The 134905-nt window shown below is 50.3% G+C and overlaps 28 protein-coding genes and 1 pseudogene across 32 annotated transcripts; 14 read left to right on the forward strand and 15 right to left on the reverse strand.

The window, feature by feature from the left end:
- The first annotated feature begins 22627 nt into the window (after positions 1–22627).
- On the forward strand, positions 22628–22936 carry LOC134055243 (scale keratin-like). The gene has a single exon (XM_062511427.1). The coding sequence runs from the start codon at positions 22628–22630 to the stop codon at positions 22934–22936; it is 309 nt and encodes a 102-aa protein (XP_062367411.1).
- Positions 22937–25830: 2894 nt separating this feature from the next.
- Positions 25831–26199, reverse strand: LOC134055262 (scale keratin-like). The gene has a single exon (XM_062511459.1). It carries the CDS (start codon positions 26197–26199, stop codon positions 25831–25833), a length of 369 nt encoding a protein of 122 aa, XP_062367443.1.
- A 4393-nt stretch (positions 26200–30592) lies between these two features.
- On the reverse strand, positions 30593–31075 carry LOC134055238 (scale keratin-like). The gene has a single exon (XM_062511421.1). It carries the CDS (start codon positions 31073–31075, stop codon positions 30593–30595), a length of 483 nt encoding a protein of 160 aa, XP_062367405.1.
- Positions 31076–35175: 4100 nt separating this feature from the next.
- LOC134055247 (scale keratin-like) lies at positions 35176–35658 on the forward strand. The gene has a single exon (XM_062511435.1). The coding sequence runs from the start codon at positions 35176–35178 to the stop codon at positions 35656–35658; it is 483 nt and encodes a 160-aa protein (XP_062367419.1).
- Positions 35659–37547: 1889 nt separating this feature from the next.
- Positions 37548–38042, reverse strand: LOC134055217 (scale keratin-like). 2 transcript variants are annotated; one of them, XM_062511386.1, is made up of 2 exons: positions 37694–38042; positions 37548–37621 (listed from the first exon to the last, which is right to left on the reverse strand). In XM_062511386.1, exons 1-2 carry the CDS (start codon positions 38040–38042, stop codon positions 37548–37550), a joined length of 423 nt encoding a protein of 140 aa, XP_062367370.1. The 2 variants fall into 2 exon arrangements, with proteins under 2 accessions (XP_062367370.1, XP_062367369.1); XM_062511385.1 differs by having other exon boundaries at positions 37548–38042.
- Positions 38043–42042: 4000 nt separating this feature from the next.
- Positions 42043–42537, forward strand: LOC134055219 (scale keratin-like). Of its 2 annotated transcripts, XM_062511394.1 has the most exons (2): positions 42043–42391; positions 42464–42537. In XM_062511394.1, the coding sequence occupies exons 1-2, from the start codon at positions 42043–42045 to the stop codon at positions 42535–42537; spliced, it is 423 nt and encodes a 140-aa protein (XP_062367378.1). The 2 variants fall into 2 exon arrangements, with proteins under 2 accessions (XP_062367378.1, XP_062367377.1); XM_062511393.1 differs by having other exon boundaries at positions 42043–42537.
- A 3134-nt stretch (positions 42538–45671) lies between these two features.
- LOC134055137 (scale keratin-like) lies at positions 45672–46064 on the reverse strand. The gene has a single exon (XM_062511267.1). It carries the CDS (start codon positions 46062–46064, stop codon positions 45672–45674), a length of 393 nt encoding a protein of 130 aa, XP_062367251.1.
- Positions 46065–47484: 1420 nt separating this feature from the next.
- Positions 47485–47877, forward strand: LOC134055138 (scale keratin-like). The gene has a single exon (XM_062511269.1). The coding sequence runs from the start codon at positions 47485–47487 to the stop codon at positions 47875–47877; it is 393 nt and encodes a 130-aa protein (XP_062367253.1).
- A 1304-nt stretch (positions 47878–49181) lies between these two features.
- Positions 49182–49618, reverse strand: LOC134055139 (scale keratin-like; annotated as a pseudogene).
- A 1375-nt stretch (positions 49619–50993) lies between these two features.
- LOC134055303 (scale keratin-like) lies at positions 50994–51386 on the forward strand. The gene has a single exon (XM_062511568.1). The coding sequence runs from the start codon at positions 50994–50996 to the stop codon at positions 51384–51386; it is 393 nt and encodes a 130-aa protein (XP_062367552.1).
- Positions 51387–55173: 3787 nt separating this feature from the next.
- LOC134055304 (scale keratin-like) lies at positions 55174–55566 on the forward strand. Its single transcript, XM_062511569.1, has one exon. The coding sequence runs from the start codon at positions 55174–55176 to the stop codon at positions 55564–55566; it is 393 nt and encodes a 130-aa protein (XP_062367553.1).
- Positions 55567–56286: 720 nt separating this feature from the next.
- LOC134055305 (claw keratin-like) lies at positions 56287–57317 on the reverse strand. Its single transcript, XM_062511570.1, has 3 exons — positions 57314–57317; positions 56714–57140; positions 56287–56551 (listed from the first exon to the last, which is right to left on the reverse strand). Exons 1-3 carry the CDS (start codon positions 57315–57317, stop codon positions 56287–56289), a joined length of 696 nt encoding a protein of 231 aa, XP_062367554.1.
- Positions 57318–61359: 4042 nt separating this feature from the next.
- Positions 61360–62241, forward strand: LOC134055363 (claw keratin-like). Its single transcript, XM_062511676.1, has 3 exons — positions 61360–61741; positions 61787–61814; positions 61977–62241. The coding sequence occupies exons 1-3, from the start codon at positions 61360–61362 to the stop codon at positions 62239–62241; spliced, it is 675 nt and encodes a 224-aa protein (XP_062367660.1).
- A 1553-nt stretch (positions 62242–63794) lies between these two features.
- LOC134055364 (feather beta keratin-like) lies at positions 63795–64151 on the reverse strand. Its single transcript, XM_062511677.1, has one exon. It carries the CDS (start codon positions 64125–64127, stop codon positions 63795–63797), a length of 333 nt encoding a protein of 110 aa, XP_062367661.1. The 5' UTR covers positions 64128–64151.
- A 5295-nt stretch (positions 64152–69446) lies between these two features.
- LOC134055159 (feather keratin 4-like) lies at positions 69447–69800 on the reverse strand. The gene has a single exon (XM_062511301.1). It carries the CDS (start codon positions 69798–69800, stop codon positions 69447–69449), a length of 354 nt encoding a protein of 117 aa, XP_062367285.1.
- Positions 69801–73097: 3297 nt separating this feature from the next.
- Positions 73098–73463, reverse strand: LOC134055164 (feather keratin 1-like). The gene has a single exon (XM_062511308.1). The coding sequence runs from the start codon at positions 73437–73439 to the stop codon at positions 73098–73100; it is 342 nt and encodes a 113-aa protein (XP_062367292.1). The 5' UTR covers positions 73440–73463.
- Positions 73464–77276: 3813 nt separating this feature from the next.
- On the reverse strand, positions 77277–77630 carry LOC134055179 (feather keratin 4-like). The gene has a single exon (XM_062511326.1). The coding sequence runs from the start codon at positions 77628–77630 to the stop codon at positions 77277–77279; it is 354 nt and encodes a 117-aa protein (XP_062367310.1).
- A 5009-nt stretch (positions 77631–82639) lies between these two features.
- Positions 82640–82963, reverse strand: LOC134055377 (feather keratin 1). The gene has a single exon (XM_062511703.1). The coding sequence runs from the start codon at positions 82943–82945 to the stop codon at positions 82640–82642; it is 306 nt and encodes a 101-aa protein (XP_062367687.1). The 5' UTR covers positions 82946–82963.
- A 1722-nt stretch (positions 82964–84685) lies between these two features.
- On the forward strand, positions 84686–85009 carry LOC134055378 (feather keratin 1-like). Its single transcript, XM_062511704.1, has one exon. The coding sequence runs from the start codon at positions 84704–84706 to the stop codon at positions 85007–85009; it is 306 nt and encodes a 101-aa protein (XP_062367688.1). The 5' UTR covers positions 84686–84703.
- A 2451-nt stretch (positions 85010–87460) lies between these two features.
- LOC134055381 (feather beta keratin-like) lies at positions 87461–87784 on the forward strand. Its single transcript, XM_062511711.1, has one exon. The coding sequence runs from the start codon at positions 87479–87481 to the stop codon at positions 87782–87784; it is 306 nt and encodes a 101-aa protein (XP_062367695.1). The 5' UTR covers positions 87461–87478.
- A 2822-nt stretch (positions 87785–90606) lies between these two features.
- On the forward strand, positions 90607–90930 carry LOC134055376 (feather keratin 1). The gene has a single exon (XM_062511702.1). The coding sequence runs from the start codon at positions 90625–90627 to the stop codon at positions 90928–90930; it is 306 nt and encodes a 101-aa protein (XP_062367686.1). The 5' UTR covers positions 90607–90624.
- Positions 90931–92958: 2028 nt separating this feature from the next.
- LOC134055387 (feather beta keratin-like) lies at positions 92959–93282 on the reverse strand. The gene has a single exon (XM_062511725.1). It carries the CDS (start codon positions 93262–93264, stop codon positions 92959–92961), a length of 306 nt encoding a protein of 101 aa, XP_062367709.1. The 5' UTR covers positions 93265–93282.
- A 22684-nt stretch (positions 93283–115966) lies between these two features.
- LOC134055327 (beta-keratin-related protein-like) lies at positions 115967–116365 on the forward strand. Its single transcript, XM_062511598.1, has one exon. The coding sequence runs from the start codon at positions 115967–115969 to the stop codon at positions 116363–116365; it is 399 nt and encodes a 132-aa protein (XP_062367582.1).
- Positions 116366–118690: 2325 nt separating this feature from the next.
- On the reverse strand, positions 118691–119047 carry LOC134055252 (claw keratin-like). Its single transcript, XM_062511448.1, has one exon. The coding sequence runs from the start codon at positions 119045–119047 to the stop codon at positions 118691–118693; it is 357 nt and encodes a 118-aa protein (XP_062367432.1).
- Positions 119048–121135: 2088 nt separating this feature from the next.
- Positions 121136–121480, forward strand: LOC134055307 (claw keratin-like). The gene has a single exon (XM_062511572.1). The coding sequence runs from the start codon at positions 121136–121138 to the stop codon at positions 121478–121480; it is 345 nt and encodes a 114-aa protein (XP_062367556.1).
- A 2091-nt stretch (positions 121481–123571) lies between these two features.
- LOC134055229 (claw keratin-like) lies at positions 123572–124021 on the reverse strand. Of its 3 annotated transcripts, none has more exons than XM_062511407.1 (2): positions 123715–124021; positions 123572–123672 (listed from the first exon to the last, which is right to left on the reverse strand). In XM_062511407.1, the coding sequence occupies exons 1-2, from the start codon at positions 124019–124021 to the stop codon at positions 123572–123574; spliced, it is 408 nt and encodes a 135-aa protein (XP_062367391.1). The 3 variants fall into 3 exon arrangements, with proteins under 3 accessions (XP_062367391.1, XP_062367390.1, XP_062367389.1); XM_062511406.1 differs by having other exon boundaries at positions 123572–123654; positions 123688–124021; XM_062511405.1 differs by having other exon boundaries at positions 123572–124021.
- Positions 124022–125900: 1879 nt separating this feature from the next.
- LOC134055227 (claw keratin-like) lies at positions 125901–126326 on the forward strand. The gene has a single exon (XM_062511402.1). It carries the CDS (start codon positions 125901–125903, stop codon positions 126324–126326), a length of 426 nt encoding a protein of 141 aa, XP_062367386.1.
- A 2120-nt stretch (positions 126327–128446) lies between these two features.
- Positions 128447–128791, reverse strand: LOC134055308 (claw keratin-like). Its single transcript, XM_062511573.1, has one exon. The coding sequence runs from the start codon at positions 128789–128791 to the stop codon at positions 128447–128449; it is 345 nt and encodes a 114-aa protein (XP_062367557.1).
- Positions 128792–130645: 1854 nt separating this feature from the next.
- On the forward strand, positions 130646–131002 carry LOC134055257 (claw keratin-like). The gene has a single exon (XM_062511454.1). The coding sequence runs from the start codon at positions 130646–130648 to the stop codon at positions 131000–131002; it is 357 nt and encodes a 118-aa protein (XP_062367438.1).
- The last annotated feature ends 3903 nt before the right edge of the window (positions 131003–134905 follow it).

Genomic DNA, 134905 nt, shown 5'->3' on the forward strand with positions numbered 1-134905 from the left:
TGACAACAGAAGAGCAATGGGTGGAAGGTGGATTCCTCTTGGACAGTGGAGCTGAAGGAAGGAGTGGCTGTTTGGTGCTACCCCATAGTGTATCCTATTAAAATCCTCCTGCATCATCACATTTTGCTGGGATTTCCTTTCTCCACGGAACCGTTTTGGTCCCATCTTTTCCTCTACCTCCTTAGGCTGCCTGGAGCTGGTTCAGCAGAGCAGCAATCATGGTTTTATGGTAATTGGGAAGTAATTGTTTTAAGTAATCAGGGTTGTGAAATGGAGGGTTGGATGAAGCATTCGGAATTTTAGCACGAAGGAGTTTGGTTGTTCTCTAGGGGGGCACGGAGGTGTCTGGAGGTGTTGACTTTGAGCTGCAGGATGAACGGGTGAGGGGTGGGATGTGGTTGGCTGAAGGCTGGAAAGTCACCAGGTTTTTATTTTACACTCTGGTTTAGCTCAGCTCCTCCCTCCCAAAGGATTCTGATCATTTCTGGAATCATAGAATCCAATCCTTGTGGCTGGAAAAGACCTCCAAAGTCATCGAGTCCAACCTTTGGTCAAGCTCCACCTCCCACCAGACCAGTGCCATGTCCAGCCCTTCCTCAGACACTTCCAGGGGTCTACACTCCAAACCTCCCTGAGCAGCCCCTCCAAGGTCTGGCCACCCTTTCCAGGATGGATGTTTTCCCAAATTTCCCACCCTGAGCCTCCCCTGGCACAGCTCAAGGCTGTTCCCTCTTGTCCTGTCCCATTCCCTGGGAGCAGACCCCAGCCCCATCCATTCTGTCGTCATATTTAGGACTGTTTTTTAGGAATTATCATGATTCCCTGCAGAGCTCTGAGGTCTGGGAAAGCTGAGCACATTTTCTGGAGTATTAACAAATGCAAACCAAGATGAAAACCTGAGGGTTGGGGATAGGAACCAAAGGAAATCCACCAAAGAACCTCTCCTTGGTTTCCAAACCATGGCTCCGAGCTTGCAGTGCCAAAATGCTTCGAGATGTGGAGAAATTTCTGCCGGCTGTGGGATCATCAAAGGGCCGCTTTTATACGACAGCAAGATGTCACCAGGCTGTGCAAGAAAGGATTTCCCAAGGGAGGAGTGACACAAGAGCACAAATCCCGCCCAGTGCTGTTGTTTTCTGTTGTTATTGCTGGGATGGGAACACAGAGAGAACCATGGGCGAGCCCTGGGTCTAAAGATGAGTTTAAAGTGACCTAAAACCTGGCTTTACTTCCTCAGAAAACACAGCACAGAGAGCAGGAACTCTCCCCTAAAAAACAATTTAAAAATGTTTTTAATATTTTGTATTTAACTATAGAATCCTTAATATTTATTAAATCAAGAAAGATGAACTGAAATATGGGAAATATCAGGAAAAAAGAAGTCGTCCTTATGAGAGATTCGTGCTTGAAAAATTGAAGTTTCCACTTGCTGTTTAAGCTGGAAATGGGTTTAAAAATTTTAATTGATAGCCCTGGAGATAAATAGAAAATTAGATGACGCATGACTAAAGTTGCTTAAATTCCCCGTATGCCTAAAGAGGTTTAGGAATTGTAATCTGCAATTAATTTAATGGTGGCACACAATAAATTCATCAGCTCCAAGCAAAACCTTAATAGGGCTGAAGGAACAGGCTCAATTGGAAAACAATTGGATAATTTATTTGCAATCGTGGCGAAGCTCTGGGAAGAGGAGACAAAATCCCACACAATTCCAGTTCAGCAGATCCCGGAATGTGTCACAGGCAGAAACCAGAGCTCCAAATTCCTGTTAAAGTGGCCTGGAAGTCACCCCAGGCTTTAAGACAAGAGGATTTCAGCTGGCTCAGGGCAAAGTGGTTTCCAGCCAAAGGATTTGTAGAGGAAAAGGTGGAAAAGAAAATGTGAGGCAAAAATAGGGATATAAAAGAGATTTAATGGGAAATATTGCTGGTAGGAAATTTCTTGTCCCTGCCTCAAACCCAGCACAGAGTGTGGTGAAGGGGCCTGGCTCCCATCCAGGACCTTCCAGTCCTCCCAAATCCCTGAAGACTCCAATCCTCCCAAATTCCAGGATTAGGCAAAAAAGATGAGTTCATAAAAGGAGATACAAGGAAAAAGAAGAGAAACCAACGATGGGAATTTGAATGCAACAGAACTTTAATGTCAGGGAAGGGTTTGGGGCAGAGTCACACACAGGGAGCACAAAGAACGATCCCCAGGGCTTTGGGAAGCCATGCAGATCCACCAAGGCTGGAGAAGGAGATTCCTTGGATGTCCCTGGCTCGCAGTTTCCCCAGGAGCTGAGCCCAGCCCGGGGCTGCCTCAGAAATAAAAGGAGCCGCAGTTTCCTCCTCCAAACCTCCTGGAGCTGGAGCTGCCCCCTCCATAGGAACCCCCTCCATAGGAGCCACCCCCAAAGGAGCTGCCCCCACCGCAGGAGCCCCCGAAGCCCCCGCCCGAGGAGCCAAAGGTTCTTCTGCTCCCGAAGGATCTGCTCCCTCCATAGGAGCCCCCGGAGCCAAAGGATCTGCTCCCTCCGTAGGATCCACCCATGGAGCCACCTCCGTAGGATCCACCCATGGAGCCGCCTCCGTAGGATCCACCCATGGAACCGCCTCCGTAGGATCCACCCATGGAACCGCCTCCGTAGGAGCCCCCAATTCCCCCCATGGAGCTGCTGCCCCCTCCATAGGAGCCCCCAGTTCCCCCCATGGAGCCCCCTCCATAGGAACCCCCCATGGAGCTGCTGCCCCCTCCATAGGGTCCCCCAATGGCGCCCCCGGATCCCAAAGATCCCATGGCCCGCAATGGGAAGGAGGATCCCACGATGCTCTCCTGAGGGAAGGAAGTGAGGATGGGCCCCGGGAAGGTGATGACCACGGGTGGAGGGTAGACCACGGCCCGCGAGTCCCCGCAGGAGGTGACACAGGGCTGGCTCCAGGAGTCCGCGTAGGGCTGGGGACAGGACACCTCACATGGGGATGAGCAGCCCCTGCTCACCATCGCTCCTGAAGACATTTTTTGGGATGGACGGCAACCTGCGGTAACACGGGAATCAGAACTGCAACTCTCAAACTTCCAGAGAGAAAAGAAATCCTGCTCTGGTGCCTTCCATGACCAGGAATAAAGGAGGGAAGGAGAGCTTAGAGAGATTCCCAGAAACAAATTTTGTGGTAGAGGGAGAACTGCAGCACTGCAAAGGAGCCAAATTAAAATGTTCAGGGAGATCTGGGCCTTTACACAATCACCAGGATGATAAAATCTGTAATTTCCTAATTGAAGGAATTATTGCCCTATAAATATGAGATCTCTCATTTCCCTCCATTCTGAACAAAAGCCAAGCTCAGAGTAGTTAAGTTGTAACCTCCCCATCAGAAAATCAGGGTTGAATTGACACTTTCCCTTTGTGGTTTGGAACAGCACAACCTCACATTTTGAGATCTGCATCTCCCAATAGCTCTGGCCACAAAAAACTTCCCAGCCCAAGAGACAGAATCGATAAAATGGAATAATTTGTCTTTGGAAAGATCCCCAAGTCCATATTCCCGATCATTTCAGAGCTCTGACATGGAATTATTCCCCAATTCAGCACCAACATCTGCATCCCAGTTAATAAAAATGGAATTAGAGGCAGAGAACTCACCGGCCTTGCAGGGAATGCTGGACTGAGGAGAAGATGCTGGAAAAGCTTCTGGAAAATCCTGGTTTTTATACCCTTCCCAGTGGTGCCCAGGACACGCAACACAACTTTAGGACATCACCAGTGACATTTTTTTTGCTGTATAAGCGCTTCCTAATGGTAATAATTGCTTTGATAAGTGGTAATGAATACTAAATCAACTCCTCATCAGCCAATACATGCACACACCCTCTGTCTTCCTTTAATCCTTAAATAATTTTTAGATGATTTTGTGACTGCTGCCATTTCCTGACCTGTTTTGACTTGGGAATCGGCTTGGAAGGGTGAAGGATCAGGAATTCCCTCAGCAAGGGCGAAAATCAGTTTGGCTTTGTCGGGGGAAATATTTTCTGTTCTGCAGGAATCCCTGGAAATTCAGATACGGGAAAAAAAACACAGGTTTTGTCTATAAATCCTTGGATGGGAAGGGTCATCTTTTATACCTGTTTAACCCAAGAAACTGATTAAAAAGCACTTAAATTAATTCCTTGGATGCTCATTGTCATCCAAGGAAGCCTTGTGTGAGAGCATTTAATTATTGTAATTCTCCTCTGGTCACTTTAATTATTCTAATTCTCCTTTTGTCACTTTAATTATCCTAATTCTCCTTTTGTCCCCTTTTGGGACAGCTGCAATATTACAGGGAGACACGTGTGTCCAGGAGGCATCATCGGGGGAAAAACCTAAATATTTTTGGGTGCATGAAGCTGATTCCATCTGAAATAAAATAAAAGCACCTCAAGACTGGCCAGAATTGCTTTTTTTTTTCAGGGAATCCACAGCAGAATTCCTGGGTTTAAACCTCATTTGGTGAAAGGCAGAAATGCATGAATGGGAGGAGAGATCTCCAAGCAAAATCCCCTTTATCAATCACCAGAAACATCAGGAGAGTTTTAGATGTGGTGGATTATTCTGAGGGGGTTGGCACAGGCAAACATCTCACAAAAACATTGGTGTCATCTACTCCCAACATGGGAGGGTTGTGGTTTTAAATCAAGGTCAACTGAAGAGATCTGAGAATTGAAATTCAAGGTTTGAGATTTGAGTTTTGAGATCAGAAATTGAAGATTTGAGATCTAGGATTTGAGATTCGAGATTTGAGATTCAAGATTCGAGATTTCAAATTCGATATTTGAAATCTGAGATTTGAGATTCCAGATTTGAGATCTAGGATTTGAGATTCAAGATTCGAGATTCGATTCTCAGTCAGAGCTGTGGGAGGGAAGCGACTCCAGTTTGGAGCTGGAATTTCATCCTGTTTTCCCTGGAAAGGGTGGTCAGGCCTTGGAAAGGGCTCCCTGGAGGTGTCCAAGGAACACCTGGACATTGGTCTGGGTGACCAGGTGTGGATTGGCCCCAGGTTGGACTCCGTGACCTTGGAGCTCTTTTCCAACCTCAACAATCCTGAAATTCTGTTACCATCCCATATTTCACATTTCTATCACGATAGAAGTTTATTCTCTGTGATTATATAACTCCAATCCCCACATTTCTGGTGTTTCCAGACCTGACTGGAAAACAGAACACGAGGAGCTGATATCGGGGTTAAGATCTTGCAACAGAACCCGAACAAGCCCTGTCAGGCCCCGGTGACATCCCTGGGTTTGACAGCTCTGCCAGTCAGCAATTCCTCCTTGACTCCTCAATTAACGTGAAACTTTCTGGGTTCCTCCACTTGGGTTGGGAAATATCGATTTACAGGAAAAATCCTGGGTTCTGCTGCTGGTTCTCCCATTCCGGCAGCTCTGGGAAGCGGCAGCACTTCCATCAGTTCCCCAAAATCCAGATTTTGGTGTAGAAAGTGAAATATCGTGCACAGAATCTATTTATTAATCAATAAATCCCCTCAAATGAGCCCAAACTCATTCCTGCTTCAATTCCAGCGAGGCCCAGGGACAACACCAGCTCCGAGGTGACTTCCTGTGGGTCGGAATGTGGAGAAAATGGGATCAGACCAAAGGGGTGCAGTGTTTGGAACGTGACTTGGGATTAATAATGAATTTATCACGTCACTTAGGAGAACAATTAGGACAATTAATGAAATAATCCAGCCAGCAAAACACGGTTTGGTAATGCGTGGGAAGTTCTTGCACAAAGCGCAGCTCCCATCCCACTGGGGGTCAGAAAAAGTATAAAAGAGCTCTTGGAATTCTGCAGTGCCATCCACGGCTGCTCCTCGTCTACACTTCTTCAGACCCGGTGAGTTGGATCATCTTTGTCCTCTGCACGAAGATATTTTCTGTCCTTTCTCTCCTAGCCAAAAGATGTTTTTAGGAATCTTTCTAAACTTTTCATTTCCTCCCTTTTTCCTGCTCATGGAAGGCACCAGAGCAGGATTTTTTCCATCTGGAATTTTGGGCATTATGGTTAGGGGTAAATCCTGCTTCAGGTTCCTCCCCATCCCAAAAGGTGTCTCCAGGACAGTTTTTCACGGAGGGCTTGCTCTCCTGCAGGACCCGTGGCGCCCAGAAATTCCATTTGCCTTTGCCAGGTTTAAAATCCAAAGTCCCATCCATGCTTGCCTCTGTAGGCATGGGATCAATGACAGGAATTTCCCAGGCACTGGGATGAGTTCATGGTTGTTGGTGACCACCACAACTTTATCTTATGCTTCAACAAACTCCTGGGGATGAGCTGCTCCTGAAGGCCCCTGGAGTCCGGCTTTGCCCTCCAGGATTCCCAGCACTGCTGGGGCAGCAGGACCCCCTTTGGGAAGCAGAAGAATTCAGGGCAGAAAACAGCAGAAAAGGGGCAAAACTGCCTCTACCCAAACTCGCCTTTTTTCCTGGTCATGGAAGGCACCAGAGCAGGATTTCTTTTCTCTCTGGAAGTTTGAGAGTTGCAGTTCTGATTCCCATGTTACCGCAGGTTGCCGTCCATCCCAAAAAAATGTCTTCAGGAGCAATGATGAGTAGCGGCTGCTCGTCCCCATGTGAGGTGTCCTGTCCCCAGCCCTACGCGGACTCCTGGAGCCAGCCCTGTGTCACCTCCTGCGGGGACTCGCGGGCCGTGGTCTACCCTCCACCCGTGGTCATCACCTTCCCGGGGCCCATCCTCAGCTCCTGCCCACAGGAGAGCATCGTGGGATCCTCCTTCCCATTGGGGGCCATGGGATCTTCGGGATCTGGGGGCGCCATTGGGGGACCCTATGGAGGGGGCAGCAGCTCCATGGGGGGTTCCTATGGAGGGGGCTCCATGGGGGGAACTGGGGGCTCCTATGGAGGGGGCAGCAGCTCCATGGGGGGAATTGGGGGCTCCTACGGAGGCGGTTCCATGGGTGGATCCTACGGAGGCGGCTCCATGGGTGGATCCTACGGAGGTGGCTCCATGGGTGGATCCTACGGAGGGAGCAGATCCTTTGGCTCCGGGGGCTCCTATGGAGGGAGCAGATCCTTCGGGAGCAGAAGAACCTTTGGCTCCTCGGGCGGGGGCTTCGGGGGCTCCTGCGGTGGGGGCAGCTCCTTTGGGGGTGGCTCCTATGGAGGGGGTTCCTATGGAGGGGGCAGCTCCAGCTCCAGGAGGTTTGGAGGAGGAAACTGCGGCTCCTTTTATTTCTGAGGCAGCCCCGGGCTGGGCTCAGCTCCTGGGGAAACTGCGAGCCAGGGACATCCAAGGAATCTCCTTCTCCAGCCTTGGTGGATCTGCATGGCTTCCCAAAGCCCTGGGGATCGTTCTTTGTGCTCCCTGTGTGTGACTCTGCCCCAAACCCTTCCCTGACATTAAAGTTCTGTTGCATTCAAATTCCCATCGTTGGTTTCTCTTCTTTTTCCTTGTATCTCCTTTTATGAACTCATCTTTTTTGCCTAATCCTGGAATTTGGGAGGATTGGAGTCTTCAGGGATTTGGGAGGACTGGAAGGTCCTGGATGGGAGCCAGGCCCCTTCACCACACTCTGTGCTGGGTTTGAGGCGGGGACAGCAAATTTTGGGCCACATCCTTCAATATTTGCTCTTGGAATCAGAAAAAAAGAGAATAAATTCACTGAGCGTTCCTAGAAATAGGAGCTGGTTTTAGGCAGTCTCCTTTTATAAATGGGAACACAAGATTGCAGTTTGAATTGCAGCAAAAGAATTTTTCACCTGGAGGCCCCAGGTTTGAGATTTCTCTGGAGGAATCACGGAGTATTTAGCTCAGTGCTCCCTGAGCCTCTCAATTGTCAGGAAGAGACTTTCCCAGGAAAAACGTGCCCCATCCTGCTGGATCTGGTTGAGCGACTCTGCTGTCTCTGGAACTGTCTTTGTGAGGCCTGAATGTGAATCACAGGGAGGGAAAAAATAGAGAGATAAAAATAATACAGATGAATTCCCTAATAATTTTTTAAGGCCATGGTATTGCTCAGAGATGGTTTTGAAGAATCCCAGGATCACTGAGGTTGGAACAGAATTCCAAGGACACCAAGTCCAAGCTGTGCCAAATCCCCACCTGTTCATCCAGAGCAGTGTCCAGGAATTCCTTGGACACCTCCAGGGATGGACACTCCAAACCTCCCTGAGCCCCTTCCAAGGCCTGGCCGCCCTTTCCAGGAGGGGTTTTCCCAAATTTCCCACCCTGGGCCTCCCCTGGCACAGCTCGAGGCTGTTCGCTCTTCTCCTGTCCCTGTTCCCTGGGATCAGATCCAAATACTGCCTGGATCCCCCTTTTTTTCAGCCTGAGTCCCCCCAGCTCCCTCTGGACTTCTCCAGACCCTTCCCCATTCTCAAACTTCTCAAATAATTCATATTTATTTCTATTTCCTGCTCACAAAACCTTTTGTCACTTCACCAGTTTGAAGCCTGAAATCCTTTTCCATCTGGAAATTCCTCATCCCTGATTTCATCCACATCAATAAATAAAAAAAACCCTGCAGGAACGGAAACTCATTCCTGCCTTTGAAAGTTGAGCTGGTCCAAAAGCTCCCTCTGGAGCTCCTCTGGGGAAGGGAAATCCTGCCAGGAAGAGCAGGGCAGCTCTTCCTGGTGCCCTGCTCCTGCCAAGGGGGTTCGTGAGGAATTCCTGAGTCTGGAACCTGGCAAGGGATGAGGACCTGGAGCTGGTAATGCCCCCGAGAGACCCCAAATCATGATAAAAACTGCAGGAGGCTGCTGCTGTTAAGGAGAGAGGAGGAGGAGGAGGAATCCTCCTGGCACGCCTGGCACTGTTGAAAGGAGCTGGAAAGGAATTCCAGCGTCTCCTAACTTTTCCAAAGCTGCCAGAGGTTGCCAGGTTGGGCTGCTCCAGTAAAAGGACCCCCTGACAGGTCTTGCTGATCATGATCCTGATCATGATTCTGATCCTGAACCTGGATCCTGGCCCAGGAAGGAGCTGGAGCTGCTGGAGAGAGCCCAGAGGAGGCTCCAGGATGGGATCCGAGGGCTGGAGGAAAGGCTGGGATTGTTCAGCCTCCAGAAGCTTTGGGGTGACCTCACTGTGGCCTCGCAGGACCTGAAGGGGCTCTGAGGAACACGGGGAGAGACAATTCCCAAGGGATGGAGGGCCAGGACAAGGGGGAGTGGGTTCAGACTGACAGGGAGGGGGTTTAGATGGGATTTGGGGGATAAATTCCTCCCTGGGAGTGTATGGAGGCCCTGGCAGGGTTTATTCCATGCATTCCCCATCCCTGGCAGTGTCCAAGGCCAGGCTGGAGCACTCAGGGATGGTGGGAATGTCCCTGCCCATGCCAGGGCATGCGATGAGGGGATTTTTAAGGTCCTTTCCCACCCAAACCATCCCATTTCTGTGACTCATTTAAAATCCTCTCTCAGGGGCCCATCCTACCTTCCCAGCTCTGGAATTTTGTTTCAAACTCATCTGAGGAGCCCTGGATAAGGTTGACACCACAATCTCAGGACCTGCCACCACAACCAGATGTTCTTGAGCACCCCCAACATTTCCCAGGCTCCTCTCTGCTCATACAAAACATTTTTGTTGTGTTTATATTTAGTCACGACCTCTGTGCTCTCCGTTCCCTCCTGGAAGCAGAGCGATTCCAGAGGCTCCCCTGGGCAAAATCAACATTGGGAATGTTGTGAGGAAATGCTTTGGGATGGCTTTGCAAACACCCACTCATGTTTTACCCATGCAAAGCGCCGTGGCTCTCTGAAGTTAATGACAGGCTGTGGATATTAAACCAGGATTGAATCATAGCGTCCCTTCCAAATAAATGTGTCAGAGCCTCCCACGTGATTTCCCTGACTCAGGTGGCGAGAAACACCTCCGGAATTTGGATCCCTCTGGTTCTTTGGGATTAAAAGCCAGCCCCAGTGTTTGTTATCCTAATGATACCATTTCAATCCACTTGGCCAAACACTCACCTTCCCAAATCAGGGCATATTTGAGGATTTAAATTTGGGGATCCGGCTTCTCTCACCCCTGGGGCTGAGCTTCCAGCATGCCATGAATTTCTGCTTCACCCCAGCACAAACTGGGGTTGTAACTCTTTGTCCTCTGGAGCCAAAGTTGTCCTGAGCAACCTTAAAAAAGAACATTTTTTTCCCTGGTTTTCCATGTTAAACAGGGAATGATTGTCTTTGGTGGATTCTCTCCTCACCCCAAGTTTCCCACACTCCTTCCCACTCCAACATTTTTCTGGTGACCAAAACCACCAGGAAAGGAACTGGGCATGGAGTGATTTATTCCATACCAGGATCCCTCTGACCATCCCACTTTTCCCAAAAGGGACTTTCCCGCTTCCCATTTCTTCCTGGGCACGGATTTCGTGGCAGAGGAGGAGTTTTGTGCTAAACCCCGTCTCCAGCTGCCACACCAACTCCCAGCGCTGTTTTATATCCCAGAATCCCAGGATTGTTGGGGTTGGAAGTCACCTCTCCCAGGGCAGGTGACACAGGGACACATCCACGTGGGTTTGGGATGACTCCAGAGAGGGACAATCCAAATTCTGCCCTCCTTGGGCAGCAGATCCGTGGAAGGAAGTTCTCCCTCACGCTGAGGTGGAACTCCTAGAGGTTTGGAACTTGGGATGAGTCGGATCCCGGACTCAGACACCAAATGAGGAGCCAGGGCCCCACGGGCTAGGCCGGGAGTGGCTCCAGGAGCCAACTCGGCCACTCCAGTCCCATAAACACGTCCCAGCAAGTTTGGAAGCAGCCAGGAACATTCACGGCTAATGCTGGGTTAGGCTCTGCTGCGTCCTTGGAGGCCAGGAAAACAAATCCCAGGACTAAGGAGCTGCAAGGACGAGCCTTGCAAAGCTCAGGAGCTTCCACAAAGCCGAGCTCAGCCTGGGTTTTCACCCCGGCAGAGATGCAGGAATAAATTTGAGCCTCAAAACTCTGAAATGAGAAGAATCCAGGGCCAAACAACAGCGGTCACGTGCTGGTGAGAAAAGGGTAATCAAGACAAACACTGAGCAAAGCAAAGCAATTACTGTAATTACCCCTCAAATTTGGTTTGGGGAGTAATGGGACCTAATGCTCAAATATGACGTTATTTTCTTGCATCAGCCTGGTGGTCCAGCCAGGGATATAAAAACCATTCCTGACTCAGGGAGCTTCCAGCGGGTCCTGTTGGCTTCTCCTCGGTGAACTGAGTAAGTTGGTTTCTGATATAACTTCTTCCTAAAATAATAAAATAAAATGAGCCTAATTTTAAAAATGTTTACGTTTAACTCAGCGCTGAATTTGGGATTCATATTCTGCCGTTCTGGAAAACAATCGTGTTTATTTTCATGGAATAATCAAAATAATTTTGATTATTCATCCAGAAGCGCTGCGGGATCAGAGTTCAAAAATGTATTTGCAATCTAGATAATATTAAAAACATTTAATTCCATTGCTTTATGGAAATTTAATTGATGCAACCTTTAGGTAACCTTAAAATACCTCAACCAGCAGCTTCCACCTGCAGGGGCGGTCCTGACTTTGTGGCTTCCAGTTTTAATCTGATTTTGGGCAGAGATAATGTGGGAATTTAAACACGAGTTTTAGAAATATTGATATGGGCAGAGCTGCAGACACCTGTGGATGAGGACATCACATCCCTGTGGATGCGGCCCTACAAAATTCCTGGATTTCCTGTGCATGAGATACGGGAACGACCAAAAAAATATCCGCTCGAGAAGCTGCTTTGGGTGGCTTTGTTCTGTTTATGCAAAGTTTTGGTTTTATGCAAAGCGAGAAGATTTGAATCCACTTGGAGTGTTTTGTGCTCTGTGTTTAGGTCTGGTTTTAAGTTATTCCTTTCCTTTGGTTTGGTCTCTGATCAGGGTCAAGTCAAGTACAGGGAATTCAGAGTTGCAGAAGATTTAAAGGGTGGGAAACCTCAGGAGAGCACCTGGATTAGGGTTTGAAGTTTGGGTGAATAATGCACATTTGGGCATCGTGTTTAGAATGAGGAAAGAAAATAAAAATGGCTTGAGTCAAACTCAGCCCCACCCAGGCTTCTCCAATATGTAGCTAAAAAAATAAATAATCACCTGGGCTGAACCCAAAATATTCCATTTAATCTGCAACAACAGGTTAAGAGGCTCCTTCACTCAGTGCTTTGAGGTGGAATTTGGGTAAGGTAGAAATGACAACTTGAAATGGACTTTCGTGCTGTTTTCCAAATCTCCACCCTTGAATTTATTTCAAAACCAGAAAGAAGAATTCAGCCCAGGTTTGGGAACAGTTTTAACCCCTTTGAAATTTAAATTTGGGACAGCTGCTCTCGGGTTTTTGTTGTGCTTCAGTTTTTCCTCATGATCTTGCAAAAGGTTTTTATTGAATTTCTCAAGTGAGTTTTGTGCTCAATATCTGTGACAAAGGGACCTGTTATGAACTGACTGCACTAAATCCATAATTATTGGTATCCTCATGGGTCATTTCCATCGTAGGGATGCTATTCCTTGGATTTTTATCTTCTTAGATCAGGCTTTGTCCAGGTTTGGTCCAGTAAAACCTCTTGTGTTTTCCATTCCTACAGTGGCTTATGTGTTGCCCTCATTCTACTGAGCTCCACCTCCGGAGCCCAAACTGGACAGGAGAAAACAGATATTAATTAAACAACAGCCCCAAGGGGTCATTTGGTCTCCCCAAAGAGGTGTTTTGGTGTTCCCGAAAGAGGTGTTGTTGTGTCCCCAAAGGGGTGGTTTGGTGTCCCCAAAAGAGGTGATATGATGTCCCCAAATAAAGGTTTTGGTGTCCCCAGAGAGGTGTTCTGGTGTCCCCAAAGGGGTGATTTGGTGTCCCCAGAAGAGGTGGTTTGGTGTCCCCAAAGAGGCATTTTGGTATCCCCAGAGAAGTATTCTGGTGTCCCCAGGGTGGTGATTTGGTGCCCCCAGAGAGGTGTTTGGGTTCCCAGGGCTCTGGAAGGTCACCAAGAAGACCCAAGCAAAGCAGAGCAAGGCACTTATGAACCCATCCACCACCTCGTGCCTTTCCAGGAGCTGATCCCATCCCACCACCCACTCCACAGCATTGACATTTGTCCCCTCCTTGCAGGTCCAGCCCAGCCACAAGATGTCCTGCGAGAAAACCGTGTGCGCCGAGCCCTGCTCGCTGCCCTGCCCCGACCCTCGTGCTGCCGCCTGCAACGAGCCCTGCGTGGTCGCCTGTCCCGACTCGCGCGTCATCATCTTCCCGCCACCCGTGGTCGTCACCTTCCCGGGGCCCATCCTCACCACGTACCCGCAGGAGACCGTGGTGGGTTCCACCGAGTCGGCCGAGCTTGCCGGGGCGCTGGAGGCGGGCGTGCCCATCGGGACGGGCCAGAAGGGCCTGGATTGCCTGGAGTCCTGCTGCGTGCCGCAGTTCGTGGCCAAGTGTGACCCCCCGTGTGTCACCCAGTGCGCCCCGCCCTGCGTCGCACCGTGTGCTGCCCCGTGTGCCACCAAATGTGCCCCGCCCTGTGCCCCGCCCTGTGCCCCGCCCTGTGCCCCGCCCTGTCCTCCACCTTGTGCTCCACCCTGTGCCCCGCCCTGCGCCACGCCCTGCGCCACCAAGTGCGCCCCACCGTGCCCCGCGCCCTGCGCCGCGCCGTGTGCCGCCACCCCCTGTGCCACCAAGTGCGTGACCAAGTGCGTCCCCACCTGCACCACGCCCTGCGCCACGCCCTGCGCCACGCCCTGCGCCACGCCCTGCGCCACCAAGTGCGCCACCAAGTGCGTTCCGGAGCGCTCCTATACCTTCTCCACCCGCTGGAAGCACCCGTGCCAGAGGGGTCTCTGCAAGAAGATCTGAGCGGTTTTTGAGGGAAATAAACCATGGAAAGGAACGAGGGAAGAAGTGAAGGAATACGGAACGTGACACGAAGACTGCCAGAGAGGGAAGCGCCGCTGGAAACCAGGACCCTGTGATTAAATCTAGGATAGAGTTTTAGTTTAGTTCAGGCTTTTCTTTCTTCTTGGGGCTTTGCATCTTCTGTCTGTGCTTTGGACTTTCTCTGCCCAGTTTCGACACCGAGCGTGGATCGGAACCGAGGGATTTTGGGAACAGTAGGGATTGGAAGGTCTCAGCAAGTGTGAGAGGAGGGGGTGTCGGGCTGGGAGAGGTCAGGCTGGAGCAAGTGATTGTGATTTTGGGTGATTTTGGGTGATTTTGGGCTTTTTCTTGGAGTCGGCTCCTCTTTGTCTGCATTATTCTCTCTGCAAATGTTCGACTCCACTTTGCATTCCCATTAAAATGCTGCTGCATCAAACCCGTCCCGAATTCCCTTTTTCCTCTGCTCCTTGGGCTCTCTTGGGGACACTCAACCTTGCATAGAGGGACAGGTGACCTCCGGGCTCTTCCCAGACCGCTCCAAACTTGACTGAAGGTAAAATTCAGGGTTAAATTTCTCTGATAAGAGATTTTATTCCTGGAGAAACCTGGCTCTGCATTTTTCTGGCATAAAAGCTTTTATTCCTTAAAAACAAAAACAAAAACAAAAACAAAACAACAACAACAACAAAAAAAATCAACCCTGGCTCTGCATTTTCCGGGATAAAAGATTTTATTCCTAAAAAAAAAAAAACCCCTGGCTCTGCATTTTCTGGGATAAAACTTTCAGATTGTAACAGAACGGGAATTTTTACTGTCTTGTTCATACCCAGCCCTCTTTGGGGATTTTCTTCCCTCTAAACAAAGGGAACTGAGCCAAACCCAAGCTTTCCTCCGCATTTCTGCATCCAGACTTTCCTGAACTGCTTTTCCAAGGGTTCTTCTCCACCTCTCCGCAGTGACAGGGAGGGACCTGGAGCTCCCTCGCTCCAGGTCAAAGCCCCAAATTCCAGGAGCCGGTGCCAGCAGCGGATCCCTCCAGGCAGTTTGGGATGCTAGGCATGTCCTGCTCATCCCATTCCGAGCCATCCCAGGCACTGTTTTTATCCTAAAGATCATGTTCAGTTCATTCTTCCCTAATGGCCACGTTGGAGCCGAGCTGGAATTCCAGGTCATTCCCGCAATTCCCCTCCCCCTCCCCCCCACCCCGCCCCAAAATATCCCAGCAGAACAAAGGGAGCCAGGACGCTCCCCAAAACACTCCCAGGCTGGATTACGCCTGGACCTGGAATGTTAATTTAATGTTAATCAGCTCTTATTTGGGTTATGCGCCCGAAGACTGGAATAATCGATTTGGGGGAAAAAAAGAGAGAGAAAAAAAAAAGGTCATAATTTTCATCATTTCATCATTTCACATGTTTTTATTTCACTGTCTACTCCGAATGTTTTTTTTTTCTTTTAGTAAATGGATTATTTTCAACCTCAAGTTGCTCTTATAAATATTAAATGTTTGGGAAATCTGGGATTTCTGGATCCATTTGGGCCTTTGGGTTTGTACAACTGCCATGATTTTGTGCTGAAAATAAAAAGCCCTTGGGAAAGGCAATTCCTGCCGGCATCAGGCAGGATTTGTCCCTTTAGGGTGTCCCACGGAGCATCCAACAATTACCGGGATTTACAGGATCATGAGCCCATAAATGCTAATCCCAAACCTGCTGCTGATTCCCTGGAATCCTCTCATTCCTGCTCCAATATTTTCTCTGATTTATCCTCCCAGCACATCCCAGGCTCCCAGAACTGAGCTTCCCCTCCTCGAGGATGATTTTGAGTGCAGAGTGAGGGAAAATAAAGCAGGTTTCATTCTCAGGGCAGGCGGTTGGGTTCCCTCTGTGATCCACAAAAAATTAAAAAAAAAAATAAATAAAAAAAGTATTTTAGGATCACCACATTTTTGGGGGTTTTCCCCTCTCTTCGTGGGTTTCAAACCAGCTGGGAAGGTTTGGGGTCACTCAGTCAACCCCAAAATCCTTCCAGAGGTTCTGGCATGGTCAGGTCACTTCTCCCTGAACTCCTCACAGGAATTTGGGATATCACCACACCCCTGGCACCTCCATTCCTGAATCATTGTTTGCCCTTCTTCATCATCACCCCAAAACCTTCCTCCTCCTCATCCTCAGAGGCTGGGAATGATCCCTGGATCTCTGTGACTCCTTCCCTGGAAATCGTGTTTCCTTTGTGATTGCTCTGGCCCGAGCTGCTGCCAAAACAATTTAATTTTAATTTTAATTTTAATTTTAATCCACCCTTCTCCATCTCGGCACTCTCTTATCTCAGGATGACTCCAAACCCTTGTTTCTCACACCCAACCCCTCATTTGTCCAACACCCCGCCGGAATTGGGTAATTTTTGGTGCCGATTTCCTCACGGGGATTATTAAAAAGTCTGAGGTGAAATCCCAGCCCTGGCTGTTGATTCAGTGGGGAAGGAGATGCAGGGAGGAGCCCAAGGCCGCGATCCTTTCATCTCTTGCCCTGGCTCTGAGTCAGGAACTCTCAGTTTGGAGAAACAAAAACAGGAGATGGACAGGCTGATCCACACGGGGGCATTAAATTGTGGGATTTTGATACAATTGGAAGGGAAAAAAAAAACCCCACAATTGATATGAAAGCTCGTAGTAAAATAAATCTTCAGCCTGGGATTTGTGCCAAAGGTGGGAATCGCCCTCCCTGTCTGACATCCCAAAATATCCGGGATTTAAAGCCACGCCAGGAGGAGTTTTTGGAGAAACAATGGCCACGAATTACCTGGATTGAGAGACAAAAGCAAAACAAAAAATGGCATTTGAGGGATGATGAGGACAAAGGAGGACAGGAGTCGTTCCCTTCCCTCGGGGCGAAGTGAGGAGCTCTATAAAAGCTCCTGCACCGAGATTTTCAACCATTTCTCTGAGATTCTTATCCCATCTCCTGCTGTGCGACCGCCTAAATCAGGTTTGGGGGTCTCGGGGAGGGTTTGAGCTCAAAAATTATCCGATTTACCTCAAAAAAATTCCCAGGGAGCGGTGGGAGATGCTTGGAAAAAGGACAAACCTGACTCTTCTCAAACCCTCCTTTTCTCCTGCTCGCCAGAGCAGGATTTCTCTTCTCTCTGGAATTTTGGGATTTGCAGTTCTGATTTGATTTCAGGTTGCTGTCCATCCCAAAAAAATGTCTTCAGGAGCAATGATGAGTAGCGGCTGCTCGTCCCCATGTGAGGTGTCCTGTCCCCAGCCCTACGCGGACTCCTGGAGCCAGCCCTGTGTCACCTCCTGCGGGGACTCGCGGGCCGTGGTCTACCCTCCACCCGTGGTCATCACCTTCCCGGGGCCCATCCTCAGCTCCTGCCCGCAGGAGAGCATCGTGGGATCCTCCTTCCCACCGGGAATGAAAAATTCCTTCGAGTCCGGAGGTGCCCAGAGCTCCTGCGAGCCCGGTGTCTCGCCTGGTGGACGGAATTTCTCCTCCTCCTCCTCCTGCTATTCCCGAAATTCCTACCCCTGCTATTCGCGAAATTCGTCCTCCTATTGCCGAATTTCCTACCCCTGCTATTCCCGCCCTGCCAAGCCCAAGAAGGATCCCCTGGATGAGCAAATCCAGCAGAAAAAGGAACAAATTCGCAAACTGTGAGTGAGGGGAGGGCTCCGAGAGGGGCCGGGGCTGCTCCTTCATCCCAGGAACGATCCCGGACCTGGGATTCCCTCTGGATCAGACCTCCGCTCACAATTCCCATCAATTCTGCTGTAAATTTGCCCGAATTCCCCTGGAATTCCCTCCTAATTCCTCTGTAATTCCTTCTGATTTCGCCTGGAATTCCCTCTGATTTCCCCTGGAATTCCCTCTGATTTCGCCTGGAATTCCCTCTGATTTCCCCTGGAATTCCCGGCAGCGCTGCTGTTGTGGGATGAATCCCATTTCTCGACCCCAATAAAATCCTTTCTGCATCACGATTTGGAGTTTTCCTCTTCTGTTCCGGTGGGATGAGCTCTTGGAATAGCTCTGGAGTGGGTATTTGATTTTTCATGGAATTTTTTCCCAAGGGCTTGGCAGTTCTGTCCCACCTGGTTCCCTGGGAAAGTGTAGTGAGAATTTTCTGATGGATGAATCCATAAAAGCATTCCCTGGAAGAGGCAAACCCTCCTCCCAAGATCTCTGGGACAGGGGCACAGCTTGGTTCCACGGGTTTGAAGAGGTTTTATTTAAAAAAGAGAAGAAATCCAAGAAATTTGGATGCTAACACAGGAGTTTATTGGGATAAAAGTGGAAAAGCACAAGGTGCATTTGATCTAAATTAACAACCTAGATAATTAATTAAAACAATTAGTTATCATCACATTTTTCCTGCTTGGGTCACATTTCAAAGGTCTTGGACAGATCCCAGGTGAGGCTCCTCCTATCAGACATGAAGGTATCCAATGAAAAACACAAAAACTGACAAAATGCCCAATCCCAAATAATTAAACCCATCCACAAACAAATTCCCGGGAATTCTGTGCCTGGGCAGTGAGGAATGGGTGGGGCGAGAGCAAAGAATTTGGGGGTTGAGGAGGGAAAAGAGAAATTCAAAGAAAACGAGAAGGGAGAGAGGAAGAGCAGCTCCCAGGGGTGATGAGGAGATTCCAGGGGTGCTGAGGAGATTCCAGGAATGCTGAGGAGGTTCCAGGAATGCTGAGGAGGTTCTGGGGGTGCTGAGGAGGTTCTGGGGATGCTGAGGAGATTCCAGGAATGCTGAGGAGGTTCCAGGGGTGCTGAGGGGTTTCAATGGATTCTGAACATTTCCCATGGAATCTCAACATTTCCCATGGATTCTGAGCAGTCCCCATGGATTCTGAACATTTCCCATGGATTCTGAGCAGCTCCCATGGATTCTGAACATTTCCCATGGATTCTGAGCAGCTCCCATGGATCCTGAACATTTCCCATGGATTCTGAGCAGTCCCCTTAGATTCTCAACATTTCCCATGGATCCTGAGCATCACCCAGGGTTCCCCCAGCCCCACGGAGCCGCATCCCATCTCAGCTCCTGCTGGTCCCCCCCAGATTTCCCCTCTTCACTTTTTTGTTTTTTCCCCCGGCGGGATTCACCAGGGCCCGCAGCCCCCGGCGCGCTGGCTCCAGACATTCTTGGAGGAGGAGGAGGAGGAGAAGCAACCTCCATAAACCAGGGAGCCCTGCAGGCCCAAGGGGCGCTCGGTTCCCTGCGGGAACGCGGATCCCACGATGCTCTCCTGCGGGCAGGAGCTGAGGATGGGCCCCGGGAAGGTGATGACCACGGGTGGAGGGTAGACCACGGCCCGCGAGTCCCCGCAGGAGGTGACACAGGGCTGGCTCCAGGCTCCGGCCAGGGGCTGGGGACACGACACGGCGCAGGGTGTGGAGCAGCGGGAGCTGAGCTGGCTGGAGAAGGACATGGTGCGAGGAGAGAGGTGGAACTGCTGCTGGAAGGGGAAGAGAAAGGGTTAAAAATCAGGGCAGCACAGCCCCCGCTTGTATTTTTCTCTCTTTCCCTTCTTCCTCCTCTCCTCCTTCTCTCCTTCCTTCCCTCCCTCCAAAATCTCTCCCAAATCTCCCATTTTTCTCTTTCTCTCTTCTCCCCGTCCCTCTGTCCTCCTCTCTCCATCCATACGGCTCCTCTGGAAAAACTCAGATTTTTTTTATCTTTTTCCCGTTCTCCCTATCCCTCTCTCTCCCTGCCTCCATCCCTCCCTTCCAGGCACCTCCTCTCCAAAAACTCAGATTTTTCCTCTTTTTCCCTTCTCCCTGTCCCTCTCTCATCCCACCTTCCCTCCCAAGCACCTGCTCTGGAAAAATTCAGATTTTTCTCCCTCTTTCCCTTCTCCCTGCCCTTCTCCTTTCCTCCCTCCTTCCCAAATACTTCCTGTCCAAAAACTCAGATTTTTTTTCTCTCTTTTTCCCTTCTCGCAGTTCGTCCCTCCCTCTTTCCCAAGTATCTTCCTCCCCAAAACCTCCGATTTTTCTCTTTTTCCCTTCTCCCTTCTTCCCTCCCTCCCTCCTTCCCAATCTCCCCAAGGAGCGACTCCCACCCCGGCCACCCCCAGACTCACTCAGATCCCAAAGAGGACAAGTCCGAGGAGCTGAAATCTCAGGAATCCGAAGCTGGGATGGGAGGAATTGGGAGCCGGGAGCCTTTTTATCCCCATCCAGGGATCGCCCGCGGGGGCTGAGACATCCCCAGCGTTTCCCAACCCTCATTGTTTTATCCGCCTCGGGACAATTATCAGTTTCTCCCAACACCCTCCGGTTTCTTCCTTGATTTTTTTTTTTTTTTCTTTTGGAAGTGGTTTCACTTCCTGCCGCGTTCTGCTGATTTTGGCAATTTGGTAAAAATGCTGGGGAATTAATTTCTTTGTGGAATTGCTCCACAGGCAGGGACAGGTTTCATAGACCAAGTGGCTCCAAGCTGGCTTTGGACACTTCCAGGAGTGGGGGATCCATGGAATTCCGTGGGCCAGGCTCTCAGAGGGAACAATTCCTCCCCAAAATCCCACCCAAATTCCCATTCTCTGTGTCCTGTCCCAGCAGTTCCTGAGGAAAAATCCCTCTCCAGCTTCCCTGGAGATCCACAGGCTCAACATTCCCAACATTCCCAGCCTGGATGCCCTGGGGATGGGCTCCAGTCCCCCGAGCAACTTCATGGCTTGGGGACACCAGAACCGGGCACAGAATTCCTGGCAGGATCTCACCAGAGCAGAGCAGAGGGGAAGAATCAAAAAAACAGCACCCAAAAGGAAGAAATTTTAGGATTTTTTGGGGTTGATCTCACTGGGTTTATCCTTTTTCCCTTTCAGGAGAGCCCAGAGGTTGGCAGATGGGTGATTTCCAAGGATTTTGGGATTCACCTGCCAGGTGAAACCAGGTGTGGTCAGGGCACGAGCAGATCCCAGGGGTTGTGGCCACACAATTTCTCCTTCCATGATTTTTCCTAATCCTGCTTTTGATTTGGGTGTATTGTCTTGACTGAAAATTTCAGGGGCTGAGCAAACTCAGGGAAACCCTGGAAAAGGCTCCCTCAGGTTTTGTACCCTGAGAGTTACCAATGGAAATAATGGAATAAAATTGACATTTTGGGACAGAATTCTCAAAACCCCACTATTCAGTTTATGACTCCATAAAGGGGGATTTTGGAAGGGAAAAGCTCATTTCTTGAGGAAATTTGGGAATGGTGTTGGGTATGGAAAATGTGCAGACACAACAGGAAATTTAATCCGTGACTGGCTGGGGAGGGAGGAATCTGGACAATAAATCTGCTGAAGTTGCAGCCAGACCTCTGCATCACCTGGAGCTGCCCCTGGACATTCCCAGGTTTTCCAGGGATGATGCACAGATCCCCTCCCTGACCTGGCTCACCCCAAACCACGAATCCTTCTCACTCAGCAGCGCTGATCCCACAGATTCCCTAAAAAGTGGAAATTTTCTCCTGGAAAACTCCCAGGTTACTCCACCTGGATGTGGAAGCTGGGACAGTTTCTTGGCCAAGAAGGATGGGAAGGAGCTCTTCCAATTCCCAAATTCCGGAGAAAGGCACCTGCAGATGAACGCGCCTCGTATCGGAGTCACGGAGTCGCTGTGGGTCAATAATGGGAGAAATTGCACAATTCCCTTTTCCTTGGAAAAAGCAGGGTGGGATCCGAGCTATGTCAGCACCTCGTGTTGATGGATCAAGCTCTGAGCAATCCGTGAGGCAATCCCAGAAGTAGGAAAAAAGCAATAATAAAACCAGGAAAAAAAAAAGAATAAATCATTACCGTGCCTGAGTAATGCCATGGATGTAACAACAACAGCAATAATTGCTGAGCGAAATAATCACTTTATCTGGGGCAGTGACAGGTGGAGGGAATTTTTGTAGGATGTTTCAGCTCCAGCTGATTGCCCAAGAAAAGGGATAAAAACCCTCTCGGCTCTGGGTTGCTCCAGACGATCCTCCCGACTCGCTCCGAGCTCCACAAGGGTAAGGCCGAGCCTGGAATTGTTCCTGGAGCTGTCGGGATCTGAATCGAGCTTTGCTCTTACCCAGAGCTGTGGGGCCAGCAGGGCCGGGGGAGCGATTGGGATCACTCTTCCTTTTGGGGTTACTGTTAATTTTGAGTTACGTCTGATTTTAGGATTTACTACTCATTTTGGGGTTTGCTGTTAATTTTGGGGTTGCTGTTAATTTTGGAGTTTGCTGTTAATTTTGGAGTTCGCTGTTAATTTGACGTTTACTATACATTTTTGGGTTTACTCTTCGTTTTGGGGTTACTGTTAATTTTAATTGGGGTTACAGCTGATTTTAGGATTTGCTATTCATTTTGGGGTTTGCTGTTAATTTTGGGGTTACTGTATATTTTTGGGTTTACTGTTCATTTTGGGGTTACTGGTTACTTTGGGTTTGCTGTTGAATTGGGTGCTACTGTTGATTTTGTAGTTTGCTGTTAATTTTGGGGTTATTGTTAATTTTAGGCTTTACTTTTAATTTTGGAGTTTGCTGTTAATTTTGAGGTTATTGTTCCTTTTGGGGGTTACTGTTAATTTTGGAGCTACTGCTAATTTTGGGGAGGTTCTGTTAATTTTGGGGGATATTTTTGTATCAAATTGACTCCACAATTAACAGTCGGGAGAAATGGGAGGCAAGGACATGAGAAGATGGCAAACCCCAATTTTTTTGTTTTCTGTTCTCTCTCTTCCCAGCCCAAACCCCACCAAATCGGTCTCTGACCTTCCTGCCGCCTCGGCTTCGTGCGTTCCAGACACATTCCCAGAAAATGTTTTCCTACGGACGCAGCTCCAGCTCCCGCTGCCTGGCGCCGTGCGCGGTGTCCTGTCCCCAACCCGTGGCCAACACCTGGAACGAACCCTGTGTCACCTCTTGTGGGGACTCCAGGGCTGTCATCTACCCTCCGCCCGTGGTCATGACCTTCCCAGGCCCCATCCTCAGCTCCTGCCCTCAGGAGAGCGTCGTGGGATCCTCGGCACCCTCAAACTTCCTGGGATCCGGGGGTTCCTATGGCTCCTACAACTACAGGAGGTCCTACTCATCCTACGGATCCTCTGGGAGCTGCAGGCCCTGCTAAATATCCCAGGAAGGAGCAAAGAGCCCCCATGGAGCCTCCAGCAATTCCCGGAGAATCCTCAGCTCCTATTTTTTGCAAATTCCCCTTTCTGACTCTTTATTTTTCTTTTCTTTTTTTTTCTTTTTTTTTTTTTTTTCCGGGCGGCTCCTGCAAAAAAAAAAAAAAAAAAAAAAACAAACAAACTCGGAATGGTCCTGTCCATCATCCCCGGCTGGCTGAATTTGGGATGAAGGAGTGTCACCTTCCCACGCCTAAAAACCCGCGAGTCACCCCTGTGGAATGGCCAGCCCTGGAGCGATTCTTTCCTTCCTTTCTCCCAGTGTTTTCCATCCCCACCGCGATATTCCGCTTCCTCCTTTCTCATTAAACCAGTGTGCATCAAAATCTAGAGTTTCTCTGTGGTTTTAATCCATGATTTTGGAGTTTTTTTTCCACCACTCTGGCAGCTTTTGGTGCCTTTCCACACCGGGAAGGTGCCCAGGTTCTTTCGGCAGTGACACAAAGTCATTCCATGAGGGATAAAGATGTTTTGGAACCCTCCCAATTCCATCTGGATCTTCCCTCAGGGCGGGCGTGGCTGTTCCCTGTTCCCAAAGAAAGTCAAACACGGGTGATTCGAATTATTTGTGTCTCAATGCCTGCCCCAGGCTGCGATTTAATCCCAGCCCCACGAGGTGATTTTATGGTTTTTTCATTGGTTAAAAATAGTCTGGAGGGGGAAAAAAACCTCTCCTTAGAAATCCCCAAAGGAATTTTTAACCAAAAGGCAAATATTTGGTGCAATTCTATGAGTTCCTTGAACTTTCCCATAAATAAATCAAATTAATTAAATTAGAGTTCCCTGAATGAGCAACCCACTGTCCCCTGGTGGGGAGGCCCTGTCACAGTTCTTTCCAGGGAATTTCTGGTTTCTCCATCCCTGGAAGTGTCCAAGACCACATTGGAGCAATCTGGGATAGGGGAAGGAGTCCTTGCTCACAAATCAAAGATCTTTAAGGTCCCTTTGAACACAAACCATTTCATGGTTCTATGAAACCCCAAAGGGCAATTCTTTCACCTTTAATTCCCTAATTCTCCCTGGGCTTGGAAATAAAAGAAAGAAACAGAAAGAAAAAAATCTGAAAATGGCTCAAAGTTCAGAGGGTTTTCTCCTCCTTTTTCCATCTCTGCTCTGGAGCAGCCCCTGTTCCTTCAACCTTCGGTTTTGATACAAAAAAATCATAATTTTCTGGCCACTGCAACAGCGGGGTGTGTCCGACTGTGACATTTCCTGGAGTTCTCAGGCAGAATTTGAAGAAGAACGGGGCAGAAAAATTCTGATGGCAGCAACTCAGGCTCCTGACCCATCTGCCACGAAAACAGGGAATTCTGGGGAGCGGGAAGAAAACTCTCAGGATGAGAAAAACTCTCCTGCTGAACCCCAGAGGTCACTGCACCCTTGTCTTACCTCGTGCTCACTCCCAGGACAAGGGAAGTGCTGTTAATTGAGATGTAATCAGCAGCTGACTCATTAAAGGCGTTGCAAACACAGCCTTGAGCCGAATTCCAGATCCCGATGCCAATTAAACCTCTCGAAGTTTGACTTCCATACTTTATGTAATGGGTAAAAATCTTCATTTAATGGGTTTTTAGGTGCTCCAGGCTGACGAATTCCCTGCAGGCTCAGGGATATGCCCCGTTGGATTCCAGCTCCTTCCAGGGCAAGATTCTGGTGGGATTGGCAAAAGGAGGATTTTTCATTTTTATCATTTTGCAATTGGAGGAGCTGCACTTCAGTTTTTTCAGGTGTTCCAAATGAAATTCTCCATCATTCACACTGAAGAAAAATTCCTTTTTTTAGCCCATTTCCTCCTTCCTTCCTTTTTTTTTTTTTTTTAACTGAAAACCCAAATAATTTAATAGGAACGTCTGGAATATTTGATTTTTGCAGTGTTCCAGGGGCTTTGAGCAGCCTGATCTAGTGGGGGAAAACTAGAGGGGTTAGACTAGATGATGTCTGGAAGTCCTTCCCAATCCAAACCATTCATTGATTCCATAATTCCTTGTTAAATAGAAAATAATAGAATAATTCTACCTGATAAATTCCCTATGTCAATTTTGCCCATGGCCCTTTTCCAACCTCAATGACTCTGGAATTCCGTCATTTTAGTGTTTTTTTTTTTTTTTAAACCTTCAAAGGATGGAAAGCTGCTCCTGAGGAGTTTTATTACAGAAATGTTTGGAAAACCAAGGAAACTCAGGCTCTGCTCCTCCTCGGGGAGCAGCTCAGCCCTGCCTGCAGGTAAATCAGTGGGATAAGGAAAAACGGGGGGGAAAAAAGGGGGGGAAAGGGAAACCAGGAGGCTTCTGTGTGATGCAACAAAGTTTTTAATGAGTGAGAAATGCCCCTTTGAAAAGCCAGAGATCACAGAACGTGGAAAATCCATTCCGGGGAAAATCCATTCCCAGATAATTTTGGGGAAGGTCCAACCAAAGTCCCACTCCAAGATGTCTTCAGCCGGCTTCTCCTGGTTGATGTCCGAGGATATTGGTGATTGTGGGTGGAATCCATAGGGAATGGGGTGTCCCATGTCGGAGCAATAAATTGGGAATGCTGGAACGGGGAATGGGCTGTCCCATGCTGGAGCAATAAACTGGGAATGCTGGAACAGGGAATGGGCTGTCCCATGCTGGAGCAGTAAACTGGGAATTCTGGAACAGGGAATGGACTGTCCCATGCTGGAGCAGTAAACTGGGAATGCTGGAACAGGCAGTGAGAACGAACAACGAGGAGGTGCCGAACAAGAAGTAGGAGAAGCATCAGGAATGTGGAGGGGGCCGTGGAAACGCCGACCCCTCATCCTCGTGGCCATGGATTTGGGCATTCCCAGGACACCCCGGATGATCCGGTGCCCTCAGCAGGGCCCGCAGGAGCCACGGAGGAGGCGGCTGAAACGGCGAGACGCGGAGGGGCCGCAGGAGCCGCTGGCCAGCGCTGAGATCCCGTATCCAGAGCGGGCGCCATATCCCGGGAAAACCCCAGAGCCGTAGAGACCCCCATAACTCAGAGAGCCACCAAAAGCCGGGGCTCCCGTGGATCCCACCACGGCCTGCTGCGGGAAGGAGCTGAGGATGGGGCCGGGGAAGGTGACCACCACCGGGGGTGGCTGGATGAGGGCTGTGGAGTCCGGACACTGCCGGACACACGGCTCGTTGCAGCTGTTGGCCACGGGCTGCGGGCAGGCGATGCCACCGGTGGTGGGGCAGAGATCGTAGCAGGACATTTCCTTGCGGGGCTGGATGTGGATCCTGGAACACAGGGAAGGAGCTGCTGAAAAGTGAGGGTCAGCAGAAAGGGCAGGTGGAGGTTTGGGGGAGTTGGGGAATAGGGGAAAATATCTCCAGGGGAAAAATTGGGGTGGGACAGAAGCGGGTTTGGTATTGGGATGGGATGGGATGGGATGGGATGGGATGGGATGGGATGGGATGGGATGGGATGGGATGGGATGGGGCAGGGTAGGATGGAACAGTGTAGGATGGAAATGGGGTGGGATGGAAATGGAATAGGATGGAGGTGAAACGGGATGGAGATGGGATAGGATGAAGATGAGGTTGGATGGAGATGAAACAGAATGGAGGTGAGGTGGCATGGAGAGGGGATAGGATAAAGAATAAAATGAAGAATAAAGGAAAAATTAAGTCCCGGAAATCAGTGCAGTAGCAACTGGTATAAAAATTCATAAAGCAAAGGAATTCTGGAACTGGGATAGGAATGAAAAGACTTCGGACTTACCTGACGGGAGAGGAGAAAATCAGGAGAATGATGGAGAAGCTCTGCAGAGCTGCTGCTTTTATACAAACCCTGGGATGGCCCGGGGCTGAGCCACGCCGAGCCCGGGAGTCGCCACCTCCGACGAGCCGAAATCACACCCCAAAGTGACGAAACTCTGCTCGCTTGCAGTTTGCAAAACCACCCTGAATCTCTGCCCAGCACCATCGGCACATTCCAGCTCCCGGCTCCCTTTCATCTCGGAGCCTGATGGAGCAGCTCCATCCCACCCAGCGGGAATTAAATCCCATTTGCTGAACACTTCCTTCATTAGCTTCCCCTTCATTAGCTTCATTAATGATTTTAATCGGAGCCAGAACCTGCTGCCGTGCACAGGTTTGGGTTTACGGGCTCCGGATCTCGGCTATCATCGCTTCTGCTCCCAGATTTTGCAATGGAATGCTTGGAGAGATGGAAGGAGCTTCCCGATGTTTCTTGCACCTGCAGCCACAAACCTCAAGTCCTTGTGGGAATCGCGGATTTGCGCGCTGAGACTGGGAGATTCCCAATTACCCTCAATGCAGAAAACACAATATTTTAGCACCTAAAACAGGGCTTAATTTTTTTTTTTCCTGGAGGGATAGGAGTGCATTTTTCACAGATGAACTTTGCCAGGTCCCGCCTAAAACCCTCTGATTTGCCGTGGATGGGTTATTAAATGAATTTACTTCTACCCAAGTTAGACTGAGACTGGGAGGTTCCCCCAAATTTTGGGAGGTCCCCAGGGAGTTGCAGGAATAATTCCCCCAAAACATGTCCAAATATATTGTTTGGGTGTGTTTTTAATCACTTTCCAAACCCTCCCTAAGAGTTTATGTGTGAAATGGGGTGTGATTATTGCAATATAAATATGTGGTTGTGTTCTGACAGCCCAGCATTTTGAAACATAATTAAAATTTGTCTTAAAATTAATATTAAAAATAAAACATAAAAAAAAATAATTTCTCCAAGTGATCTCTGCCTGTTCCCTTCAGCAGCTCATGGTTTCTCACCTCAGGATTTCAGTGGATTTTCTTGTCTAATTTAAGTTTCCTTTCATTTGGGTGAGTTTCTCCTCCCGTGCCGATGTTTTAATTCTCATTTTCTCTGTTTGTAGCCTGAACATCTGGGAGACAAAACACGGATCTGGATAGTTTTGAAAAATACCTGTAACTTCCTCTGAAAAGCACTGGATGGTTTTGCCCAAATCCAAATTCCAACCACGCGTAAAAGCTGCTGATTTCACAAGGAAGACACCGACATTTTAATCAATTTTTTTTTTATCTACCACGGGTGAAGAAGAAAAAAAAATCCTGCACCTTCAAGCAGATAAAAATGATGATTAACACCTGAGCCAGCACCATTATGTCAGCTAATGAGAGGTGAATAAATGAAGCAGCAGAATCCTCACTGTCATTCCGAATGCATTTCACAGAACGTTACCAGGCGTGAACCTCGGCCAATTAAAGTGCTGAGATGAAAGAAATCTTTGGGTTGTAATTTGCATTTCGTGCAGCGTCAGAATTTGAATCAACTCATAAACAGAAATATTGAGCAAAACTCTTTCGTCACCGCGAGGCGACCCGGGTGTGATAAAGGCGTTTATGGGAGCCTCGGGTTCTCCAGAAGCTCAGGATTCATCCAAAGGCCCTCCTCGAAACTGCCCAGAGTTTCATAGAATCCCAGGATTATTTAAGATGAGAAAGAGCTCTGAGGTCACCCAGTCCAGCATGGGGTCAATTCCCACCTGGACACCCAGACCAGTGTCCAGGAATTCCTTGGACACCTCCAGGAGTGGCCACTCCAAACCTCCCCGAGCCCCTTCCAAGGCCTGGTGGCCCCTTCCAGGAAGAATTTCCCACCTGAGCATCCCGTGGCACAGCTTGAGGCCATTCCCTCTTGTCTTGCCCCCATTCCCTGGGACCAGATCCCAAATCCCCCCTGGTAGATCCCGAAATCATCCCTGGATTCCACTTTTCTCCAGGCTGAGCCCTTCCCCAGCTCCTTCAGGATCCTTCATTCCTTTCTTCAGCTGCACCAGCCCTGTTCCCATCCCTGGACATTCTCCTGCCCCTCCACATTCCCTTTGCCACGCGGGGCCCAGAGCTGGACACCTGATTTTCCCATTTTCATCAGATTTCCAAGTTTTCCCCCTGGTCCCACAGAAGGTTCCTCTGGGTGACCGTCGCAATTCCTGATGACCAACTCAAGGACTGCCCTGACCTGAGGCTGGTGGCTCAGCCACCGTCCAATGCCATCACACAGATCCTTTGTCCCTTCCCTCTCGAAGCACCGTGGGATCTCTGTTAGAGCCCGGCTTAAATCCTTCTTAAAGGCTCCTTTTGTAGCCTGAGCTTTTCTTATCCTCATCTTCACCCCCACAGGTTTTTCTGGCAGATTTTTCAGGTCCCGGCAGGAGGTAAACCGATTTTTCTGGCTGATTTTCGGGTCCTGGCAGGAAGTAGAACATCCCCTCCACCTGTCATTTGGATACCACTGGGGAAGCTCTGGGTTCTGCTGGGAGTCATTCTATTTTCCAGAGACAATGAAACAAAAAAACAGATTTTTCCCTGCTTTTTTAGGCAACCAACACTGAGGGATTCGCTGTTCCATTACAGAGAGGGGAGCTGGGCACTGCAGCAGCTTTTGCCTTTTTAAATTCACGTTTTCCCTTCAGTTTCTGGCCAGAAGTTCTCTAAACGTTGACGTTCAACAAATCTTTTTGCTGCAGGAAAATGTGTACCCTGAGACCTTTTGGCAGCTGATAAGGAAAAGTCCTTGTGAGATAAAGATCTGCCTGACTCAGGAGGTGGCTTTGTGCTTTGCTGATGACATAAGAAGATAGTGACACATGGTGCAGTGCTTTCATTGGGTTTTAGGCTACTTATTAAATACGGACACAAAGTCTATTTCTATTTTATATAAAAGTAAATTAAACTGGACCAAAAGAGTCCCAAATGCCCTGGATATGAGGTGAAAGGCTGAGGGAACTGGGATTTCTCAGCGTGGAGAAGATTCTGGGGTGGCCCAAATGTGGCCTTCCAGGACCTAAAGGGGGACACTCCCTAAAAGGGGGAGAGACTTTTTAGAAGGCTCTGGAGTGACAGCACAAGGTGAAATGGATTCAAACTGCCAGAAGGGAGGTTTAGATTGGATATGAGGAAGGAATTCTTCCCTGTGAGGGTGGTGAGACCCTGGCACAGGTGATTCCATGGCTGCCCCATCCCTGGAATTGTCCAAGTCCTGGTTGAAGGTGTCCCTGCCCATGGCCTTGATGATCTTCAAGGCTCTTCCAACCCAGTTCTAGGATTCCATGACCACTCAGTGAATCCTTGCCATGCATTTGAGGAAGTTCCCTCTGCACACAGAGCTCAACGCGGAGAGGAAACTTCTGCTCATCTTTGGTCACCACGCTGTGACCACGTTGTAATTCAGTAAATTTAATGAAATTGTGAATGCAGGGGTAAAACGGCCTCATGGAAGGCTCTCCATGGAGATTTTCCCCCTCTGGGCAAAGTTTGCTCAATGTTTTTGCAGCCTCCTGCAGAGCAGGGAGGTTTACCCAGCGAGTTTGGCAAACTCAGGGTGGGTGAGGACACAAAAGCCCAACGCAAGGATTTTCAGTGATGCAACAGAGTTTTAATGAGAACGAAAAGAACACAAACAACACAGTAACATCAGGGTTGTAAATGAAAGACAGCAGAGCCTGAAAGACACATCAGTCTGTCACTGCATTCAGCCACAGGGATGGTAGAGAAGAGGACAATGAAGAATCGAACACATGGAGGTATCGGGAAAGAATTTAAAGGGAAGAAAAATCTGCATTTTGCTTTGCCCTTCTACATCACCCAGAGGGTTTTCTGTAGAGTTTAGCAGGACCCCCAGAAGCCACGGCCGTAGCGGCCGTACCAGGAGGAGTAGGGGCTGCAGTAGCCAGAGCCAAAGAATCTGCCAGAGCCATACAGGCCCCGGTACCCTCCACAGGAACCCAGACCCCCAAAGGAGCCCCCATATCCATAGAGACCCCCATAGCCCCCATATCCGTAACCCCCGTAGCCCAGGGATCCGTAACCCCCATATCCATAACCCCCGTAGCCCAGGGACCCATAGCCCCCGTAGCCCAGGGAGGCCCCAGAGGCTGCAAGGACGGGAGCTCCAGCCGATCCCACCACGGAATCCTGCGGGAAGGAGCTGAGGATGGGGCCGGGGAAGGTGACCACCACGGCGGGAGGCTGGATCACGGTGGTGGAGTCGGGGCACTGGCGGACACACGGCTCGTTCCCGCTGTCAGCCAGGGGCTGGGGCCGCAGGACGCCGCAGGCAGAGGAGGGGTACAGGTCGTAGCAGGACATCTTGCAGGGATTGGAGGTCAGTAGACACTGAGGAGTGAGCAAAAGATAGAAATTCAAGGGTTAAAAGATTTGACAGTTGCCAGACCTGTGGATGAACATAATTGTTATGTCTGGAGTCTTGGTCGTCCTTCCTTCTCATCGGTGTTTTTGCACATCACTCACACTCTGAGCTCTCATCTCTCCTGGGGTCTCGTTCCTAACTTCTCGTACTTCATTCCCATCTAAAAGCAGTTCTTTGCTCCGACAAAACCACACAAAGGTCTCATCCAACCTCTGTAAATTTCTTCCACTATCTTTTGTGGCCTCTCCTACAACAGCAGCCTTTCCCCATTAGAAAGTCCTCCTGTGTCCAACCTGAGCCTTCTGCCAGGATGTTGTGGAGAGCTAGAAATTCCCCCTGAGCCTCCTTTTGTCCAGGCTGAGCCCCTGCAGCTCCCTGAGCTTCTCCTCTTAGGACTGACTGACCTTTAAGCTTCTGCCACATCTAAATACCAAAAAAACTTCAACGATATAAACCACTAAAAATTCTTGTTGGCCAAACCTTCTGCAAGTTTTTGGAAGCTGCTTTGGTCATTTTTCTAATTTCTACTGAGAATAAAGAATGATTTTATAATTTCAAACTCATGAATGTCCAGCACTGAACAAAAATAAAACCACCCCAAAATAATCTGATTATTAAGAATCTTAGAATCCTTACAGATGATCCCAACCTTGATGAAAACCAGCAGAGAAGAGAGACTGGGATTTTCTAAGATAAAATTCCAAGGGAAGGGATCCCTTAGGATCTTACCTTTCTCACGGTGATGAATGAAGCGAGGAAGGCGAAGTGAAGAGCCCTGGGTTGGGAGAGCTTTTATACCATTCCCAAGATCCTGGGGATCAGCTAAGGTGCAATTTGGGGATGTGCATAATTGGGGCAAACCCCAAACGAATGCGACACGTAGGTCCTCAAGGTTCTGCTGACTCTTTGTTTGTTTGCTGGTCCGAAGTCTCGTGAAACGTGATAGGTGCATTTCGTCACGGAGCCCTCTTTCATCTGGAATGGTGACAAGTCATCCTCATTCCTGTTATCATTCTGTTCCAGTAGGAATTATCCCGACGCTCTTCCGGAGCTTCTCCATCATTAATGGCAAAACCTGTCTGCTTGCTTGGGGTCACCCAGTGCGACATTTTTTCCATTAAAAAAAGAGAAGAATAATAAAAAAAACCCTGGAGATAAAATGATCTAGAGCTACTTGGGGTAATTTGTATCATTATTAGTCTCAACTCTTAATGTGAGAACATTATGGAAGCCAAAGGAAGGCATGGAAAGCATCCTGCGGTCCTCAAATGGCCTTTGTTACATAATCTTGGAATTATTTGGGTTGGAAAAGCCCTCCAAGACCATTGAGTCCAAGATGTGACTGTCCCCTACCTGAGGCCATTCCCTGTTTTCCTGCTCCTTCTTCCCTGGGAGCAGAGCTTGTGGTTGACCCATCCCCAGAATTGTTTTGGATAAAGCAGAGCTCACAAAATTCCAGGTTTTTATCTGGAAATTTTTATTTCGAATTCTTTTTCACTGGGAAAAATCCTGAAGGGGCACAAACCCCCAGGATTCGTCCTTGAACTGATGATACCAAGGACACAAATATCTTGATTGAGGTGTTTGAATGTGACGTCATTCCATAATTGTGAGGCACCTAAATCCAGCTCCATGCCTTTAATCTACTGTATCATCCACAGGATTTGCATAGACTTGCTCCCTGGGAGCTTGAAAATATTATTGTCCAAAATCCCCCTGCCCCCCAAAGGCTGAGAACCCCACCTCACCATTTAGGGATCACCTGTGGCGTGGAGTCTGCAATATTAAAATGGCCCATCCATAAACGAGACAAGAAGGAGCCTTTGCGTCACACATTCCAAATTCCTGATTGTTCCCTCATCCCAGAAACTTCCAGCTCAGCCCTTTTTGGGATTTATGACTTGTGTATCACAGGAGCTCATGAATTCCTAAGAACCCGAGGCAATAATTCGAAGCATTTCCGTCGCATTTCGACTTTTGCACTGGAGGATCCATTTTTCCTAAAAAAATCCCAAGTTTCCTCAGGTCTGTTCAATGTTCTCAGGCACCGTCTTTGGACCATCAACACCTGGGAAAAGTCTCTCCAGGACCTCCAATCCCTTTGTGGCTTTAGATAACTTTGTGAATTCATTCCTTGTTTATGTCCTGAACCCAAACAAGACTCAGGAAGACAAAGGCTCCTCTCTGTCTCCTCCATGGAACCCTGTGGACTTGGCCAAAATTCAGGATTTCACTGTTTTTCCTGCTCAGGATTAAATTCCAGTGCAATTCGTGATTCTGATAAACCCATGAGCCACTCTCCAGGTGTTCAGTCAGCACCAAGAGGAGCTGGCTTGGTGATTCTTGATGTAATTCCACTGAAGTGACAGCAATAATGCCGAGTATTAATTTCCCCCCAAGTCATCACGAGATGAAAGAATTCTCTATAATCTCAGGTGATGTTTAGAACATTACTACAAACAAATTTGAAAGGCCTCGTAAATGCCAATAATAAACCCGACAATTTCATCACCCCAGTGGTTGCATGAGTTTGAAATTGGGGCGGGCAAGAGATGCTGATCTGGTACCTCCAGCTGATATAAAAGCTCCTCTGTCTTCTCACTCCTCCAAACGCTTCCCTTGACCTCTTGGAGACTTGGGTAAGTCTGAATCTCCCCCGTTGCCCTCGGTGCGTTTTTTATTCTTGGCTTCAACTCGAGTTGATTTCCAACATCCTCTCTGTTGGGTGAATCTGTGCGGGCTTGGGAAAGATCGAGGACCTTTCTGTCTCTGGGGTGGCAGATGCACCTTTTTGGGGTGTAGAGCTCTTGGTGTCAGGAACACCAGACCTTGGAGTGTGCTCTGAAGTCAGCCGAGATGACTGGAGCCCTTTCCCTGTGGATTCAAGCTGGGAATGTTTGGAATGTTGAACCTGTGGAGACCCCAGAGCCCCTTCCAGGATCTGCAGGGGCTCCAGGGAAGCTGGAGAGGGATTTTTCCTCATGAACTGCAGGGACAGGACACAGGGTCAGGGACACAGAGGGGGAATTTACGTGGGATATTGGGAAGAAATATTTCCCTGTGAAGGTGCGGAGGACCTGGCACTGGATATTCCATGGATTCTCCATCCCTGGGAGTGCCCAAAGTCAGTTGGGATGAGGCTTGGAGCAGCCTGGGATAGTGGGAGGTGTCCCTGCCTGTGGCAGGAGGTGGCACTGGATGGGATTTAAGATCTCTTCCAAGCCAGTCAATACCAAGGTGCTCTGATTTAGTTCTAAATAATCCTGCAAAGAGCAGGGGGTTGGACTTGATTCTTTTGAGTCACTTCCAGCTTGAGGAAGCCTGTGATTGCCTGATCCTCACTTTGGTACGTTTAACCCACCTCAAGGCTTGCATGAAAGGTTCAAGGTTTGACAAGGGTGTCACCCCTGCAGACATCCACACGTGACAAAGTCATTTGTGTTTCCTGCTACCGAAAATCCTCAGGCTCTCCTTCACCTTCTTGCTTTCAAGTTCCTCCTCAAAACTCTGTTAAGGATTTACAAGACATCACTAGAGATTTGTTTTTTATTGTCTTGTCAGATGCTTTTCTGGGAAAGCCAGGCACTCACAATCCTATAATCTGTTGTTCCCTCGACTCTCAGCAAAATTTGGATGAGTGGGAAGATGAAGCTACTGTAATTAAATTCTCTATAAGCTCCATCTCATGCAAACCTGCTGAACCCAAATCCGAGTTTTCCTAATGACTCATCCAATGACCTTGGACAAAGTCACTTTGCTCTCGTTGCTTTTGCTTCCCGGTTTTCAGTTTAACGTTGAGAAATAAGTCTTAGTTCTTTGCAGGATGTTACGAAGGACAAGGTTTTCAGAGCATTTCCCACGTGCTCTTGTGTGTGGACACCCTTTGGAGAATTTAAAAAACACTTTTTGGAAAAAGAGAGCACTAGGTTGCAAAGTGGGGGATACTCAGAACATTCTACTTGTTATTTTAATATAAACTGCTGAATTTTGAAGTCCTTGTCTTCTGTTTTAGCCTCTGTCGACCTCCAATCCCTGCAAGATGTCCTGCTACGACCTGTACCCTTCCTCTGCCTGCGGCGTCCTGCGGCCCCAGCCCCTGGCTGACAGCGGGAACGAGCCGTGTGTCCGCCAGTGCCCCGATTCCACCACCGTGATCCAGCCTCCCGCCGTGGTGGTCACCTTCCCCGGCCCCATCCTCAGCTCCTTCCCGCAGGATTCCGTGGTGGGATCGGCTGGAGCTCCCGTCCTTGCAGCCTCTGGGGCCTCCCTGGGCTACGGGGGCTATGGGTCCCTGGGCTACGGGGGTTATGGATATGGGGGTTACGGATCCCTGGGCTACGGGGGTTACGGATATGGGGGCTATGGGGGTCTCTATGGATATGGGGGCTCCTTTGGGGGTCTGGGTTCCTGTGGAGGGTACCGGGGCCTGTATGGCTCTGGCAGATTCTTTGGCTCTGGCTACTGCAGCCCCTACTCCTCCTGGTACGGCCGCTACGGCCGTGGCTTCTGGGGGTCCTGCTAAACCCTCCAGAAATATCCCTGAGTAAGGAATAACCGGCAATGGAGAGATACAATCCTGGCCCCAGAGGAGATGTTGTGACCAGCCCACTTTGGTGGAGCTAGAAGCACTCAACTCCTTGATTAATTCACCTGCTGCTTGTCATCTTCTGGGCTTTTTTTTTTCCATCTCTGTGTGTGTGTAATATGTGGGATAAAAAAATATTTTATATTCTTCTGAAATGCAACTTCACCGTCCAGCTGGAGAAGAGCAACCATGGAAGGAGTTGCCTGTGACCAGATATTCTTCATATTCTGCGATGCTTTTCTGTGAATGCTTTTTTTCTCATTAAAATGATTCTGTTCTGCAAAAAAAATCAGTGAAGTTTTAGTTTTAATTTCTCTGGCTGTGGGCTAGCAACACTTCTCTCTGTACAGTGGGGGAAAATTCATATCCTTACCATTGGCTGAGGTTCAGACTTCCAAACCACCTGGAAACTCCCAGCTGGGAGTGAAGCTAGCCACTGTTCCTTGATCCAGAATTTGGGAGCAGGAATCCTCCCTCCCCAGCTATCCTGGGCCACATAAATAAAACATTACAGAGTGAATTGAAAGGACCCTGAAGATCTTCTCCTTCCACCCCCCACCATGGTCAGGGATACCTCCCATGAGACCAGGCATTGGGGCAGGGATGGGGCAACCAGAAATTCCCTGGAAAACCCGTGCCAGGGCCTATCCACCCTCACAAGGAAAGATTTCGACCTAAATTTGGCTTCTGTCAGTTTGAATCCGTTCTCCCTTGTCCTGTCACTCTAGGTCCCAAGGAAAAGTCTCTCTCCAGCTTCCCTGTAGATCCTGGAAGGTGGAATCTCACCACAGCAGAGAAGAAGGAGGAATTTGCTCACAGGTTTGTTCTTAATTTTTCCAGGAACCATTTTCCCAGGAACCATTGTCCCAGGAACCATTTTCCCAGGTCCTGTCTGCTCCAGCTTTTCCTGCTGGTGTGAATGAATCCTTCAAGGAGCTGTTTTTCTGTCAGAATCCATCCAACACTTTACATTTCATGATTACACAGAAAGATTTCATATTTCAAAGTTCCACTCTGTGGCCCAGAACACTTTATTTAAAGATTTGACAGGAAATTGATTTAACTTGCCACCGAGGCTATTCCTAAGGTCAGAGTTTAAACATTTGGCTGAGGAAATATTTGAGTCAGAACCTGAAGCCCAAAGAGATGAAAGAATTACCTGGAAGAAATTCATACACAAATCAAATCTTCCCTGTTTTCTTGGGCAGGATGTTCACCTCCATAATTTAGGGACAGGTTGGATGAAGCTCTGAGCATCCTGGACCAGCGAGATGTGTCCCTGCCCATGTCAGGCGTGGAATGAGATGAGCTTTAAGACCCCCCCCAACCCAAAGCACTCCATGATTCCAGGGTATTTTAACGGTGTTACTGGCACCTGCACAGGTGAGGCTTCTCCAAAGGCAAATAACAAAGGTGAAAACAGGAGAAAAGAACACCAGAACATGGCAACTTTGATGCAACAAACTTTTAATGAACAGCAAGCAAAGCAATGCATTTGCAGAGTCTTCAAGAAGCAAGAAACTCTTCTCCATCCAGAGGCACATTCACACGTGATTGATTCGGGTTCTCTTCCAAATCCCAGCTGTTGATGTGAAAAAACAGCGCCCACTTCGAGCCTTTTTGTTCCGTATTTACCCCAGGCAACACAAAAATGGGAGCAGGAGAAGCTGTATGGCAGAAGCTGAAAGAGGAGCAATTCAAAAGGGGCTGAGCAGGTGCAGATCCGTGGCCTTGGGATGGGGCAGCGGTGGTTCCGCGCTCCTGGGCTGCGAAACCATCACGTTCCGTCTGTTGGCAAGACCTGACCTGGGATTTTTCCCTCGGGTTTAGCAGGGGCCACAGCTGCCGCGGCCGGAGCGGCTGGAGCGGAAAGACCAAGGGCTGCAGTAGCCAGAGCCAAAGAATCTGCCAGAGCCATACAGGCCCCGGAACCCCCCACAGGACCCCAGACCCCCAAAGGAGCCCAGACCCCCATAGCCCAGGGAGGAACCCCCATATCCATAGAGACCCCCATAACCCCCATAGCCAAATCCCCCATATCCGCCAGATCCAAATCCCCCGTAGCCCAGGGACCCATAGCCCCCGTAGCCCAGGGAGGCCCCAGAGGCTGCAAGGACGGGAGCTCCAGCCGATCCCACCACGGAATCCTGCGGGAAGGAGCTGAGGATGGGGCCGGGGAAGGTGACCACCACGGCGGGAGGCTGGATCACGGTGGTGGAGTCGGGGCACTGGCGGACACACGGCTCGTTCCCGCTGTCAGCCAGGGGCTGGGGCCGCAGGACGCCGGAGCCAGCGGTGGAGCACAGGTCGTAGCAGGACATCTTGCAGGGATTGGAGGTTAATCTGTAGAAGGTGTTAATTTATATTAATTTTAATGGAAAAGCAAATTTGAAGCTGTGCTGAAGCAGTCCATAACAAATCTGGGAAGTATTTCCTATTCCTATTTTTCCTATCCCTGTGATCTCCAGGCTACTCTTGACTTCATCCCAACACAGCCTGTGCTCTTCAGTTGTATCTTTGAATTTCCAGGTCGGATAATTTATTCAGTATTAAATTACTCTTAGCTGATGACTTCTAGTCAGATTTTATCTTTCCTGCTACAAGCTCAGCAAAACTCTGCCAAATGTAGCCACATATGCAGGTTATTCTTTGTCTCCTGAAATACAGACAAGGAATCTTTTGTAATTGTGATAAAATAATACAAGTTTGGGGTTCAATGCCACTCAATGAACCTCTCTCCTACAAGACTTAGAGATGAATGAGAAATTAAACACCAAATATCCTACAGAGGAGCAGCAGCAGCCTGACCACAACCAGATTTCTTGACAGGAAGCTCAGTTTCGAGAAGTTTGAGAGAAAAGTGACTTACCTGGTTCACGGAGGCAGAACAGGTGAGAGAAGTGGATGGATGCACCTGAAGCAGACACCTTTTATAGAACTCCCTGCTTGCCCAGAGGGCGCAGGGCACCTGATGCGCCAGTTCATAATTAGGTCCCAACCCCAAATTGAAGGACACATAATTCCTCAAAGTGCTGAAATTGTCTTTGCTTATTGCTGGTGCACTTCAAACCTACACACATTCCACCCCAGACCTCTATTGTCTCCGGGCATTACGTGGGGAATTATTTTTTATGATCCCATTGCTTTCCTTAGCGTTAGGGGAGGAAATGAAGCTGACTTGATTTATTTACGAGTCCTTCATAATTGGGATGAATGGAGGACACTCATGGTTCTTCCCAGGTAAAGGTCCTTGAGTGTGATCAACAGGAGATGTGGAGCCAATGGAGTTTCTTTTAGGAACTCGAACGAGGACTGGGGACAAACAACAAAGGGAAAAACATTGGTTCTGCAGGCTCAGCATTTCTCCCTCCACCTACTCAAGGCAAAGCAAACACAATCAGCAGGGGCATTTTTGAATGGACTTTATACCATAAAATGTTCTTGTGGACTGGTTTAGGTTGAAAAAGACCTTAAAGATCATCCAGCGGCACCCCCTGACATGGGCAGGGATACCTTCCACAGACCAGGCTGCTCCAAGTCTTGTCCATCCTGGTCTTGAGCACTTCCAGGGATGGGGAATCCATGGAATCACCTGTGCCAGGGCCTCCCCCACCCTCACAGGGAACGATTCCTTCCCAATATCCCATCTAAACCTCCTCTCTCTCAGGTTTAATCCACCCCCTCTTTTCCTGCCAATTCATCCCTTGGAAGAAGTCTCCATGCTCCTCTTTAAACTCTCTCCTGGTTCTTTTTCAGTCCCTGGAAACAGAGAAATATTTCACCTGGCAGCCACAATTCCATGGAAATTGAGTTTTCTGAGTTGTTGCATTGAACTTTCTTTTCCCATGATTTCCCCTCCTATTTTTACATATTACAAACACAAAATTCTGCGTTTTAAATAAAAGTGAAAAATAGATTTTATTCTTGAGGTCAAAGACAGGAAGGTCAAAATTACAAACAAAGAGCTGATTATGGGAAAAACCCAAGTGGCCTCAATTTGCCCATTCTAATGTGATAATCTCTTGTAATTGTGAGGTGTTTACACCCAGGCATGGGTTTTATATAACTCTGACACAGTAGGAAAAAGTCACTAATGGGTGTTCAGAAGGTGCTTGAAAATCCCTTGGAATGTTCTTGTAAAATTTGACTTTTTTTTTTTTTTTTTCCTCCTCATGATAATGGCTCAGGAAATCCTCCTATGTATCTCCAGATTTGGAAAAGCTCGTAATTCATAAATAATGTGTGGTGTGAAGATAACCACGTGGGTGATTATGATAACGACGATAATGATAGAGTAGCACAATCGTGGTGCAAACAGAGAGAGAAACCTCAGCAAATCCAACATTTGCTTTTCCCAGCAGATTCCCACCTTGTAATTGCTCTGTGCTGAAAGATGCCGTCAAGGATGGGATTAGCTGCAAGATCCTCTCTAAAAACAAAGGGTTTTTATTTCCACCTCAGCTAAATTTGACATTTTTCCTATATGGAATCATGGAAAGGTTTAAAATGGTTCAAAGACCATCGTGTTTCACCCCCTGCCACGGACAGGGACACTTTCCACTATCCCAGGTTGATCCAAACTGGCATTGAACACTTCCAGAGATGGAGCCAGCTCAATAAAACATAAATTCAATTATTAATTCAACATACACTGATTATTTTGAGCTTTCCATTCTAATCCTTAAAATCATAAATATCTCTCCCCTCAGAACTAAACTCAGGTTTAAGCTGTGGTTTAAGGGTCAGAAAAAACACAAGACTTTTCTGAATATCTGTGTCCCCAAAGCATCCTAAGATTTTTATAATTCCTGTAAATGTCTGATCATGATTATAAGACAGGACAAGAATATTTATATGTAAACAACTCAGTACATGGTGCCACTCCATAAAACTGATACTAATTCATGAATCATGTTTTAGGATGAAAGATGCACTAATTTCACCCATCAACGTTTCAGATCAAAGGACCTCTCGTGATGTAAGGCAATAATTGAAATCAAGGATAAACACAAACAGAAAGAGCAACAATTTCATCACTTTGAGGAGCAATCAATAAAAAAAAAAAATGTTCTGTGTCAACTAATGAGCTCCTCTGAGCCCTCAGGCAAGTCTGAACTGTATAAAAGCTGTCGCCACTTGGGGTTCTCCCAAACATCTTCCCTTCACTCCTTCTTCTCAACGACTTGGTAAGTCTGGAGCTGCTCTGTGCTGCTTTTGGAATCGCTCTTTGCTGCTTTTGGAACAGTTTTTTTGCTGCTTTTGGAATCTCTTTGCTGTAGAATTCATCTGGGGTGCTCTTTTCCATTGGGAACTCGTAGGCAAAATTTTAGGTGGAGAGATAAACCCTTCAGAAAGCTCAGGGAAGGCTGCTCTCCGCTTTCGAGGTTGGTGTTTTGCTCCAAACCAAACAGAAAGTTTCTTATCAGAAGATTCTATTGGATATTGGGTTGCCTTCACCTGTTGTATCCATGACGGGACAGGTTCAGTGTTTATCCCTACCCTCTGCTTGGTTAAATGTGAGACTGGAAACCATTTTGAAAGTTCAAATCTTCCTGGTTCGCAGGGAGATGTTAGAGGCAAACCTGCCTTTAGATCCGGTTTGTTCTATTACAAATCACCCAAAATGCTTTTAATTCAAGATAAATGGGCATGAGCACCCCCAGAGACAGGACTGGCTTGGAGTAAGACATAGAGAAGAACTGAAAACTGTTTAAAATGCTCTTTAAGAGATTTATTTGTGATTAAAAGGGATCCTGGAGGGAATTTAAGGAGCTGAAATGTGAAGAGCTGGTTTTTCCCGAGTTAATGAGGGCAAGTGGTTTGGTGTGAGAATTTTTAAAAAGAGTTTGGAGCCCAGAATCAAAATGCTGGGTTGTTAAGCTCATTGTAGGGATCTCAAAGCCCTGATTCAATGTTTGGAAATTTGCAACAATCGTCTTTGCAATTCCCTTGTAATGGTCTCATTCAAAAAGTTCCATCTGAATAGACAATGAGTTATAATCCCTGTTTTGACAAGGATCAGCACAAAGGAGATCAGTGGGAATGAAGAGCCAGAGTCATGAAATCCTGAATAACAACCACTCGACTCTTGGAGTGGAGCCCCACTCCTTGTTGATCCCCTGACTCACCAAAGTGCCCCAGATAATAATTTGGGCTGTTCTCATTCAATTTTCATCTTTAAGAGACATAGGGAAATTCCAGAGCTTCAAAGAGCTCCTGTCTGGGGAAAAGCTGCCAACTCCAGAGCTCTTTTCTGGAGGTAAATAACATCTTGTACTTGCTCAAACCAACTCTTGTAGATCCATCTCCAATCCCTGCAAGATGTCCTGCTACGACCTGTGCTCCACCGCTGGCTCCGGCGTCCTGCGGCCCCAGCCCCTGGCTGACAGCGGGAACGAGCCGTGTGTCCGCCAGTGCCCCGACTCCACCACCGTGATCCAGCCTCCCGCCGTGGTGGTCACCTTCCCCGGCCCCATCCTCAGCTCCTTCCCGCAGGATTCCGTGGTGGGATCGGCTGGAGCTCCCGTCCTTGCAGCCTCTGGGGCCTCCCTGGGCTACGGGGGCTATGGGTCCCTGGGCTACGGGGGATTTGGATCTGGCGGATATGGGGGATTTGGCTATGGGGGTTATGGGGGTCTCTATGGATATGGGGGTTCCTCCCTGGGCTATGGGGGTCTGGGCTCCTTTGGGGGTCTGGGGTCCTGTGGGGGGTTCCGGGGCCTGTATGGCTCTGGCAGATTCTTTGGCTCTGGCTACTGCAGCCCTTGGTCTTTCCGCTCCAGCCGCTCCGGCCGCGGCAGCTGTGGCCCCTGCTAAACCCGAGGGAAAAATCCCTCGACTCATCAAACGGCACCATTGGATCCTCACCTGAGCTCCTGAGGAAGGGGCACAGCATCAGACTGCACTCCTGACCTTGGAGCCAGAACCCCTCTAGAAATTCTCCTTTTCGTTTCCTCCTCCCTTTGTTCGGACTCCTCTTCCTCACCCCTTCCAGCGGCCAAATGTGTGGTTCCACCATCCCCTGGCTTCTCCCCAACACTGCTGCCTCCTGCCACATGGCTGAGGGAGCAGCTCTCCTAAGGGACAGCTTGCCTGTCTTTCCCTCACCTGTCCTCGTCCAGTGGGGCCTTCCCTGCCCTTGCAATAAAAAAATCCTGCATCCAACACTTGCCTTTGTTTTTTCCTGCTAAGCCCCAGGGTGGGATTCAGTGCCCAAGAGAACCAGGCTGAGATGTTTTTGCAGCTGAGAGTCCTCTCTCACAAATTGTTACGTGTATTATTTCAGTTGTCAGAATTCTAGAAGTTATTCCAACTATTTCCATCCAGTTTGGCACTGGAACAGGGAACAGTCACATCCCCAAGGCTGCCAGAGTTCAAGGACAACCATCTCAGGCACAGGGTGGGACTCTTGGGGTGCCTGAGCAGGGCCAGGAGTTGGACTCAATCCCTGTGTGGCCCTTCCAACCTGGGATGTTCCATGGTTCTTTTTTTAAATTGGTTGATTTAGTGCTGGAGTTCCTTTTAATTTTACATCTTCCAGGCGTTGTACTAGAAATCCTCCAACTGCCTTCAAAGACAAAGCTAAAAAATACTGCCTGAAGTTCTGGCAAAGCACTTCTGAGAAGGAATGATAGGAGGAAGGTGAACAAAAGGAAACAATTTTTGAGATTGGTATCTGATGAGCAAAGATGAGGAACTACCTTCTCTTTTTTCATTAATCGCTGCTGTGATAAAGTTGCCTCGGGGAAGGTTTGGCTGAACCTGTCAGCAGGTGAGGTAAAAAGAACACGAACTGATGCATTAGAGAGGATTTACCTCTTCCTTCACCGGGGACTCTTTCAAAGAAAATGTCTTGATCAGTGTCAAGGAACAGCAAAACTTATTTTTCACAGGTAATTTCAATATTCTTCCTGGTATGGGAGTGGATCTGTCAGATGTCCGTAAGTAAAAAATTGAAATGGAAATTAATCCATGGTACATGTGAATGCTGCTTTTATTTTCAGAAAACTTCATTTTTACGGGTAAACAAACGCTTATTTGAGAATATTTTTGACCAGAAAAAACACAGAATTGTTTAGGTTGGAAAAGATCTTTGAGATGATCCAGGCTGTACCTCGTCCCCACCTGGTCACCCAGCCCAGCATCCAGGAATTCCGTGGATATCTCAAGGGATGGGTATTCCAAACCTTCCTGCGCCCCTTTCCAAGGCCTGACCACCCTTTCCAGGAGGAAATTCCTGTGTTCATCCTGAACATCTCCCATTGCATCTCCAAAAACTCTTCCCTGACAAGTTCTCATCTCTTTCTCTGCTCCATCCTCCCTGTCCCCTCTTTCCTCCCATCCAGGGCAGCTCCTGAGACAACTTTACAAAACGCCTTTCCCTCTTTTCTCTTCTGATCTTTTCTTCCACCCTCAGCCTCCAAGAAGTGCTTGGGTGAAAACCATGAGCCCAGCCGAATACCTGAGCTGCGACTGCCAAATTTCACAGCTCTCCGCGAGGCAGTGCCAAGCAGGCACCAGCCTAATTAGGTGTTGTGTCAGACAAGTGCTCAACCCAAGATAACACCCCTGGAGAGAGCCATTAACACCGAGGGAACAACGATTACACAGCGTTAATTTGGGCTGGATGCCTGTTCGGAGTGAGCTCACTTCTGATTGCAAAACCCAGCCAAGGGCTGACCTTTGTCTCAGTGTCTACTCCGGAGTTATGGTGTGGAGGGAGTTTGCTCCATTCCTCACTCAGGGATCCATCCCCAAAAACCTCTAATTATTCATTTGCGTTCCTGGCATTGGCAAGACTTTTGGGAGCCCTGATAACAGAAAGCTGAGTGGCACTGAGCTGGAGGGAATGAGAGTTTCCGACTGGAAAAACGAGGTGGCTGAACTGCTGGGAGCAGCAGGAACAGAGTGACGGTCAAGGGATGGGGCAGAGCTCGATGCCTGCTGACTATGGGCAAAGGAGGTGGCGCAATGGCAAGGAAACTTTCCTGTCCCACCTTCCAGGAGCCACCTCAGAATCCCAGGAATGAGGAAAACGCCTCCAACATCATCGAGTCCAACCCAGAACTGATCCTCACATTGTCAATCGGTGCAGAGCACTGAGGGTCACATCCAGTTGAAACATTTGAGCCAAGACCTCCAGTTCCAGTGACCTCTGCTTGCATCCCCACAGCTCTCACACTCACAGTCAAACAAGTATTCCTCACTGCCTCGAGACCAAGCAGAGCCTCAGTCCCCTGGATCCTTAAAGTAATTTAATCATGGTGCAAAAGCAGAACAGGTCGAGATGGTGCCTCCAAGGAGGGAAAAACAAAGGGCACATTGGAATTTTATACCCTCAAAACCTGGGGACATCAGCGCCAGCTGTAACCGAGAGTGTCCAGTCACCTGGACACTGGCTGGGCCAGAGGTCCCTGTACCCTTTACATGCTCTGGAGTGAATACACTAAAAACATAAAATATCAGAGAGTCGCGTTAATATAAGCAGGACGTGTAAAACCAAAGGAAGGAGCACACCCAATTTCCCTTTCACTGCAAACTAGTACCTGCTTGTCCAACAGACAGGGTGAATCCAGGAAAAATTCACGGAATTAATCCTACATAAACTAAAATGAAGAACATTAAATGATAAGAACAAAGCAGAAATCATCTGAGCTCAGAAACCAGGAAAAAGGGTATGACACACCCTGGCGAAAAATTGAGTGATTAGAATCTACCATGCAGCTGTGGAGAGAAGAGAACTCCAGAAAAATACACAAAAAGAGAGGAACTGGATGCAGGAAAACTTTATTGAACACAGAAGGGTAGGAGATTTGGGAGAAGGATCGTGGGCAGGCCCCAGGCAGGCCGGGTGTCACGGGCTGCAGGAGGCCAGGGCAGCTCGTGCAGAGCTCAACTTCTCCATGCTGGGTTGAGGCGGCCGCGGGGCTTTGGGCTGGGCTCTGGTGGCTCTAGCAGGGCCCGCAGGTGTCCCAGAACTTCTTGCTGTAGCGGGGGAAGGCGTAAGGGCCGCAGGCGGGAGCAGCGCAGGCTCTGCCAAAGGTGCAGAGACCTCCCGGGGCCTGGGTGGCACCGGTGCCGTAGAGGCCTCCCAGCCCCAGGGAGCCGCCAAAGGCCGGGGCTCCGGAGGAGCCCACCACGGCTTGCTGGGGGAAGGAGCTGAGGATGGGCCCGGGGAAGGTGACCACCACCGGGGGCGGCTGGATCAAGGCCGACGAGTCGGGGCACTGGCGGGCGCACAGCTCGTTGCAGCTCTCAGCGATGGGCTGGGGCACAGCCACGCTGCTCCTGGGGGGACACAGCTCAGAGCTGCTCCTGGGGGGGCACAGATCGTAGCAGGACATCTTGGTATGGCAGAGATGAGGCTGAAAGAGAATTCAGAACAGCAGGGGTTAGAAGAGACGTGGGCATCTCCCCACTCAGCAGCGCCCCGGTCCCAGCCCTGCCACACACCCTGACTGGCCAAAGCCACACAGCCTTGCCCTCACTGCCCAGCCCTGGCCCTGTGCCCGGCAGCCCCCTCAGAGCCCTGATCCACACGCCCCCAGACCTCACAAGCCCTGCCCGAGTCCCTGTGCCCAGCCTGGCTCCGTCTGTCCCACCCACGGGCCTCCTTCCTTGCTCTCCTGAGGAGCCTGAGCCAGGCCTGGCCGTGCCACGCTGGTGCCAGCGCGGCCACTGCTCCAGCAGCTCTGGTGGCCAACAAGGCCCTGGGCAGTCCCTGGGCCAGGAGGCAGAGCCCCGCAGGACCCACCTGGCCTTGGGCTGAGCAGAGCGAGGCCGCAGCAGTGGATGCAGCCCTGGGCCAGGACAGCGCTTTTATGGGTGGCCACAGAGGCGGGGCAGGAGCTGCCCGTGCTGGGGACACGTGGGAGGGGGCAAGGCCCGGCCCCAGCCCTGCTGCCACGGGGCTCTTCTGCTGACTCCTGCCTTTCCTGGCCAGCCCCAAGCTGCACCATCAGCCCCTGCAATCACCCTGCTGGGACGCTGCCAGTGCCACCTCCTGGGCCACAGCAGCCCCAGGCCGTGCCTGCCGTGTGCCACCGGCTGTCCCTGATGGGCACAGGACACAGCTGACCCAAGGCCCAGGAAAAGGCAGATCCTGTGGGGCCCTGCCTGCTCAGCACCAAGTAAACACTGGCCAGTCCAGCAAAGATGGGCTCCATCTGCCCCCAGGCACTGCCAGGGAGCTCTGTGACACAGGGGACAAAGAGCCCTCGTGCCAGGTCTGAGGTACACAGCACAAGGATCAGGAACAGCCCCACAAAGCACAACACAACTCTGCGTTCTTTCAGCACTGCCCAGAGTCCCTCCAAGCCCTCACGTGTGCCCTTGGTGCCAAATTCCTGGAAACCATCGTGGCTACCAAGTGTCTGACATGGCAGGAAGGACAAGATGGCTTGGGCAGAGGAAGGTGCTGGGGTGGCACCTGGGGGATGCTGACTCAGGGAGGGGCAGGGGCCGCACAGCCCTGGTGTCAGCAGCAGCAGCAGCAGCAGCAGGGAGTGTCCCCTGTGCAGATTGGCCCTGCCTGGAGCTGAGCAATGCTGGGGTTGCTATAAAAGCCCTGCCTGGGCCACACTGGCCCAAACACCAGCCTGGCCACCTTCTCCCCCTCCTCCTCAGGCACAAGGGTAAGTGTGCGAGCGCTTCTGCTCGCGGCTCCCTGCTCCAGCCCCGGCCCCTGTGGCTCGGGTGCTGCCTCTGCTGCTCTCCTGCCATGACTGCCCTCTCTTGCAGAGCACCCTCGGATCCCTCGCCAAGATGTCCTGCTACGATCTGTGCCCCCCCAGGAGCAGCTCTGAGCTGTGTCCCCCCAGGAGCAGCGTGGCTGTGCCCCAGCCCATCGCTGAGAGCTGCAACGAGCTGTGCGCCCGCCAGTGCCCCGACTCGTCGGCCTTGATCCAGCCGCCCCCGGTGGTGGTCACCTTCCCCGGGCCCATCCTCAGCTCCTTCCCCCAGCAAGCCGTGGTGGGCTCCTCCGGAGTCCCGGCCTTTGGCGGCTCCCTGGGGCTGGGAGGCCTCTACGGCACCGGTGCCACCCAGGCCTCGGGAGGTCTCTGCACCTTTGGCAGAGCCTGCGCTGCTCCCGCCTGCGGCCCTTACGCCTTCCCCCGCTACAGCAAGAAGTTCTGGGACACCTGCGGGCCCTGCTAGAGCCACCAGAGCCCAGCCCAAAGCCCCGCGGCCGCCTCAACCCAGCATGGAGAAGTTGAGCTCTGCACGAGCTGCCCTGGCCTCCTGCAGCCCGTGACACCCGGCCTGCCTGGGGCCTGCCCACGATCCTTCTCCCAAATCTCCTGCCCTTCTGTGTTCAATAAAGTTTTCCTGCATCCAACTCCTGTCTCTTTGCCTTCTTTTCCCATGCCATGAGACCCCTGGGGATGGCGATGTTCCTAGAGTGGGAGGGGAAATGGTGATGCTGCCAGAACTTTACATGGAAGAGGAAAGGAACGGTAAAATAGAAGAGGGAATGGGAGAGTGAGGGTTAAAATGGAGAAGAAAATGGAATCATAGGGGAGTGGGAGGATATGAAGGTGAACAGTGGGAAGTGGTTGGAGAAGGAGAAGGAGAAGGAGAAGGAGAAGGAGAAGGAGAAGCTCCAAGCACTCTGCCTAAAGACAGACAGAACCCGCAGCTTGCAGGCCATGAGACCAGAGCCTTATACAGACCTGCAGCTGTGCTGTCAGTGAGTGGGTTGGCCCTGGAGCTGGGAGCCATCCAGAGGCAAAAGCTGCCAGAGCTCCAGGCCCTCTGTGCCACCATAGCTCTGCTAAAGAAATCAGGGAGAGACTTCACAGTCACTACTCCCTGTACATTAAATTTCACTGTCATCAACTCCTTCTCTTTCCCTTTCTATGTCTCAGTCTTTCTTCGCAGTCATTCTTATTGTCCATTTCTCATCTTCTCTTTTTCCTTCTTCATGTTCTCCATCTTTTTATCATTTTCCTTCCTCTTCTTATCCTCATTTTCCTCCTTCTTCTCCTTCTCGTCATCCAATTTCTCCTTCTTCTATTCATCCTATTTCTCCTTCTCCTTCTCCTTCTCCTTCTCCTTCCCCTACCACTTCCCACTGTTCACCTTCATATCCTCCCACTCCCCTATGATTCCATTTTCTTCTCCATTTTAACCCTCACTCTCCCATTCCCTCTTCTATTTTACCGTTCCTTTCCTCTTCCATGTAAAGTTCTGGTAGCATCACCATTTCCCCTCCCACTCTAGGAACATCGCCATCCCCAGGGGTCTCATGGCATGGGAAAAGAAGGCAAAGAGACAGGAGTTGGATGCAGGAAAACTTTATTGAACACAGAAGGGCAGGAGATTTGGGAGAAGGATCGTGGGCAGGCCCCAGGCAGGCCGGGTGTCACGGGCTGCAGGAGGCCAGGGCAGCTCGTGCAGAGCTCAACTTCTCCATGCTGGGTTGAGGCGGCCGCGGGGCTTTGGGCTGGGCTCTGGTGGCTCTAGCAGGGCCCGCAGGTGTCCCAGAACTTCTTGCTGTAGCGGGGGAAGGCGTAAGGGCCGCAGGCGGGAGCAGCGCAGGCTCTGCCAAAGGTGCAGAGACCTCCGGAGGCCTGGGTGGCACCGGTGCCGTAGAGGCCTCCCAGCCCCAGGGAGCCACCAAAGGCCGGGACTCCGGAGGAGCCCACCACGGCTTGCTGGGGGAAGGAGCTGAGGATGGGCCCGGGGAAGGTGACCACCACCGGGGGCGGCTGGATCAAGGCCGACGAGTCGGGGCACTGGCGGGCGCACAGCTCGTTGCAGCTCTCAGCGATGGGCTGGGGCACAGCCACGCTGCTCCTGGGGGGACACAGCTCAGAGCTGCTCCTGGGGGGGCACAGATCGTAGCAGGACATCTTGGCGAGGGATCCGAGGGTGCTCTGCAAGAGAGGGCAGTCATGGCAGGAGAGCAGCAGAGGCAGCACCCGAGCCACAGGGGCCGGGGCTGGAGCAGGGAGCAGCGAGCAGAAGCGCTCGCACACTTACCCTTGTGCCTGAGGAGGAGGGGGAGAAGGTGGCCAGGCTGGTGTTTGGGCCAGTGTGGCCCAGGCAGGGCTTTTATAGCAACCCCAGCATTGCTCAGCTCCAGGCAGGGCCAATCTGCACAGGGGACACTCCCTGCTGCTGCTGCTGCTGCTGCTGACACCAGGGCTGTGCGGCCCCTGCCCCTCCCTGAGTCAGCATCCCCCAGGTGCCACCCCAGCACCTTCCTCTGCCCAAGCCATCTTGTCCTTTCTGCCATGTCAGACACTTGGTAGCCACGATGGTTTCCAGGAATTTGGCACCAAGGGCACACGTGAGGGCTTGGAGGGACTCTGGGCAGTGCTGAAAGAACGCAGAGTTGTGTTGTGCTTTGTGGGGCTGTTCCTGATCCTTGTGCTGTGTACCTCAGACCTGGCACGAGGGCTCTTTGTCCCCTGTGTCACAGAGCTCCCTGGCAGTGCCTGGGGGCAGATGGAGCCCATCTTTGCTGGACTGGCCAGTGTTTACTTGGTGCTGAGCAGGCAGGGCCCCACAGGATCTGCCTTTTCCTGGGCCTTGGGTCAGCTGTGTCCTGTGCCCATCAGGGACAGCCGGTGGCACACGGCAGGCACGGCCTGGGGCTGCTGTGGCCCAGGAGGTGGCACTGGCAGCGTCCCAGCAGGGTGATTGCAGGGGCTGATGGTGCAGCTTGGGGCTGGCCAGGAAAGGCAGAGTCAGCAGAAGAGCCCCGTGGCAGCAGGGCTGGGGCCGGGTCTTGCCCCCTCCCACGTGTCCCCAGCACGGGCAGCTCCTGCCCCGCCTCTGTGGCCACCCATAAAAGCGCTGTCCTGGCCCAGGGCTGCATCCACTGCTGCGGCCTCGCTCTGCTCAGCCCAAGGCCAGGTGGGTCCTGCGGGGCTCTGCCTCCTGGCCCAGGGACTGCCCAGGGCCTTGTTGGCCACCAGAGCTGCTGGAGCAGTGGCCGCGCTGGCACCAGCGTGGCACGGCCAGGCCTGGCTCAGGCTCCTCAGGAGAGCAAGGAAGGAGGCCCGTGGGTGGGACAGACGGAGCCAGGCTGGGCACAGGGACTCGGGCAGGGCTTGTGAGGTCTGGGGGCGTGTGGATCAGGGCTCTGAGGGGGCTGCCGGGCACAGGGCCAGGGCTGGGCAGTGAGGGCAAGGCTGTGTGGCTTTGGCCAGTCAGGGTGTGTGGCAGGGCTGGGAGCGGGGCGCTGCTGAGTGGGGAGATGCCCACGTCTCTTCTAACCCCTGCTGTTCTGAATTCTCTTTCAGCCTCATCTCTGCCATACCAAGATGTCCTGCTACGATCTGTGCCCCCCCAGGAGCAGCTCTGAGCTGTGTCCCCCCAGGAGCAGCGTGGCTGTGCCCCAGCCCATCGCTGAGAGCTGCAACGAGCTGTGCGCCCGCCAGTGCCCCGACTCGTCGGCCTTGATCCAGCCGCCCCCGGTGGTGGTCACCTTCCCCGGGCCCATCCTCAGCTCCTTCCCCCAGCAAGCCGTGGTGGGCTCCTCCGGAGCCCCGGCCTTTGGCGGCTCCCTGGGGCTGGGAGGCCTCTACGGCACCGGTGCCACCCAGGCCTCGGGAGGTCTCTGCACCTTTGGCAGAGCCTGCGCTGCTCCCGCCTGCGGCCCTTACGCCTTCCCCCGCTACAGCAAGAAGTTCTGGGACACCTGCGGGCCCTGCTAGAGACACCAGGGCCTTTCTTATCTGTCAGCAATGGAGAAATCTGTACGTTTTCCGTCCCAGTTTTTGCCGCCATTACTCTTTTCTTTAAACCCTTTTTTCTCTTATTATTTTACTTAATGTCCAGTTTGTTCATCTAGTCTTTAATGTTTTCTTTTGTAAATTTATTTTGTATAGCTATTTCATTGTTCTCTCTTTATCTCTGATCTTTTTTCTTTATGTCATTTATATCAATCTCATTTCATATTTTCATTTATTAACTCAGCTTGTTGGCAATTGCACCAGTTAAAAATGTTTGCTTTAGTTTTCTGATTCTCTTTGTGCCACCCATTTCCCCATGTTTCCTTTGTACTCTCTGTGTGATTTATTCAAGTTGCTCCTTCAATAAATAATTTGTGCATCAAATTTTTTGTGTTGTTTTCATCCCTTTTTATTTTAAATGATGCTGAGTATTCACTTGAGGTATTAGCTGCTCATAACAGACCTGTTCTACTTGACCATATCTGGTTGCTTAAATATCTGGAGTGCCACTGGAAAGGAGCCACTCTGAGAGGAGCAGCCTTCCCTGGATGACACAAAAGGGAAAGTAAGAGTAGGGCAGGGCTCGGGCTGGCCAAACCCAGCGGCTACGAAGGATCTGATCAGGGCTGTCAGTTCCCTGACAGCTCCTCTGTTACTCACCCTGGGACGTGCAAGACCCATTAAATCAACAGATCAGGGAGCAGAGATCATTACTCAGTGCTTCCCAAGGGCTTTCACAGCCCTTCTTTCTCAGAGGCTTGAGAAAATCTGCACTTAGAGGCATTTTTTTCCTCACAAGAACCCCCCCCAAATAAATGTCATAGTTGAGAGAGTGGTGAAATCACGATGTTCTTAACACAAAGTGGTGAGAGGTAATCACAGAATCATGGAATGGTTTGGGTGGGAAGGGATCTTAAAATGATCTCGTTCCACACCCTGCCATGGGCAGGGACACCTCCAACCACCCCAGGTTGCTCCAGCTCCTGCCCAGCCTGGCCTTGGACACTGCCAGGAATGGGGAATGCATGGAATAAACCCTGCCAGGGCCTCCATACACTCCCAGGGAGGGATTTATCCCCCAAATCCCATCTAAACCCCCTCCCTGTCAGTCTGAACCCACTCCCCCTTGTCCTGGCCCTCCATCCCTTGGGAATTGTCTCTCCCCGTGTTCCTCAGAGCCCCTTCAGGTCCTGTGAGGCCACAGTGAGGTCACCCCAAAGCTTCTGGAGGCTGAACAATCCCAGCCTTTCCTCCCAGCCTTTCCTCCAGCCCTCGGATCCCATCCTGGAGCCTCCTCTGGGCTCTCTCCAGCAGCTCCAATTCCTCCCTGGGCTGGGGCAGCTCTGCAGGTGGGGTCTCACCTGAGCTGGGCAGAATCCCCCCCTCTCCTGCTGCCCACGGGGCTTTTGATGAAGTCCAGGAGAAGTGCAGGGGTTGGATCTGAAGGGAGTTTGAGCCAAGGATGAGGCACAACTTGCTCTGACCATCAAATTTATGTAAAATATTAATCAAGGCAAGGAAATTCCCACCCCCCCCCGGGCTGGGAGATGTGGGAACCACTCAATCCCTTTTTCTGCTTGAATAATCTTTTTTGTTTCCTTCCCCTGCAACAAGTACAGGGAAATTTGTTGTGGCAACAAGCAAAACACAAAGCTAAACCCAAATCCTTTATCACCTGCAGAGAAAATGAAAATATTGGGGTGAACCTGGACCACAACAACCAATCTTCACTGTAGGAATTAAGAGCAGATATTTGATCTCTGGGGGAATTTCTCAGGAATGGCAAGAAGGGTATGTAAAATGTACTGGGTACAGGGGAAAACCTTAAAGATGTGCTCTGAAAAAAACACAGAAAAAGGGTAAATAATCACAAATATTTCTTTTTTATGGAATATGTAGTTTGAAATAAGACAAATGCAGCAAAAGTGGAATCTTAAACTAACAGAGGATTCAACCTCAGGTATGCAAAACATTTTTTTTTTAAAGAAAGAAAAGAAGAGCTGCATTAATTATTAACCCTTGACTTCCAATGGCACAAATCATGATTTAATTAAAGTAATGGCAGGCACCACCTTGTTTCCTGCACATTAAAGCAGCTGGGGTTGTGTAAGAGTGAAATGTCTAAATCGCTCATGTCATACAACACCGAACATTAGCTGGGTTGAGCAGCAGATAATGAATGTTTGTGAAATCATTACAAAGTATTTTTCTCAAGAAGGGCCAGAACACTGTTGATAAGAGATTGCACCCATGACTATAAAGAAAAACCTTGATCTGCCTCTTTGATTTTTCCTCAAAATTGGAATCACAGGACTCGATATGGGAACATTCAGCACCACCAACCCTTTTTAAACTGAATTTCATTTCCCACTAAAACTCCTTTAGTTAAACAAAGTGATTTTTTTTTTTATGTGGGATTGATTCCAAACCTTCCTCTCAATGGAAAATTATTGGGGAACTGCTGAGCGTCCTGGATGACCTCAGCAGATATTCATGACCCCTTAAATCCATCTCAGATAAACAAGGTGTCTTTCATTAGGGCTGGAAAAGACATTTATTCCTGGGTAGTCCTGGAATAAGCTGGTTTCTGCTTCTAATTAATTTATCAGATAATTTTAAAGGGCTGTTAAGTAAAAATGTCCGTGTCAGCCAAAGATGAGTCTTACAAAATCTTGGAGCAGACAAGCTCATGACAAGGTTGTAAAGGAAGAAGTAACATGTGGAGTCAGCTTAATGAACATGGTAATTCCGGTGAGGTCACTCTAATGATGCCAGGAGTTGCCAGCCCCAATTAAGACCCAAGATTAAAGAAATCAAGATGGTGAAATTCCGACATCACACGATAGGAGAATGTGAATGAAATCAGAACTGCCACAAACTCCGAACTTTCATGACTCAAAGCTGGTAAACAATTTCTTTTAGGCAGAACCCCCACCCCAAGCAAGATTCCACAGCCTCAGGAATGTTGGGATCCTCTATATAAACCCCAGTGCCTGGGTCCAGCCAGACACTTCTTGGAGCTCGCTGACCTTGGGGAGTTAGTGAGTATGAATTTTTAATTTATTTCTATTTATTTAATCGGAGCCTGTACCAGAGCAGTTGGGGAAGATTCCTTTAAGAATGCTGAGACTTAGAAGAGCTTTAGCTTGTTTCTGTCTGGAATTGCCCTTAATGAAACCTGTGGGAAATGTGGGATTTGGGAGTCAGGGTATGAGCACAGAAATTCTGAAAAATTGGAGTCTTCCGAGCCAATTAGCAGCTTTAAAAAGGCACAGATTAAAATAATTATTTCAGGTGATTATTTTAGCACTTGAGAAAATTCTGGACAAGAATTGAGACCCTTTTAAACCGGGTTCAGTGGCCTTGAGAGAGTCAGAATAAACCTTCCTATTTCAAGGAAAAATTCACATATAATTCAGATCTCTCCACACTTTGGGGAAGTTTATGGAAGATGGGACAGAGGTTTTTATATGGTTCTAGAGGGCAGGCATTTCCACAACTTCCAGACGCTGAAAAACACAGGCATGAGGTGCTAGAAAACAGATCAGTCTGTGGGGTCAGGTCATCCTGGGGATGGTTTTACACAGGCAAGGAAATTTTTAACCAAGGTGCTCAGTGAGGGTTCACTCAAGGTTGGGCGTCAGTCAGGGCTGAACAGAAAACACAACACAGTGATTTCAGGAATTTTGAAGATTGATCTCATAAACTTCTTGCCGTTTACAGTTTTTACGTCTCCATCTGTCACAAACCAACCTCCACCCTCACCAAGATGTCCTGCTACGATCTGTGCCCCCCCAGGAGCAGCTCTGAGCTGTGTCCCCCCAGGAGCAGCGTGGCTGTGCCCCAGCCCATCGCTGAGAGCTGCAACGAGCTGTGCGCCCGCCAGTGCCCCGACTCGTCGGCCTTGATCCAGCCGCCCCCGGTGGTGGTCACCTTCCCCGGGCCCATCCTCAGCTCCTTCCCCCAGCAAGCCGTGGTGGGCTCCTCCGGAGCCCCGGCCTTTGGCGGCTCCCTGGGGCTGGGAGGCCTCTACGGCACCGGTGCCACCCAGGCCTCCGGAGGTCTCTGCACCTTTGGCAGAGCCTGCGCTGCTCCCGCCTGCGGCCCTTACGCCTTCCCCCGCTACAGCAAGAAGTTCTGGGACACCTGCGGGCCCTGCTAGAGACACCAGAGCCCAGCCCAAAGCCCCGCGGCCGCCTCAACCCAGCATGGAGAAGTTGAGCTCTGCACGAGCTGCCCTGGCCTCCTGCAGCCCGTGACACCCGGCCTGCCTGGGGCCTGCCCACGATCCTTCTCCCAAATCTCCTGCTCTTCTGTGTTCAATAAAGTTTTCCTGCATCTAACTTCTGTCTCTCTGTTTCTTTTCCCAAATTATGAAGACCTAAAATTCTTGGCCAAATGAGGAACTCCAGGCCGCTCCTCCCTGCACATGACTGAATATTCCCCCCAAAAGGAAAGAATAAAGGACAAAAGCAAACCAGAGAGGTTGTTGCGCAGATCAAACAGCGGTTTAATTTCAGAGAGAAGATCAACAGCCGAGTGCAGGGAATCCAGGAGATGCCAGGGGCAGCAGGGGATGCAGGACTCGTGTTCCGGGAGCAGGGACTGGCTCAGGACCAGGATACAGCCAGGGGATGGGGGGCTCAGGGCACAGAGAGGGGATGGAGGGACCAGGACATTCCCTTGGGCATGGGAGGACTCAGGGAATTCCGAGGGGATGGAGAATTCAGGGGATCCCGAGGGCACGGAGGGCTCAGGGCACAGCCAGGGCTAGGGGCACACTCAGCTGCCACTGCCAGCGGCTCCTGCCCGGTGTCCCCATGGCCCGGGCTGGGCTCCAGGGCTGGCACTGCCTCTGGGGACTGGCACTGCCAGGGGAGCTTTAGAAAACCCCACAGCTCCCACGGCGGGACCTGCCCCATCTCTGGAAGCCGGGCAGGGAATAGCCCAGGCCCCGCGAGGAGAAACCAGAGCTGGAGGAGCCAAAGGAGCCCCCATAGCCCCTCAGGGAACCCCCATAACCTCCAAAGGAGCCCCCATAGCCCCCCAAGGAGCCCCCATAGCCCCCCAAGGAACCCCCATAGCCAGTGTCACCTCCATAACCCAGGGAACGGCCATAGCCAAGGGAGCCCCCATAGCCCCCACAGCTTCCCAGGCCAAAGGAGCCCCCATAGCCCCGGGACCCCCCATATCCAAAGGAGCCCCCATAGCCCTGGGAGCCCCCATAGCCTGAGAAACCCCCATAGCCCTGGGAACCTCCATAAGGTCCCCAACCAAAGGAGCCCCTATAACCTTGGGATTCCCCCAACCCAAAGGAGCCCCCATAGCCCTGGGAACCTCCATAAGGTCCCCACCCAAAGGAGCCCAAATTTCTCCAGGAGCCCCCATAACCTCCAGACCCAAAGTTGCCCCCATAGCCAGAGGAGCCCCCCAAGCTCAGGGAGCCCCCATAACCCCCAGAAGCTCCAGACCCAAAGTTGCCCCCGTAGCCCTGGGAGCTGCGGGAACTGAAGGAACGCCCCAGCCACGCTGGGCCCGACGATCCCACGACGCTCTCCTGGGGGCAGGTGCTGAGCACGGGCCCCGGGATGGTCACCAGCACGGGCGGGGGCAGGATCAGGGCTCTGGACTCGGGGCACTGCTGCACACACGGCTCGTTGGAGCTCTGGGCCACGGGCTGCGGGCAGCTCACGCCGCACGGCTCGCTGGAGCAGGACATCCTTCTCTGCTGGGAGCCTGCAACCCACGGCACCAGAAAGGTTTCACACCCACAACTTCACACCTCGCTCTGCCTTCTGCTTTCCCATGGCAAATCACAGAGCCCGGAGTTCATTGCTTCCCCATCCTGACCCTCATCCCAGCACAGGAATCGCATCCCAGGCTCTGTCTGCTCTCCAGATGCCCCACACTCATGTCGCACTCACATGAACACATCTGCTGTCACCTCTGGTGAGTCCCACACTGTCACTCATCTGCTTTTATCTCCTCATACTTTTATTAAGAGCTGCTGAGATCTGGCAATGTATCCATAGGAAGTGAAGAAGTGTCAGATTAAGAAGCAGCAATTTTTGTCCTTTCTTATCCTTCCCCGAGTAGCCCTCAGCTTCCAAACCTGAAAATTTACCCTTATGGAACAAATATTCCCACAAGGTGGCAATGATCAGTCAGACGTTTTTAAGTTTTACAGTCACGTGCTGGACCTAAAATGCCTGGGAAATGGTAATTCCAAGTGGCACGGTGAGAATTCACATTTTATTCTCTAACAGCCTTCTGATCCCCACAGCTTTTAAATCTGCCAATCCATAGCATCAACGAATTGGTTGGGGAAAAAAAGGATAGAGAAGGAGAGAGGAGCTAAGTCAGACTTACCTTGTTCACCTGGAATAACTCAGGAGATGTGGATGGAGAGGCTCGGAGTGGTGGCAGCTTTTATACATTTCCCAAAGTGCTTACACGGACAAAACACCCTCCGTGCCTCTGGTCCCACACAAAACAACCCTGGCATGGAGGGATTTAATTTTGCTGGCTTTGCACTGCCACTCCCCACGCACAGAAACGGGTGTGAGACGATGTCAGGACAGACTTGAGGGCATCGAGCTGGTGAATGATGAGGTAATAAAATTCATGAGCGCTTCATTTAGGTTCGATGAGTTCAGATTAATTAACTCAGTCTCTTAGAATTGGTGGGGTTTAAGTGGATCCTGTGGAAAATCCATGGAAGCGGCACAAAAAGAGGGAGAGGGGCATCAAAAATGATGATAATTATCCCCAAATATTTTAGAAATGTGAGGGGTTTTAAGATCCGTGCTTGGAGCTCAAGCATTAATCACCAATCACCTTTAATCACTCAACAATCCCAAGGTGGGTTCCATTGCTCCATTCCCTGCTGGCTTTGTGACACCTCGGGGATGTTCCAGATCATTCCAGGACCATGAACACCCGCTGAAAATTCATATTTGGTGCATTAGACACAAACACAGAAATGCCAGAGCCCAAAGCCGGGACAGGAGCGCCAGTTCAGAGATGTGTGAGCTCAGGGTTCTGCATCATGAGGCACAAATTCGTGGACAAAATATTTACAAAACATTCATAACTGAGAGCCCAAGAAATTTTAGAACATCAGTTTGAGGCCCCTGATTTTGCAGACCATTGATAGTTAAGCCTGAAAATTCAGATAATTTGCAATCAGGCTTTTATCTCTCTCCTACAATTTAAGATATTTCAGCAAAATGTGGCCTCATAAATTAAGGAGAAGCTGTACTCGATATGCTTAACGATGTACTTGTCATAATCATCCCAAACACATTAATAGTTAATAAAATAAAGAATTTGATCTCATGAATGAAAATTAAATCATTGCCAGCACTGAAATTATTAATCAGAGGCTGATTAGGGAATCAAGAGGAGTGACATTGATTGATATTTTTAAATTATGCTGTTTCACAACCAGGGAGCTCCTAACTCAGAACAAATCCTCATAACTCCCGGCCTTCATTTAATGGGATAATAACAGAAATTGCAAGCACTGACTGACTATTAATGAGTATTTGTGAGGCAGCTCAAAGTCATTATCCTCCAGGTACCTCTCATTATTATCAGCAAATCATGATGACACTTCACAAGCAGAGCTATTTTACAATTTGGAGGTAATTTATTGCCTCTCTTTTGCAAGATCATAAAATCAGAAAACAATTGCAGAAGGAAAAAAAGAAATAACTGCAGGATGTCCCAGACTCATCCCAATTAAATATATTTTAAATTTATTACTGTTTTATTAAATTCTCACTCTTTTTTTTTTCTGTAGTGGTCAGTACTTTGGGGGTGGAGGGAAAGAAAATTGAGGTTTTTTTAATGCATTTCTAAGTGAACGTTGAGATTTCAATGGAATGTTTGGAATTAGCTTTAGGCCAAGGCCTCTTCTGGCTGTACCAATTTCTGCCTCCTTGGGGACAACTTTTACAGATCCCTACCCTGCTACAAGAAGAATTTGTGTCCTCTCAGATCCACAATTTTGGGTCCAGTTGGGTGACCTTCACCTGGAGAAGGTGCCACCACAAAGGGCTCCACACCATGGAAGTATTAATGGCCAACTATTTTTTTTTTCTTCTGCCTTTAGTCATAGTCAAAATTAAAACACCAAGGACAAAATTTTTGTGTTTAGACTCAGTTGTTTATTAATTCTTATCTATAATACAGTGAATTCTACAATACTTTTAACTAAGCTATAAACAAAAGAAACGAAGCTGCATCTCACTCGTTACAAAGTCTTTTAAAGCCTAACTATCCAATTAAAAGCTAACATTTGTATTATTTTTACTTTTAATCCAATGACCAAACACCTGTAACTCACAGTGTAATACTTTCCAACCAACCAAAAACTATTACTTAAAACTAAAAATATAGGAACAAGGAAAAAAAAAGAAGCCAACACCCAAAATTTCCATCTTGTCCCATACTTACTACTATATTCTAAACACCCAAATGTTTCCATTTTTTTTTTCAAGGCTTTCAATTTTTCAAACCCTTCACCATGCGATATTACACGCTTCTATTCAAACTACACACCAGTAATTCCAACTCCATCACTCAAATTTAGAAACCTTCTTGAGTCAAAGGCAGTGATCTTTTAGAAGTCGGTGTCGAAAAAATACAAAAAGTTCAAAACCCTTAAGCTTCACACTTCCAACATGGAAGTATTACTATTAAATTAAAATTAAAATAATGTCCCAATAGAACAGGACATTAAAATTGGCCTAAATTGGCTTTAATCGATGACTTCATGGCCACCCTTCACCCCCAAGCTCCCCAAACTCCCCCCCGAGCCGCCCCAGGAAGGGAACAGATTGCCATCAGCGGTTGTGTCACAGCCACGCGAGTTTGGGAGGGACAGTGCTGAGGTGACAGAATCGAGGCACCCACTGTGGCGTTGGTTTTGTAATAAACGAGGACGGGAGGCACCAAGGGTGGCCTTGAGTAGGATATAAAAGCTCAGATCACTCAGGGCCCTTCATCCACTTCTCTTGTTCCCACCTCTGCAGCGAACAAGGTAAGTGGTGCCACCCGTCCTCCTAAAATCTGAATTACTGCATAAATTCTTTTTTCCTCTTCCTCTTGGCTTCTTTCCCGTTGGTCTTACACTTCTGAGTGAATCTTTTCCACAGATTTGTTTAATTTATCCAGCACAGAAATTCTCTTGCAAGGCAGATGGTGATGAGAGGGAGGTTAAAGGTGGAGTTGATGCAACAAGGAGAGTTCTTTGATATCATCTTTGAATTAATCTCTTTCCATCTGATATTTCAGATAGAGAGTTAAATTTTGATTCTTCTTGGCCAGTTTAGCTCAAAAGTTTCTGCTCTGCCGTGCTGATGTCATGGATTGGCAGATTTAAAAGCTGTGGGGATCAGAAGGCTGTTAGAGAATAAAATGTGAATTCTCACCGTGCCACTTGGAATTACCATTTCCCAGGCATTTTAGGTCCAGCACGTGACTGTAAAACTTAAAAACGTCTGACTGATCATTGCCACCTTGTGGGAATATTTGTTCCATAAGGGTAAATTTTCAGGTTTGGAAGCTGAGGGCTACTCGGGGAAGGATAAGAAAGGACAAAAATTGCTGCTTCTTAATCTGACACTTCTTCACTTCCTATGGATACATTGCCAGATCTCAGCAGCTCTTAATAAAAGTATGAGGAGATAAAAGCAGATGAGTGACAGTGTGGGACTCACCAGAGGTGACAGCAGATGTGTTCATGTGAGTGCGACATGAGTGTGGGGCATCTGGAGAGCAGACAGAGCCTGGGATGCGATTCCTGTGCTGGGATGAGGGTCAGGATGGGGAAGCAATGAACTCCGGGCTCTGTGATTTGCCATGGGAAAGCAGAAGGCAGAGCGAGGTGTGAAGTTGTGGGTGTGAAACCTTTCTGGTGCCGTGGGTTGCAGGCTCCCAGCAGAGAAGGATGTCCTGCTCCAGCGAGCCGTGCGGCGTGAGCTGCCCGCAGCCCGTGGCCCAGAGCTCCAACGAGCCGTGTGTGCAGCAGTGCCCCGAGTCCAGAGCCCTGATCCTGCCCCCGCCCGTGCTGGTGACCATCCCGGGGCCCGTGCTCAGCACCTGCCCCCAGGAGAGCGTCGTGGGATCGTCGGGCCCAGCGTGGCTGGGGCGTTCCTTCAGTTCCCGCAGCTCCCAGGGCTACGGGGGCAACTTTGGGTCTGGAGCTTCTGGGGGTTATGGGGGCTCCCTGAGCTTGGGGGGCTCCTCTGGCTATGGGGGCTCCTTTGGGTCTGGAGGTTATGGGGGCTCTCAGGGCTATGGGGGCAACTTTGGGTCTGGAGGTTATGGGGGCTCCTGGAGAAATTTGGGCTCCTTTGGGTGGGGACCTTATGGAGGTTCCCAGGGCTATGGGGGCTCCTTTGGGTTGGGGGAATCCCAAGGTTATAGGGGCTCCTTTGGTTGGGGACCTTATGGAAGTTCCCAGGGCTATGGGGGTTTCTCAGGCTATGGGGGCTCCCAGGGCTATGGGGGCTCCTTTGGATATGGGGGGTCCCGGGGCTATGGGGGCTCCTTTGGCCTGGGAAGCTGTGGGGGCTATGGGGGCTCCCTTGGCTATGGCCGTTCCCTGGGTTATGGAGGTGACACTGGCTATGGGGGCTCCTTGGGGGGCTATGGGGGCTCCTTGGGGGGCTATGGGGGCTCCTTTGGAGGTTATGGGGGTTCCCTGAGGGGCTATGGGGGCTCCTTTGGCTCCTCCAGCTCTGGTTTCTCCTCGCGGGGCCTGGGCTATTCCCTGCCCGGCTTCCAGAGATGGGGCAGGTCCCGCCGTGGGAGCTGTGGGGTTTTCTAAAGCTCCCCTGGCAGTGCCAGTCCCCAGAGGCAGTGCCAGCCCTGGAGCCCAGCCCAGGCCATGGGGACACCGGGCAGGAGCCGCTGGCAGTGGCAGCTGAGTGTGCCCCTAGCCCTCCGTGCCCTCGGGATCCCCTGAATTCTCCATCCCCTCGGAATTCCCTGAGTCCTCCCATGCCCAAGGGAATGTCCTGGTCCCTCCATCCCCTCTCTGTGCCCTGAGCCCTCCATCCCCTGGCTGTATCCTGGTCCTGAGCCAGTCCCTGCTCCCGGAACACGAGTCCTGCATCCCCTGCTGCCCCTGGCATCTCCTGGATTCCCTGCACTCGGCTGTTGATCTTCTCTCTGACATTAAACCGCTGTTTGAGTTGCACAAAAACCTCTCTGGTTTGCTTTTGTCCTTTTTTGTTTTTTTTTTTGTTTTTTTCCCCTCCGGGAGCAAAACTCCCAAGGTGCTGAAGGTTCCTTATCTCGCAGGATCTGCCCTGCTCCACGTCTTTAAAATGTGGAATGGGAATTTAATTGGGGTACTTAACCCGAGGTTGAGGAATGTTTATTTAACAATTTACCCGAGGTTCATTATCTTCCCCCAGGTTCTGAGTAATTGTTCTTGCTCTGAGGATTCGGGGTGACAAAAGTCCCTTAATCACCACATCGTTTAGCAGCTAATTAAGACGTAATTGCAGCGTTTCTTAGTCAGCAGGACAACAAAGGAAGAACGAGACCTAAGTTTTCATTCTGTTTGTTGGGTTTTAAGTGGTCTGCCCGAAGAAACTTCTCGTGACCTCATTTCACCTTCCTGTGTCTGAGGGAGCCGAAAAATACGGGGAGAAATTATTTCCAAAGGCAAAATATTTCCTGGAGGATCGGGACAAGGGGGAACGGGTTCGAATTTAGGGAGAGGAGATTTAGATGGGATATTTGGAATAAATTAAATAAAGTTTTGTCTCTAAAGCAGCTTCAGCTTTCCAACCTCTTTCGCCCCATTTGTTTCAAGACAGGAGTGATTATTTCATATTGTTCTTCCAGAAATGAAACAGAAGGAAAATATTCCCTACCAAAATAAATAAAAGAATATTACTCCTGTATATTTTTCTATTATTAACTCCTCGGTAATTAGCGTGGTACAACTTAAATGCAGACCTGCTCGCTTCTCACGATTTACACACAGGCAAATTTCTCCCAGAGAAGCCTCCAAAGAGGAAGAGAGAGGAGGAACACTGCACAAATTGTGATGCACCAACGATTTAATGAGCAAGAAGTGGAATTTAAAAAAAAAAAAAACAGTATAAGAAAGCAGAAGGGCTGAATACGGATTAAAATCTGTCACCCATTTTTTCAAGGCAGTGCTTTACAGCTGGACACCCAGCGACAATCGAGTGGGGTTTTTTTGCCTCCCTGACAGCACAGAAAGGCCAAGCTGCTGCAGCCCCGTGAGCTCAGAGCGGAGGGTCAGGGAGCGTGTGGGCACGGGCTCAGTCCTGCATCCGGATCCATCCATCTCCTGCTCGTTCCACCATTTCCATCTCCTGCTCCTTCCTTCCCGAGGTTCCCTCAGGGCCCGCAGCGGTTGGAGCGCCGGTAGGACCTTCCATAAATCCCTCCCAAACCGGAGTACCCCAAAGTGCCGAGCCCCGAGGAGCTGCCGGAGGAGATGGGGACACCCCCGGCGCTCAGAGCATCCCCGACGGCCGCGGATGCCGAGGATCCCACGGCGGTGTTTTGGGGGAAGGAGCTGAGGATGGGCCCGGGCAGGGTGACCACCACGGGCGAGGGCTGGATCACGTAGGTGGAGTCCTGGCACTGGCGCACACAGGGCTCGTTGCAGCTGTTGGCCAGCGGGGTGGGACCGCAGGACGTGGGGGCACAGAGGTCGTAGCAGGACATGGCCGTGGGGTGTGAGTCCGGAACGCGGGGAGCTCTGGAATACAAGGAACGAGTTGTAATTAGTCACGTAATGAAGCTGTTGTGGTGATGGAGAGCTGCGTGGAGTGAAGGGTTGGTTTGGGCTTCGCTCAAATCTCCTTCCAAGCCCAGAGCTCTCCACACCACCAAGGGCAGCTGCGCCTCCTCCTGAGCGCTCCTTTCTCCTCTTGCGGCCTTGAAATAAGTGGGGAATGAGGGATCGGGGAGTGAGAAAAGCGAGGAGAAACTGCGTCCCGCAACAGAAGAAAAAAATTAAAAATTCACCCAGAGAGTAAAAAAAGAGGAGCAGAATTTTCACAGTGAAATGGTGAGGCCTTGGCATATTTTGCTCTTGGCAAGGGAGTTCAGGGAATCTCCTTCTGGAGATATTTGGACCCTCCTGCCCAGGATTCTCCCTCCCTGGAGTCCTTCCAAACCCGACTGGAGCCTTTCCTGTGTCACCTGCTCCAGGGGTTCGTACTGGGAGATCGCCTTCGGACCCCGAATATTTTACGGTTCCACTCCGAGAGCCAAAATCTCTGCACAGACTCCCCGCATCCAACTCCCAGCTGCTGAGCAACGCTCAGGCAGAGCTCGGAACTTCTCGGAAGGGAAAAATTGGGGTGACAGAAATGAAAACAAAACCCGGGTTCAGCACGGGAACAACCTCCACCCTTCACAGAATGTCCCTCCCTGGAGAAAAAGCTGCTTCGAGGTCTCCCCAGCGATTTTAAAGAGCACGAACCTCACAGCGCTACAGACAAACGGCAGAAAAATAAACCACAAAGACAGCGACAATGCAGGAGAATGGGAAGCAGATCAAGACTCACCCTTTTCTCTCAGGAGAATAAAGCAGGAGTGGATTTAGCTCCTCTGACCCGGCTGGTTTTATACCCTGGCCCAGAGAGCCCGAGGACCTGGGACAAAAATTTTGCTTGTAGCTCATTAGCAGCCAATTGCTAACGATTCCTCATATGCAAAATACCCCTGGCTGGGGATTTGCTTTTCCTCTCCGTTTGTGTTTCTTGCCTGGATTTCATTTCCTCCCTGTAATGTATGCATTCCTCCGCAGAGGTTTTCTTTTATCCTCAAATCTTACGAGCCCCCGGTAAATTCCTGGTCGGAGGCTGATTCATCTGGATTACTCAGGAAATTCTTTTGCATCCTAAGGAATCGTGACATAGGTGAATGAAACCACCAGGAAAGGCGCAGCGAACTTCCCTGTGGAATCCCTTTCCCTCTGTATGGAGGGCACAAGTTTTTGGCACGAAATTCCTATTTCTGCCTCAGAATTTCACCAAACTCCTCTCCAACAGAGGGAGAGACACACACACACAAAAAAAGGAAAGGAAATAAAATTGTTCGAAAGCATTTAGAGCTGATTAAACCCCACTACTCTCAAAGGCACTGGGAAGTGGATTCTTGGAGGGAACAGATTTTATTTTCTTGACTCAGCAGAGAGCATGAAAAGAGGATCAGCCTCTGATCTATTCCTTTCTTATTAAACCACCACGCTCCCCTGATGAAATCTAAGACACAGTTTGGGAACTGAGTGTCCAATTCCTTCATCTCAGGAGTCTCCAGGTTGGGCTTTGTGCCTACATCAAACTCCAGGACAGCGACTGACGTCAGCTGGAGGATGCCTGGGAATTTGGGGCTGCTCAGAGACACTCAAAGCTCATCTTTGGGGTCATCAAAGACGCCAAACCCTTTTACATCTGCCACTAAATTATTACGTTCCCCCTGCTGGGCCTTGCACCATTATGCAAAGCTGTTCCCCAAATTAATAGCAGTTAATTAGAGTCGTTTATAATGTTCCTGTTCCTTTTTTTCCTCTTTGAAAGCCAATTCTGGCTTTCACTTTGCACTTCTCAAAGAGCACCTCAGCGTGCAGCAATTCCAGTTCCTTTTCAAAGGCAATTTCCAGATTAAAAAGTAATTGCAGACGGGGCAGGAGCGGACTGGAGGGCAGGGCTGAGCATTCCAACCTCTCCTCGTGTTTCATCTTCGAGGCAGAGACAAGCAAATCAGCCCCGAACTGGGAGTATCTTCCCCAGCATCTCCTGGGAAATAAACGCTGGTTGGAGACTTCTGAAGAGCAGAAATCTTCAAAGTTCCCCAAATGCTTCCCTCGACCACTCAGACATGCAAATGGGGGATGATCAGCAAAAAGGACTCTTTGAACATGACCAGGGGTTCAAAGGGGTGGCCAAGAATCCTGCTGGATTCCACAAACTTCCCCACCAGCTCCAATCCTTCCACCTTGGCCTTGAAATACAAATCAGAATTTGCACAATTCCAGCTGTGAGTCACTAGATGTCCCCACTTTGGGATGACACTGGTGACACGATGGGCGGAAACTCTCCTGTCCCTCAAGATTGACCAGACTTTCCCAAAGTTCTCCTTGCCCGCACAGAAATGTTTAAAATTAAAAAAAAAAAAAAAAAAATTAGTTGTCCGGAGAAGTTATGTCTGCTCCTGGTTCCCTGGAAGTGTCCAAGGCTGGGTTGGACAGGGCTTGGAGGAACCTGGGACAGTGGAAGGTGTCCCTGCCCATGGTTTAGGTTATTTTTGAGGCCCCTTCCCACCCAAACCATTCCAAGACTCGCTGACTTTCCTTTATAACCAGAATTACCTGTTGATTCGAAGAGCAGCTTGTGGTTTGAAATCCAACTCATCAAAAGCTGCAGGGAAGATAAAAAGAGCCCAAACCCCACTTCTAAAGGTGATCCTAAGTCCAACTTTTCTGGCTGCCTCCATCTTCTCCTCCCAGGAGCCAAAAGCTTTGGGATGTTGCTCATGGGAATATTAGAGGGAGCCACGATCTGAAATCTCCTGGGCGTTTATCAAGGTTGGAATTGTACACTCAGGACTCCAATTAAAACTCTGGCTCCCAGGTGTGTGCCCAAAACACCAGAAGTCCTAAACAAATCGGATTTTGACTCATGCCCACTTTGGGAGGTGGAGTCAGCTCGATGGAGTCGGGAATGTTTAATGGATGCAAACCCAGGAGATGAAAGTCGTGGCTTTCACCCGCGGCCAGGATGACCCCGTAATAAACACACGCAGTAAACAAACCCATTTCCCTGCTGGGAACCCGGCCAAATGCAAATCAAACCCAACAATTCCTTCAGGGACTTCGTAATAAAAGGTGCAGGAATGTCTCAGATCCTCCAGGCAGCCCCAAAAAGCCATAAAAGCTCTCCAGAACCTTCCTGCCTCTTCCCTTCTTCCTGTAAACCCAGGAGATGCTGCAGCTCTGGCTTCAGCTTTGCAGAATTCGGTGCTGAAAGGGATTTTCACTGACAACAACTATTTCTGAAAAAAAAAAAAAATTGTGGCATTTTTTATTTCTACAGGACCAAGTGGTCGCAGGTCTTCAGGAGAAATCCTTCCCTTTGAAAAACATTCTAACATGGTATTTCCACTTATTTTCTGCAGCAGCCAATAAATCCCTTTCTCACTGACTGCAAACCCACCCAGATTTCCCTTTTTCCCTTCAGAATTGGGCTCTACTTTTACCACACCAAATTTTCACCCAAAAAGGCTGCTTGGGACAGGAATGAAAGCGGGGAGTGATGTATGAGGGTCGTATTTTATTTTATTTTATTTTATTTTATTTTATTTTATTTTGAAAAGTTTGACCCCTCTGATGCAATTTCTGAATGCTTGGAGGAAACATCTCAACTTTGAGAGGAGTTTTTGTGCAGTCTCGGAAGGGGCTTGGTTCAATAAGGGGCTTGAGAAGGGAAGTGCAAGGGTAAGGAAATTAATTTTGTCATGAGGAATATCCACCTGAACCTGTCCAAGGCAGCTCTCAGCCGTGCCTCAATCACAGCCCTTTGGAGCCATTGGACCTTTTTGGAATTCATCACCTTTTAATCAGGGAATAGCTTCAGTTGAGATGGTAAAACAACATTAAATTAAACATTTAATCCAGACCAAGCTCCTCCTGTAATAGAACATCAAACTGCCAGCTTTCCACTGTGTTCTGGTGTTTATTAAGAAAACCTCTTCCTTAAAATCATTAATTCTTTCATTTACCTCCTTTAATTTCATTCTGCTAATGACCACAGTTGGCACAGCCTCATCAGCATCTTTAATTACAGTTCAGCCTCATTCTGGACAGGCAGACAGACTCCAAGCCAGACTTTTCAGAGATATCAGGAGTTTTAGGGGCTGACAGGAGGCTGGGTCACTCGGAGCCTTCAGGGGAAGATTTCCAAACCTTCTTTCTTCAGGGAGCAAAACTCTGGTGTCCAAGCATCACCTTCGTCCCAGTCTGGGAGGAACAAGGCAGCGCCTGGATAAAGCTCAGCTCTTCAAACACCCGAAGAAAGGCTTAGAACTAAAAATTCTTTAAACTATTCTCCTTTAATCTCTTTGTCCCAGACTTCTTTCCCAACCCAACAAATTCCAAAGGGAGAAACGTTCCCCATCCTTCTGTGCCTTCCCTCCCAGACCCAGCAGGGGCTGAGCTCAGCTCCCAGGAGATGCTGCACCCGAACAGCTCCAGGCTGCACCCAAAGGCTGCCCCAACTGCTGCTTCTCTCCCTCCACATCTCCCTGAGGAATCTCAGCTCAGCTCCCTTCTTCTAAAAGTCTTTTCCCAAGGATCAAATCTTTAAAAATTCTGTTTATGTCACAGCAGGGGGCACCTGCTGCAGGGTCCCTTTCTGCCTTTGCTAAGAAGGTCTCAGGCTTGGTTTTAAAAGTTTTCCACCACTGGAATCTGACTCGTTCTCCTTTGAAATTATTTGTGTGGTGTTTTCTGGAAATGGGGATTTGCAAAGGCACTGGAAAAGGGGCTGGGAGAGCAAAGAAGGCCAGGCAGACTCGGGGCGTGATGCAGCATGAGTTTAATGGGTTGAGGAAGGGAAGGAAGCAACATAAAAGTCAGGAATACATTTCCATGGTCCAGTAAAGACAGAACCCGCTCATCCCTCTCACAGCGACACATTCAGCAAGTGGAAATCTTCCTTCTTCCATGATGTATGACCTGTGCTAATCCAGCCATGCAGAACAATTCCCAACAATTAATAGTTTGCCTATTATCAAATACAAAAAACAAATCACAAAAAAGCAGGACAAGACATTTGGTCAGAAATACGAAGTAAAGCACAACAAAAGGCAAGCAAAGGCCTGGTTTGGGGAGATGCCAGACTCCCACAGCTCCTTCAGCTCCAGGCTGGGGGTGTCTCATGTGGCATCCAAAAACCACGGCTGAGAGCTCAGTCCTGCTCCAGGGACGGGTCGGGATTCAGCATTCCTGGTCTTCTCCTCCTGGTTCCTCCTCCCACCTCAGCAGGGCCCGTAGAAGCCGCTGCGGGATTGGTTGTAGCGCCGGTAGGGCCGGCTGTAGCCACTGCCCAGCCCGGGGTAGCCAAAACCCCCAAAGCCCAAGGAGGAACTCCCCGAGTTGATGGGAACACCCCCCGCACTCAGAGCGCTCCCCACGGCCGCGGACGCCGAGGATCCCACGGTGGTGTTTTGGGGGAAGGAGCTGAGGATGGGCCCGGGCAGGGTGACCACCACGGGCGAGGGCTGGATGACCACGGTGGAGTCCTGGCACTGGCGCACACAGGGCTCGTTGCAGCTGTTGGCCAGCGGGGTGGGACCGCAGGACGTGGGGGCACAGAGGTCGTAGCAGGACATGGCCGTGGCCGGAGGGAATTCTGGAATACAGGAGCTGTGTTACACCCACATTGATCAGGACAGCAGCAGCTTCCCAGGGGTCCATTCAGGATTGGGAATTGGGAAGGAAATCAGATTTTTAGTGCTCTTTGTGTTCTGGCCTTAAGTGAATTCTCTGCTTTGGCTCTGGTGGGACGTGGTCAAACGACTCCAAAGAGGCCCAAGAATTCACTGCTGATATAAAATGTATTACCTTAAAACTTCCTTGGTTCCCAAAACTGAATAAATAACCCATTTAATAAATAATCCATTTAATAAATAGCCCATAGCCATTTAGCTAACTTGGCTAATTAATGATTTTTATAACACAACACCAACACAAAACTCCCTCTTTCTATAAAATCCCTTCCTCCCTGTGAGAAAAATACACAACAGGATCGAGGGGAAACTACAAAATCAAGGCAAAAGTTGGTTGTATAAAGAGAATAAATAGGTTCAAACTCACCTTATTCACGATGGCAAGGGAAGGAAGAGAAATGGCTGGGAGAGCCTGGAGTTGCTCAGGTTTTTATACCGAGTTTTGAGTTGCCCAACGACCCGGGCCACTCTTTGTGCGAGAAATTATTTATGGGCCACGACTGATTAGAGGCTTTTTTTGCCTCAGTATTTTTGTGTTTTACTGCTTCACTTCCTTATCTTGTGGTTTGTCTATCTGACCACAAGGTGCTTTCATCTTAAATTATTCCGGGTTGGGTTCGTTCCTGGGAACACTACAGTGATTAATTCAGCAGGATTTATTCAGCCTTCAAACCCCTTTGGGATCTGCTTGGTGTCATTAAAGGAGATTAGGCCCCATTTGCATAATTAACTCGGTGCCTTCCTCTGCAAGGTAAATCCTGGTGGAATTCACGGAGAGCTGCAGATTTTGGAAGTCAAGCCGTGAGTTTTTGGAGCTGTTTTTCACAGAATCCCAACATCCCTGAGGTTGGGAAAGACCTCCAGGATCACAAAGTCCAAGCTGTTCCCAATCCCAACCTTGTCACCATCCCTTCCTCAGACACCTCCAGGCCTGGAGAGGCTCTCTGTGAAAAGAGGAAGGAACTTTTCCGTGGAAGGGACTGCCCAGGTGGGTTTGGAGTCCCCATCCCTGGAGGTGTCCCAGGAACATCGAGGCTGATCAACCACAGGTTGGGGTTGACGATCCTGGAACTCTTTTCCAACCCCAAATCCACAAGCAGCCCTGGGTATGGGGATTAACCCCGAGGTTCTCATTTTCCTGGCACATCCACTCCCAAGACATGGAAATCAGATTTAAATTAGGGCTGTCTCTCTGGGGATCCCCCCAGGAGCACAAACTCGTTTGGCTTGGGCAGAGTCTCCTGAGGACTTCAAAGTTTATCAACAGCTTTATTTGAGGGCCACCATGCAAATGTCCCATCCTGGGCACATTTCAGATCCCTGACCTAGATCTGAATTCCTGTATTTTATTTAATAATATGCTACAAAGATTTGGGGGTGCAGGGCAGTAATTGGGCTGTGAAATTGATGCCATTGTTTCTATCTGCAGGAATTACAGCTGTTTTATTTTAAATCAAAAGGAAAAGTTCAATGTTAGATTTGAACCATCTCATACTTCAGGAGGATTCTCAAAAAAAAAAAATCCTTGGCTGTTCTTACCTGTGCATTCCTCACTATTTCTCCATATTTTTAGGAATTAGCAGCTATTTTAAAAAAAATATTTCCTCTCTAGGAGTTAGTTGAGCACATTTTGTTGTTAATTTTATTCTGATTCTGTCATGAACAACTTTTAAGTCCCTCACATTTGAGGTTTGCTTTGGCATCATACTCTGGGCTAATAAACTTTAACGATTTCTGTTCTGATTTCTGATTTTGTCCAAAACTCACTCCTGGATGGATCTGTGGAGAATTCCTGCAAGGATCCAGGGTAGTGTGGAATTCCCAGCTGGAATTCTGCTGGGAACAGCAGAAAACAGCACCAAAAATTAATTCATACTTGAGGGGAGAAATTATTTACTCACCAGAAGCCCTGCAAAACAACTCACCCGGAACTGGAGGGTTTTGTTTTCAGACCTGTTTTTTGCCAGCTTTCAAATGCAGATTTTAATTAGGTTTCAAATTGGAAGAGTGCAATTAGCGCTGCCCTGAGTGCCAGCTCCACCTTCCTCACAGAACAGCGTTTGGTGCCATCAGGGCTGGTGAATGTGGGATTCTGATCCATCCCCTGGGAGCCAGGATTTGCCTGGAATAACCGGGACGAACCCTGTGCACAAAGTGATTCTTTTCCATGAGGAACCCCCACCTCAGTTTGGCTCCCATCACATCCCAGGTCCCTGATTTCCCATTTATTTCCTTCGTTCATTCAGGGAGGAAAAGGTCCTGGTGGGCTTGTTTGGAGCTGGAGAGCCAAGATCAGACACATTCCTGGAAAACTTTTCCATCCCAGGATAAATGAGGAAGGATTTCATGCTCAGCTGGGAATTCAGCCTGTCCTTTAACTCTGGAGATCATGGAATGGTTTGGCTTGGAAAGGACATTCAAGATATCTGGACCATGGGCAGAGACACCTCCCACCACCCCAGGTTGCTCCAAGCCCTGTCCAGCCTGGCCTTGGACACTTCCAGAAATGGGGAATTAATGGAATAACCCCTGCCAGGGCCTCCACACCCTCCCAGGGAGGAATTCCTTCCCAAAAATCCCATTAAACTCCCTCCCTGTCATTCCAAACCCATCCCCTCTTGTCCTGTCTCTTCCTGTCGTTGCCCGAAGTCCCTCTCCAAAATTTTTGTTGGCACCCTCAGGTCCTGGAAGGTCCCAGTTAGGCCACCCCAAAGCTTCTCCTCTCCAGGTAAATTCCTGCAACCTCTGCCACCTCCTTTCACTATAAAAAACAGAGGAACAACAAGAAGGTCTTGTAAAAAATAAACAGCTTTTTGCTAAGAGTTTTCCAAGTTTTTCCAAAAAACAGCAAGAGTCTTGGAGTGTGATGCAGCGTGACTTTAATGGGAGCAAAACAGCAGAATAAAAAAGTACAAAGTGTAAGGAAATATTTGTAAGATTCAACAAGAACTGTCATGGCTTTTCATCTTCTCTTGGAGCTGCTGTGGACCGAGACAACAAAGCGACAGCAAATAAAAATATTTCACCAGAAATATCAAAGAATAAGACAAGCAAAGGTCTGGTTTGAGGAGCTCCCATAGATCCATGAACCTTGGGCAGAGTTGTGCATGTCTCCCACCACATCTAGAGTGGGATCGGGTGGTGCTCCAGCATTCCCGGGGGTTTTGTCCCACATTTCCCTTAGCACGGCTCCCCAGGGCGGGAGGTGTAGCGGCGGGAGGGCCGGCTGTACCCAAATCCCCCAAATCCCCCAAAACCCCCCAGTCCTGAGGAGGAACTCCCCGAGCTGATGGGGATTCCCTCCTCGCTGAGGGTGCTGCCCACGGCCGCGGATGCCGAGGATCCCACGGCGGTGTTTTGGGGGAAGGAGCTGAGGATGGGCCCGGGCAGGGTGACCATCACGGGCGAGGGCTGGATCACGTAGGTGGAGTCCTGGCACTGGCGCACACAGGGCTCGTTGCAGCTGTTGGCCAGCGGGGTGGGACCGCAGGACGTGGGGGCACAGAGGTCGTAGCAGGACATGGCCGTGGGGTGTGAGTCCGGAACGCGGGGAGCTCTGGAATACAAGGAACGAGTTGTAATTAGTCACGTAATGAAGCTGTTGTGGTGATGGAGAGCTGCGTGGAGTGAAGGGTTGGTTTGGGCTTCGCTCAAATCTCCTTCCAAGCCCAGAGCTCTCCACACCACCAAGGGCAGCTGCGCCTCCTCCTGAGCTCTCCTTCCCCACCATATTCCTCCTGCAGGGGACACAAATCCTAGGAAAGACTTTTTTGGGATGGAGGGAGCTCTGGAGCACAGGGAGGAAATCAAACCCTGTCATGGAGCACAGCGAGGCAAAGCCCCCAGGCAGCTGCAAGAGAGAGCTCCTCATTACCAAAACCAGGCCTTTTTATTCAAAAAAACAGGAGTTAGGCTGTTTTCAGTTGCATTCCATCTGATCACAGCAAATGGAACTCCACCAACAGCCATAAATGGCATTGGGAGCACGGAACGGTAAAAATAACTTGGTTTTCTACCTCCCATCCAGCTGAGTTGCTTTCCCATAGGCATTTTCCCCCTGGCACACCTGAGCCGTGATTTTATGAGGATAATGAGTCCTTTATTTTATAAGATTTTACCTATAGGCAACAAATCCCCAATTTCAAAGTTGCATCCATTTTCTAAAATTCATCCAAGGGGGTGAGAGATGCCCAAGCACCCACAGAAGGTGGGAGAGAGGTCACCACTTATCAGATCCAATCCTCTCCACCCCCTACCAGCCACAAAAAGGCTTTTTTGGGGGTGAATGTGGATTCAAGGACACTGGGAAAGGATACTTGGAGTATTTATTTTGGATTTCTATTCCTGATTGCCATAAAACCGGGCTTTTAAATCCATCATCACTCTTGAAATCCTGGTGGGTTTGAGTTCCTTGAGCAGATTGGAGAGACATTCCCAGTATCCTCCAAACCCGGTCTCATCACCCTCTGCTTCACAAGTTAAAAAAGAAACTTTATTTTGGGTAGAAAGAAACCTTTCTAATTTCTCTTCAAGGTAACAAAAAAAAAAAAAAAAAAAAAAAAAAGAAAAACCAAAAAAGCAAAAATAAATACACAAAAAAACCCAAACAGAAAGCCCCCACTTAGAAATATTTATAAAGGACTAAGAACACCCAACAAAAAATAGAATAAAAGCAGCCATCCATCAAAGTGGCACTTTAGCATTTAAAACGAGGTCCACACTCACCTGTTCCTGGGGTGAATGAGGCAGGAGAAGTGGATGGAAAAGGTTTCTGTCCCTAGGCTTTTATAGCACCATCAGAGCCCTCTCCTATGCATGGAATTCCATCATCATCATCATCATCATCATCATCATCATCATCCCTCCTTTTGCATGCAAAACCCCCCCAAAACCGATTGGGCTCCTGCTGGTCGTTTGTTTCGAAATCTCCCCTTGGGATTGCTCCCTTTTCCTGCTCCCATTCCCATTCCAGAGCTTTCATCTTCACTCCTGTGCTCCTGATTAATTGCTGGGGAGGCTGCGGGGCGACTCAGCTGAATTACAGCATTAATTAAGTCGCCTCCCCAGGCCAGCCGACTTTTAGGCTTGGTTTTAGTCATTAAGACACTGCTCCAGGGGCGTGTTGTGATGTTTAGTCCTCGTTCAAGACTTCACTCCTTTAGGTGAACAATCCCTTTTTTGAATTTATTTATTTTCTGACGAGAAGCCTCAGCGTTTCATTCCAAGCGTTACCACAAGATGCGGGGTAGGTATTCCCAAATTTCCCACTTTCACAGTTGTGAGGAGCAGCACTTTTACCCTGAGGATTGCAAAGCTGGAAGAAAATTAAACCCAGAATTGCTGAGCAAAAATAAACGCGTTCTGAAATTGCTTTGGCCAAGCCACGGCCAATCCAAACAGCCACAATCCTGCATTTCTTTACCCAAACATGAATTTTAATATCATTTCCATGCCCGAGTGACTCCCAAAATCCCAGGAAGTCACCAGGATGTGCAGCAATTTTCACAACAAATTAAATGTGAAGCTGGATGTTGGAGATTAATTCAAATTTTGGGGTTTAGAGGCTGTGCAGTGTCTGAGAGCATCAGGATATGCTGCACCCAGCTCTTCATCCCATTTATCAGGGCTCGATTCGTCCCTGCTGGAAATTCCTGCACGGAAAGGATGCAAAAAAACTGGGATGGGGAGCACTCAGCAAAAGATAGGTATGAACTCTGAATGAGGTTGCTTTGTACAAAGTCTGGACTCAAAGAACTTCAAAGTTCCCAACACTTCTCACTAATGGCTGAAATATGCAAAATTTTGGCTTCCTGGGGTTGTTCGGAGATCTCAGCGCCCGCATCCCCTGGCTAGGAACTTCAATCAAAGTCAGTGGGTCAGGAGCTCTCAACGGCTTTCACCTAACTCAAGGCAAACACCTTCAGAAATTTCAAATATTTTATTAAAACTTTCTATCATTTATCTTCAAAAAACAAACAAAAAAAAAAATTAAGCCAAATCTTCATCTTCTTAAAATCCTTTAATTCCTCCTATTTTCTCAGCAAGAAAATTATCTACTTTTTTAGAGTCTTTTCTACAAAAATGTTTTTCTGCAAAAGGTTCTTCTATAAAAGGGGAGTCTTTCTCCTCCCTCTCCTCAAAATCTCTACAACCCAACAGCCCATAATCTTTTTAGATACTTCACAAAACCCATTCCTTCTAGTAGGAATCACTCCCATGAAAAATTCTCTTCCCTTTCATCTGTAAAACTGAGATAAACCAGGAACGCTTCCTCCTCCTCATCATCCTCCCCTGCAGGCACAGAAACTGCTGCTCTTGGAGGGGAGAATCCATTCTGGGGAAAGCCTCACTGGCAGCCTGGCAGGGTTTCCATTTCCCTAATTAACACCCAGAGTTCATCCAAGAGGTTGGGAGCCCTTGGCTGGGGACACAGTGAGTCCCGTTCGTGGAGTTAATTTTCCACACTCAATTAACGCCTTCGCGCCACAACGCAGAGCTCCCGGGACAGGTGAGGCACCAGCAAGTTGACAAATTACTGCATGAATTGAAATTTGTTAGCGTCGTGTTGGCTTCGGAGCCCTGGGTGTGATGGAACAAAGGACTGAAATGAACCCCAGGTCCCAGAGATGAAAGAAGATTTCAGGGAGGTTTTTAATCTCATGCCAGGCTGGTGCATAAACCATGAGCAATTTAACTCCCAACTCAACGTGCTGCAGACATTATTTGTATAACTGACTTATTGGAATGCCCCAAACCTTCCCAACAAGAGAATTTCTTCCATTTCTTCCCCCCAAAACTGACTGGTTTAGTGCCTTCAGTGGCTGTTGCAAATCTAAATCAGCTCCTGGAGGTGCTCTGAGTTCGCCACACTCCAGGCTGGACATTCCCAACATTCCCAGCTCCCCCAGACTATTGATGATCTACTCAGAGATAAAGTTTCAAATAAGAAAAGGAGGGGAGAGAAAAAAACAGCAGGAGACTCAGGAGATTATGATAAAAGCATCATTTTATTAATCCAAACAAGAGGATTAAAGCCCTGCAAAGCACAAGGGGTCGGTGTAGGGGGAAAGGTTCAGCTCAGGGGGACATGACCCACAGGCAGATCTCTTCTTCCACTTCCCAAGTTTAAACTTTTACACTGGGTAGTACCAAATACACCGAGCAGCAGAGCTACAAACCAGATCAGGGACATTCGGAGTAAAACGGAAGCAGTGGCCTCGTGCCAGGGGCTGATTGACCCCGTCCGGGTGGAGCTGTGGGGATCTGGCATTGCTTCGGGAACCGGGAGCTCAGTCCTGCTCCAGGGACGGGTCGGGATTCAGCATTCCTGGTCTTCTCCTCCTGGTTCCTCCTCCCACCTCAGCAGGGCCCGTAGAAGCCGCTGCGGGATTGGTTGTAGCGCCGGTAGGGCCGGCTGTAGCCACTGCCCAGCCCGGGGTAGCCAAAACCCCCAAAGCCCAAGGAGGAACTCCCCGAGTTGATGGGAACACCCTCGGCACTCAGAGCGCTCCCCACGGCCGCGGACGCCGAGGATCCCACGGTGGTGTTTTGGGGGAAGGAGCTGAGGATGGGCCCGGGCAGGGTGACCACCACGGGCGAGGGCTGGATGACCACGGTGGAGTCCTGGCACTGGCGCACACAGGGCTCGTTGCAGCTGTTGGCCAGCGGGGTGGGACCGCAGGACGTGGGGGGACATCGCTCGTAGCAGGACATGGCTCAGGATGAGGTCTGGAATACAGGAGCACACCTGAGTGCAAGGTGGGAGTCGCGTCACGCTGCGTTCACTTATCGGCACAGCGACTTCCCAAAGAGCCTTTTAGGAGCTGAGGAGGAAACCAAACTCTTAAATAAAGAGAGACAGAGACTGAAGCATCCTCTGGGCTGTCGGTGATCCGGGAAAGAACTGGCAGCAGAACAAAAGAAACAAACCTGTATCATTAATTTAATTGTAGGATTGTGATTGCACGTCTGGAGAGAGCCAGCTCCGCGCACCCAGAGCGTCGCAGGAGCAGCAGCAAGGAGGGAAACCCGACCACAAATGTGCCTGTGGAGAGGGAGAGCTGGAAAAATGAAAGGGATGATTCGTTTGGAGGCTCCAGCTTTGCCTACAAAAAGGTACAAATTTCAATTTGTCATTAAGCAGCTTTGGAGAGGAGGTCTTTGAAATCCTTCCTGAAATCCTCCCCAGCCAACTCATCCCTGGATTTGAGGAAAAGCAGGAATTCCATGCACACTCCTGGGTTTTATGTGCACCACAGCAATGAAACCAAAATTCTTGGGTTTCTAGGGTGTGCTCAGTTCTGCTCTGGTTTTCCCCTTCTTTCCCTTCACCCCCAAAATCCCTGATCCCACTTCCCAACATTCCATGAGATGTCATTGCCCTCTGGAACAAAATTTCCACGCTTGGCAACTCAGCTGACATCCCAGGACGGAAAACACCCTCCAAGACAGAAAATGCTGCTGAAATATAACTGAGCTCCTGGATTTTCTGTTTTAACCAACAGCTGGAGTTTATAAAGACCTTTAAAGATCCCAGAGTTTAAAAGGATCTTTATAGATCCCAGAGTTCCAAGCCCTTGCACAGTTATTCCTCACATTCAATTCATTAATCTTTATTTGTTCTAATATTTTCTGTGTCTGAAATCCCACGTTTGAATGAGTTTCTATCACCAGTTCAAGGATCTCTATAACCAAGCCAGGACTCCAGAAGTTCCACGATTCCAACAGCAAACCCCAACTTTTTAAAACAGAAAAAAATCTCCCCACCCCTCCACCCCCAAAGAATCCAGCAACCAGCAGAACACTGTGGAGGAAAAAAAGCAGATTATTAAAAGACAAGAACTCAGCAAAGAGAGAAAGAGAAGAGGATTTGAACTGACCTTGCTCACAAAAGAGGAAAGAGGCAAGAGAAGTGGTAGGAAGGAGTTGGGTTGAGTTGGTTTTTATACCTCAGCCCTGATGGCCTGGGGACCACAGACAGCCTTTGTACCTGGAATTAATTCCCAACGAGTATGTCCTGAATGTCAAATGTTCCACCTGATTAAATGTCTTTTCCTCACTGCTTATTTACTTTGTTTTTATTTCCTTATCTTCTGACAGACAGATTCCGTCCCGCAGGTTTCTCTCATCTCGGGAATTAGGGACCAAATTTATTCCAGGGCCACCTTTCAGTCACAACAAAATCCAGACTCCGGCGTACGTTTGACTTTAGTCATAAAGAAAAATACTAAGAATGTCTATAATGTATAATTCATCATTCCAAGGCGTTCTTTTATTAAGGGTATGAGTGTAAATCCTTAATAAATTCCTGTCTCCACCGATGCTCACCAGGCTCTGCCTCCAGCCGGGCGTCGGAACAATCTCAGTTCTGGGTTTAGGGAAAACCCTGCCCAAAGAGCCCTGAAATCCCACAGAGCCCAGGCAGGAAGTGCCAGAATTGTGGAATTCAGAGACAAATGACTCCTTTATCACATCAGTTTCAGGTGGTTTGATGGTGTTACCTTTGGGTGACACAGTTTGGGGCACAGATGAAAGAACAAGGGGATATTTAATCCTGATTTGTCAGTTCTTTTATAAAGGGAACCTCTAAACCCCTTCTGCAACATCCCAGCTCACAAATGCTGGTCAGAATCGTGGAATCATGGAATGGTTTGGGTGGGAAAGGACCTTAAAGCTCATCCTGTGCCAATCCACGGGCAGGGACACCTCCCACGATCCCAGTTTGCTCCAAGCCTCGTCCAACCTGGCCTGGGACACTTCCAGAGGTGGAAAAATCCATGGAATCACCTGAGCCAGGGGCTCGCCACCCCCACAGGGAAGAATTCCTTCCCAAATCTCCCCTCTTTCAGTCTGACCCCTTTCCCCTTTGTCTTGTCACTCCAGGCCTTGGAAATTCTCTCCCAGTGTTTCTCCTTGGCTCCCTCAGGTCCTGGAAGGCCACAATTAAGTCACCCCAAAGCTTCTCCAAGCTTGGGAAGGTCCTTGGAGATTTTTTTTTTTTTTTTGGAGATGTGAACATTTTAATTGGCAATTCTTTGTAACTGGGTCACACCGGGAATGGCGCTCAAAGAGTTTTGGCTCCTCTTGGATTTGATCTGGGATCCCAAGGAAGCCACAAGTGAACAAATTGCTGAGGAGCTGGAAAAAAAAATTGTTTTTATTAGACTGTGCTTGAAGTAATTTCATGTTGACATTATTAGAGTCAGTCTAAAAGTACCAGAAATTAAAAGTACCCGTAAATTGGGAAGATGAAAGGATTTTTAATGGGTGGATGATGTTTCTCAAGCAACGCCAGCCTAAACCTAGACTGTGAAAAAAAAGCAGGACAATTCCTTTATCAAGGAAACATTCCACTTGCAAAAAATGTGTGTGGGAACCAACTAATGCAAAAGGAAGGTTCTTCAATAACCCCATAAAATCAAAAATTTCTACAGGGTTATCACACCCATTTTTCCACCTGAACATCCAAAGGGGACCCAGCTTCCAAATCATGTTCACATTTTTCAGAAATTGTGTCTCTCTTGATTTCAGGTGTTACAGGTGTTTTGTACCCTTAAAGGTACAAAATTCTGCTTGAAATGGAACTGAGCATCTCCACTTAATAAAAACTTCACATTCTGTACAGCGCTCCTGCCATGCTGGGCTGGGAAGATTCCAGAAAATGGCTTTTTCCCTTTTTTTTTCCTTTAGATCAGCAAGGGTAAATTTCGGGATTTAGTTCCCCTTACCCAGACTCGTCAGTCTCCCAGATTCCCCTCCTCCACCTCTCGTGCTCCTTGTACATTTGCATAGTGGGATTAATATATAAAATAAATTTATTAAATATTTAAAATATATTAAATTGATTCAATAGCTGAAATAAATAAAATATATAAAATAGATTAAATGGATTAAATAAATTAAATGGTCTGTTGGTGGTAGATACAGAATACATGTTTTCAAATCCTGTACATCTGTTTTAATGAAAATAGATTTAAACTGTCTTTTTAAGCTCCATACTTTTCAATTGGCATTACATCAATTTAACACCATAACAAAATTGCTATGGCACAGAAACCTGTGTAACATTTTATCAGCGAGTGCCATATCTGGGGTGTCACTTCAGCTGACTGTGAAGATTTGTTTTTATTTATAAAGAACGAGAAAAAATTGTCTGATCACAAATGTAACTGTAGCGTCTCTGCTGTGCGGAGCGCCCAGCGATTCCTCACAGATCCCAGGGAAAAACTCATCCCACCAGTCCTTGTGGCCATTTGTTTGGGAAATTCACCCATGGAAGTGTCATTGCAAGCCCAGTCTGGGCTGGGATTTCCAATCCTCTCATTCTGGGATATTTCCATTTGCCATCTTTAATTTTTTTGCCGTTTCTGCCTCGAGTCACCGATGGAACTGGGACCTGGAAGAGGGGCATGCGCGATCTCTGCTGGCTGCGACCAAGGAAGGGCTGGAGCTGTGCCTGGGAGGTTTGGGCTGGATGTTTGTGGAAAACTCTTCCCCCAGAGGGTGCTGGGCACTGCCCAGGGAATGGGCACGGCCCCAACGCTGCCACAGGTCCAGGAGTTTGGACAACACTCCCAGGGACGTTTCAGGATTTGGGATTTCCTTTCCTGTGCAGGACCGGAAGATGAATTAGATGACCCTTGAGGGTCCCTTCCCATGAGGATATTACAGGATTCCGTCCCATCTTTTTGCTAAACTCTTCTTGCCCCCAAATTCATAAATTTGCAGGCAAATAATTTTTAATAAACTTTAAACATAAGCATAAAATATTTTGAAAGAGAACAGAACTTCTTCTGCCTGTTCTGTGGACACTTGGACTGGCTCCACACCTGAGCACCTGGAGCCTTCCCTCGAGCTCCTCAAATATTTCTATCTCAGCTGCCGGATGATTTGATTTACAAACAGATTTTATTTCATGCCTTTATTTTTCTTGGATCTCCTTTGGCTGCCACAACGGCAAGTGTTGCTTCTGCCATATTCAGATTCATCCAGGTTCTCAAGGGTTTCAAAGATGCCAAATAGGGAGGAAGATTTTAAAATCTCTCGAGCTTAAACACCACAATTGTACTTCTAAATACAGAGGTGGGGCTAAAAAATAGAGGGGAAATATCCTATAAAGAGAAGTATATTTGGGAACCTGTTCAGTGATTCTCAAGAGTGTAAAAACCAACAAAATTCTTTTTATCAGGTGAGTTCTTGGACGGGCATTTTCCTCTGTGAAATCTTTGCATAGATTTTCACATAATTCTGCCCTGAGGGGAGGTAAAAATGAGAGAAAAAACACAACGAAACTCAAAGTCAGATGCAACATCAGTTTAATGATAAAAAAGTCAAGTAGTGCTCAGCAAAAACAAAAGGGAAAATATTTATTCATGATAGGAAAAGAAGCCACTGAAACAATTCCATCTGAGAGAGAGCAAGCAAGACTCCAGCTTTCCTTAATTCCTGAGTAAAACCCCTCCACTGACTGTTGGCAATTACAGCATTAAACCACGTCAGCATGAAATGCAAACTCAGAGACAAGGAAATTCTTCAAAAGCAGAACTTTGAAAGATGAAACAGGTCGGCCACGTGTCCAGACAGCACGTCCCTCCCTCCCTCGTCGGCAGGAGGATTCGAGGGGGCCCAAAGCCTCTGGAAACGCTGGCCAGCAGCTCCAGCCTCAGTCGGGCCCCGGGCTTGGGGCTTCCTGGGGAGGCACTCGCTGGACGTGCGGCCCGGCTCTAGCAGGGCAGGCACCTGCGGCCGCAGTAGCGGCCACCAAGGCCAGAGAGCCCCGAGAGCCCAAAGCCCCCCGAGTTGATGGGCACTCCCTCCTCGCTGAGGATGCTGCCCACGGCGGCAGAGGTGGAGGATCCCACGGCGGTGTTCTGGGGGAAGGAGCTGAGGATGGGCCCGGGCAGGGTGACCACCACGGGCGAGGGCTGGATGACCACGCGGGAGTCCTGGCACTGGCGCACACAGGGCTCGTTGCAGCTGTTGGCCAGCGGGGTGGGACCGCAGGGCCGGCACAGGTCGTAGCAGGACATGGCTGTGGCTGCAGGAGCACCTGGGGAGAGGGCAGGGAAAGCGGCCACGCAATGAGAGGCACAGATGGAGATGCTGCTCGCAGGAGAAAGAGCAGAGCCCACCGAGAAGGGACAGCCTGGAGAGCAACGAAGAGGAAATCCAACAGCCCTGAGCCCAAAGTGTTCCCTGCAAAGAAATCCCAACATCTCTCACTTCTATCCAGTAAAAAAACAACCACAAACTCCTGTGAGAGCAGCACTGAGGAGAAAGACTCTCCGAGAGCACTGGAGAGAAGCAAAGATTCCATTGAGGCAAGGAAAAAGAGGAAGGGAAGACTGAGGCTGAGGCTGAGCCCCTTGCAGCTCACCTGTGTCACGAAGCAGGAGAAAGCAGGAGATCTGGTTGAGGGATCCTGCACTGGTTCTGCCTTTTATACTGTCCCACACAGCCCAGGGCCCGCGGGCACCCTCGGCACATGGAACGTGTTTACCGGGCTCCTCTCCCATGCAAAACATCCCCATTAGAGAAATGGGGACACTGCAACGCTGCTTTTTCATTTCCCTGTGCAGGACGTGCCCAGTCAGCCTCCCAGGCTCCTTTCAAGTGCCAGGATTAGAGACCAAAACGTGTCCAGGGGCGATGCCACGTCAGCAGGGCTGGGTGATGCAGCCACGGCTGAGTAATGTCCGACATCCCAAAGAATTCCAGCCCTGACCCTCCAGGGCAGGACTTTAAAGTGTTTCCTGATGATGGGGCCAGGCTCCCCGGCGCCCTGAGGCTCCAGGCTGGCCATTCTCCTGCGAGGGTCAACTCTGTCCCTCACCCTCTCCAGGCTGGGCACCGCTGCCCTGGCCTTGGCAAGTTTGGGGTTGCCATCCCTGAAGGTGTCCAAGGGCAAACTGGACGTGGCACTCAGTGCTCAGGGCTGTGTGACAAACTGGGGATCTGTCACAGGCTGGACTCGATGTCCTGGGACAAGTTTTCCATTTCCAGGGGTGCCTTCAGAGAAGGGACTGGCCCCAGTCCAGTCCTATGTCCAATGTCCAGCAGGGGACACGAGTCTGGCCCTGCACATGGATGTCCTGCCCTGGAGGGGCAGGGACTGGCACCAGATGGTCAGTGGGACACTTCTCAGCCTGGGCTGCATCACCCAGCCCTGCTGACAAATCATTTTCCCCTGGAAATGTTTTGGCCTCTAATCCCAGCACTTGAAAGGAGCCTGGGAGGCTGACTGGGCATGTCCTGCACAGGGAAATGAAAAGGAAGCGTTGCAGGGCAAAAAATAAAAACACTAATTTTTTGTAATTGGGATGTTTTGCATGCAAGATGAGCTTGGTAAACACATTCTCTGTGCAGAGACTGTCCCTGGGCCTGGGGCTGTGTGGGACAGTATAAAAGGCAGAGCACAAGTGCAGGTCCCTCATCCACCTCTCCTGCCTCCTCCTGCTTGGTGAAACAGGTGAGTGCCTTCCTCTGTTTCTATTTCTTTTTCTCTGTCTCTTCTGGATTTCACTGGGGCTCTGCCTCACTTATGTTTTGCTGGGACACTTGGTGATCATCTCCCTTCTCTGTGCCACACTGGATGGGGTTGGGAGAAGGTCTTGTGTTTTTAGGGCCTTCTTGGAGACTGCAATTGCTTGTCCTTTCCATCTCCCTAACCAGGTTGTCCCTTCTCGGTGGGCTTTGCTCTTTCTCGTGCGAGCAGCATCTCCATCTGTGCCTCTCATTGCGTGGCCGCTTTCCCTGCCCTCTCCCCAGGTGCTCCTGCAGCCACAGCCATGTCCTGCTACGACCTGTGCCGGCCCTGCGGCCCCACCCCGCTGGCCAACAGCTGCAACGAGCCCTGTGTGCGCCAGTGCCAGGACTCCCGCGTGGTCATCCAGCCCTCGCCCGTGGTGGTCACCCTGCCCGGGCCCATCCTCAGCTCCTTCCCCCAGAACACCGCCGTGGGATCCTCCACCTCCGCCGCCGTGGGCAGCATCCTCAGCGAGTCCGGGGTCCCCATCAACTCGGGGGGCTTTGGGCTCTCGGGGCTCTCTGGCCTTGGTGGCCGCTACTGCGGCCGCAGGTGCCTGCCCTGCTAGAGCCGGGCCGCACGTCCAGCGAGTGCCTCCCCAGGAAGCCCCAAGCCCGGGGCCCGACTGAGGCTGGAGCTGCTGGCCAGCGTTTCCAGAGGCCTTGGGCCCCCTTCAGGGAGGCAAACGTGGCCAGCTGAGCCTTCTGCCTGTCCTGCTTTCTTCTGTGCCTCCCCAGGTCCTGCTGGGCCCTGCTCTGCTGGCCCAAGGACTCAGCCCCGAGCCTGGCACAGGCAGACCACAGTGTGGCCACTGCTGGCCAGGACAGCCTGGCCCGGGGCCCTGCCCACCCCCTGCTTTGTTTCTGTCTGCACGCTCAATAAAGTTCACTCTGCAATCAACTGGAGGCTCCTGCAGTTCCTTTTGTGTTGGGATACCCCACTAAAGCTGCTCCATGGGGATGGTCACAAAATCGCGGGTTTTGGGGTTGGAATAAAATTCCTGGGCTCGTGTGGCCCAACCCTCTGCTCAGATGGGACAGCCTTGAGGGAGCTGCTTTAGATGCCAATGACTTCCTGATGTGTCCAAGGATGGACATCCCACAACTTCCCTGGTCCATGGTTTTCATTGCTCCATAGAAAAATATTTCCTGGGATGGCTTCCACAGCTCGTGTATCGCATATGGCAGAGTCCCAAAGAGCTGTCACCCTTCACTTTTGCCACCACAGCATCCCTTGTGCCCTCCTGTCCCTCCTGGAGGTGCCAGCTGTGCTGGCAGGAACAGCTCAGGGGTACACAGGAGACGTTGAGGAGGGGCAGAGCATCGCTCGGGGGTTGAGCTGTCGTGATGTAGAGGAGGACAAGCTGCCTCTGCTTCCTCCCACATCTTCTCCCTGCCATTCAGGGAATAACAGAATCGTGAATAGCCAGATCGGAAGGGACCCACAAATCATCAAATCCCACTGCTGGCCCTGCACAGACAGCCCAAAATCCCACCCTGTGCCTGAGAGTGTTGTCCAAACACAAGAAGTGACCCTCACTCTGCCTGGAGAGGAGAACGGAGGGGCCAGAGACCATTCCAGGAATGGAAGAGAGGGAATGAAGGGATCAGAGACCATTCCAGGCAGGGAATGGTGGGGTCAGAGACTGTTCCAGAGAGGGAATGGAGAGCTTAGACACCATTCCAGGGAAAGAATAGAGGGGTCAGAGACCATTCCAGACAGGGAATGGAGGGGTTAGAGACCATTAGGGGCAGCCCCTTGGTGCCAGCCATGGGACAAGGCCAGGCCAGCTGGACCCTGCATGCCTGAGTCTGCTGACACAATGGAAGAGGAAGCGCTGATCTCGATGCCTGCTCGCCTCCAGTGCTGTCCTGAGGACATTCCCAGACTGTGTGTCCCTCTGATGTGTTTGGACGTCTCCTTGGAGAGCTCTGCAGGCTCTTCCCACCCCCTGCCACCGAGTTTGGATGTAGGGTCCAAGAAAGGGTTTGGAGATTTGGGGACGGAGAGGGAACAGTGGGAAAGGCCCAACACAGACACTTGGTGCTGGGTGGGGCAGGTGGGAGCAGAATCAGGGTGTGCTGGAGGGGACATTCTGCTTTTCAAACATCCTCCTGTTGACTCCAAGATGCTGGGGACTCTCCATGAAGGCATGGAAGGGCAGAGAGCACACGGATTTGTCTGGATGTGAAATTCCTGATTCTTCGGAGTCTCTAAAGTGACAGGGAAGTTTCCACCCAGCTCTGATGTAGTCGAGAATTTGGTTACGAGGTCAATGAGGTGACTCCTGCCACAGAAAACACATTTTTAAGCCTGGCTTGTTATTTTAGGGCTGCGGAAAAAATGCCCTGACCATTCTGAGAATCGTAAAGTGAGGCCCTGGAGGACAAAGGGCCTGGTGTCCCCTGGTGAAATAGGACAATCCCCAGGCCTGGCTGCACCACCCAGCTCTACTGACGTGGCATCGCCCCTGGACACGTTTTGGTCTCTAATCCTGGCACTTGAAAGGAGCCTGGGAGGCTGACTGGGCACATCCTGCACAGGGAAATGAAAAAGCAGCGTTGCAGTGTCCCCATTTCTCTAATGGGGATGTTTTGCATGGGAGAGGAGCCCGGTAAACACGTTCCATGTGCCGAGGGTGCCCGCGGGCCCTGGGCTGTGTGGGACAGTATAAAAGGCAGAACCAGTGCAGGATCCCTCATCCAGCTTTCCTGCCTTCTCCTCGGTGTCTCAGGTGAGCTACAACCACCTTCACCTTCCTCTTGTCCTTCTCCTTCCTCTCTGTCTTCTCCTTCATCGCTGCCCTTGCTGCTCTGCAGCTTCTGCTGCTGAGCACTTCTCTCCCAGATCTGCCTCCCAGTCTCTGCTCACTGGGAGGAGCTGGGAGAAGCTCTTGGGCTCTTTGGGGATGGGGTTCCTGATCCTTTCTTCCTCCCCATTCCCTGTCCCCTCCCGCCTGGCTCTGCTCTTTCTCCTGCTCAGGCCGTGCCTCCCCTTCTGCCCGTGCTTCTCCCCAGGTGCTCCTGCAGCCACAGCCATGTCCTGCTACGACCTGTGCCGGCCCTGCGGTCCCACCCCGCTGGCCAACAGCTGCAACGAGCCCTGTGTGCGCCAGTGCCAGGACTCGCGGGTCATCATCGAGCCCTCGCCCGTGGTGGTCACCCTGCCCGGGCCCATCCTCAGCTCCTTCCCCCAGAACACCGCCGTGGGATCCTCCACCTCCGCCGCCGTGGGCAGCATCCTCAGCGAGTCCGGGGTCCCCATCAACTCGGGGGGCTTTGGGCTCTCGGGGCTCTCTGGCCTTGGTGGCCGCTACTGCGGCCGCAGGTGCCTGCCCTGCTAGAGCCGGGCCGCACGTCCAGCGAGTGCCTCCCCAGGAAGCCCCAAGCCCGGGGCCCGACTGAGGCTGGAGCTGCTGGCCAGCGTTTCCAGAGGCCTTGGGCCCCCTTCAGGGAGGCAAACGTGGCCAGCTGAGCCTTCTGCCTGTCCTGCTTTCTTCTGTGCCTCCCCAGGTCCTGCTGGGCCCTGCTCTGCTGGCCCAAGGACTCAGCCCCGAGCCTGGCACAGGCAGACCACAGTGTGGCCACTGCTGGCCAGGACAGCCTGGCCCGGGGCCCTGCCCACCCCCTGCTTTGTTTCTGTCTGCACACTCAATAAAGTTCACTCTGCAATCAACTGGAGGCTCCTGCAGTTCCTGCCTTGCTGGCATGTGCAGCCCAGCTGCTCCATGGGACTCTGGTGCCCTGGGGGGGATTTGGGTGGTCCAGGGCCAATTCTCGACCTTGCTCACACCTGGGCAAGGTGACAACCTGCAAGGGCCACTGAAGTCAATGTGAGCGCCATGGGGCAGTGGAGGGAGTGTGGTGTTGTGTGAGTGTGACGGGGTGACCAGGACGTGCCCCAGGGGACGCCTGAGCCAGGACACAGCTTGGGCAACTTCCAGCTGATGAGTCAAGCCACTGCCCTGATGGTTTCTGTGCCAGTTTCTCCCATGGGCCCAAGGCCATGGTTGTGTTTTACCACTGCAATTGGACTTTTCCCTTCCTTCCTTCCTTCCTCCAAACACTTCTCCCAGCCCCTGGGTGCAGTGGGATCCCCAAAGGAGTTGAAGGGACATCTGTGCAACCGCCAAAGTCAATGTGATGTCCTATTTTCTTTCCCTGCTCTCTGTGCAGTGTTTCTCCCCCAGGAACAGGCTGTGCCTGGCCCTGCAGTCATCTTGGGACACTCCAAGGCTTCTTCTCTGCCTTATTTTGGACATCAATGTCTGAAATAAAGTGATCTTGCCAAGTTCCCGTCTCTTTATCCACTGTGGAAATGTCCTCCCATCCCTGTCTGAGCCAGGAGGGGACATTGACAACAAAGGGGTTGAAGTGGAACCAGGGGAGGGAGGCAACACCCCCAGGACACCCCTGAGAATGTGGGGTGGGTGAGGACACCCGAGGCTCTGTGGGGACCCTTGGTGGGGTGGGCTGGGTCAGGGGGAAGGACAGAGGGCTGGAAATGCCTTTGCTGCATTCTGTGTTTAGGCTGTAGAAGGGACTTCAGTGGAAATGCCATGGATGGAAGCATGGTGTGCGTTTTGAAGGAACTCTCTCTGCTGGATCTGCCCTGTCACCCCTGGGGCTTCCTTTTGAATGTGTTTGTTTGGAGAAACTTCTCCTGACAGCCTTCATCCTCCTGGATGAGGAATCTGGCTTGGACCTGTAGGATTTCAGATTTTTCTCTGATAGAGCCTCAGCCTTGCTGGGAGAGGAGCTTTGCCCCCTTTGCCATGAGGCGTGTCATGGTCATGCAGGTGGTGCCCAAGTGGGGCTGTCACTGCTCCTGGGGACACCATATCTTGTCTTGCCCCAGGAAATGCATCTCAAAGCATGGAATCCTTCCCTTGCCAGGAATCTCTTGAGACATCCTGGCCCCTGCTGCTCCCCAGGCTGGGTTTGATGGCACTGCCAGCCCTCAAGTGCTCCCTGTGTCCTGCCTGGAAATATTGCTGAGTGCTTGGGACAGTGGGTAGGGTCTGGTCAGAGGCAGGGGGGAAACAGAAGTGGAGGGATGGCCATGAGAAATGGAAGAAGGAAGAGTTTTGAAGTCAGATGTTCTCATTAAGGAGTGTTTTCTGCAAGATAATGACCCTGACTAAGATTTGTTGTTGGGAGAGCAGCGTCCTTCCTTCTGGAGCAGTCCTGTTCTGCTGATTGGAGAACTCCAGGCCATGCTGGAAGAGGCAAAAGGCAGAAGAAAAGAGATAATTTATTCTAAAGGCAATGTGAGATCTCAAAGAAAGTTCTAAACCAACCCATGAAGTCTCTCTGATGAATAAATGATGTCTAAGAAGGCTTGAAAGGCCTTGGAGCCACAGAGAGCAACGTTGACGGCCAGTCCCCACCAAAGTCAGCCCTTTAATCCTGGGTTTATAATAAAAAAAAGTACATTTATTACTCCAAAGGCTCAGAGCTGCCTCAGGAGGGGAAGGTGCTGACATCACCTGGAAATATGGCACCGCTCCACCCAGCTGGCTGAAACATCAGCCTGATTCTGGTTGAAAAACAGCCTAAAAACATTTTGGCCAATTATGCTGGAACTTGAAAGGAGCCAGTTTGACTGAATGGGCATGTCCTGCACAGGGAAATGAAAAGGCAGAGTTGCAGGGAACATAAACAACCTCGAGTTTACTTAATTTGGGATGCTTTGCATAAAATATGAGCTTGTTGGTAAACATGTTCCCTGCGCAAAGGCGCGTCTGGGCCCCAGGCTGTGTGGGACAGTATAAAAGGCAGAACCAGTGCAGGATCCCTCAACCAGATCTCCTGCCTTCTCCTGCTTCGTGACACAGGTGAGCTGCAAGGGGCTCAGCCTCAGCCTCAGTCTTCCCTTCCTCTTTTTCCTTGCCTCAACGGAATCTTTGCTTCTCTCCAGTGCTCTCGGAGAGTCTTTCTCCTCAGTGCTGCTCTCACAGGAGTTTGTGGTTGTTTTTTTACTGGATAGAAGTGAGAGATGTTGGGCTTTCTTTGCAGGGAACACTTTGGGCTCAGGGCTGTTGGATTTCCTCTTCGTTGCTCTCCAGGCTGTCCCTTCTCGGTGGGCTCTGCTCTTTCTCCTGCGAGCAGCATCTCCATCTGTGCCTCTCATTGCGTGGCCGCTTTCCCTGCCCTCTCCCCAGGTGCTCCTGCAGCCACAGCCATGTCCTGCTACGACCTGTGCCGGCCCTGCGGCCCCACCCCGCTGGCCAACAGCTGCAACGAGCCCTGTGTGCGCCAGTGCCAGGACTCCCGCGTGGTCATCCAGCCCTCGCCCGTGGTGGTCACCCTGCCCGGGCCCATCCTCAGCTCCTTCCCCCAGAACACCGCCGTGGGATCCTCCACCTCCGCCGCCGTGGGCAGCATCCTCAGCGAGGAGGGAGTGCCCATCAACTCGGGGGGCTTTGGGCTCTCGGGGCTCTCTGGCCTTGGTGGCCGCTACTGCGGCCGCAGGTGCCTGCCCTGCTAGAGCCGGGCCGCACGTCCAGCGAGTGCCTCCCCAGGAAGCCCCAAGCCCGGGGCCCGACTGAGGCTGGAGCTGCTGGCCAGCGTTTCCAGAGGCCTTGGGCCCCCTTCAGGGAGGCAAACGTGGCCAGCTGAGCCTTCTGCCTGTCCTGCTTTCTTCTGTGCCTCCCCAGGTCCTGCTGGGCCCTGCTCTGCTGGCCCAAGGACTCAGCCCCGAGCCTGGCACAGGCAGACCACAGTGTGGCCACTGCTGGCCAGGACAGCCTGGCCCGGGGCCCTGCCCACCCCCTGCTTTGTTTCTGTCTGCACACTCAATAAAGTTCACTCTGCAATCAACTGGAGGCTCCTGCAGTTCCTTTTGTGTTGGGATACCCCACTAAAGCTGCTCCATGGGGCTGTGATGCCCTGGGAGGGAGTTGGGTGGGATTGGAGGGAGCGTGGCTTTGTGTCAGCACAGGGGGACCAGGACGTGCCCCAGGGGACACCTGAGGCAGGAGGGAGGTTGGACATTGAGTTCCAGTTGATGACGCAAAACTCTGACCTTCCAGAAGAGATTTCTTTGCAGAATTTCAGGCACCTTCATAAGCCTTCATTGTGCATTTCCAGCTACAAGTGTTTGTTTTCCTTGCCTGCATCCAAGCACAGCATCCAAACCCTGGAGCACCACAGGACAGGGACAACCCAGTCCTGAGGTGGTGTGTGGCACCCAGGGCAGGTGTGCAGAGAGACATGTGAGTCCTGTGCCAGACACTGGTGCAGTGGGAATGGACTGAGGATGGGTCACTCTTCTGGGAATCCCAGAATCCTCAAGGTTGGAAAAAAAGCTCCAAGATCAAGTGGCTCAGCAGATTTCTGCAGGTCTGCTCCAGACCCCTGCTCCTTCAGGGCATGGTGACACACGGAATGACTCCACAGCAATTGATGTTTCTGACCACAGGATAGTTTTGGTGGGGGATATGGTGCATCCACGGCTGTTAATGGATAAGATTTATTTCTGAAAGGAATTTTACCAAGGCCGTTGGTATGGAGACCAAAAAGAGAAGAAATAAGAAGACATAAAAGAGAAGAAACCTGCAGGTGGGAAAAATATTTTTAGAAAAGATTTGTGAAAAACAGAGGTGGAAATGGTTTTATACCAATACATGTTATATAAATTTACTGAAACCAAGGAACAAAGTGTAAACTTTGCAGAGAGTACAGAAAACATCATGCTGGTGTAATAATAAAATATTAGCTTTCTGAAATGTAGAGTGTCCTTTTATGTGTCATGGACACCCCAACAGCAACACAAAAGCGCAAAATCCGACACAGTGCTCCCTTCTGGGGCTGGGCACAGTGCCAGGCCATGTCACTGTCACTGCTGACTTCTCTCAGGGGAGGGATCATGGCCGCTGTGTGTCCATCCCTGTCCCAAATCCATGTTACACCCACCCTTACCACATCCACAAGCTGTGTCCTGGCTCAGGTGTCCCCCGGGGCACATCCTGGTCACCCCGTCACACTCACACAACACCACACTCCCTCCACTGCCCCATGGCGCTCACATTGACTTCAGTGGCCCTTGCAGGTTGTCACCTTGCCCAGGTGTGAGCAAGGTCGAGAATTGGCCCTGGACCACCCAAATCCCCCCAGGGCACCAGAGTCCCATGGAGCAGCTGGGCTGCACATGCCAGCAAGGCAGGAACTGCAGGAGCCTCCAGTTGATTGCAGAGTGAACTTTATTGAGCGTGCAGACAGAAACAAAGCAGGGGGTGGGCAGGGCCCCGGGCCAGGCTGTCCTGGCCAGCAGTGGCCACACTGTGGTCTGCCTGTGCCAGGCTCGGGGCTGAGTCCTTGGGCCAGCAGAGCAGGGCCCAGCAGGACCTGGGGAGGCACAGAAGAAAGCAGGACAGGCAGAAGGCTCAGCTGGCCACGTTTGCCTCCCTGAAGGGGGCCCAAGGCCTCTGGAAACGCTGGCCAGCAGCTCCAGCCTCAGTCGGGCCCCGGGCTTGGGGCTTCCTGGGGAGGCACTCGCTGGACGTGCGGCCCGGCTCTAGCAGGGCAGGCACCTGCGGCCGCAGTAGCGGCCACCAAGGCCAGAGAGCCCCGAGAGACCAAAGCCCCCCGAGTTGATGGGGACCCCGGACTCGCTGAGGATGCTGCCCACGGCGGCGGAGGTGGAGGATCCCACGGCGGTGTTCTGGGGGAAGGAGCTGAGGATGGGCCCGGGCAGGGTGACCACCACGGGCGAGGGCTCGATGATGACCCGCGAGTCCTGGCACTGGCGCACACAGGGCTCGTTGCAGCTGTTGGCCAGCGGGGTGGGGCCGCAGGGCCGGCACAGGTCGTAGCAGGACATGGCTGTGGCTGCAGGAGCACCTGGGGAGAAGCACGGGCAGAAGGGGAGGCACGGCCTGAGCAGGAGAAAGAGCAGAGCCAGGCGGGAGGGGACAGGGAATGGGGAGGAAGAAAGGATCAGGAACCCCATCCCCAAAGAGCCCAAGAGCTTCTCCCAGCTCCTCCCAGTGAGCAGAGACTGGGAGGCAGATCTGGGAGAGAAGTGCTCAGCAGCAGAAGCTGCAGAGCAGCAAGGGCAGCGATGAAGGAGAAGACAGAGAGGAAGGAGAAGGACAAGAGGAAGGTGAAGGTGGTTGTAGCTCACCTGAGACACCGAGGAGAAGGCAGGAAAGCTGGATGAGGGATCCTGCCCTCACGGTGGGTTTTATATGGTGCTGGCCAGCCCCAGGGCCAAACTTCACTCTCAGGATGTGTTTCCCAAGCTCATCCTGTATGGAAAACACTCCCTTCCAAATCCCAGCCTTTGATTTGGTGCTGCAATGTTCCTTCCCCGTTTCCTTGCTGGTGGCATTCCCCATTCCAGGCTGAAACCTTGTTTTAGGTGACTTAATTAGAGATCAAACGCTTCTTATGGCCAGCATCGTTGATTCAGGTAATTTAGTGCTTTTTAGTGATCCCTGTTTTTCCTCCTCTGTCTGGCACTTTAGTGACTGCCTCGTCTGTCTCGTGGCCATTTCCAAATTAAAACTATGCCAGACTCATCCCAGATAGCTCCACATTCACCCAGCATTTGCATGTTTTTGCATAAATTTAATTGCAGCTATTTTTCCCTGTGTTTTCAGATTGTGCCACATGTCTGGTTTGAATCTCTCATTGAGAATGAAAGGCTCATTTAGATGAGAGCCTAATTAGGTCACAAACCCTGTGTGGCACAAATTCTTTTTGTTTTTCAGTCAACATTAAGCATTTTATTCCAGAAACCACTTCATGGTTTATAGTTTATTGTCTCACTATGTTCAACTTGTGTAGAATCTCCAAGTGTATTTAATAACCAAAATCTAATTTATTTAAAAATGTGTGGGTTTTTTTCCCAAGTCAGCTTCACACTTGAAGCCCTTTTTGGGAATAAATCCCCCCTTGACCCTCAGAACAACTTCTGTAAAGTCTCCAGGGGTGGTTTTTCCTTCCCTTTCTCTGAGCTGAACTCTGTTGCTCAGTGGAAATAAAACATTCAGCAGCTGACATTGGATATGGGCTACTGGGCAAGTTGCTTCCCTGGCCTAATTAGGGCTGGAATGTGCTCAGGTTTTATGTCCTGGCACCACAGTTTGGAGGCCAGGATGACCACGGGAAATATCCTGACAACCCTGCTGTAGGACAGGAGTGGAAGCAATTGGGAACACAGGGGTTGGTGGCATCCCTGCAGTTGCTGGGACACCTAATTTCAGTTTATTTATGGCCGTAAATAAAAAAAGCCAAAGCCAGAACCCCAAATGCTTCACTCAGGTGCCAACAATAATTTCTGCTCAACTCTGATAATTTGAGCTGATAATTTTGGCTAACCAAGGGGAGGAAGTCTCCAGCTTCAATTTTTCCACCCCAAAACATTTCTGAGGAGAGAAATGTATCGTTTTATTCATTAAAGCAGAGTTTAGCACATCGTGACTGCAGCAAAATGAGAATTAAACTGACCATGAAGGGATAAAATGATTCAAGCAATAATTGAATCTCCAGACTGGGGGGTTTATTTTTAGAATTATTTTAAGATTTCAGTTCAGCAAAGAACCAAATTAGTTGGGAATGCAGGCTGTGATGATTGAGGCTGAAGAAATGATCAATTCTGGGATGTGATCCATTCCAGGCCAGGTTGGATGGGATATTGAGCAACCTGATCCAGTGGGAGGTGGCCCTGCCCATGGAAGGGGTTGGGACGAGTTGATCTTTCAGGTCCCTTCCACCCCAAACCATTCCCTGATCCCAAAACTGGAGGGATTTTTTTTTAGGAAGTATTTTTAAATTAAAAAAAAAAAAAAAAGGACATTTCCCTCGAAGCTCCCTCACAGCAGTATCAGAACCTCCATCTCTCATTTACCTTCATTCCCCCATCCTGAAGCCTCCGAGGTGTCTGTCTGCAGCTCCCTGGGGCTGCACCACAGTTGATGCTTCAGCTTCTTGAAAGGGAAGAACTTCAAAGCCAATCCCAAATATTCATTAAATGCTTGAGACACACACAAAGTGCATCAGCCATGGGAATATTGCAGCCACAATGCAGAATTGGAATGGTTTTGTCACTTGGGCAATAACGTCACCTGAAATTTGGTTACTGCCTGGGCAGACAACATTTGACAGCGTCAGAACCCAGGGTCATTAATGTTTTTTTTCATTAAAAAGTCATTTTGTGTGTCATAACAACCTCCCACAGGGCCTCTGGAACAGATCCAAGGCTACTTGGGATTCTGGTGAGGATTTAATGAAGCAAGCACAGGGATCAAAATGAGGTGGGGATGTGGGAGGGGGGACTCAGGTGAGACCCCACCTGCAGAGCTGCCCCAGCCCAGGAAGGAGCTGGAGCTGCTGGAGAGAGCCCAGAGGAGGCTCCAGGATGGGATCCGAGGGCTGGAGGAAAGGCTGGGAGGAAAGGCTGGGATTGTTCAGCCTCCAGAAGCTTTGGGGTGACCTCACTGTGGCCTCACAGGACCTGAAGGGGCTCTGAGGAACACGGGGAGAGACAATTCCCAAGGGATGGAGGGCCAGGACAAGGGGGAGTGGGTTCAGACTGACAGGGAGGGGGTTTAGATGGGATTTGGGGGATAAATTCCTCCCTGGGAGTGTATGGAGGCCCTGGCAGGGTTTATTCCATGCATTCCCCATCCCTGGCAGTGTCCAAGGCCAGGTTGGAGCACTCAGGGATGGTGGGAATGTCCCTGCCCATTTTAAGATGATTTTTAAGGCCCCTTCCATCCCAAACTATCCCATGCTTTCCTGGGAAATCAAAGCCAGGGAATGGATTTGTGAAACGCAGGAGAAGGAGTTTGTTTGCCTCTCCCTGGATCCAGGTTATTCCATTAATTATAATGTAATTTATTCCATTAAATTTATTCCATCACTAGGATTTAATCTATTCCATTATTGGGATTCAATTTATTCCACCATTGGGATTTAATTTATTCCGCCACTGAGATTTAATTTATTCCCTTATTGGGATTTAATAAGGATGCAGTGTAGGAAATAATAAAATTTTAAAAAGCCTTACGAGGCCAAGAATCCTGACCTGATTAGGAGCTGATTACTGGAATGACAGCTGAGCTTTGATCTGTTTATCTTTGAGGGCTTTTATTACTCAACCCACGGGTGTCCGAAGCCAATTCCACGCTAGGGATAATGACACAAGGGATGTGCAAACCATTAATTAATGAGCACCTGGGACGTTTGGTGCAGGCAGGACGTGATCCGAGTCGCTGCCTCGGGGCTCTCCCCGTCACACCTCATCATTTGGAGGGATTTAAAGAGGAAAAAAATTAAAATTACTGCTCTATTAAAGGAGCAAACAAGGAGCAGGTAAACAACCGCGGGCAGGAAATTTGGCTGTAGGGAAGGGCTGAGCTCAGGGGACTCACCAGGCACTTTCCCTACTTTATGCCGTGGGCTGAAATCTGCAGGTTTTGGTCAAACTGCCCCCAAAATGAGCCGGTTTGTCAGCCTTTAATGGGAGGTGATGCTCAAAGCAGCGTTTCACAACGAGGATGGGCCAGAAATGTCATTTTTTGGCGAGAACTAAAATTCCAATTTCTGCACTGGCAGAACAATTCCCTTCACCTTTCCTGTATCCTCCTGGGGGTTCCAGCAGCTCCAGGTCCTCTCCCAGAAATACCCACAAGGAATCGGGGGGTTGTCTGCTCTGCAATTTTTTATTTTTTTTTATTTTTTTTTTTTGCTCCTTTGCTCCAGAAAATCTGTTCAGGAGGCGTCGATTCACGGCAGAGCCTCTTTGTTCCTGCTTGGAAAAGGTTTGGAAAAGGGAAAATTCCCTCCCTTCTTCCCCCAGCACCTCCCCACTGCTGGGACACCCAGAAATAATCGGAATATTCAGTGGAATATTCAATATTCATTGGAATATTGGGAGATTTCAGTAGGAAAAGGACTCGTGCTCCACCCCCTTCCCATGAACACCATTTAATTTCTCCATTTTCATTCCTATTTCCGCTTCTTGAACAATTCATCCCATTTCTGGGGCTCCTCTCTGGAATTCTTACTGCAAAAATGGGCGACTCTGCAAAGTTCCCAGTCCCCAGGAACAGCCCCAGGAAGTTTCACATTAAAGGATTTCAAAACCATTTGGAAACTCGCATCAGTGATTTATTCATGTAAAAGCCTCATTAGTAGCTTTTAGGGATGCAGCAGGATTGCAGGATCCCAAAGAGAGTCACAAAGTCACCCTGAAGGACGTGGCAAGGTTGGTAATGTACATTCTCTGGTCATAAATAGATATTTTAAATATAAATTAAATTTTTTTTAAATAGAAATAAATATATAAATACATAAATAAATGTACAAATATGAAAATACACAAATATATTTGTATATAAATATATGAATATATAAATAAAATACAAATAAATAAATATATAAATACATATATAAAACATATAAATGTAAATGAACTTAAAATATACTGTATATTCATAATGATGAATATTAATACAATGCTTTGAATATAATAAAATATAAATATTAATTCTGATTACAATAAATAATATTCTATTATTAATACATTAAATAATAAAAACAATAAGTGTTATTATAACTATTATATTAATAATTGTAAATATTTTCTCTGGTTTGATTTTGATTTGAAAACTGATTTTTTACTTTTGCCAGATTTCCCAGGACAGGCAAATGCTGGAATTTGTTGCAGAGAAAATCTGGACATTGGACTACATTGATTTCTCAGCATTTACACAAGTAGGGAATAATTATTAAATCAAAATGCGGAGAACATTCATAGTTAATTTTGGATTTAGGGGAAGAGCTGAATTTTTCATATTGATAAAGGAATAACCAATAAACACCTTTGACTGAGATTTAATAAAAATTCAGGTCTTGTCAAGGGAAGGATTTGAGGGGGAAAAAAATTTTTCAGTTTAATTCTGAACCTCACAGCTCAAAAAAGAGAATTATTCCAGAATTCTGGGATAGAAAACATCTCTGAGGAAGGAACACGAGCAAAGGGGGGAGGTCAGAAAATGCAAATAGGGCCAGCGTGACCCACAAGGATAGAATGCAGAACTCAGTCGTGAAAAATTAACCTGTAATTAATTAGAACTTCACACACACACAAAAGGCTTCATTAAAATTTCAAGTGATTGAAGAAAATCCCCACAGCTTCACCCTCCCATTTTTAATAATATTATTACTATTGCTTATTTGCTTGGTTTTCCCCTGTTTAACTGTTAAAAAGCAGATAAATCCACAGTGGCACAAGTATTCCTTGGGAGACGAGCGTTTCCTAAGGGATGATTTTTGAGGCAGGATTTTCATTAAAAAGGAATTATTTTCTGGCTGGGGATCATTACCCCATCGTGAGCAATTTGCAGGCCCCAGTAATTGCAGATTTCTTAAGTGGCAGCTTTAGGTTTCGAAAGACATAAACCAAGCCCAGGGTTTTAATTAGGGATTGAGCCTTGAAGGCCTGAAGCAGCTTCGGAAAACTTGGTGTGAGTTTGTTTTTTTGTTTTTTTGGGGTTTTTTTGGTTTGGTGGTGAGGGGAAAACTGAAAGAAGTCAAAATTTGCTGTTCATTCAGAGGGAGAAATTAGGAAAAAATTTTTTCTGTGAGAATTGTGGATTCCCCATCCCTGGAAGAAGCCGAGGCCTGCTAGGCTGGGGCCTGGACTCCTGGGAGGCCTCACAGGGCTTGGAATTAAATGATTTCTTAAGTTCCTTCCCACCCAAACGCTCCACAAATCCATAAAACAGCACACTGGGACAACATGATGACACAGGACACTTTTAAAATTGAATAATTTATTAAAATAAAGCCAAGGCTGTGTTTGCTGGAGGAAATTTCCAGGCCCAAGCTTTAAAAGCCATTTCAGGACACGTCCAAAAGCGCTGCCAGCCCCTCCCTTCATCCCTGCCAGATCTTCGGGCTCCCATTGCTTCATTTCCCAGCCCTAGCTGCTCATCCCTGGCTGTGGGGGCTTCTCCTTCCTCCCACAGATCCCACAGAACCGCGGCCAAGGCCTCAAGGAGCCACCGGAATTCAAATCTCTGGGAATGAGATAAATGGGAGCGCCATTCTCCGCGGGTGCTCGGGGTGACCTCTGACAATTCATTTGCCTGCTGAGCTCTCCCTCCTAAACCCAGATAATAACTGGAATTAAAATCTGCCAAAGGCGATGGAAAATCCGGTTGTGAGGGAAGGGCCGAGGAGCTTTTTTATAGAGGGCTCAAAAATGCAGAGAGCGCAGAAATCCCCGGGAGTGCCAAAAAAGTTCTGCAGCACAAGAGGCTGGAGAAAGGGGATGGAACAGGCACGGAGTAGAAATCCTCGAGCATCCCAAAAATTCTGGAGCACAAGGGGCTGGAAAAAAGGGATGGACAGGCACGGAGCACTGATGGGTGAACTTGGTTTATCTTCACTTGGCAGCACATTTTATATAGATACAGTCTATTGTTGCCTTTAAAAGAGTTTTAAGCAGTTGAACAGCAAGAAGAGAATATTAATATGTGGATTCCAAAAGAAATTAATATGTAAAAATATAAAAATATTAAAAAATAGAAATGCAGAAATAAACATATATAAATATATTTATATAATAAAAAATAAATAAATACAAAAAATAAAAAATATGCATTAGTGTCCATTTATATCTTCATAAATAACATTTCAGCTGAATGAATCCTGCAGAACTGCTTTCACATAACCTTGGGCAGGTTAATAAGAGTTAAATCTTGGAACATTCCCACCTGCCTTGGACACTTCCAGGGATGGGATATCCACAATTCTCATTCCTCTTTCCCAGGATTCATATTCCAAGCGACCTGCCAGGAAGCTGAGCTACCTCCCTTTGTTTCTAATTATTATTTACTCTCAGTTTTCCCTTCCAGCATAAATTATCTGCAGCCTGAGAGGGGTCCTAAGGCAAAAGCCTTTGTGGGCAGCTTGGAACAAAAGGGCTGGGGCTGATCCTAAGTGATTTATGCAGATTTGGGCATCAGGGACACACCTCAGAGGTGGAATTGTGCTTTTAAGGGTGTCCCCAAATATTTAAGTGAGCCCCATCCCGGTATTCCAATAGGATTTAAATTAAGGACACCTTTTATGTAGTAAAGAAATAAAATTGGCTGGGGACTGTTATCCCAAAATGTTCCTGGAGGCTCGCTCAGAAGTCTCGTTCTGTGGGAATCCTGATTTGTCTCTTTATTACGATTTTTATGTCATTGATTTCCTCCTTAAAATCTTAATAAAAACATTTTCAGTCCATGTCTGGCTCGCTAAAAATGTTGATAAACTACTCACCCCCATTTTCTCAAATATTTTAATGGCTTTATATTAAACTCACCTCTCTAATTTGTGCTGAATTAAGGTATCATCAGGACAGAACAACTTCTTGTCTACTTTTTTGCCCCCCTTATCTCTGTCCCAAGAAAACCTGGATGCTTCCAACCTTCCATTCTGGAATTAAAAATCCCGTCCACACTGGGAAATAATGAAAATAATGCTGATCCTTGCTAGGAAATGATGCCACTGCAGCTCCCTTTCACAGAACCTGAGAGGGAAAACCCAATGCTAATAAAAGAACCCTTGATCAGGCCCAGAAATAACTGAAATGTGGTTAATTAGCAGCAGATCGAGCCCTTTTTTTGGCCCTTGAAAGGGCAAAGTGAATCCTGTCCGGAGGGTGTAGCACGCTCTGGGAAGCTCCGGGAGGGAACAAACACAAACAGGGAGCAAAACAGTTTCATTACTCGCAGAAGTTATGCAGGCAGCAAAGTTTGTTTTGCAACTAATTAAGACTTCATGCAAAGAGGGTGTCACATCCTCCAGGCGCTCTGGGGACGTGTATAAAAGCATTTGCTACGTAGAAGCTTCCTTAATCACTTTTCTTACTTCTCCTCCTTGGATGATCCTGGTAAGTCAATTTTGAATCAATTATTGAATTTTAAATCAATTATTATTATTGTTGTTGTAGTTACTATTATTGCTATCTGAATATCAAATGACGGGGTGAGCTCTTGTCCCCTTGAAAGGACAAGGGGGTGTTTTTCCAGAAAGAGCATTCCTATTGTCCTTTAGTCTGGAGTTAATTGAAGTTTTACACTTCACAGGGGAGAGCTCAGCTCGTGGAAACCAGGGAGGGCACAGAAAACTCCCTCTGAGTCCTGAAGAGTCTCAAAAATTCCACTGAGCTCTTTTCATATTCGAAAGACTCGGTGTCATTAAAGAAATTATAATTTAAATTTTAATTTCTACGATGTTCTCACCCTCAGCTGTCTTCCAGGAGGCTCCGGTGTCTTTTAAATTGGAGAACTCGCCCTAAATATTTTCCCAGTTCTGCAGAACACAGATTTTCCTTACTCAAAATCCACTCTATTGCTATCTTGGGTTAAAATATATTAATGGATTTGAATTCCAAATGTAGAAGGAACGTCCAAGTGCTCCTTTTCCACCTCCTTTCCAGGAGTTCTGGGATGAGCTTTTACAAATCGTGTGGAATCACTCGAATTTCCCAAACCCTCAGAGCAACCTTCTTTTCCCAAAGCCAAAATCAGCCATTCCATATCCAGCTTTTCAGCTGGAAAAATACCCTGTGATTGCCTTTTCCCCACCTTCAAGTCTGAGGAGATTAGACTTGAATCAACTGGAAAGAAACAGAATTCTCTTGAGGGCTGAGAAGGTTAAAATGGGATATTCAGTTGGAGATGTGAGAAATGCCCCCTGGATTTTTTCTCCCTCAGACATTCCTGGGGTGAAGTGGGGATTTATTTACGAAATCACTTCAATTCCCCCTTTTTTCCCCTCCCTTAATTTCTCCCCCAGCAGCTTCACAGAGATAAAACCAGGGGGATGATCCCTTCTACCCACCGTGTTTTCCTTGCCCAATCCATGTGGGCACAACCCAGGGCAAGCACGACCTTCAATCTGTAATTAAACAATGCCCAGGGAAATTCTGGCCTCGATACCAGGCTGGGTTTAAAGTGCTCTGGGATTTCAAACATCCAGCTGGTCCCTAATGAGACCCATAAAAGATGGGCGGATCTCCAGTTTGGATCTCACTGCTCCGCCTGGAACCCACTGGGAGGAGGCCAAGAGCTCCAGCCTCCATATTTGGGATTTAAAAGAGGATTAAAACCTGAGTTTAAAATCTGGGATTGAGCTGGGAGTTGTGGTTTTCCACTGGCAACAGGGGTGGGACGAGAAAATCCTGGGAGGAGAAGCAATAGGGTAAAAGTTTTTTTGGGGTTAAAATGGTGATGGCATGAAAAATATCATTATATTGAAAACCAGAAAGTTCAGGAAGAAAAGGAACCAGAAAGGAAAAGAGTTTCTGGTTGGAAAACTGAACTGCACAAATCCAACTCCCACCCGAGCTCTTCACAATCCCCAATGTGTCAGAAATCCCCATAACCACGTTACCAAAACCTCGCGGTATTTTCCACACATTTCCTGCCTCACCCAGCATGGGGGTTTTTTGGATTTTTTTTTTTTCCCCTGATTTTTTTCTCTCTTTTCCTGCTCATTTCCAGCTCTACCCTTCCCCATGTCTCCCTTCCACGAGTGCTGCCTGCCCGCGGGCCTGGCGTGCCCCGAGCCCTTTGCCGTGACCCGCAGTGACACCTGCGTCATCAAATACCCCGACACCGTGGTGGACATCGTGGAGCCCGATTCGCCGCCCTATTCCGTCATCTACCCCGGCCCCACCCTGACCACCTTCCCCCAGCAGACCCTGGTGGGCTCCACGGCCCTGCTGGACATCAGGAACCTGCTGGGCCCACGGGGATTCCATGGGTTTGGGGGTAGGTGTGCTCCGGGGTCTTTTTGGGGCGCGGGGAGTTGGAGTCCTCTTGGCGCTGACTTATGGCGGCTGTTTTGTTGTGGAACTTGCAGGCCAACCTAAACCTTGCCTGGATATCTGTGGATAGACCGGGAAGCAGAGCTGAGCCCGACTAAAGGTTATGGATAATGGATTGTAGAAGTGCCGAGCTCCCGAGGTTCCCATGGAGTCCAAAAATCCAGGAATTCCTGTTCACATTGTGTCCAAAAATCCAGGAATTCCTGTTCCCATGGAGTCCATACATCCAGGAACTCCTGTTCACATTGTGTCCAAAAATCCAGGAATTCCTGTTCCCATGGAATCCAAAAATCCAAGAATTCGTGTTCCCATGGAGTCCATAAATCCAGGAATTCCTGTTCACATGGAGTCCATAAATCCAGGAATTCCTGTTCCCATGGAGTCCAAAAGTCCAGGAACTCCTGTTCACATTGTTTCCAAAAATCCAGGAATTCCTGTTCCCATGGAGCCCATAAATCTGAGAATTCCTGTTCCCATGGAGTCCATAAATCCAGGGATTTCTGTTCTCATGGATTCCATAAATCCAGGGATTCCTAACACTAGAGCTGCCCAAGGACCAGAATTTCCAAACTACAAGAAAACCAAAATTCCTTTGTTGACCTCATTCCAAATTAGCATGAAGAAAAGCCCAGAATTTTCCAAGAAAACCAGATTTTTATACAAAAATATATTTTTTTTTCTTTTTTTTTTCCTTTTTTTTTTTTGGTTTCCTAAGACCTGTGTGTCAATAAATTTGTTTTTATGCCAACATGGACGTTTTATTATCGATTTCTCTCAAAATAATAATAATAAAAAAAACCTTATAAAATCCACTCAGACAACACAACTTAAAATCTTGGGTTCCAAAATGAGATTTTACCCAAATTCCTCTTCGTATTTGTAAATTTTGCTGAACCATCATTTAAAACGAAACAAATAAAATCAGCTCGACTTGGCATTTCTGAAAATTAGGAATTTGTAGCTCCTTGCTGTGCTTTACTCCTGCTTAGCCCCACTGTGTAACGCTCTCCCAGCTTCTCTTCCTGTCTTTATCTCATTTAATACAAACCAGGGGGGGAAAAAATAACCAAAATTCAAAATATTTACAGCAACTGTAAGAGCAAATCTCTTTGCAAAATCCTTCTGCTAAAATCTATGAAAATCATGGGAGTGGGGATTTGTCGTGGACCCTCCTGGAATTCTTTTATTTTTTTTTTTATTTTATTTTTTTTTTCCTTTCCAGTGAGTTTTGTAAATCGAGCTTCCCGTTCCCATTAAACGCTGTCATGAAGATGCGCTTTTGGGTTTCGCTTTTTTAGGATGGTTTGGGGGGTGGAAGGGACCCCAAAAATCATCTGATGCCACCCCCCTGCCATGGGCAGGGACATCCCCAGGTGGTTCCAGCCTGACCTGGGATGCTCCCAGGGATGGGCAATCCATGGAATCACCTGGAATCCTCCCAGGGAAAAATTCCTGCCCAAATCCAACCCAAATTTCCTTTCGGTCCAATTCTGATGGGAAACTTTCTCCTCTCCATTTTATTTCGAACTTTTGTGGGTGCCAGGAGTGAGTTTGGGGTCTTTTCCTGAGGTCCAGCTCCCTCCACATCAGGATTAACCAAACCCCTGCTCCAACCTGAGATTTTGCTTTTTCCCCAGATCTCACCTAGCCTGGATTTTGGTGTGTAATGTTGCTGCCTCCAGTACAAAAAAACCAGATTTTTGTTGTTGTTTAATTAATTGAAGCCCCGGACTGAATTTTGCAGCCGTCATGAGGCTGTTCCCCAAAAACAGGACAAAAAAACCTGGGCCAAGCATGTTCAGGCAGGAGCTGAGCTCTGTCACCCTCCCTGGTGACACCAGGCTGGGACAAGCTAGGAAAGGACAATCTACAACACGTGAAAAAATAAATATAAATATTATATATTATGGGCAAGGACAATCTGCAACGTGTGAAAGAAATAATATAAATATAAATATAAATATAAATATAAATATAAATATAAATATAAATATAAATATAAATATAAATATAAAGTGGTTTATATTTATCATTTATATTTATGTTTTGTATTTTATATTTTATATATTATAGGCAAGGATAACCTGCAGCGTGGGCACGTGCGCCTTAAAATGTGAATGAAATAAATGTAAATATTATATAACATTTCTATTGGCCAATACTTGATAATAGCTGGAAGTAATGAGTGATTAAGATGAGAATTAATGAGGAATTAAATTCTCCCCACCGGAATTTCCAGGGAATCACGTTTCCACCATCCTCCCTCACCTCCCCCGCCGGGGATTCCTGCCCACACCAATCCACTTAAATTCTTCTAATCCGCAAAGGGAATCTGCAAATCTGCTTTTCTCCACAAATCAGCCCCTGAATGCTCCTTCCCCTAATGACAGAGGGCTGGGAACGCTCCACGGGCGTTAATTAGATTATTAATTATCTTTGTGCACAAGCGTTGCGCCACGAAGCCTTGGGATTTGGACATCCAGATGTTGGGTAACAGCTGCACTTCAGAAACACGAGGGTGGGGGTTGGCAGGAATCTGGGATATTTCTGAGCAGGAATTTGGGATGTTTGGGATATTTCTGGGCTGGAATTTGGGATATTTGGGTGTTTTCTGGGCTGGAATTTGGGATATTTGGGTATTTCTGGGCAGGAAGTTGGGATATTTGGGTGTTTCCTGGGCTGGAATTTGGGATATTTCTGGGCAGGAATCTGGGGTATTTCTGAACAGGAATTTGGGATATTTGGGATATTTCTGAGCAGGGATTTGGGATATTTCTGGGCAGGAATCTGGGATATTTCTGGGCAGGAATTTGGGATGTTTGGGCGCTTTGAGTGCCCTGGGCAGCCCCGTGCACTGACTCCAGCAATGGTTTGTTAATAAATGAAGTTAATTAATGACAATCCACCCCCACACAGAAGCGTGGGATACGTTGGGTGGGAAGGGACCTAAAAAATGCCCCAAATTCTCCACGTGCCGGGAACTTCCCGCTGTCCCTGGGTGCTCCAGCCTGGCCTTGGACACTTCCAGGGATGGAGAATCCATGGAATAACCCCTGCCAGGGCACCCTCACCCTCCCAGGGAACAATTCCTGCCCAAAACCTCACCCAAATTCTCCCCGCTGTCCCCCTGACCCCATTCCCTGAGGAAAAGTCCCCGGAGCCCCTGCAGATCCCAGGAGGGGTTTTGGGGTCTCCACAGGGGATGCAAGGATGGGGATCCCTCCCCTGATAAAAACAGATTTTATTCCGATTTTCCTCCCTCTCGCAGATCCTGCGCTGCCCGAGGTTTGATTTAATCAGATTTTTCTAACCCCAAACAACCCCAGCGTGGGAAGTGCCTCTCCGAGAGGGGCAAAATTATTCCCTGGGGAATCTCCAGGTTGCGTTTCAGGATCTTCCCGGCCTGGATTTCCAAAATGCTCGGGGCGGGTTCCCCGGTGTGATCCCGCTCAGGGATCAGCGCTGTCCTCTCGGGCAGGGATGGGATGGGATGGGATGGGATGGGATGGGATGGGATGGGATGGGATGGGATGGGATGGGATGGGATGGGATAATGGGATGGGATGGGATGGGATGGGATGGGATGGGATGGGATGGGATGGGATGGGATGGGATGGGATGGGATGGGATGGGATAATGGGATGGGATGGGATGGGATGGGATGGGATGGGATGGGATGGGATGGGATGGGATGGGATGGGATGGGATGGGATGGGATGGGATAATGGGATGGGATGGGATAATGGGATGGGATGGGATGGGATGGGATGGGATGGGATGGGATGGGATGGGATGGGATGGGATGGGATGGGATGGGATGGGATGGGATGGGATGGGATGGGATGGGATGGGATAATGGGATGGGATGGAGCTGATCCAGCCCTGGGATGTGCAAAGGGAACTCCCAGCCCCTTCCCAGGAGGCAAAATTCCCATCTCAAATCCTCCCCGACATCCCTGCCCTTCCCTCTCCGCTTCCAGAGAGCCCAGGAGCGGCACAGAGCGCTCCAATTAATCACAGGATCCAATTAATCGCGTTCTGATTCTTCCCTGCCTTCCTTTCATTCTCCTCACAACAAGTTTTTGGATTGCTCTCTCTCCTGGCAGGAACATTTAGAAGAAACAAATCCCAAATCCTCATCTTTGCCCTATTTTTGCTTTTCCTCCACTGAACACCGCAACAAAAAACCTCGATGAATCAAACCGCGCCTTATCAGACACCAAATATTCAAACGTCAGGTGATAACATCACTTAATTAAGCACAAAAACTTCATTAATGACTCTTCCTTAACACCCCAGCCCCCGAGCAGTTGAATTTACATTAAATTCAGACCCCGGGGCGGGTTGGTGGCTGGAATTTTGTCACCCTGGAGCCACCCCAGGAGGACCAGGGTGACTCCGAGCAGCTGCCACACCCAGAGGTTCCTAAAAATAACGCGGCTCCTGCTCCCCGCATCGTTTGTTTACATTCCTGCGGTTTGCTCCCATTAAACGATGGGAAAACTCCCGCTTTCCCTGCCCCAAACCCTCCTGAAAACGTGGGATCGCCCCCGGGGGAAAGGGAAAAATCCCAGAGGCAGCGGGGGAAATATTCCGGAACCGAGTGGGAATAATTCCAAAGAGTTTTGGGAATGATCTCAAAGGCAGGTGGGAAAAATTCCAGCACCGAGTGGGAATAATTCCGAATCCGAGTGGGAATAATTCCAAAGAGTTATGGGAATGATTCTAAAGGCAGGTAGGAAAAAATTCCAGAACTGAGTGGGAATAATTCCAAAGAACTTTTGGGAATGATCCCAAAGGCAGGTGGGAAAAGTTCCAGAACCGAGTGGGAATAATTCCGAATCCGAGTGGGAATAATTCCAAAGAACTTTTGGGAATAATTCCTAAGAGCTTTGGGAATAATTCCAAAGGCCGGAGGGAAAAAATTCCAGAACCGAGTGGGAATAATTCAAAAGAACTTTGGGAATAATTCCAAAGCTGAGTGGGGAAAATTCCCCCATCCCAGGCTGTTCCAAACCCTGGCTCCATCCTGGCCTGGGACATTCCCAGAGATGGGAAATCCATGGAATTCCCTGTGCCAGCCCCTCCCAGGGAGCAATTCCTGCCTAAAATCCCACCCAAATTCCCACTCTGTGCCCCTCAAAGGAAGGGAAATTCCCTGTCCAGCTTCCCCGCAGCCGCCCAGGTGATTTTTCCCGAGTCGGGAATTTTCACGGGACAGAGGGAAAACGGGCGCCACCTTTGTGCTGTAAAAAATTCGGGATTTGGGGCGGCCGAGAGAAGGAAAAAATCTCTGGCGCTGTGGGGAAACTGAGGCAGGTTGTGCAATCCCACCTGGGGCAAGCAGGGGGAGACGAGAAATCACCGAAGGAACTCGGATCCGGCCCCGGGCCCCACCCAAACCCATTAAAATTAATTATACATCAATTTATTTTAATTTTTAAAATGTCAAAAAAAAAATTAAAAATAAAATTCATTCATTTAAAAAAAAAAATGAATGCAGGTGTGCTCTGAGCAGATCTTATGCTGTTTATATAATTGAATTTATTTATATATTTATTTATTTATATAATTGAATGTTGCTGCCCCGGCCAATCCGGCATTTCAATTTTCAGCTCATTATATATGAGTATATAAATATATAATATTTATGTATAATATTTATGCGTAATATTTACACATAACTATAATTTACATATATTTATATAACATTTACACAATATTTATATTTATTTATATAATACTTGCATTTAATTATATATTATTTATATTTATTTCTATAATATTTGCATTTATTTATGCAGTATTTTGGTTTATTTTATGTATTTCTTTATATTCTACACCTCAGCACAGCTCTGGTCAGCACTTGTTGAGGGAGAATTTTTTTTTTCTCCCTCCTCCATTCATTCCCTTTCCTTTTCGTGTTCTTCCAACATTTAATTCCCTGAATTTATCTTTTTTGCTGTTTTCCGGGATTTAATATCTGAAGTGAACAAAAAGCAGAAATCCCGGCTCCCACTGCTGAATTGAGGGGGTTTGGCTGCTCTGCGAATCCCTGGAAAAACTAAAAAAAAAAAAATAAAATAATAAAAAAAAATCTCAGTGAACTTTAACATCCCCCATACATCGGAGTCCTCACAAGGCTGGGCCATCCTAAAAGAAAAAAAAAAAAAAAATCCTATTAGAACCCTGAATTCTGGGAGTTTTGAACAGAAAATGCTGATTTTCATCACGAATCGCTTCCTTGTGCGGATTTGGGGATTTGTCCCCGCCTGTCGCGGTTTAATTGCATCATTTAATTACGGCCTTGTCTTCATTTCCTTCTGCCTTCACTCAGAGTCAGGATTAAAAACATGAAGGAGGCGAATTTCTCTGGCTTGGGCGTTTATTAAATCTTATCTAAAACACGGAGAGTTTTGTAACACTTGCAGCGACCGGCTAAAAGCGAGTAAAATTGAGGTGAATCCAGCTGGTTACAAGGTCTTTAAAATTTAACCGGTCCAATAAAGAAATTACACCCAATTATTTATATTTTTCACCCAATAACCAAACCCCTGTGACCCGCAGGGCAGCACTAATTATCCAACCAAAAAAACTACCCGAAATCACGAGGGAAAAAAAGGAAGGAGGAGGAACAAGATGAATTTCCCAAGAATTCCATCTTGTGCCACGCGTATTTCTATATCCTAAAAACCCCAAATTCCAAACCCTTCACCGTGTGAAATCACACACTTCTATTTAACTTCAAACCCCGTGATTTTAACTCAAGTTTGGGAACCTTACCCACGGCCTCAAGTGAAAAGCTGTGCTCTCCTGGGGGTCAGTGGCAGAAAGCACAGGAAGTTCAAAACTCCCAGAGCTCCCAGAACTGCCAAAATTCCCAAAAATTCCAAAAAATTCTCCCAAAACTCCAAGGTTCTGGGTTCCAGCACCGGCCCTGGTACCGCCTGCCGGGGTCACTCCCGACCGGGGCTCAATGCCTCGGGTTTGGGGATTCTGCAACTTTTGGGATTGTCTGGATTTCAGGATCTCTAGGTTTCAGGATTTGCTCGATTTCAGGATTCTCTCGATTTCAGGATTCTCCATCTTTCAGGATTCTCTCGATTTCAGGATTCTCCATCTTTCAGGATTCTTTCTCCGTCTTTCAGGATTCTCTCGATTTCAGGATTCTCCGTCTTTCAGGATTCTCCATCTTTCAGGATTCTCTCGATTTCAGGATTCTCTCGATTTCAGGATTCTCCGTCTTTCAGGATTCTCTCGATTTCAGGATTCTCTCGATTTCAGGATTCTTCGTCTTTCAGGATTCTCTCGATTTCAGGATTCTCCATCTTTCAGGATTCTCCGTCTTTCAGGATTCTCTCGATTTCAGGATTCTCTCGATTTCAGGATTCTCCGTCTTTCAGGATTCTCTCGATTTCAGGATTCTCCATCTTTCAGGATTCTCTCGATTTCAGGATTCTCTCGATTTCAGGATTCTCCGTCTTTCAGGATTCTCTCGATTTCAGGATTCTCTCGATTTCAGGATTCTCCGTCTTTCAGGATTCTCTCGATTTCAGGATTCTCCGTCTTTCAGGATTCTCTCGATTTCAGGATTCTCTCGATTTCAGGATTCTTCGTCTTTCAGGATTCTCTCGATTTCAGGATTCTCCATCTTTCAGGATTCTCCGTCTTTCAGGATTCTCTCGATTTCAGGATTCTCTCGATTTCAGGATTCTCCATCTTTCAGGATTCTCTCGATTTCAGGATTCTCTCGATTTCAGGATTCTCCATCTTTCAGGATTCTCTCGATTTCAGGTTTCCCTACATTTCAGGACCCTCCATCTTTCAGGATTCTCCACCTTTCCCTACTACTCAGAATGGCGCGGCGAGTGACGCGTTAATTGCTGTTAATTACGCTCCGCAGCTCCTCCCGGGAATTGCTGCTGATGCGAGCTTTGTGCCGCTGATGTCAGCGGGCAGAAAATCCTTTGAAGTGAGGACAGCGAGAGCTGCGAGGCTCCGGCAGCAGCGCTCCCACCCCAAATCCTTCGCTTTGATTATTCCTTCATGGGGCAGCGCTCCTGACTCAGCTGCACCCTCGAACCCCGAGGCTCTGCGGAACCGGTTCGGCCACCAAAACCCAATTAAGCGTCATTAAAGCTGCCCCTGCCCTGCTCAGGGATGTAATTTTCAAAAAGAAAAAAAATAAAAATTAGGATTAATGGGGCCCCGGCCGTATTAAGGCGCTGTGTTGTGGGGTTTGCAGTCTGCGCTCGCTCTTTATTCCCTTTGTTACTCACGGGATGCTTTGGGCTGGAAGGGACCTTAAAACTCTCCTGGTTCCGCCCCTGCCGCGGTTCCGGCTCCTTCCAGCCCGGCCTCGGATGATTTCTTCATTTTGATGGATTTCTCCTCAAAATCGGGGTTGAGCCCCGCCTAAAAATTGTGGCTCTGCGGGATTTAGGAGCGCTCTCCTGCTCCTGGTTTCTGTGTCGGGAAAAGGGTGCTAAAATTAAAGCGGGGGCTTTTCCAAGGTTTTTGAATTTATGGGAGAATGAGGGATTTCAGCCTCTTCATTTTGAAAAAAAAAAAAAATCGTCGGGAAGCTTTTGAGAATGGATTTTTCCAGAAACTCTCTGGGAAAGCTGTGCCAGGGCCTCCCCACCCTCACAGGGAACAATTCCTTCCCAATTTCCCACCCACACCTCGCCCCCTTCGCTCTGAATCCATCCCCGGCCCCACAACAGGAACAAAACACAAAACCTGGATGGAAAAGGGAAAAATTCAGCATTTAGGGGGATTTCGAGAAGAGTCGATCCCTCTGTGCTCCAGGGAGTGACTTTGCCGGCCAGGATTTGAGAATTCCCACATGCCACAGGGATCAGCTGGGAAGGGCTGGAAAAAAAATTCGGAGGGGTGATTTTCACGCTTGGGATGAATTTCACACTTTCTCCGTGAGTTTTAGCTCTCCTGGTGTGCAACAGGAGAATTTTGGGAGGCATCCTTGGAAGGGGAGGGGAGGTGTTGGAGAGCGAAATCCAAAAGGGTGATAACAGAGACGTGGAAAATTTCGGGAGGAGAAGAAAATTCTGGGGCAGGATTTTGGGCTCCTCTTCATAGCGTTCATCCAACCTCGTTAGGATTAAATCCTGGGAGGAAAAAAAAATAAAATATATTATTCCTCTGGCATGGACTTGATCCCAAAACGCTGAACAGGACCCACACGGCCCCAACTCTTCCCAAAGGATTTGTGATTTTGGGAGGACCTCCCCAAAAATCCCGATGCTCTGCACGCCTTTTTTTTTTATTATTATTTTTTCCTTTTTCCCCTTTCCGCTCCCTCCTCCCTCCGGAGGGAATTTTGGCGCATGGAAATGCCCGCACTGAGACGAGGTAAAACCACCCCGGTGTTTGTGACACCCCCGGGAATTATTCGGGTTTTACGAGGCACCTCCAGAAACCCCTCAGGGCTTTGGATCTTATCGGGAATATTCCGGAGACATCAGAAAATGAGATTTCAAAGAGGATCTCAGAACCTCGGCGAGTTTGTCATCCAGGGAAATCATGCCACGGTAATCGCGGTAATGACATCCTAGAGGATCTGCCGTGACCTCACAAAGAATAAATTATGGAAAGTGTTTCATCAAACTCCTCTTTTAAACTCCGCCATTGGCATAATTCATGAACGGCTTCGTTTTTCTTCCAAAGATAACCCCGAGCTTTGCTCTTTAGGTTTGATTTAGGAGCGCGTCTATAAACCCCAGCGATATTTTGCAAAATAATCGCCGATTTTCCAGCGTTTAAATAAGGCACGGCCACAATTCCCAACGCTAGGTTTTGCTTCCGTAAGGAAAATCATCTTGGCGCTCCAAGACTCCCCGTGCTTTTAGCCAAGATAAGCTAAAAAAAAAAAAAACCTCATTAATTCGCTCCGCCTTTTCACCTCTTAACAAAACCAGGAGGAGAAAAGCAAGAAATTCCGATAAAAACACCTGGCGGGTTCCCATCTGCGTTTTTTTTTTGGGGGGGGGTGGGGGGTAGAGAGGTTATTGCCCAACGCGGCTTTGGATAATCATAAACAGCGAGCAAAACAATTCCTGCGGCTCCAGGAGCGATCCCTGCACCGGGCTCTGCTCCCGAGTCATTAAAAAATCTTTGCACAAAGGGCGGCTCAGCCGCCCGCGGGCATCCAGGGCAGGGTATAAAAACCTCCCCGTCCTCGCCGGGATTTTCTCTCTGCCTCTCCTGACTCGTTCTCTCCGCCTCTCTAAGTAAGTTTTGATTCCCTCTGCTGGAAAAAATTTCGTTTCGTCTTTTTTTTTTTTTTTTTTTTTTTTTTTTTTTTTTTTTTTTTTTTTTTTTCCGTGGGTTTCTCCTCAAAATCGAGGCTGCCGGAATATTCTGGCTCTGAGGGATTTAGGAGCTGGTTCCGTGCGGGGTAAAGGGTGCGAAAATCAAAGCGGGGGGTTTTGAATTCATGGGAGAATGAGGGATTCAGTCTCTTAATTCTGTAAAAAAAAATAATAATAATAATTTAGGGAATGGGTTTGACCTCGCGTTTGAACAGGGAGAGGTTTGGTGTGGAAGGTCCGGTGAGGGGAGGTGGGGGAAGAATTCATGGAAAACTCTGGAAATTCCTGCTTGGAAGAGAGCTCGGTGCAGCTCCAGACGTGTTTGCATCAGCCCATCCTTAATTTAATTGGAGCCACATCGAGCTAAACCAAGCGATGATTACGGACTATTAACTTAACTGCGCCAATAACTTTCGTTTCTAGCCCTTAAAACTGACCTAAAATTCTAAAGCGCTTTCACAGAGATTGAATTCAGCATTCCTGTAGGTCAGTGCTGCGTTCTAGCCTGAGGGAATTTGGAGAAAAATTCCCTGCAAGGTTCTGTCTTTTTATCTTTTGTGGGTTTTGGGGGGTTTTTTTTGTATTTTTTTTTAAACTATCAGAAGGATAAATTTGATTTACAAGCTCAAAAATCCATTCTGATGCTACACCAGGCTTTTATGTGAGTTTTTAACCTGAAGAAATAAACATTATTGAATAAATTTCCCCTAGGAGAAAATGTAATTTTCTTATTTGGGTTGACTATATCACCATAGAAATATTTTAATTTATATTAGATAAATATTTTAATTATATGTTTCACTTATTAAACCAACACTTAATACTCCCGTTTATTCTCAACCTTTTGGGTTGTTTTTTTTTCCCCCTGTGTTTTCGCAGAATATTTTCCTGCCTGAAAACAACAGGAATCTGCAAGGAAAATAATACAAAAATTAAGCAGGGCGCTAAGATGATTATTCCGAGGTGAAATAGGTGGAAAATCCAGATTTTTTTGTTTGTTTTGTTTTGTTTTTCCCTGTGTGGGAGGAACACAGGCGCTGTGGGAACGAGTTCCAACGCGTCCTCGGGAATTCTCCCAAAGGGCCGGGAGGGTTCTGGGCAGGGCTGGGACCGGGAAAGAGGAGGAGAAAAGGGAGAAAATATTAATTCCCAGCAGGAATTGAGAAAAAAATCGGGGCAAGGAAGTAAAAGGTGCGAGATAAAACCACATCCAAATTGTCTCTGAGGATCCCCCAAAACCAAATGTCAGCAATCAAGAGATCAATTCTTGTCTTTAATTAAAATTATCCCTGACAAGACCCTAAAAGGAAATGTCAATAGCCAGGAGATCAATTCTTGTCTTTATTAAAATTATCTCTAATGAGGTCTTAGAGACAAATATCAAAACCCAAGCGATTAACTCTTGACCCTACCCGAATTCTCTCTTGGAACGTCAATAAACAAGCGTTCGACTCTTGTCTTTATATCAATTATCCCCAAAGATCTCTCGGATCAAATATCAATAATTAAGAGTTTAAGTTCTGCCTCTACCCTAATTAACTCTGCCGATCATTTAGAGCCAAATACCAATAACCAGGAGTTCAATTTTTGTCTCTATCCCAATTACCTCTAATGATCATTTAGAGCCAAATATCAGCAATTAGGATTTTAATTTCTGTTTCTATCCCAATTAACTCTGCCGATCATTTAGAGCCAAATATCAACAACCAGGATTTCAATTTTTGTCTGCATCCCAATTCCCTCTGCAGATCTCTTAGAACCAAATATCAATAACCAAGAGCTCAATTTCTGCCTCTATCCCGATTATATCTAATGATTACTGAAATCCAAATATCAATAACCAAGAGCTCAATTTCTGCCTCTATCCCGATTATATCTAATGATTACTGAAATCCAAATATCAATAACCAAGAGCTCGATTTCTGCCTCTATCCCGATTATATCTAATGATTACTGAAATCCAAATATCAATAACCAAGAGCTCGATTTCTGCCTCTATCCCGATTATATCTAATGATTACTTAAAACCAAATATCAATAACCAAGAGCTCGATTTCTGCCTCTCTCCCGATTATATCTAATGATTACTGAAATCCAAATATCAATAACCAAGAGCTCGATTTCTGCCTCTATCCCGATTATATCTAATGATTACTGAAATCCAAATATCAATAACCAAGAGCTCGATTTCTGTCTTTCTCCCGATTAAATCTAATGATTACGTAAAACCAAATATCAATAACCAAGAGCTGGGAGGAGTTGTTGGATCCGGATTTGGACCTTTATTTTGATTTTTTTTTTGTTTTTTTTTTTTTTTTTTTTAACTCCGCCGATTCATCGCAGGCTCTCCCCGAGGGATGGCTTCCACCCAGCTGGCCTGTGCCACCCCCTGCGAGCCCAAGTGTCCCCAGCCGCTGGCCAGCAGCACCAACGAGCCCTGCGTGGTCGCCTGTCCCGACTCGCGGGTCATCATCTACCCCCCTCCCGTGGTCGTCACCTTCCCGGGGCCCATCCTCACCACGTACCCGCAGCAAACCGTGGTGGGAGCCTCGGAGCCCTCGGAGGTGGCCCTGGCAGAGCCCCCGGCCACCGCCCCGCTGCCCGCAGAGCTCACGGCCAGACCGGAGGACAAAGTGGCAGCGCCGGTGCTGGCCCGAGCCGAGCCTCGCTGCGCCCCAAAATATTCCTACACCTACTCCTCGCAATGGACTCATCCCTGCAATTCCTACCGCTCCGGGAAGCGCTGGAACTACTGAGCCCGAAGGGAATTCCAGATGAAATTCCAGCTGCTGGAAATTCGGGATGCGGCTGCTGCAGCCGCCCCCGGGATGCTCCGGGAGCTGCGGGAATTCAGCCCAGCCAGAGCCAGGCTCGTCTTGCAATTCCTCGTTTTTGGTTTTGTTTGTTCTTTTTTTTTTTTTTTTCCCCCTTAATTTAGAGCGCTTTTCCCGCAGCTTTCCAGCGCAGTCATGGCTCCCCGCCGTGCTTTGGCTTTTCCTGGATTTTTTTTTTTTTTTACTGGCACTGAGCTTAGAGAGGTGACTTGAAATGTTCGGAATCGCACCGGAAATTCCTGGTTTTTACCGGCGGCATCACTCGGGTGCTGGTGATTTGCCAGAGCCTCGCTGAACCCCTGGAACGATGCTTTTTGTACCCTGTACAGTTTTGTTCCACAATTGTAGGAAAGCTTCTCTTTCCAAATAAATTTTCTGTTCCAAAACGCGTTTTCTATTTACTTCATCACCAAAAAAAAAAAAAATAAATAAATAAAAAGAAGGTTTGGGTGGGATATGAGGGAAATTCTTGTCCCCAGAGGGTGCTGGGCACCGCCCAGGCTCCTCAGGGAATGGGCACAGCCCCAAAGCTGCCAGAGCTCCCTCAGGGACATTTTGGGATTCTGGGATGTCTTTGCAGGGTGAGGGATTGGACTTAGATGATTCTTGTGGGTCCCTTCCAGCTCAGGATATTTTATAATTCCATGATAATAAATTCCCTCGTTCTATGATAATAACTTCCCCGTTATCCTATTTTTTACTGGAACCTACACCATTGTTTATCCCCATTTATAGATATTCCGTGTTTCTTCTTGGAGTTCGAATGCCGCAAAACCCCAGGAATATTTTTTTATTATTGAACATGTGCTGAACTGAACCCCAGCCCCGGGCGGTCCTGTGAGGGCTCAGGTGAAGCTCAGCCCTTGGTTTCCCAAATCTAGCTCAGGGCAGAGTGAATTTCCATCCCTTTTTCCCGAGCCCAAAACCAGACGTGGATCTGTGGGTGGAGGAATCCACACGTGGATCGCTCCTGTCCGAGGTGCTCTGGACTGGCAGCTCAAAAACCTTTTCTGGCAGAAATTCAGAGCTGCTATGAAAGGCTGGAAAGACAAAAATTCCCATCCCAGGAGGGTGAACGTGGCCAAAGGCCGGCACCGGGATGGGGGAGACCCCCAGTATGGATCCAGGCTGGGCATGAGCAGCTCTGGGAGAAGGATTTGGGGTGTCCTGGGCAAAGCCCCCAGAGTGGGCAGCAGGAGAGGGGGGGATTCTGCCCAGCTCAGGTGAGACTCCACCTGTAGAGCTGCCCCAGCCCAGGGAGGAATTGGAGCTGCTGGAGAGAGCCCAGAGGAGGCTCCAGGATGGGATCCGAGGGCTGGAGGAAAGGCTGGGAGGAAAGGCTGGGATTGTTCAGCCTCCAGAAGCTTTGGGGTGACCTCACTGTGGCCTCGCAGGACCTGAAGGGGCTCTGAGGAACACGGGGAGAGACAATTCCCAAGGGATGGAGGGCCAGGACAAGGGGGAGTGGGTTCAGACTGACAGGGAGGGGGTTTGGATGGGATTTGGGGGATAAATCCCTCCCTGGGAGTGTATGGAGGCCCTGGGATGGATTTCCCAGAGAAGCTGGGGCTGCCCCATCCCTGGCAGTGTCCAAGGCCAGGCCGGACAGGGATGGAGAGTGGAAGGTGGCCCTGCCCACGGCAGGGGGTGGAACGGGATGAGTTTTAAGGTCCCTTCCCACCCGAAGCATCCTGTGATCCCGTGATGGGACATTTCACAGCGCTGCTCACTCAGACACTCATTTACGGCCAGGATGAAGAGATCCATACCACAAGAAATCGTTCATGCAATGCAGATTCTTTATTGCGGCTGCAAAAGGCCGCGGGCAGCGGCAGCGAGAGACGAAGCAGCGCAGCAACAAGGCGCTGGAAACACAAAAATCCGGAGGCAGCAGCAAGGCCCGGGCCAGGGCGGCACCGCAGAGATTCCCCCGTGCCAGGGCGAGCTGCGGGCTCGGAGCCGGGCAGAGCGGGGCAGAGGCTCAGCCCAGGGCCAGCACGGCTGGCCGGGCTCGCAGAGAGGGAGCAGCTTTTGGAGGCAGCGCTGGGGAGCACAAAGGCAGCGGGCGAGGCTCTGCAGGGTGACCCTGGCAGGTGCCAGCGAGCCCGCAGCTCCTGGGGCTGCGGGGCCAGCGCCGAGCAGGGGCTGCAGCTTCATCCTGCCCCGGGCTGCAGAGCACGGCAGGGGCTGGGGCTGGGGCTGGAGCCGCGGGCAGAGGCAGCGCTGAGCTCCAGCGGGATTTGGGGTTTAGCAGGGCCCGCAGGAGCCCCCGAGGGACCTGGAACCGCGGCCGCAGCCCCCAAAGCCCCCGTAGCCGCCGGAGCCACCGTAGCCCCCAAAGCCACCGAAGCCCCCAGCGCCCCCGGAGCCACCACGGCCTCCAAAGGAGCCGCCGGAGCCGCCTCCGACGTAGGGAGCTCCAGCCGAGCCCACGGCGCTCTGCTGCGGGAAGGAGCTGAGGATGGGCCCGGGGAAGGTGACCACCGAGGCCGGGGGCTGGATCACCACCGTGGAGTCGGGGCACTGCCGGACACAGGGCTCGTTGGAGGTGTCAGCCAGAGGGGCCGTGGGGGCCACTCCGCAGCTGGGGACACAGCAGGACATCCTTGGGATCGGCAGGGGAAGCTGCAAGACAAGGCAGAGCCCTGGGCTCATCCCAAATCCCTGCTCCTCTCTCCCACCTGGAGCCCGTGGCCCAGGGCACGCTCTGGATCATCTCAGGCGTTCCCAGCAAAACCCCTGGCGCGGCTGGAATGGCTCCTGGAATCCCTCGCTGCCCTCGCCATCCCCGGCTCCTGCCTGTCCATGGCATTGAAGAAAATCTCCCACATCCCCATCAGCAGGCTCGCAGAGGACTGGAGCCCATGGGGATGACCCCAACCATCCTCACTGTGCCCTGGGAGAGCCGCTGGAGCAAAGATTCCTCGGGAAATGCAGAGATCCCCTGGGAAAGGCGCGGGAGAGGAAGGGAGGATGGAGGGAAGGCTCGGACTCACCACAACGATCAAGGAGCAGATTCAAGTGGAGAGAACTGGATGGAGCCCTGTGGAGCGCTCGGCCCTTTTATACATCCCAGAGTGCCTGGGGCATGGGCCAGGGGTGGGGGCAAACGCCCCAGCTAACCATGGAATCACACAGACAAACCTCATGACAAAAACAGGAACGTGGGCTAATTACATCCATCCTAATTGGGGCTAGGGGCGAGTAAAGATGCCTTGGAGAGCCACCAGGACCTGGGAGGGACAGCCCGTGACCCATCGATGCGTGAAATATGATTTGTTGCTGCAGCTGAACTCAGAGCCCCAATAAACCCCAACGTGTCCCTAATCCCCTGCTTTGCTTATGCACGAGAGTTTTGGGCATCACTCAGGAGCGCTTTGAAATGCTGGGCACAGCCAGCACATCTGTCATTAATCCCTTTTACGGGCTACTAAATAGGGACGCCGGGAGGAAGAAGCCATCCCACCCACTCCGGGCACATCCCAAAAGCCAAATGTGTCAGGGGAGGTCACGGGAGTGCCGAGTCACAGAGAGGGTCAGGCTGGAGGGGACCACAGAGGGACATCAGCCCTGGAGATGGGACATCACCAGGACAGAGGGACATCATCCTCAGAGGGACAGGGATATCAGCCCTGGGTCATTGGGAGAGGGTCAGGGACATGAGCACAAGGTCAGGGACATCAGTACAGGGACATCGGGAGAGGGACATCATCAGAGGGACAGGGACATCAGAACCTGGTCATCGGGGGAGGGTCAGAGACATCAACACAAGGTCAGGGACATCAGCCCTGGGTCATCAAGAGAGGGACATCATCAGAGGGACAGGGACATCAGCACAGGGTCAGGGACATCAGTACGGGGACAGGGACATCAGCCCAAGGACATCATCCCTAATATCCTGCGCAGGCTTAGGACAAGACCTGCTGGGTTTAGGGTTAGGCTTAGGGTTAGGTGTCGGGATAGGTTTAGGTTTAGGTTTATGTATAGGTTTAGGGTTAGGGTTATGGTTATGGCAAATGTAAGGGTAAGGTTTAGGTTTAGGGTAAGGGCAAATATAGGGGTTAGGAACAGGGTTAGGGTTAGGGTTGACCGAGCCACCCAGAGCCAGGCTGGCCCTGGCTGTGACCCCAGGCCAGGCCCTGCTGGGCTTTGCTGCTCATAGGCACTGCCAGGCTGGGCTCAGGGTGGCGGGGTTTGGCACAGCCATGCCAGAAATGTTTCTTGAAATTCTTTGTAAGCAAAGTGAGGGATTAGGGCCAGAGCGGGGTTTATTGGGGCTGCAAGCTCAGCTCCAGCAGTGCCGTGTCTGTCATGTCATTAATGATGGGCCAAGGCTGGCCCTGCAAGCGCCTCTCTCGTGTCCATGCATTTCCACAGTAATGTCCAAAACGGGGGGATGACAGAATTTTCCTGCGTCCCTTCACTTTATGAGGCGTGCATTCCTAATTGCTGAGGGGGTGGGGGGTCTGCCCCCACCCCCTGGACAGTGCCCCAGGCTCTCGGGGCTGTATAAAAGAGCCCAGCTCCTTGCAGAGCTCCATCCACACTTCTCCACTTGACTCCTCTCCTCACCCAGGTGAGTACAGCTCCCCAAAACCTCTTGGGGATCTCTGTCTCTTTCCATGCAATTCCTTTCTCATGCCTTTGCTTCTTCCTGGGCATGTTTTCCAGAAACCTTTACCCATCTGAAAGATGTCCTGCTCCAGCCTGTGCATCCCCGGCGGTGGAGTGGCCCCCACGGCCCCTCTGGCTGACACCTCCAACGAGCCCTGTGTCCGGCAGTGCCCCGACTCCACGGTGGTGATCCAGCCCCCGGCCTCGGTGGTCACCTTCCCCGGGCCCATCCTCAGCTCCTTCCCGCAGCAGAGCTTCGTGGGTTCGGCTGGAGCTCCCTACGTCGGAGGCGGCTTCGGCGGCTCCTCTGGACGCCGCGGTGGCTCCGGGGGCTCCGGGGGCTCTGGGGGCTTTGGAGGTTTTGGGGGTTATGGAGGATTTGGGGGCAGCTGCGGCGGCTCCAGAGGCTGCGGGCCCTGCTAAGCCCCAGCCCAAGTGCGACCCCAGCCCCAGGAGAGCTCCGGCTCTGCCCACGGCCGGGGGATGCGGGGATCCCTGTGCCAGGGCCCCGCTGCTCTGCCGCCCGCCCCTCGACCCCGCACGGCAATAAAAGCTGGCTTGCATTGCAATGTTCACCTGCTCTCGTCTGCTCTGTGCTCCACACCCCGCACCCGAGCCCGCCGGGTTCCGGGATGGTTTTGGGGGTTTCTGGGTGGGTTCCGGGGGGTTTGGGGAGCCCCGCTCACACAGAGTTCAGCAGAAGCCCTGGGAGCTGCCAGGACTCCTCCTGCCCATCCTTGGCCACCGCAGCCCGTGCAGCAGAGTCCCCCTGGCCGGGCCCTGCCCAGCTCCTGCCTCGGAGCCTCTCCCTCTGTCCCTGGCCGGCTCCTGCCCAGCCTGGGCTCCTGCTCTGCAGCCCCACGAAAGCCCCGGACAGCCCCAGGGCCAGCTCCCTTCCCACTCGGGCCATTGCCCAGGGGCTGCCTGGAGCCGCAGGGCCGTGGCGATTGGGGGGCGAGGGGAGTCCCCCAAAGGGACCTGGCCCAGCTCGGGGGCTCTGGGAAGGCGCTGGCTCGGGAGGACAGAGGGAGAACAGCCCCCAGCACTGCCCCCGCTCCTTGCCCTGAGCCCCTCACTCATTCTGCAGCCTGGCACCTGCTCCTGCCCCCGCTTCTCCTGGGCATTCCGCGGCTCCTCAGAGCGCTGCTGGCCCCGCCTTGTCCCCACTGCGGGTGTCACCTGGGATCCCCGGTGTCACCCAGTCCTTCCTGGGATCCCCGGTGTCACCCAGCCCTTCCTGGGATCCCCGGTGTCACCCAGCCCTTCCTGGGATCCCTGGTGTCACCCAGCCCTCCCCTGGGACTCGGCTCTGCCCAGCAGTGCCTGCAGAGCTTCCCTCAGCCCTGTGCTCCGGGCCACAGCGTGCTGGCCTTTGGCTGCCCCTGCTGACACTGAATTACACCTCCAAGAATAAAATATTATTTCATATATTCCGAACATTGGATACATCGGAACTATCGCCATGATTTGAATAGAGTATGAAATAATAGTGTCTAAAGCTGATCTATAGGAACTTAGGAACAAATACGAAATCCCAAACTCAGGGATTATTTGGAGTTCATTTGATATTCGGGAGGAATTTTCAGACAAATCAATAGACAAAGGAAGGGACCGCAGGGGGGTGGGAACTCCAGGCTCCTGCTCCAAGAGCTTTGTGCTCCATGGGACGGAACCCTGCGGTCATTCCATGGCGTGGACAGGACACTGGGCAGTGCCTGCTTGGGGCCGTGTCCTCCCCGGCCTGCAGCCACCACCTGCAGCTGGCCAGGCCGGAGGAGCTGGGCCGTGCAGCGCTGGTCTCTGCCATTCCCCGCAGCCTGCGATGGCACCGAGCAGTGCCAGCCCATCCCGAGAGGTGATGTCGGGTTTGCTGCTGGGGCTGAGGATTGGGAAGAGTTTCTGCAGCAGCCTCGTGGCCCTTTCCCATCCCAGCGAGGCCTCTGGGGATGTCCCACGGTCCCTGCTGGGGGCACAACACGGGCAGCCGGGCGGGATGTGCCGCCCAGAGCCAGCGGGCTCTGAAAATCCTCCGCTGGAACACACGGAGCCAACTGTGCCCCGGCTCCAGGGACACTGCCCAGGGCATTCCGAGAGCCCAACAGGCACCCAGGAGATGGGGGCAGCGGGGAAAAAGGGAGGGCGAAGGAAAACCAGGAGTCAACATTGCAATGCAAGACAGCTTTTATTGCAGGGGGAGGGCAGGAGGGGCTTGGCACAAGAGCAGGGCCATGGCCAAGGGGCTTCCCCTGGCTGTCCTGGCCCCGGGTGGGCAGAGCTGGAGGAGCAGGAGCAGCAGCCCCGGGCCAATCTCTGGCCCTGGGGCACCAGCAGCCCCGTGGGGAGGCTCAGGCAGGGCAGGGATGAGGCAGAGGTGGTTCCCGAGCTGGCACGAGGCTCCCAAGCAGCAGAGCCCAGCGATTCCCGAGGGTTTTTCTTGCACAGAGCGTCGGGTCGGGATGTGCCGGGCTTTCTCCTGGAGCTCTCTTTGCTCGGAGGCCGCGCTCTCGCTGGGGCTTAGCAGGGCCCACAGTTGCCATTCAGGTACCGGTGGCCACTGCTCCAGCCCCCGTAGCCACAGCCCCCAAGACCCCCAAAACCTCCATAACCCCCACGGCCTCCAAAGCCCCAACCCCCGTAGCCACCACGGCCTCCAAAACCTCCATAACCTCCAAAACCTCCAAATCCTCCATAGCCACCAAATCCTCCATATCCCCCAGAGGCACCACGGCTTCCAAAGGAGCCGCCGGAGCCGACTCCGACGTAGGGAGCTCCAGCCGAGCCCACGGCGCTCTGCTGCGGGAAGGAGCTGAGGATGGGCCCGGGGAAGGTGACCACCGAGGCCGGGGGCTGGATCACCACCGTGGAGTCGGGGCACTGCCGGACACAGGGCTCATTGCAGGTGTCAGCCAGAGGGGCCGGGGTGGCCACTCCGCAGCTGGGGATGCACAGGCTGGAGCAGGACATCCTTGGGATCGGTAGGGAAAGCTGCAAGGCAAAGCAGAGCCACGGCTTACACCAAGGACTCATCCCAAATCCTCTCTCCCACCTGGACCCCATGTCCCATCTGGATCATCTCAGGAGTTCTGAACACAGCCCCATCCCATGGAATTTCCTGCTCAGATCCCTCTCTCCTCTCACCATCTCTGGCTCTTTCTTGCCCATGGGAATGAATGAAAGTTTGGCATCCCAAGTATGGAAAAACCCCAAACTTCCAAAAGCCCTTAGTCTATCATTGAAACAAAACCCCTCCTAACTCTGCACCAGGACAGCAAGAGGTGCACACAGCCAAAGGTTCATTGAGAAAGGCAAAGATACCTGAAGAAAGACACGAATGAAGGAAAGATTAAGGAAGACTTGGACTTACCAAGGTGATAAGGCGAGTCAAGTGGTGGAAGATGGATAGAGCTCTGTGAAACCTCTGGGCCTTTTATACATCTCCCAAAGGGCCTGGGGCCATCAGAAAAGGGAGCGGTGGCAAAAAAAAAAAAAAAACACCTATTTAGGAATTTCAGCTGACAAGCCTCATCAAAAAGATAATGTCGCAATACAATTATACACCTGTACATCAGGGAGGTTGGTGTGGAAACGTGTCATGGACCCTGGCAGGTGTGGGAGGGACCCATCATTAACGACATGACAGACACGGCTCTGCTGGAGCTGAGCTCGCAGCCCCAATAAACCCCGCTCTGGCCCTAATCCCTCACTTTGCTTACAAAGAATCACGAGCATCCTTTGGGATGCGGCTGCGCCCAGCCCCGCCACCCTGAGCCCGGCCTGGCCGTGCCCGTGAGCAGCAGAGCCCAGCAGAGCCGGGCCTGGGGTCACGGCCAGGGCCAGCCTGGCTCTGGGGGCTCGGTCAACACCCCCTGGGCCAGCGCTCGGGGCCAGCTGGGCATTGCAGGAGGGCTCGCCCGGGGCCCAGCTCACACCCCCGGGGCTGGAGGAGCCGCAGGGACCCGGCCCCGCTGCTGCCCTGCTGCTCCTCCCGTGCTGTCCCCTCTGGCCCTGCTGGCCCGGCCTCTGTCCCGCTGCTCTCCCCCTTCCCTGGGCTCCGGGGCTTGCTTGGCCACCACTGGGATCTGCCCCCTCTGCTCTTTGTGCAGGGAAACTGGGACATGCAAACCCCAAAGTCCCCCAGCACCTTCGAGGGCGGCAATTCACAGGCGTGTCAGGGCACCCCAAAACCTGGGGCTGAGCATCTTCTGCTGGCCCTGGCAGTTGGTGGGATTTGGGAGACACCCCGAGAGCGGCTCCGGCTCCTGCCCCAGCTGCCGCTGCCTCTGTTTACCAGCCCGTAAAAGGGAGCTAATGACAGGGGGATGGCTGGGGCAGCACTTCAAAGAGCTGCTGCAAGATGCCTGGAATTGTTCTCTGTAAGCAAAGTGAGGGATTAGGGCCAGAGCGGGGTTTATTGGGGCTGCGAGCTCAGCTCCAGCAGTGCCGTGTCTGTCATGTCAATAATGATGGGCCAAGGCTGGCCCTGCAAGCGCCTCCTCCTGGTCCAGGGCACGTTTTCACACCTGTGTCCCCATTGAGGGGATGCCATGGAATTATCTTGCGACATTATCTCTGTGATGAATCTTGTCAGCGTAAATTCCTAATTACTTCGGGTTTTTTCGGCAACACCTCATTTCCTGAAGCCCCAGGCTCTCGGGGCTGTATAAAAGAGCCCAGCTCCTTGCAGAGCTCCATCCACACTTCTCCACTTGACTCCTCTCCTCACCCAGGTGAGTACAGCTCCCCAAAAGCCTTTGGGGATCTCTGTCTCTTTCCATGCATTTCCTTTCTCATGCCTTTGCTTCTTCCTGGGCATGTTTTCCAGAAACCTTTACCCATCTGAAAGATGTCCTGCTCCAGCCTGTGCATCCCCAGCTGCGGAGTGGCCACCCCGGCCCCTCTGGCTGACACCTGCAATGAGCCCTGTGTCCGGCAGTGCCCCGACTCCACGGTGGTGATCCAGCCCCCGGCCTCGGTGGTCACCTTCCCCGGGCCCATCCTCAGCTCCTTCCCGCAGCAGAGCGCCGTGGGCTCGGCTGGAGCTCCCTACGTCGGAGTCGGCTCCGGCGGCTCCTTTGGAAGCCGTGGTGCCTCTGGGGGATATGGAGGATTTGGTGGCTATGGAGGATTTGGAGGTTTTGGAGGTTATGGAGGTTTTGGAGGCCGTGGGGGTTATGGGGGTTATGGAGGTTTTGGGGGTCTTGGGGGCTGTGGCTACGGGGGCTGGAGCAGTGGCCACCGGTACCTGAATGGCAACTGTGGGCCCTGCTAAGCCCCAGCGAGAGCGCGGCCTCCGAGCAAAGAGAGCTCCAGGAGAAAGCCCGGCACATCCCGACCCGACGCTCTGTGCAAGAAAAACCCTCGGGAATCGCTGGGCTCTGCTGCTTGGGAGCCTCGTGCCAGCTCGGGAACCACCTCTGCCTCATCCCTGCCCTGCCTGAGCCTCCCCACGGGGCTGCTGGTGCCCCAGGGCCAGAGATTGGCCCGGGGCTGCTGCTCCTGCTCCTCCAGCTCTGCCCACCCGGGGCCAGCACAGCCAGGGGAAGCCCCTTGGCCATGGCCCTGCTCTTGTGCCAAGCCCCTCCTGCCCTCCCCCTGCAATAAAAGCTGTCTTGCATTGCAATGTTGACTCCTGGTTTTCCTTCGCCCTCCCTTTTTCCCCGCTGCCCCCATCTCCTGGGTGCCTGTTGGGCTCTCGGAATGCCCTGGGCAGTGTCCCTGGAGCCGGGGCACAGTTGGCTCCGTGTGTTCCAGCGGAGGATTTTCAGAGCCCGCTGGCTCTGGGCGGCACATCCCGCCCGGCTGCCCGTGTTGTGCCCCCAGCAGGGACCGTGGGACATCCCCAGAGGCCTCGCTGGGATGGGAAAGGGCCACGAGGCTGCTGCAGAAACTCTTCCCAATCCTCAGCCCCAGCAGCAAACCCGACATCACCTCTCGGGATGGGCTGGCACTGCTCGGTGCCATCGCAGGCTGCGGGGAATGGCAGAGACCAGCGCTGCACGGCCCAGCTCCTCCGGCCTGGCCAGCTGCAGGTGGTGGCTGCAGGCCGGGGAGGACACGGCCCCAAGCAGGCACTGCCCAGTGTCCTGTCCACGCCATGGAATGACCGCAGGGTTCCGTCCCATGGAGCACAAAGCTCTTGGAGCAGGAGCCTGGAGTTCCCACCCCCCTGCGGTCCCTTCCTTTGTCTATTGATTTGTCTGAAAATTCCTCCCGAATATCAAATGAACTCCAAATAATCCCTGAGTTTGGGATTTCGTGTTTGCTCCTAAGTTCCTATAGATCAGCTTTAGACACTATTATTTCATACTCTATTCAAATCATGGCGATAGTTCCGATGTATCCAATGTTCGGAATATATGAAATAATATTTTATTCTTGGAGGTGTAATTCAGTGTCAGCAGGGGCAGCCAAAGGCCAGCACGCTGTGGCCCGGAGCACAGGGCTGAGGGAAGCTCTGCAGGCACTGCTGGGCAGAGCCGAGTCCCAGGGGAGGGCTGGGTGACACCAGGGATCCCAGGAAGGGCTGGGTGACACCGGGGATCCCAGGAAGGGCTGGGTGACACCGGGGATCCCAGGAAGGGCTGGGTGACACCGGGGATCCCAGGAAGGACTGGGTGACACCGGGGATCCCAGGTGACACCCGCAGTGGGGACAAGGCGGAGCCAGCAGCGCTCTGAGGAGCCGCGGAATGCCCAGGAGAAGCGGGGGCAGGAGCAGGTGCCAGGCTGCAGAATGAGTGAGGGGCTCAGGGCAAGGAGCGGGGGCAGTGCTGGGGGCTGTTCTCCCTCTGTCCTCCCGAGCCAGCGCCTTCCCAGAGCCCCCGAGCTGGGCCAGGTCCCTTTGGAGGACTCCCCTCGCCCCCCAATCGCCACGGCCCTGCGGCTCCAGGCAGCCCCTGGGCAATGGCCCGAGTGGGAAGGGAGCTGGCCCTGGGGCTGTCCGGGGCTTTCGTGGGGCTGCAGAGCAGGAGCCCAGGCTGGGCAGGAGCCGGCCAGGGACAGAGGGAGAGGCTCCGAGGCAGGAGCTGGGCAGGGCCCGGCCAGGGGGACTCTGCTGCACGGGCTGCGGTGGCCAAGGACGGGCAGGAGGAGTCCTGGCAGCTCCCAGGGCTTCTGCTGAACTCTGTGTGAGCGGGGCTCCTCAAACCCCCCGGAACCCACCCAGAACCCCCCAAAACCATCCCGGAACCCGGCGGGCTCGGGTGCGGGGTGTGGAGCACAGAGCAGACGAGAGCAGGTGAACATTGCAATGCAAGCCAGCTTTTATTGCCGTGCGGGGTCGGGGGGCGGGCGGCAGAGCAGCGGGGCCCTGGCACAGGGATCCCCGCATCCCCCGGCCGTGGGCAGAGCCGGAGCTCTCCTGGGGCTGGGGTCGCACTTGGGCTGGGGCTTAGCAGGGCCCGCAGCCTCTGGAGCCGCCGCAGCTGCCCCCAAATCCTCCATAACCCCCAAAACCTCCAAAGCCCCCAGAGCCCCCGGAGCCCCCGGAGCCACCGCGGCGTCCAGAGGAGCCGCCGAAGCCGCCTCCGACGTAGGGAGCTCCAGCCGAACCCACGAAGCTCTGCTGCGGGAAGGAGCTGAGGATGGGCCCGGGGAAGGTGACCACCGAGGCCGGGGGCTGGATCACCACCGTGGAGTCGGGGCACTGCCGGACACAGGGCTCGTTGGAGGTGTCAGCCAGAGGGGCCGTGGGGGCCACTCCACCGCCGGGGATGCACAGGCTGGAGCAGGACATCTTTCAGATGGGTAAAGGTTTCTGGAAAACATGCCCAGGAAGAAGCAAAGGCATGAGAAAGGAATTGCATGAAAAGAGACAGAGATCCCCAAGAGGTTTTGGGGAGCTGTACTCACCTGGGTGAGGAGAGGAGTCAAGTGGAGAAGTGTGGATGGAGCTCTGCAAGGACCTGGGCTCTTTTATACAGCCCCGAGAGCCTGGGGCACTGTCCAGGGGGTGGGGGCAGACCCCCCACCCCCTCAGCAATTAGGAATGCACGCCTCATAAAGTGAAGGGACGCAGGAAAATTCTGTCATCCCCCCGTTTTGGACATTACTGTGGAAATGCATGGACACGAGAGAGGCGCTTGCAGGGCCATCCTTGGCCCATCATTATTGACATGACAGACACGGCACTGCTGGAGCTGAGCTCGCAGCCCCAATAAACCCCGCTCTGGCCCTAATCCCTCACTTTGCTTACAGAGAACAATTCCAGGCATCTTGCAGCAGCTCTTTGAAGTGCTGCCCCAGCCATCCCCCTGTCATTAGCTTCTCTTTTACGGGCTGGTAAACAGAGGCAGCGGCAGCTTGGGCAGGAGCCGGAGCCGCTCTCGGGGTGTCTCCCAAATCCCACCAACTGCCAGGGCCAGCAGAAGATGCTCAGCCCCAGGTTTTGGGGTGCCCTGACACGCCTGTGAATTGCCGCCCTCGAAGGTGCTGGGGGACTTTGGGGTTTGCATGTCCCAGTTTCCCTGCACAAAGAGCAGAGGGGGCAGATCCCAGTGGTGGCCAAGCAAGCCCCGGAGCCCAGGGAAGGGGGAGAGCAGGGGGACAGAGGCCGGGCCAGCAGGGCCAGAGGGGACAGCACGGGAGGAGCAGCAGGGCAGCAGCGGGGCCGGGTCCCTGCGGCTCCTCCAGCCCCGGGGGTGTGAGCTGGGCCCCGGGCGAGCCCTCCTGCAATGCCCAGCTGGCCCCGAGCGCTGGCCCAGGGGGTGTTGACCGAGCCCCCAGAGCCAGGCTGGCCCTGGCCGTGACCCCAGGCCCGGCTCTGCTGGGCTCTGCTGCTCACGGGCACGGCCAGGCCGGGCTCAGGGTGGCGGGGCTGGGCGCAGCCGCATCCCAAAGGATGCTCGTGATTCTTTGTAAGCAAAGTGAGGGATTAGGGCCAGAGCGGGGTTTATTGGGGCTGCGAGCTCAGCTCCAGCAGAGCCGTGTCTGTCATGTCATTAATGATGGGTCCCTCCCACACCTGCCAGGGTCCATGACACGTTTCCATACCAATATCTCCAATAATGGAATGACAAAGAACAGTCCTCCATCATTACCTGTGTCATTTAACTTGTCAGCATGAATTAAGAATTGCGGGGGCGTTTGCCCCCACCCCTGGCCCATGCCCCAGGCACTCTGGGATGTATAAAAGGGCCGAGCGCTCCACAGGGCTCCATCCAGCTCTCTCCACTTGAATCTGCTCCTTGATCGTTGTGGTGAGTCCGAGCCTTCCCTCCATCCTCCCTTCCTCTCCCGCGCCTTTCCCAGGGGATCTCTGCATTTCCCGAGGAATCTTTGCTCCAGCGGCTCTCCCAGGGCACAGTGAGGATGGTTGGGGTCATCCCCATGGGCTCCAGTCCTCTGCGAGCCTGCTGATGGGGATGTGGGAGATTTTCTTCAATGCCATGGACAGGCAGGAGCCGGGGATGGCGAGGGCAGCGAGGGATTCCAGGAGCCATTCCAGCCGCGCCAGGGGTTTTGCTGGGAACGCCTGAGATGATCCAGAGCGTGCCCTGGGCCACGGGCTCCAGGTGGGAGAGAGGAGCAGGGATTTGGGATGAGCCCAGGGCTCTGCCTTGTCTTGCAGCTTCCCCTGCCGATCCCAAGGATGTCCTGCTGTGTCCCCAGCTGCGGAGTGGCCCCCACGGCCCCTCTGGCTGACACCTCCAACGAGCCCTGTGTCCGGCAGTGCCCCGACTCCACGGTGGTGATCCAGCCCCCGGCCTCGGTGGTCACCTTCCCCGGGCCCATCCTCAGCTCCTTCCCGCAGCAGAGCGCCGTGGGCTCGGCTGGAGCTCCCTACGTCGGAGGCGGCTCCGGCGGCTCCTTTGGAGGCCGTGGTGGCTCCGGGGGCGCTGGGGGCTTCGGTGGCTTTGGGGGCTACGGTGGCTCCGGCGGCTACGGGGGCTTTGGGGGCTGCGGCCGCGGTTCCAGGTCCCTCGGGGGCTCCTGCGGGCCCTGCTAAACCCCAAATCCCGCTGGAGCTCAGCGCTGCCTCTGCCCGCGGCTCCAGCCCCAGCCCCAGCCCCTGCCGTGCTCTGCAGCCCGGGGCAGGATGAAGCTGCAGCCCCTGCTCGGCGCTGGCCCCGCAGCCCCAGGAGCTGCGGGCTCGCTGGCACCTGCCAGGGTCACCCTGCAGAGCCTCGCCCGCTGCCTTTGTGCTCCCCAGCGCTGCCTCCAAAAGCTGCTCCCTCTCTGCGAGCCCGGCCAGCCGTGCTGGCCCTGGGCTGAGCCTCTGCCCCGCTCTGCCCGGCTCCGAGCCCGCAGCTCGCCCTGGCACGGGGGAATCTCTGCGGTGCCGCCCTGGCCCGGGCCTTGCTGCTGCCTCCGGATTTTTGTGTTTCCAGCGCCTTGTTGCTGCGCTGCTTCGTCTCTCGCTGCCGCTGCCCGCGGCCTTTTGCAGCCGCAATAAAGAATCTGCATTGCATGAACGATTTCTTGTGGTATGGATCTCTTCATCCTGGCCGTAAATGAGTGTCTGAGTGAGCAGCGCTGTGAAATGTCCCATCACGGGATCACAGGATGCTTCGGGTGGGAAGGGACCTTAAAACTCATCCCGTTCCACCCCCTGCCGTGGGCAGGGCCACCTTCCACTCTCCATCCCTGTCCGGCCTGGCCTTGGACACTGCCAGGGATGGGGCAGCCCCAGCTTCTCTGGGAAATCCATCCCAGGGCCTCCATACACTCCCAGGGAGGGATTTATCCCCCAAAATCCCATCTAAACCCCTCTCAGGATTTTAGTGTTTCCAGCGCGTTGTTGCTGCGCTGCTTTTTCTCTCAGACTGCTTGTGGCCTTTTTCACCCACGATAAAGAATCCGCCTTGCTGCAGTCCTTTAGATTTTTGGTTGATTTTTATGGCTTTGCTCCCCTGATTTTCCCAGCTGGACTGGGATTTGTTCTCAGGATCCCAGAATTACCCAGTACGGGAGCAGCCCCAAGTTCATCATCCAATTTTTTGCCCTATCCAGGGCTCTGAGTGCTGTGTCTTGTTGTTCCTTGGACAATTCCAGGGCTGGCCACTCCAAATATTCCTGGGCAGCCCCTTCCAGTCCTGTCCACCCTAACGAGGAAGAAATTCTTCCCCAGATGAAGTTCAAGGCTTGGCATTTGTCATGAATGAATGAATGGGGCTGCTGAGCACACAAAGGATGGAAATGAGTCATTATCCCTATTCCAAGGGACGGGCTTGGAGGGAAAAATATCAATTAATTTATTTATTCCTTTCTGGTCCTTCAACAAAAAGTTACAATGTCTCCACTTTTTTTTTTTTTCCACAGTAGATAATTTTAGCAGTTCAAAGCGCCTCGCAGACGCCCGTAACTATTTTATTTATTTATAAGCTGTTATTAGTCTATTTAAAGCTTAATTATCTTCTCTGCTGCTTCATTATTGGAAAAGAGTCACTTCAAAGGTGCGAGTCGAAGCAGTTCGATGTTTGCTTTAGTCAGAATTTATTTCAAGCCTTTCAAACTTTTCATTCAAATGCGGCTCTGCACGAACAGCCACGAGAGGCGCAACAATGAATTCCTTCACCTCCTCATCCTTCAAATCTGGATTTATCTCTAGTTTTATCTTTAAACTTCCTGGGGTGGACGAAATATATGTTAAAATCCCATTAATTTTAACTCTTTCTTCATGTGGACTCCTGTTAAAGTCGCTAAATCAGTCTGTGGGGCTGCGACAGCAAAATTTAATTTATGCTCACGTGGTCTTGCTTGTGCATCCTGAGACGCACAAAGCTTTCCAGTTTTTATTTGGGAATTTGTCTGTAACTCCCTGGATTTTATTGATCAGAGTGGGGTAGAGAAAAGGTTGAAATTGTGACCACTTGCAGCTAAATTAAAGACCAGGATGCAGCTTGAGCTGAGCTTCTGAACGGATAAATTAATCAAAATTCGGATAAATTCATCAAAATTCATCAAAAGCCTTGGGAAAGCTCCAGCCTGGAATTTGCTGGAAATACAACCCCCCGTTGTACTGAATTTTTCCGTGAATTTTGCTCTGTTCCCTTGGCCGGATTCTGACCTGGGAGTCTCCAGAGGTCCCTTCCCGCCCAAAATTCTGGGATTCTGGGATTCCGGGATTGCCCCTGCGCGTTCAAAGGGCGGCAATTACACTCCCAATGAGGGAGTTTAATTGAGATTTCAAAGCTCTTTTATGCCCAGACTCTGAGACACCTCGGCCGTGAAAAATTTGAGTCACTCCTCATCCCAAGGACTGGGTGGAACAGCCTGGGAAATTCACGCTCCCATGGTCATTCCAATGGAGCCTGGAGTGAAGGGAAAGTGAAATTTTCTGCTCGGAAAAACGACGTTTTCTGCTCTGGAAAGTGAAATTTTCTGCTGTGTAACAGATCGGGTCTCGCCATCTGGAAAAATGGGATTTTTGCAGACAAAAAAGCACGGGAGAAAAAGGGATTTTTCTCGCAACTTCTGGTGCTGTACCCCAAAATTGAATTAATTAGTGCCTTGGTGATTTACAGATCCAATGGCTGCGCACCCGCTGGGATGTGAAAGCAAATTCAAAGTAATATTTCCATTTTTTTTCCTAGGGAATTCTGGAACTTGAATTATTTTTTTCTGAGGTTTTACTGCATCGCTATTGGTGTACAAATGTCTTAAAATGAGCTTAGGAGGAGTTTCAGAAAAGCCACAGGGTGTGCTGTGACCCCATCGAACATCGAGCTGGGGACAAAAATCTGTCCAGAAAAAGCAGAAATAGAGGGGGAAAAAAAGCAAACCAGGGTAATTTCATTATGCTTCAAGGTTTTTAATGAGAGTAAAGCTCGCAATCACAATCTAAACCAGCACAGAGAGGAGAAAGAACGGGCCCGACACGAATTTATATGTGAATTTAGGTGAATTTATATGTGCGGAAAATCTCCCGGGTCCATTGGTACAACTCGGGCTGCGGATCTTCCGTTTTCAGACTTTTCCACTTGTTTCCAGTCCAAAAAAAAAAAAAAAAAAAAAAACAAAAAACCGAAGGTGGTTGGAAGATTCTGATTGTTTGGGGTTTTTTGTTGTTGTTGTTGTTGTTTTTCTTTTTGTTGTTGTTCTTGGTTTTTTTCCGAGACAGTTTCAAAGGCAGTTAAGTCAGAAATTCACCCCTAGGACAGGAACGCTCCAGGTTTTACTAAACGGAGATGAGAAAGAGCTAAAAAATGATGGATTTGTTAATAAACATTAAACCCTGTGTTTTTGGGGTTTTTTTTACACCGCCAAACCCGTGGAGGGCTGAGAGATAGAGCAGAGAAGGAAAAAAAAAAAAAAATTAAAATAAAGCATTTTTACAGAAGCTCGGAGCTCTCCCTAAAATCACAGAGCTGCGGCAAAACCACCGCCGGGAATTCCGTCATTAATTAATTAATTCCCGTTAATTCCCCGCGGATTTAGCAGGGGTAGCAGCTGCCGTAGGAATATCTCTGGAAGTAGCGGGACGAGCAGGGGGAGCAGTAGCGGGAGCTGAAGGATGGGCAGTAGTCGCGGTAGCCACTGAGCCTCCCGTAGTAGCCCTGGTAGCCGCAGGGGCTGCCGCAGTCGTAGCTGCGGGAGCTGAACACGGTCCCGTAGGTGCAGGGGGAGTAGCAGGAATCCTCACACTGCCGCTGGTAGCAGAAAGTCATCTTGGGGCTGGAGAGACACGGGGCTGGAAAAGAGGGAGAGGGAAAAAACCGGTGAGGTGCGTCCCGACAGTGAGGAAACCCCGAGGAAACCCCGAGGAAACCCCGAGGAAACCCCAAGAAAACCCCGAGGAAACCCCGAGGAAACCCCAAGGAAACCCCGAGGAAACCCCGAGGAAACCCCAAGGAAACCCCAAGGAAACCCCGAGGAAACCCCGAGGAAACCCCAAGGAAACCCCGAGGAA

The sequence above is a fragment of the Cinclus cinclus genome, chromosome 31 (genome assembly GCF_963662255.1).
Source record: "Cinclus cinclus chromosome 31, bCinCin1.1, whole genome shotgun sequence".
Lineage (NCBI taxonomy): Eukaryota > Metazoa > Chordata > Aves > Passeriformes > Cinclidae > Cinclus > Cinclus cinclus.

Coding starts and splice junctions, on each gene's coding strand:
- LOC134055243 (XM_062511427.1), top strand. CDS start 22,628: ATGTTTTCCTACGGACGCAGCTCCAGCTCCCGCTGCCTGGCGCCGTGC.
- LOC134055262 (XM_062511459.1), bottom strand. CDS start 26,199: ATGTCCTGCTACGATCTCTGCCCCACCACCGGTGGCATCGCCTGCCCG.
- LOC134055238 (XM_062511421.1), bottom strand. CDS start 31,075: ATGTCCTGCTACGACCTGTACCCCTCCTCTGCCTGCGGCGTCCTGCGG.
- LOC134055247 (XM_062511435.1), top strand. CDS start 35,176: ATGTCCTGCTACGACCTGTACCCTTCCTCTGCCTGCGGCGTCCTGCGG.
- LOC134055217 (XM_062511385.1), bottom strand. CDS start 38,042: ATGTCCTGCTACGACCTGTGCTCCACCGCTGGCTCCGGCGTCCTGCGG.
- LOC134055219 (XM_062511393.1), top strand. CDS start 42,043: ATGTCCTGCTACGACCTGTGCTCCACCGCTGGCTCCGGCGTCCTGCGG.
- LOC134055137 (XM_062511267.1), bottom strand. CDS start 46,064: ATGTCCTGCTACGATCTGTGCCCCCCCAGGAGCAGCTCTGAGCTGTGT.
- LOC134055138 (XM_062511269.1), top strand. CDS start 47,485: ATGTCCTGCTACGATCTGTGCCCCCCCAGGAGCAGCTCTGAGCTGTGT.
- LOC134055303 (XM_062511568.1), top strand. CDS start 50,994: ATGTCCTGCTACGATCTGTGCCCCCCCAGGAGCAGCTCTGAGCTGTGT.
- LOC134055304 (XM_062511569.1), top strand. CDS start 55,174: ATGTCCTGCTACGATCTGTGCCCCCCCAGGAGCAGCTCTGAGCTGTGT.
- LOC134055305 (XM_062511570.1), bottom strand. Junction 56,552..56,713: donor GGCTATGGGGGCTCCTTTGG/GTTGGGGGAATC, acceptor TGGCCTGGGAAG/CTGTGGGGGCTATGGGGGCT.
- LOC134055363 (XM_062511676.1), top strand. CDS start 61,360: ATGTCCTGCTCCAGCGAGCCGTGCGGCGTGAGCTGCCCGCAGCCCGTG. Junction 61,742..61,786: donor TGGGTCTGGAGGTTATGGGG/GCTCCTGGAGAA, acceptor GACCTTATGGAG/GTTCCCAGGGCTATGGGGGC. Junction 61,815..61,976: donor GGCTATGGGGGCTCCTTTGG/GTTGGGGGAATC, acceptor TGGCCTGGGAAG/CTGTGGGGGCTATGGGGGCT.
- LOC134055364 (XM_062511677.1), bottom strand. CDS start 64,127: ATGTCCTGCTACGACCTCTGTGCCCCCACGTCCTGCGGTCCCACCCCG.
- LOC134055159 (XM_062511301.1), bottom strand. CDS start 69,800: ATGTCCTGCTACGACCTCTGTGCCCCCACGTCCTGCGGTCCCACCCCG.
- LOC134055164 (XM_062511308.1), bottom strand. CDS start 73,439: ATGTCCTGCTACGACCTCTGTGCCCCCACGTCCTGCGGTCCCACCCCG.
- LOC134055179 (XM_062511326.1), bottom strand. CDS start 77,630: ATGTCCTGCTACGAGCGATGTCCCCCCACGTCCTGCGGTCCCACCCCG.
- LOC134055377 (XM_062511703.1), bottom strand. CDS start 82,945: ATGTCCTGCTACGACCTGTGCCGGCCCTGCGGTCCCACCCCGCTGGCC.
- LOC134055378 (XM_062511704.1), top strand. CDS start 84,704: ATGTCCTGCTACGACCTGTGCCGGCCCTGCGGCCCCACCCCGCTGGCC.
- LOC134055381 (XM_062511711.1), top strand. CDS start 87,479: ATGTCCTGCTACGACCTGTGCCGGCCCTGCGGTCCCACCCCGCTGGCC.
- LOC134055376 (XM_062511702.1), top strand. CDS start 90,625: ATGTCCTGCTACGACCTGTGCCGGCCCTGCGGCCCCACCCCGCTGGCC.
- LOC134055387 (XM_062511725.1), bottom strand. CDS start 93,264: ATGTCCTGCTACGACCTGTGCCGGCCCTGCGGCCCCACCCCGCTGGCC.
- LOC134055327 (XM_062511598.1), top strand. CDS start 115,967: ATGGCTTCCACCCAGCTGGCCTGTGCCACCCCCTGCGAGCCCAAGTGT.
- LOC134055252 (XM_062511448.1), bottom strand. CDS start 119,047: ATGTCCTGCTGTGTCCCCAGCTGCGGAGTGGCCCCCACGGCCCCTCTG.
- LOC134055307 (XM_062511572.1), top strand. CDS start 121,136: ATGTCCTGCTCCAGCCTGTGCATCCCCGGCGGTGGAGTGGCCCCCACG.
- LOC134055229 (XM_062511405.1), bottom strand. CDS start 124,021: ATGTCCTGCTCCAGCCTGTGCATCCCCAGCTGCGGAGTGGCCACCCCG.
- LOC134055227 (XM_062511402.1), top strand. CDS start 125,901: ATGTCCTGCTCCAGCCTGTGCATCCCCAGCTGCGGAGTGGCCACCCCG.
- LOC134055308 (XM_062511573.1), bottom strand. CDS start 128,791: ATGTCCTGCTCCAGCCTGTGCATCCCCGGCGGTGGAGTGGCCCCCACG.
- LOC134055257 (XM_062511454.1), top strand. CDS start 130,646: ATGTCCTGCTGTGTCCCCAGCTGCGGAGTGGCCCCCACGGCCCCTCTG.